The 144,179-nt window shown below is 44.6% G+C and overlaps 2 protein-coding genes and 3 long non-coding RNA genes across 6 annotated transcripts in view; 3 read left to right on the top strand and 2 right to left on the bottom strand.

Annotated features, from left to right (window-relative positions):
• LOC125522893 (uncharacterized) overlaps positions 1-2,695 on the top strand; it is a 4,231-nt gene extending 1,536 nt beyond the window's left edge. The window contains exons 2-4 of the long non-coding RNA XR_007290010.2: positions 621-788; positions 879-1,147; positions 2,083-2,695. This is a non-coding gene — a long non-coding RNA (uncharacterized LOC125522893). The remainder of the gene's footprint in view (positions 1-620; positions 789-878; positions 1,148-2,082) is intronic.
• Positions 2,696-7,415: 4,720 nt separating this feature from the next.
• Positions 7,416-10,450, top strand: LOC125522882 (uncharacterized). The gene is made up of 2 exons (XM_048687930.2): positions 7,416-7,684; positions 9,605-10,450. Exons 1-2 carry the CDS (start codon positions 7,457-7,459, stop codon positions 10,061-10,063), a joined length of 687 nt encoding a protein of 228 aa, XP_048543887.2. The 5' UTR covers positions 7,416-7,456; the 3' UTR covers positions 10,064-10,450.
• A 441-nt stretch (positions 10,451-10,891) lies between these two features.
• On the top strand, positions 10,892-12,873 carry LOC147991974 (uncharacterized). Of its 2 annotated transcripts, XR_015607514.1 has the most exons (5): positions 10,892-10,978; positions 11,124-11,174; positions 11,667-11,798; positions 11,889-12,040; positions 12,122-12,872. It is a non-coding gene; the product is annotated as an uncharacterized LOC147991974 (long non-coding RNA). The 2 variants fall into 2 exon arrangements; XR_015607513.1 differs by having other exon boundaries at positions 11,889-12,873.
• A 28,145-nt stretch (positions 12,874-41,018) lies between these two features.
• Positions 41,019-48,651, bottom strand: LOC147991973 (uncharacterized). The gene is made up of 3 exons (XR_015607510.1): positions 47,449-48,651; positions 47,300-47,362; positions 41,019-46,338 (listed from the first exon to the last, which is right to left on the bottom strand). It is a non-coding gene; the product is annotated as an uncharacterized LOC147991973 (long non-coding RNA).
• A 15,520-nt stretch (positions 48,652-64,171) lies between these two features.
• Positions 64,172-65,163, bottom strand: LOC125536716 (protein transport protein Sec61 subunit gamma). Its single transcript, XM_087538890.1, has 2 exons — positions 65,001-65,163; positions 64,172-64,287 (listed from the first exon to the last, which is right to left on the bottom strand). Exons 1-2 carry the CDS (start codon positions 65,092-65,094, stop codon positions 64,172-64,174), a joined length of 210 nt encoding a protein of 69 aa, XP_087395016.1. The 5' UTR covers positions 65,095-65,163.
• Between the last annotated feature and the right edge of the window lie 79,016 nt (positions 65,164-144,179).

Genomic DNA, 144,179 nt, shown 5'->3' with positions numbered 1-144,179 from the left:
CGGAGTTGGACAGCGGCGCTGGGCGGCCATGGGGAAGGTACACGGCGGCGCCGCGGCCATGGCGGCATGTCATAATCGGGCTAATCCGCACGACTGACGTTCGACTCAGAAGGGATGTGGGTTTGATGTGGGCGCCGCGGGACATCCCACATAATCCGCATCTCTCAGTGCTCTAACTGTGGGTGTCCACGATCGTAAATTATGTGGGCTTGGACGTGGGCACCGCGGACAGCCCGCGTCCACTTGCAGCCTGAGTTCCATTAGCTTCATGCAAATTTTCTTTGCATAATATTGTGACTGGCAATCAGGACGAGGTGGGACCGTGGGAATGATCGATGATTACATTCGCGTATGTCATTTGTGACCGTTTTCTTGTGCATGATTGGGAACAATAGTTATTTAATGAGTTAATTTCGTATCACTTAGATGTAGTGTTGAAATTTCTGGGACCCATTACCCACCCCAATCTGCTCATACAAGACATAACTTCTACATAGAAGTGAATCAGTAAACTGCTACTAATCTGGCTGGAGACACTATTTGACTCCATCTGTTATGTAAAATCAGACCACTTTTCCTTCCATAAATGTTTAGATTATTTCGGTGCACGTCCAATGCAGGAACCTCTTCCTGCTCCGTGGGTGGTTAAAGCGAGAATACGGGCAGTGATCGAACTTCAAACGTCATAATTAAAGATACCTTGCCCAATGCAAGTACCTTTTTCTAGGAGGTTTAAGAACTTGTATAAGCACCTGTAGTCTCTGCAATGCAAAATTCCAACCCTACAGGTTTGTGCCCTATATTCTGCTCTCACTATACTACAATAAGAATATTATTCAAATTGTTCACTACGATGTCCTATATTTCGATGCATGCAGGTTTTCCACTGGGAGAACAAGTTTCTAGATACCACAATAAGAATACTCATTTTCTTGTTCTCTGTTTTTCATTGCAATTTTTTGTTGTGCAATATGAGTTGATATGAATCAAACATCCCAAGTATTATTGTTGACTAATTTTTAAATTACCTCCCTTCCAAGCAGCCCTTGAACAATGAACAAGGAAATTTCGGAGTCCTTGTTTCACTGCCTCCGAGGACGTGGGAGCCACCACCACCGTTGCTTACTTCCACAACTAAAAGTCCTAGGTATCTGTTCTCGCTCCCTATAAGTTGCCGTTTGCATATCATGATTATGTTTTCCAATAAGATTGGCAGAAAAAGATTATCGTTTGCAATGTTTTTTCAAGGAAAAGCTCCCTCGAGGGACATTTCTTGTGAGCAACATATTACATTTGAGTACATGTCACTGCTAAAAACATGATTTAATGGGCAAGAAACATCACAATAATTCATACAAGAAATAGAGAAGGATATGGAAGAAAGTGCTCCTAGCTAAGTTGTGCGCTTTCTTGTATTGATTTCCAAAAATACGTCTGAAGATAGCATCGCTCATGTATCCCTTCTAGCGAATGAAACTGATAGTGGGTCTCAATTGCCATTTGTGTGGATTCATACTTGAGTCTTGGGAGTTAATTGCTTTAATACCAGTAGCATTATCTGATGAGATGAGGCAACCATGTATTTTCTAGCATCATGACTTCAGCCTACTGGTAGCATTATGCGATGAAATGAGGAGGCGACCATGTTTTTTCCAGTATGATGACTTGAGCCGCAGCATCATGCCGAGTAGCCGAAGAAGTAACTACAGTCACTTTTATTGTAGATTCGTGTTGGCCAGCTTGAGACTGAATATAAACTAAGGTGCATAGAGAGGGATCGGTCATAATAAGCATCTGTGTACATCATAATTGTATTCCTCCGTCGAGTACACAAGAGAGAGGGGTATGTTGTTTTAGAAGAGGGCAAAATATAGTTAAAAGAGGGCAAAATAAAGCATGTAGGCTGATGAATGTCAATTTAGACCATCATTTTGCAATTGCTACTTTTGGTTCCAAAGGATTAACAAGATAAACTCGATTGTTTATATGACCTTGCACTTATAAGTTTACGTTGCAAATTTTATCACACTAGCAATGTTTTTGTTTCAGCAAACTTGATCATGTGGAGATTGTTGTGTGCAGATATCAGACTTCAGTGGCTATAAGAAAAACTAAAGCTCTGTTTCCACAGGCGAGTAAATGCAGCCTGACTGAAGAACGCAAGCTGTTTCCTCAAGCTATGTATTAGGTTGCATATATATAACAAAGTGAGGTCCTCATCCTGGTTGGTTTGGCATGGCCACATCCTCATGGCCAATAAGTTGTTGCGCTAGAGATGGCCAGGCAGTGAGATTTGCCCGACGTGTGGCTCTTGCGAAGAGACGGCCAGCTTTGCGAGGCAAGTATGGCCAGGGTGGCCTTTTGGTCATGATACCAGGTGTTGTCTCCCCCAGTTTCTAGAACATCGCTCCCATCTATGACTGGTGGATGGCGATCAGGTTTCAAAGGAGGAGAAAAAGCATTTTCATGGACTCACCTCGTATGGCGTTAGGAAAAATTGAAACATTAAGTCAATGACACCACATTCAAGATATGATTTTGTTATAGTTGTTCCGGATGCATGGTGGGGGGCTGAGGTTTTGGGCCTCCCTTTTCCCCTCTATTAGACAAAATCTACCTGTATGGGTCTGGCTGCAAAACTAACTTCGACTAACATATCCTTGCTTGCGATGGAATACAAATGTATTTTCTTTAAGCTGTAATACTAAAATACTCCCTCTGTAAACTAATATAAGAGCGTTTAGATCACTATTTTAGTATTCTAAACGCTCTTATATTAGTTTACGGAGGGAATACTTGTTTTTGCGATGTAATATGGGTATAGTTGATTTTTTTGTGCGTGCATACTCAAGGATTTCATGAATGGAATATTGTGTTTTTTCTGCGATGAAACAACACATTATACTTGTATAATCAACTTGCTTCACAAGAATATAATTGTATATGATGCATGAGATGAATACGACTCATTTGTGTAGGGGGTAGATAAAGCATAGAGCCACCTCCGAAATTGCCATAATGGAATAAGAAAACCAGTACGCTGTAACATAACTACAGTAGATTTTTGGGTTACCAGTTATTTATTACTCCCTATGTTCACTTATATAAGACATTTAAGCCTGCTCAGAACATGCTCTAAATAGTTCAAAATCAGTTCTCCAAAACGCCTTATAAAAACGAACGGAGGGAGTACAACGGTTAGATGCTTGTTTTTGTTTCCTCGAAAAAAAGCTTGTCCGTGCATTGCAATTTGCAAGTCGAGAGGTTCCGAAATCTTGCCTAAATATTTTCTCTGCAATTATTTACTTAAATCTTGCATCCAGAAATTAATATATGATGTTATTTATTGCTTCATAAGTCATAATTAGATGAATGAGAAAATCGTTTTCTACTTTGTTAGACGTGTGTTGCACGTGCCAGCTTACTAGTATACTTAAATAACTTGGAGTATCACAAGTGCAAATTCCTTGTTTATGGTGTGACAATCTTGGTGAAAACTACTTGTCTACTAACCCAATTTTTTGTGCCAGGGCTAAACATATTGAAATAGATTTTTACTTTGTGAAAGAACATGTTGCAAACAAAGAATTTGGATATTTGTTTTATTCCTTTTAAAGATCAGGCTACAGATTGATTTACAAAAGCATTGCCTCTACAAAAGTCTAGAAGAATTCAAGTGTAATATCAACTTGATGAAGTTGTGATTAAGTGGGGTTGTTGAAATATCTTCTAGACACGCAACACACAGAATAAGGCTGTTAGGAGAGTTGTTAGAAGAATCGACAATATGTAATCTTTCTATTTTAATTTCTCTTATCTCCTCTCCTTGTTGTAATTTCTCCACCATGTTCTATGCATCCACGAGATAAGCCTCATCTCATCAATAAAGTCACAACGCATGCCTCCCAGGATGGTCAAGACGATTCATAATTTCTACAAATCCATTCTAGAGGAGAGGACTTGTCGATGGTGTGGGATTTGGCGCGCGCGGGGGGGGGGGGGGGGGGGGGGGGGGTTGTTGTTGACTAGTCAAGCACAAGGGAGACGTGGACAAAAACGTGATTTTTGCCATGGACTTCCCATTTTGGACAGTTCTAACAATGCTTTGTCCTCTTTTGTGGATTCTGATCCCTCGATGAATGACCAATTTACAATATTGTTGGAAATATTCTAATTTCCAAGAAGTAGTAGAGTTGGCATGCACAATGTTTTATGGACACACTGACACATTGTTTATGTGTACAGTTACGCCACACCGTCACCTCCATGCTACAAGTGGTATATCATAGCTTGTTGTGACTAACAACATAGGTAGTGCTCGTTTTGTTATCATTATTAGGTATGTGCCCATGCGTTGGCACATGAGCCTAATTTTTTTCAATGAAATGAGAAGAGCATTAAAAACAATATGGTATTCTAAGATCACCACACACTATAATCTACCTGATCTTCATGGGCACTCTTTTGGTCTAGGGATTTTTGTGTGCAAATAATAGAATACATGTACGTTGCCATCCAACATCTTGTTGCCATCTTGTCGTCTTGCAATTGCTTGTGTATTTTATATAGGTAACTCGAAGCACCTCTCAACATCTGATGTTCTTTTGTGGTGTACAACATGGAAACTGCTAAGATTTTCTCACTCCATCGGGTCTATGATCATCCGATATTGTTCAAGATATTATCATGATAGAGTTTACCAAGAATTAACAAGGGTAAATGTATTCTCTTTGTATCTTGTTGGCATCTTGTCATCATCTAATTGCAACCACTTATGTATTTTCTACAATTAACTCAAAGCACATCTCAGCATCTAGCATTCTTTGTAGTGTACAGCATGGAAATGGCTAAGATTTTTCTCACTCCAGGGATGAAATCCTAGTTGGTGATCTTTTCACACTTGAAGGTGGGGCGAGCAGAAATCAAGAGGAAAACACTCAAGACAAGATTCAAGTCACACATCCACTAAATCCACATACACAATGAAATACAAGATCCAAATCCAACAAAGGTAGGCACATAGGTAGATAGCTCATCCCGGTCTCAGGGAGGGAGGGGTTTTGATATCCTTAGAGCATCTTCCCCAGAAGGGGTCTTAATATCCAATAGGGATCTTTTCACATGGAGGCCTTGATCTTAATGGGAGAGGTGGTAGTTAGGAGCAAAGATCTCACAATATGCTTTGCTAATCCTAACTAGAGGTAGGGGATGGTCTATTTATAGTCTAGGATGGAATAAGTGAGAGGGAGATGGTTACATGGGCCTTTGGCTCGATTCTGTGCACGCAGGCGCCGAATGTCGAGCCCGACTTGGGGCGCCGGATGTCCGGGCTGGGCCGGATGTCCTGCCAGGTGATGGCCCGATTTGGCAACGGTTATGGACTCCTTGGGTCGGATTTCCGGGGAGGCGCCGGAAGTCCAACCTGTCGTAGTGGGCCGGATGTCCTGCCGTTGTAGCCTTAGTAGGCGCAGGTTCTTGCCGCTGGTACTAGACTTGGAGGTGTTGGATTTCTGGGAAGGGGCCGGATGTCCGGCCGCTATAGCATTTCGACGACTCCACTTAAGGTGTTTCTTTTTTCTGCATCCGTGGTGGCTTCGCCTTCATTTCGAGTGTCGCCGAGGGTGTCTTCTTCTTGATACCTAAGCACACATAGCATTCCACCTTGAGGTAGTAGCCATGTCTCAAGTGGTTCAGATGGAAGTTCATTAAGGAGATATGTCATCTCGGTCTCAATAGCTCTTGATCGTGCTCTTGTCATCGGTCCACTTGGTGTTTGGGGTGATGATGGTAAGTCCATGGGCATGAACGTACGACACTCCGCATTATCCAGTCTATGATCACCCGATACTGTTCAAACCATCTCATACTTTTTTGTAGTGTTTGAGCGTAATGCATATTTGGTCAGCATAGTTATTCAAAGGTATTGTATTCATTGTTTGAACAGTATTAGAAAAACTAGTTAGATCGTTGTTAGGCCTTTCCATATTTTCCATGCATATCCTCAAAATCAATGACATTTTTTTGCCTTCCACTGGCTATCCATGTCAAAATCTTCAACATCTTAGCATGATAGGCTTGCACGATCTTCGTCGCATTGGGATCCAAGTCATCCATCTTCAAGGTAAACATATTGGCATCGTCCGAGTTGGCTGTGAGCTCAACTCTCTTCTCTTTGAGCTTGGTATTTTTCTCAATCACCACCATGAACTTGTCAAACCTCTTGGCCTTCTTTTCCTCCTTCACGTCATGGCACTTCACACATGCTTTCTCTTTCTTTTCCATGATGACTTCAAATCTTTTTGTCATCTTGGCAGTCGCTCCTTCCCGCTTCTCTTTCTCCTCCTTCCTCCTCTAGTTCCTTTTGACCTTGTTGGCTGGCTCAAGCCCTTTTGTTGGGGCAGACGGATCAACATCTTTGGCTTACGAGATGGCGACTAATCGGGGCGGCGCAACTGCTAATTCCCTGCCCCTCTGTTTTTGTGGCGGTGCGTGTGGCCGAGTTGACCTTATAGGCGGCCGTAGTCAATGGGTCCTCCGGCTCTGGCGGCACGACAGTTATCTCCATCAGCTACTCCGTCGGCTCCATCGTGGCGTCAGAAGATGAAAAGGGCGGGAACTTGGTTAGAGGGTGGCGACGCTCGGAGCGGAGATGGTGGGAAATTACGGGCTTTTTCATGCCAAAACATTGCGGAATGGTCAAAATGCGCGGGCTCAGCCTTTGTTTTGGCTGGGTCTGGGGTGTTGGATGCCTACGTGGCAGAGGTCTGAACGTCCGCAAACCTCCCCTAGCTTTCTAACCAGTTTGTGGGATTGCAGACGCCCAAATGAGCCCGCGGACATTTGAGGCATGACATAGGATGGCAAAAATCATCCACACACCCTGGTCCGGACGTTTTAGGGGCGAGTTGGAGTTACCTTGACACCCTCTGTGTGCGGAAATGATATAGATCGCTCATTGTGAGTGTTAAGATAACAATTTCAGATAATTTTCATGTTTTAAAATGTTCTGAACCTAAAAAATTGTGAGAATGTTCATAAATTTAAAAAATGCTTTACATTTTTTTAAAATTTATTTGGAAATTATAAAAATTGTTCTGGATTTAAATTCACTATTTGAAAAGTTGATAGTTTTTAAATCCTGATGCATATTACGAATTTTCAAACCTTTTATTTTCAAATCCAATAATTTTTTTCAAGTGGGTGATTTTTTTTGAATTGGTGAACATTTTTCAAATCGATGAACAAATTTTGCATTCGCAATATTTTTTGAATTTGTCAATTTTTTGAACTCATGATCATTTTTGAGTTCGTGAATATTTTTTGTAATCTGCAAATTTTTTTGAATTCATGAACATTTTTTGCATTTGATTTTTGAATCACGAACATTATCTTGAATTTCGCATTATTTTAATTAGAAAACCGACATAGGTAACAAAAATCGACCTAGGAAAAAACCATGTGTGAAAAAAAACTGCGCTCATGGGCCGGCCTATTATTGCGAGGCTGTGAGAGAGCAATGCGCTGCGGGCGACGCGATCACAGGCCAGGCCTAGCCCGCAGATGTGAATCGCAGGCAAGCTCCAGGGTCCACGCGAGGCGCTACCGAGGGAGGAAACAGGGAAGCGAAGGCGGCGGCGCGGGCGACGAGCGGAGACGACGACTGCCGGCTGCCGCCTTCTCTCCGGTAAGATCTGCATCTCCTCTACCTTCTTCTCTGGTGATGGAGCCCTCAGCCTGGCTGGCCCCTTCCTCCGCCCCGGCACCGGCACCTCCCTCCGCCTCTCCCCTCCTCCGCCCCGGCCCCTGTTGTCCGGAGCCTTCCTTGCAGTCTTTGGCCAGAGCCCAGAGATGCTGCTTTTGCCACTGGGGTGGGGTGACCTATCTCCTCACTGGATTTAACACCAACTGTTTAATACTGTTGCAGTTAGTATCTGGTTCTGAAGAACATCACACGGATTATATAGTAAACAGATGTGGGATAGGGTATCCTAGGTCTGCCGCTGACAGTTCTTCATTAGCTTTTGATTAGAAACCGAGGCATGGATTGCATAGAAGGTGCAGGGTTGAAGCTGCTTGCAACTAAAGCCAGAACGGCACTTGATTCAGTATCGCATATCGAACATATTTGGTCAGCCATATTGTGGAGCTTAGTGTTACACATACAGAAATAATAAGTGGTTGCAGTCTGTCATTATTTGCTGCTGTGTGATTGTTCAGATTATATATAGTTCTTTCAGAGAGAATTTCAGATTATGTGTTACTGAGTTTTTTGTAGGCTAGAGTTGCACTCAAAGGTGCTGCTTCATTTCACATGTTTCACCGGAGAATACCGTTTAGGCTTTTACCTTTATGTTTTGATGCTTGGTTTAATTAAATATTCAAGTCTATATCCCCATGAGAACATTAGCACCAACATTACACACTAGCACCCACCAAGAATGCAATGTTTCTTTCTGTTGCATACTACAGGAACTAGAAGGAGCTTCCACCTTTGTATTAGGCTGACTGAATTTGGCATCTAGCTGAGAACAGAATGTCGGCTGCACCATTCTAATTATTGCTAAACTGTTCTGCCATGTCTAAGGAATATTATCTTCTGATAATTAATTAATCATGTTCTGCTAATACCTATCCTCTCACTCACTGTATTCATCTGTTCTGTAATTTTCAAACAGGGTTTCTAGCAATCTTTGAGGTGCATTTATTAGGCAGTGCATCATGTTGTCTTTTTATAGAGTTACAGACATGTCCTACTCCTTTCAATGACATTGATTCATCTGTTCAAATTCGATGAGAAATTTACAACACATTTGTACTTCTATTATTAACACAAAATTACCCTGGTTAGAATTGTTCTACCAGGAAAAGAAAAAATAAATAGAATTTGATTGTCTGGGTAAGGTGCTTTAATTGCCTGCTGCAAGATAGTTCTATTGGGTATGGTAGATCATTAAAATTGGTTTTACAATTTTGGAAGCATGATTTTCAAGTTCCCGTTTTTTCTTTCCAAGTCCAGCGGCTGTTGTAGAAGTTGACTGAGCTACCTTTAGTCTGTGCACTTGATCTACAAAACTAAGTAGGTGAGTTGGTATTGGTGGATGAAATTGCGTAGGGATGGAGCAGGGGGAGGAGTCGTGTCTCGGGCTAGAGTATGGGGTGTAAAGGTGATGTGGTTCGTCTGACGGACCCAACAAGGTCGGACAAAATGAGTACCGATCCTGCTGCAATCAACATGATTGGATCGCACCAAGCCAAACATATGCCGGAGCAGAGGCCCCGGTGGGGAGAAATGGCGAAGAGCGAGGGTTAACTCAGGCGGCGGTATAAAGGCAAGCCCATGTCATCACGATAGCGCAAAAGGGGCAAGATCGCCGCACTTTTCGTCTTCTCCTCTTTCTCATGCATTTGGTTCTATTGCCTGGACGCTGGTCTAGAGATTTTCCTCGGACGACCACAAGGTGTTCGTTCAATTGCCCGGTACAGGCTGAACGCTGCTTCGTCATGAACACTGAGCATGGACTAGATGCAGCGAGGTCGTACTTTTGTGATGCAAGTGTAGCTAGTTCATGCGCACTTACTTTGGTTATCAACAAATCTGTTGCAGGCCGAAGTAACCATAGGTGGCGGGAGGATGGAGGTGAAGCTCAAGGACCTCGTCCCGGCAGCGACCAACACAGTGAACACGACGTTCATCGTGGTCGACAAGGTGCCCCGCCCGGCCCACGCAAACGCACACGGCAGGGAGGAGACATGCCCGTCACTAGTGGCTGACGAGACGGCGGCGGTGCATTTCCTTCTGTGGGGCACCGAGTGCGATGCCTTCGAGCCTGGGGACATCGTGCGGCTCACGAGTGGCATCTTCTCGTACCATAGGGGCAACAACCTGTTCTTGCGCGCCGGCAAGCGAGGACGAGTGGAGAAGGTGGGCGAGTTCACCATGATGTTCGTCGAGACGCCCAACATGAGCGAGGTGAGGTGGGGGCCCGATCCAGGCGACCCAAGGAAGATGGTGCAGGAGGCTGTCGTGTCGCCCTACTCCCAAGTCTTCAAGCCGCTGCACTGATGCCTATCATTTCAGGCTTCCAGCTCATTGTTGCTCCAAGTCTCATCAAATCTTATGCAATACTAACCGTGGTAGTAAATTATGCAATACTAACCACTTGCTGAGTTTTGTATGCTTTCTCCTTAAAATATCACTGGGCCATCGTTCTAATGCCTTGAGATGTTTCTCATGTAAATGGAGCTCATAGAAGATTTAGCAAGCCAAAAGTATATCCCAAGCTGTGTTGATGTGAACAACAGTGTAACTTTTTCCCTGAAATGTTCAAAATACAACTGAAGTTGCGGGCATGAGTTTAATTATATGTTTTTTCTTGAGGAAACATTTTAATTTTATGTTACCTAGATAATTTTTTGTGTTTTATGAAATTGCTCAACTGTTGGTCTCATAATTTGATCACATAATGGTTGAAACACTGAAATGCACTGAAATTCTGATGGTTTTTGATTTCTGCTTTTCCTTCTTGGCAGAGTTCAGGTTCTTGAAAAGGCTTATTCTTGTCCATGGACGATACTCACACAACCGTACTGCCTTCCTTTCGCAGTATTCGTTCTACAAGTCATTGTTAATTTGCTTTATTGTACTCTCGTTAATTTGCTTTATTCAGATACTCTTACGTCACAAACAAAATCACAGGTCCATAATTCACCTTCAGATCTTATATGTAATATCTTTCTCATATTTCATTCAAGCATACTGGATACTAGTTGCTCTTGCCAGCATTCTCATATTGCATACATGCAGTTTTTCTTTTGTTTCAGGTATTGCCGAACCAGTTTATTCAATTCAGTTAGTTTGGTGGCTTATAATGTCTTCTACGCAAGCATTCATGTTCTAACTACTGCTCTGGACAAGGATTTATCTGAAAAAGACAGTGGCACAGAACCCAGAAATTTCACTTTACTGCCAGTCTGGAAGGTAGATTATATCTCCTTTCATTTGTTGTTGACAGCATCCATATGTTCTATATGTTCTGTTAGTAACTTGGTATATGCAATAAATTATCTGTAATTTTTTGGAATCAAGTTTGTGTTACCTTCACTAATATGTGCATATTTTGCAGGCTTTTAATCCAAGTACTTTTCCTGGTTGGTTTGGTCGATCATTATATGATGTGAGTACATTTTTGGCGCACCATGTGATGCTTCTAGTCTGCAAATGACAGTTGCAAAAAATATGAAATAATTTTCATGCATTTCACTAGAATTATGAGTTCTTAAACTTAGTAAGTGATTACTGTCAACTTGTATTGAAAAAAAAATCTATGAAATACATTATTTACTTGTTATTTACTCATGTTCCTTCACTCGTACGAAATGTGGGTACATTGTATTTTCAGTGAATGGTCCTCTGTTATCTACACATTATTAGCGACTAATGGATGGTGCTCTGAAAGCTAGTAATAGCGGGCATTCTTGCGGTGGATTGAAGTTAATTCACAAACTACAATTTTTCATAATTCCTTGGTTTTTGCTGCTGTTACGCGGATGGGTTTGGTGTGGGTTGTGGTGAGGGGGCAAGGGAAGTCTGAACCCACCAATTTGTAATAGTGCACAAATTTTTGACGTGGCTGATGAGAGCTTCTTCTTTTCTTGGTTGGTTTCAGGCAATCTTTGTTTTCTTAATCACCATTAATGCTTATGCCAATGAAAAAAGTGAGATGGAGGTGTTGTCAATGGTTGCTCTCTCAGGAAGTATTTGGTTGCAGGCGTCTGTCTGTTGTGACATTAGAGATGAAGTGAGAAAGAAAAGAACTTGAATTATAATGCTTATAACAGCTTATGCATTGTAGATTATATTTGTTCTAACGCATCTTTCCATTTTGCAGTCCTTTCACTTTTCTGCAGTTTCTGGCAATATGGGGAACCTTTGCTGCTTTCTAGTACATCAGAAATTTCTGTATCAATGCTACCAACTGCTGGGATGTGCACTATCATGTACAGCCTTTGTAGACAGCCGTCATACTGGATAACGACGCTGGTAAGTATTGCTATCATGTTGTTTTGCTTGGTTTATCATTCCAAATACGTTTCTCACGACGGCATGATATCAATGTTTCAGCTAATCAGTGGAGTTGGCATGGGTCCTGTAATAGCTCTGAAATATTATCATTCTTCAGAAGGCCGAGCAATCACGCGGGCCTATGTACACCCTGGTAAATCTGGAATCTCAACTGAGATCAGAGAACGATAATTCGACCAGCTACATGTCGACCGACGACCGGCGACGGTCAAGAATAAGAGCTCAGTTTATGAGCCCCTGCTGTCTGATTCTCCTATGGCATCCAGGAGATGAGGAGATCACTAGCATTGTCATCATTTGACATCTTTCAGCCAGCTCAGTCAAGGGTTCCTGCTGCTTATCCCAGAAATATTAAAACCAGTTAACCTTTGCGTGTCATTGTAGTAGCACAGGTTATACCCTCAACAAAGAAAAAATGGAAATAGAAGTTGGTATGAGTGGGTGCAAAGCAAACAAATATAAAAGGGTCACGCTTGTGCATGTGAAGTGAAGTCTGAAGATAAGGAGTTTGAGACGTGCACCTGCAAAAACTTATATTTGCATTGTTGCAGGTGATGATAAAACGATGAAAACCGTATTTTATACCGTACCTCTTTGTTCGTGGCAGCTAGACGAAAGCTGAAATACAATCTTGGCCGCTAAGCTATCTCGAACCAAGAGCGACGATCACGCGATCTTGACCCTGAATGAAAAATTAAAATAAAATAACTTGCGAGCACACTGAACGCGTAAACGCGGCAGCTGATTCCGCGGACCACGTCTAGGACCGGGGCAGCAATCCCCCACCGGCCACCGCACCGCCTGTTCCACGTTCCTCATCCACGCGTTCGTCGTGGCTCGCGGTCTCTCGCGGACGCGCTCAGCGACCAACGGCAGCCACACACACGGCATCGCATCACATCACATGGCCTGCCGCGACTCCCGAGCAGCCTAGAAATTTCCCGGCTCCGTCGGTGCGTCCCACGCCCCAAAGCCCAAACCCCCAACCCGAGACGGACGCGCGTCGCGTGGCTTTGCCGCTGCCGACCTACCGTCCGCCCGCCCGCCCGAACCAGACCCGGCCCGGCCCGGATCCAGCCCGACCCCACCAGCTCAACTCCCTTTTGATTTCCAGCGCCCAGCGCGGCGAGGCCGTGTCCGGTTGGCGCCAGGCCTCCCCCACCGCCTCCGCGGCGGCTATAAAAGGCGCCCAGGTGCACCCTCTCCTCCCCGCGCTCCGGCCCCGTCTCTCGTCCGACCTTTCTCGTTGGTGACGGGCCGCGCCTCCTCGCGTTTGAGCGACTGTTTCCTTCCCCCTTCTTGCCCTCGTCTCGATTCCTTTCGAATCGCCTCTGATTTGATTTCACTCGCACTCGCCCTCGCCGTCACCGTCACCGTTGCCTTGCTGTGCTCGCAGGGTATTCGAATCCGGCCCGTCTCCTCTGCCTCCGTGCGAGCCCGGGAAGCGATCGATCGAGGATCCATTCATCTATCTGGTTTGCGAATCTGTCTCAGGAACTCTTTTCTGTGTGTCCACTTCTGTTTGCAGGCGTGGATCCTGTGTTCCTGGATCCGCGCGCGTTGGTTGCAGGATCGTCGTGCCCTGTTTTTGGAATTGGAGCTCTGATTGCGGAGCCGAAGGCCGACGCAAGGTCAGTTTCCCGTGCTCGTTCCTATCGGTTCCTTGGTTACGTCACCTGCGTTCGTCCGTGATAGATTCCAGATTTCAAATCAAATGGATATGGCCCGTGTCGTCTTCTGGTCCATTATTCCGCCAAATCATTCGTTAGTACGAGGTGGATTAATTCGAGGCCCTCATGGATTTGGTGGAGGTTTGATTCCTGCTCATGGTTGTTTTCATTGATTCGTTGGTTCCGGTTCAGCGGTTATTTTTTCTGAAGATGTGGTCAGCTCTTCTCGGGTGATGAAGCTTAGGATTTCTCTTACCAACCTGAACCTGCCATCTGCGTTTGCATTTATAAATACTAAATCCCTCAAAATTTTAGTTTCTTGGTCTGCATATATACTAGTCAACGGCAATTCTGATCTGAATTCGTTGCTTCTCCAGAAATTATAAATTGGATTACACGGCAAAGCGGGAGCCGGGAGCAACATCTGCGTTTGGATGATTAATTACCCCCTCCATTTAATTCCTTCATCTACACGGTTCAATCTTAGTCGGTTCTGATTTAGATTTGTTGATGGTTGTCCAGAAATTGGGATTATACGGCTTACCGGGAGCGACTTGTCATTCTTCCTCACCTGTGTCTGGATGATCATTCTCTCTCTGTTTATTTCCTTTCCTCCACAGTTCAATTAGTCTGCACACAATTCTGATTTGGATTTGTTGCTCGTACTCCAGAAAATTGGAATTATACAGCTTAGCGAGTGGTCCTCTTTTCCCTCGGCATGGCGGTTCCTTTTCTGTGGCTCAACAGTATTTCTTACTCAAGATTATTATTAGAACACACCAGACAAGTTTCCTCTGCCTTAGTTTGTCAATTCTTAGCTCTTGCAGACATCGTCTTGGAAGGGATATAATTGGAACCGGTGCTGTCTACCTGACCTTCCCAGACAAGACTTTTCTTATAACTTTTACCTCCTCATTTGAAGCATGCTTTAGCTGAGCCTAGTTTCCCCCTAATTTATAGAAAAGTATCTTGCTCGTTGCAGGTTTGAGGAATGCAAAGTCCAATCATTACTTAGATAATCTTTAAGATCTTCTCACTAGGCAATATTTTAAATTCAGATTTATCTGGGAAGGTGCAAGAATGGAGCTTCAAACTTGGCAAATCCTACAATAAAAAAGAGACTCCTCCATTTTAACTTTGCCTCTTATTTTTATATCACGTAGCTACTTGTTCATGCCTTTGATTTAGGCTTTTTTGCTTCTCCCCCCTTGTGATTGCAGATTTATTTTAGCCCAGAGCGTGCTGGTAGCGAGTCGAAATCTATTAAAATCATTTGGTTTGCAATCTATCTCTATATGGGTCGATTTGTTCTCTGTACTCTTATCCTGTAGGAAGTTTGGGCCTATGGGCAAATCTCTGTACAATGAGTCAGGTCAGTGTTGTATCAACGGTTTGTTTGGTTTATTTGTTTGCCTCCCTCCACACATTGGTTGCAGGACTGGATCTGGAATGTGGAGATCCCTGTGGTGTTGTATGTCGAAGGGGATTGAGGCAGGTCAGATTTGAATCGTGCGGTCATGTGGTTGTAGCAGCTGATCGTTTGGTGTGTGTTTGTGCTCCTTTGCTTGCAGCAGGAGGGTAGTAGTTCTGCACAGATGAATCATAGGGTGGAGATTTGGTCTCTGTTCATCATTTTGATTGATTGGATTATGAAGCTTTGGATCTCTTACCAACCTGAACTTCGGATCTGCGTTTGGATAATAAATTCCGCCCCGGTTCAATTTATTTGGTTTGCAAAATACAATTTAGTCCTTGGCAGTTCTGATCTGTATTCGTTTGTGGTTTTCCAGAGATGGGGTTAATTGGTGGAGATTTGGTTTCTGTTCATCATTTTGATTGATTGGATTGGAACCTGGAACTTGCGATCTGCGTTTGGTTAATGAATTCTGTCCAGATTCAATTTATTTGGTTTGCACAGTACAATTAGTCCTTGGCAGTTCTGATCTGTATTTGTTTGTGGTTTTCCAGAAATTGGGCTTAATAAGGTTTAGCAGGAGCAACCTATCTTCTTGTTGATCTGTGTTTGGATGATTCTGAACCCCTCTATTTAATTGCTTCTCCACAATTCAATTTTAGTCCCTGACAATTCTGATTTGGATCTGTTGCTGGTTGTCCAGAAATTGGGATTATATGGCTTAGCGGGAGTGACCTATCTTCTTGCTGACCTGCGTTTGGATGATCATTACTCTCTGCTTAATTTCTTCTCCACAACTCAATTAGTTATCCGACAATTCTGATTTAGATTTGTTGCTGGTTCTCCAGAAATTGGACATATATGGCTTAGCGGGTGAACCTATGTTTCCTCAGCATGGCGGTTCTTTCTGTGGCCCAAACATATCTGACCTTTTGTCCTCCCTTGATTATTGAACTTCCTAGAGATTACATTCTTTGCCTTAGTTGGTAATTCTTAGCTCCTGCAGATGCTGGCCTGGAAGTGAAATAATTGGAACCAGTGTGTCTATCTGACCTTCGCGGCCGAGACAGGCTTACTTACACTTTACCTCTTAACCTTAACATTTGATGCATGCTTTAGCTGAGCCTAGTTTTCCTGTTAACTTATAGAAAGGTATCTTCCTCGTCGCAGGTCGTAGTTGATGAACTCAAGTCCAACCTGGTGCTGAGTTGAATCTGTTTGCAGTTCTTCTAAATCTACTATTTTCTCAAGTCATCATAACTTAGACAACCTTTAAAATTATCTTACCAGGAAATATTTTGAATACAGATCTGCAAAGGTTCAACAATGGAGATTCAAACTAATGGAACATCCTACAATGAAAAGACTATATTTAACCCACCTCTTATTTTTTGTTTCACGTAGCTACTTGTTTATGCCTTTAATTTAGGTTTTTCCTTCTACCCTCCCTTTGGTTGCAGATTAAGCCCAAACCATGCTGGTAGTGAGTCGGGATCTGTTAAAATCGTTTGGTTTGCGATCTCTCTCTATCTCTCTCTGGATCGATTTGTTGTTTGTACTCTTGATCCCCGTGCTGGTCTTCTGCGCGTATCAGTTGCAGGATATATTTAGGGAGTCTGGGCCTATGTGCAGGATATATTTGGATATGTTGGTGGTTCTCCAGAAATTGGAATTATATGGCTTAGCGGGAGCGACGCATCTTGCTGCTCTACGTTTGGATAATTATCACTCCCTCTGTTTTACTCTTTTCGTCTCCACTGTTCTGTTTTGGTTTCCCACAATTCTGATTTAAACTATTTCTTGGTGGCTCCAGAAATTGGAATAATATGGATTAGAAGGCGGTCCTATTTTGCCTCGGCATGGCAGTTCCTTCTGTGGCTAAAACTTTTTCAACCTTTTTTACTCTATAATTGAACTCTCTAGACATTAGGTTTTCATTGCCTTAGTACTTATCAGCTCTTGCAGATACTGACTTGGAAATGATATAACTGCAGTTTGGAACCGGCGTTGTTGTCCTCCATCATCCATACCTGACTCTAGACAGGCTTTACTTGTTCCCACTCATCGTTTCATCCATGCTTTAGCTATTTATAAGCAGCATTTCCCCTAACATTTTTTTTATAGAAACGGTCTCTTGCTCGCTGCAGGTTGTAGTTGACAAACTCCTGTCCAGCCTGATGATGAATCCGTCTACTGATCTTCGAAATCCACAGTGTCGTTTCAATTCATTGCAACTTACATAACCTATAAATTATCTTACTAGACAATATTTTAAATACAGATTCATATGCAGCACGAATATATAGGATGATCCAGAGCTTTCAACTAATGGCACATCCTACAACCGAAAAAGACTCTTACCTTCCTTTTTTTTAATTTCATTTAGTTACTTGGCCATCTCTCTGATATAGGTTTTTGCCCCTGCCCTTCCTATGGTTGCAGATTTTTCTTTAGCCCAGGCCATGTGGGCAATGACTAAACTCTTGATCCCTGTGTTCTATTGGTATTCTGCGTGTGTGGGTTGGCAATATATAATTGTTATTAGGAGTTTGGGCCCAAACCTTTGCTCTGTACATGGAGTCAGGTCAGTGTCTCGTAGACGGTCTGTTTGTTTCATTTGTTATCGCCGCCTCTACAATTTGGCTTGCAGGACTGGATCTTGATCTGGTCGGGAAGTAAAGCTCCATGTGGGTTGTGAACGTATGGTGAAGGGGACTCGAGGCAGGTCAGTTTCCCATGTTTCGTCACATTGGTTTACTGGATTCCTCATCTGTGCTTGGTGACGTCAGATTTGAGTGGCTATACATTAAGTTCTTCGATTTATGTTCGTCTGATGGCTGTTTGGGATCTTCGTTCGGAATCTTCTTCAACCACAAAAACTTGCACCTGGACTTCATGCCTGTTTCAACTGATTTACCAGATTTCACTATGGTCTGACTTTCCTTGAAGAAACTTTAAGTATGCTGATTATATTTGGGCCGTTCATTGATTTGCATTGTTGGAGGTTTTATTGCAAGATTGTAGAGTTGGATAGTCAGTTAGCGCGGGGACTTGGTGAAGCAAATGGACTCCCTTGATGGTTTTGACTTCTGATTAGTGATCCTGAAGCATGATGGTTTTTGTGGTAGTTTTCAGTTTGAACTTGCATTCAGTGGCCTCATATCTTTGGTGCAGCTTGGAGCTGGTAGTGTGCACATCTGATTCTTTCAACTGTCCTGAATCATCTTACTTCGTTTCTGCTGTGTCACCTTACTGGTTACGGTATCTTCTTCAACTTGCATGTGGTTTGGATGGAATATGATCTCATCTTTTGCTCGAATCAAGAAAATGCTAGAAGTCTCAAACAAGGGTCCAGAATGGAAATATCAGTTCGTACTCAGTTTGTGTAGCAGATTATCAAAGTTTGATTTGGCTATTAATTACCGGGTTACCATACTGTTTCAGGAAGTTTGGTTTTGATATTTGGCTGCTTGTATCTTTCAACTTGCAAATTTATCACCTAATAGGAAGTAAAGATCGCATGTACATGAGCTCTAAATGCAGTAAAAATGTTAAGCATATTATATGAATATATGAATTGGTTATACTTGGATTTGTCGGTCTACTATTCTACATACTCTTGTCCATGCATTCTTTAGTTTGCACATAATTTATAACTGAAAGATCCCACCCTCGCATTTGTGTTGGTTTAACAGTAGTGGCCTCCTGTAGTTTGGTAATATTGATGACTTGATATTTGGCTATTAAATATGTTAGGAGTATAAAACAATGGAGAGTTGAAGGTTCTGAACAAATATTTTGCCCTGAACACTCGTTGGTATGGAGTTGATTTTCAGAAGTGATGTTATTCTCATTGGTGCTTCTCCTGTGAGATCTGGAAATCTTCAATGCATCTTCTCGGTTTGCTGGGGAACTTCCTACGTTAAATTGACAAATAGCAAAACAGTCTGGCTAATTTGATGATTCTTAAACACTCTGGCAAATTTGATGATGAATCCCGCTGATTACTTTCAACATACGGCAGTTTGTTTCCTACTTCATTCATCCTGGATTTAAAGACACAAAGCGCTCACACATCTCTACGGTCTTCCAATGGCTCATTTGATCTCTTTACAGCAAGCTGCTAATTTGATCTGGATTATGGAATCTTCCATTACATATATTCTTATTAAATATATAATTTCATAGCGTTTACACATCTGACAGTCCTCTAATGGCTAATTTGACCTTCTTTTCGGCCGAACTGCTAATTTGATATGGATTATGGAATCTTCAATTACGTAAATCTATAATTTCATGGCGTTCACACATCTGACAGTCCTCTAATGGCTAATTGACCTTCTTTTCTGGTGAACTGCTAATTTGATCTGGATTCTGAATCTTGAACCACATATTCTCTTTAATTGGCAACTAGCAAAAGTACTAATTTGATGATTCCTGTCGAGACAAACCCATTCTGTTTCATACTACATAATAAATCCTATATAGGTTTCAAAGACACGTAAGTATCTGTTCACACATCTTATGGGTCCTCTGACCCTGTCTGTATAAACTACGAAAGCTTTCTCAATGCAAAGATTTGAATCTCGCTCATCCCACTAGATAAATTAGTTACTGCCATTCAGGTTTTGGAATTTATGGCATTCTTTGTTTGCTCCGCATGTCAGTTTTATGATGTTGTGAAAACGTTGTGTGAATATTTATTGCCAATCGTGTGTCGTGCCAATGCTGCCTTCGGTTGATTGCGTGGCTTGTATGGTTAGCTGTATTCTGTGTTTAAGTAGGAGTAGTTTAACACTGCCTTTGCCGGTCCCAAGCCCGGATGAGAAAATGTGGAGGGGACTGCAGTTAGCTCCTCTGTATCCTTTGCATTAGAACTGTCATGGTCTCCTAATATTTTACATTGAGTAGCAGTGAATAAAGTGAGTAGAAGTTGCACAGGCTGTCTAGTCGAATCACGAATCGTCACACAATGTGGTGGCAAGTTCTGGAATGCATCCTTTGCTATGAAAAATCTGGTCAAGTGTAATTTGTAGTCGGTCAGACTGTCCTCCAGGAACTTACTGATTCCTAGCTGTACAAGGTCAGTGTTTTAATTACGTAGGTCATGGTAGTCAAGCAAATATGGCCAGCTTGTCCAAATTAAAGAAGCCAGAAGCATACCTAAGGCAGCCATATCTCAGTAGAATGCTTAATAAAGCACTTCTGATTATGATATTTTACTAATTAAATTTGCTTTCACATTAATTTGCACATTACAAGGATGCAACGAGACATCCATTTTCATTCTGTAGAAGCCTTAAATAGGAACACCACTATCTGCAATTCATAATCTGGGTTAAATTAGAGTCTGTAGGTAATGGAAGCCTGACCTGCAGTATGCAAGCAAGTGGGGATGGTTCAGAGTTCCATGATAACTCCAGTTTCAGTAAACTAGCAGGTATGGTTTGCATGACTGATCCTGATACTGAACTTGGATGGGCGTGGTAATCATAGCAGTGATTCAGGGGCAGGGACATACGTACATTATTACTAGATGAGTTAATGATGTGTACTAGGTTAGTAGAGGAATTGTAATAATCTGTCAAAGCAAGTTTAGGGTGTGATGGGAAATACTCCCTCCTTAGTAGTGATCTAAACGCTCTTATATTTCCTTATGGAGAGAGTACATTACTGGTTTTCAGACTTGTGGTTGTCGTTCTCACAATCTGATTTGCGCCCATAAGAAAGTCAGAGATGCAGATATGGTGGTTCATTTTCGGAGTAGGAATACAGGTCCTACAAAACTGAAGCTTCAACCGCTGAAAGCCTCAACAGACCAAGGCTATCCTACGGTCAGGTGAACAACCTCTAGAGACAAAGCTGCGCCCTTCATCACCTCGTGTGTAGAGGTTCATTTTAGTACAGTCAAGCTTTGTGCAGTAGATGTCGCTGCAGTTTGGGTTGTTTACAGATTTCCGACCAGAGTTTGCCTCGTCTCATAATTTCATCGCGCTGGTATCTTAAATCGTGTCAGCACAGATGTGTCTTTTCTGTTAATATTGCTGAATCTTTGCGAGTAGAACGTCCGCAGCTGTTTGTCGAGTGGGTGCTGATGTCCTGAAACTGTGGGTTATGCAGCATAAGTGACCTGTTTTTCCTTTCTAATGAAGCATAGGACTTTCTTCAAGAGGTAAATACATCATGGGTCATAGAACTTGCATGTAACGGTTAGTTTGGTATATAAACTTATAAAATACGTGTTTTTGTCAGCGAACTTGTCCGATAATTCAAATACGATGCTTCCTCCCATATCCAGCCGTATCTCACGCTTCCCTGGCGTGCCAGATTTTTTCTTCAGAAAACAGCCTTGCATTTTTTTATTGACGCACACAGAGTCCCTCAAATAAAATGAAAAAAGGAGGGGCTGGTGGTTTAAATGTAATTTACATACATTCATTCTGAATTATATTTTTTTTCTAGATTTTTGGACTAAAAATATTTGAATTCAAACAAAAAATTAGTTCATTTGTCCAAAAAATTACATGCATTCATACTACACTATATTTTCTGTTATCTATATTTTAAGATTTAAAATTATTTGAATTCAAACAAAAATTTCGTTGATTTGTCCCAAAGAATTTACTCATTCTACACTATATTTTCTTTAATCTTGATATTTATATTTAACATTATTTTAATTGAAAAAAACATCTTTGATTTTCCCAAAAAAGTTACGTACATTCATACAACACTATATTTCCTTTTCTTCTGGATTTTTTATATTTAACACTGGTTGAATTCAAACAAAAATTTCATTGATTTGTCCCAAAGAATTACGTACATTCATTCTGCGCTTTACTTTCTTTCTCTGGATTTTTTATATTTAACATTGTTCGAATTCAAACAAAAATTTAGTTGATTTGTCCCAAAGAATTTACGTACATTCATTATGCGCTAAACTTTCTTTCTATGGATTTTTATATTTAACATTATTCAAATTCAAACAAAAATTTAGTTGATTTGTCCCAAAAATGTACGTATATTCTTTCTGCATTATGTTTCCTACTATTATTTACAATGTTTTAGAGTCATATTTCACTTTATGATGCAATTCTAATGCCTTTTCTTTTATTATGCAAGATTTATATTGAGAGGAAGTCGGCAGCCGGAATTCTGGATCTGAAAAGAGCTACACAGAGATAGCTATTCTCCGGAGCTTTAAATGATCTAAAAATTAACAGAGATTTATTTTAGAATTAATAAAAAAATACTGAAAGAAGAATCACCAGGAGGGACCCTACCAGAAAACCACAAGCTCAGGTGGGGCGCGCCACCTAAGCTTGTGGACCCAACAGCAGGCCTTCGTGGCCCCCTTCTATATGAAGCCTTTTTCCCTAGAAAAAAATTAGAAGAATATTTTCGGGACGAAGAGCTGCTGTCTCGAGGCGGAACCTAAACATGAGCACTTTGCTCTTTGGCAGAGCGATTTCGCCGGGGATACTTCCCTCCGGGAAAGGAAAATCGAAACTATCGGCATCATCAATGTTCCTCTCATCGTGGGAGGACTCATCTTCTCCAGCATCATCTCATCTCAAACCCTAGTTCATCTGTTGTATTCAATCTTTGTCTCCAAATTTTAGATTGGTACATTTGGGTTGCTAATAGTGTTGGTTACATCTTGTAGTTGATGCTACTTGGTTTATTTGGTGAAAAATTATATATTTAGATCCTCAATCATATATTATACTTCTCTGATCTTGAATATGAATATGATTTGTGAGTATTTCTGTTTGTTCTTGAGGACATGAGAGAAGTCTTGTTATAAGTAATCATATGAAGTTGGTATTCGTTCAATATTTTGATGATGCATATGTTGTTATTCCTCTAGGGCGTGTTTGGTTACCCGACTCGCATCCGGCTTGCATCCCCCGTGTAATAAACTGGGTGTTTGGTAGACTACACACGTAACTAGGCCTGGCCCGACTAATGCAAATAGGGCTCCCAAGCCAGGCTGAGCGGATACGCAGGAATCCTCTGTTCCTTGCATGCAGGCACGAGCTGGTGCAAACCTCCTACACCCACCTCTCCAATCCCATCGCGCGTTCAACTTCACGCTGGGATAGCGATTCCCCTTCACCACAACTCCCTCATTTGCGTTTCTGGCTCGCTCTCGCCCTTGTGCACACCACCGCGGGCCTCCGCCGCCATTGCTCCCCATCACATCTCCTCTACTCCATGCGCGAGGCACCTGCCAGATCAGATCCGACACCGATTTTCTTCCCTGTGGCGTCCCCCGACTTCCTCGATTCCTCCTCCGCCGGTTCTCAGATTTCCCATCGCTGCCACCTTCTGATCCTTCGCCTCCTCATCCGACTCGCCCATCATTGAGATCCAGGGAGTGGACCTCACCACACCTCTTCTATTTCTCTGTTATCGGTGTTGGGAGGTGATAGCCGGTCTCCTCTCCAATTTCTTTCTAGCGGGACAAAATTAAAAATATAAACATTTAGACTTTCCCTTCTACTAGAGGATTGATGATGATAGATATTTGATGCCAAAGATGTTGTGTTTTGTATCACTTTACACCTTTCCTGATACTCCTAGTTTGCATCTCATATCATTTAGAAGTTATTTTTAGGAACTTCTAATGCAGTCTATCAAACAACGTCTCTTGTATACAACAATTGTTATGCACATATATCCTACAGTCCACCAAACACACTTCTCACCTCATCCTTGTATCATCTCAATCAGGCCAGGGTCAGCCAGGATCCCCCATACGAAGCAGGCAAAAGTTGTCCAGGCAACCAAACACGCCCCTAGTGGTGTCGTGTGAATGTCGAATACATGACACTTCACCATGTTTGGGCCTAGGGGAAGGTATTAGGGAGTAGTAAGTAGATGATGGGTTGCGAGAGCGACATAAGCTTAAACTCTAGTTTACGCAATATTCCATAAGGGGCTGATTTGGGTCCATATGTTTCATGCTATGGTTAGATTTATCTTAATTCTTCTTTCATAGTTGTGGATGCTTGCGAGAGGTGGTAATCATAAGCGGGTTGTTTGTTCAAGTAAGAACAACACCCTAACACCGGTCCACATATCAAATTATCAAAGTAGTGAATGCGAATCAACTAAACATGATGAACGCAACTAGATGATCCACGTGTCCTCAAGAACGTTTTGCTCACTATATGTAGTACATTCGGCTTGTCCTTTGCTACAAAAAAGATTGACCACCTTGCTAAACCTTTGTTACTATTGTTACTTGCTACGAATTATCTTGCTATCAAACTACATGTTACCAATACTTACAACAACAGAAAATACCTTGTTGAAAACCGCTTATCATTTCCTTCTGCTCCTCGTTGGATTTGACACTCTTACTTATTGAAGGGACTAAGATTGATCCCATATACTTGTTGGTCATTAGCCCGCGGAAGGATTACCAAATTACGAAATGGCATGATATGGATATGTCACTTATGTTTCCATGAGTGGTTAAAGAAACTTGCCATGGTTAGTTTGCCCCAAGAATTAAACATATGAAACAAGTATAAAATACCTTCAAATCTGTTTGCCGGCTACCACATCATTAATTCCCTCTCGTCGGCATGAAATCATCAGCAGCCGGGGCATTTGCCACCTCTTGAGCACCGCGTTGGTTTTCCCTTAAAGAAGAAAGGGTGATGCAGTAAAGCAGCGTAAGTATTTCCCTCAGTTTTTGAGAACCAAGGTATCAATCCAGTAGGAGACCACGCACGAGTCCCTCGCACCTACACAAACAAATAAAATCCTCACAACCAACGCAATAAAGGGGTTGTCAATCCCTTCACGGTCACTTACGAAAGTGAGATCTGATAGATATGATAAGATAATATTTTTGGTATTTTTATGATAAAGATTAAAAGTAAAGAAAGCAAAATAAACAGTGCCAGAAATAGCTTGTTGTCGGAAGATTAAAATGATGGAAAATAGACCGGGGCCATAGGTTTCACTAGTGGCTTCTCTCATGAGCATAAGTATTATGGCGGGTAAACAAATTACTGTTGAGCAATTGACAGAATTGCGCATAATTATGAGAATATCTAGGTATGATCATGTATATAGGCATCACGTCCGAGACAAGTAGACCGACTCCTGCCTGCATCTACTACTATTACTCCACACATCGACCGCTATCCAGCATGCATCTAGAGTATTAAGTTCAAAAGAACAGAGTAACGCTTTAAGTAAGATGACATGATGTAGAGGGATAAACTCATGCAATATGATATAAACCCCATCTTGTTATCCTCGATGGAAACAATACAATACATGCCTTGCTGCCCCTACTGTCACTGGGAAAGAACACCGCAAGATTGAACCCAAAGCTAAGCACTTCTCCCATTGCAAGAAAGATCAATCTAGTAGGCCAAACCAAACTGATAATTCGAAGAGATTTGCAAAGATAACCAATCATACATAAAAGAATTCAGAGATGATTCAAATATTGTTCATAGATAAACTTGATCATAAACCCACAATTCATCGGTCTCAACAAACACACCGCAAAAGAAGATTACATCGAATAGATCTCCACAAGAGAGGGGGAGAACATTGTATTGAGACCCAAAAAGAGAGAAGAAGCCATCTAGCTAATAACTATGGACCCGAAGGTCTGAGGTAAACTACTCACACATCATCAGAGAGGCTATGGTGTTGATGTAGAAGCCCTCCATGATCAATGCCCCCTTTGGCAGGACGCCGAAAAAGGCCCCAAGATGGGATCTCACGGATACAGAAGGTTGCGGTGATGGAATTAGGTTTTCGTGGATGCCTCTGTTGGTTTGGGGGTACATATGTATATATAGGAGGAAGAAGTACGTCGATGGAGCAACGTGGGCTCCACGAGGGTGGAGGGCGCGCCCAGGGGTAGGCACGCCCCCTACCTCGTGCCCTCCTGGTTGATGTCTTGACGTAGGGTCCAAGTCCTCTGGATCACGTTCGTTTCGAAAATCACGTTCCCGAAGGTTTCATTCCGTTTAGACTCCGTTTGATATTCTTTTTCTGTAAAACTCTGAAATAGGCAAAAAAATCAATTCTGGGTTGGGCCACCGGTTAATAGGTTAGTCCCAAAAATAATATAAAAGTGTATAACAAAGCCCATTAATCATCCAAAACAGAATATAATATAGCATGAAGCAATAAAAAATTATAGATACGTTGGAGACGTATCAAGCATCCCCAAGCTTAATTCCTGCTCGTCCTCGAGTAGGTAAATGATAAAAACAGAATTTTTGATGCGGAATGCTACTTAGTATAATTTTTAATGTAACCCTCTTAATTGTGGTATGAATATTCAGATCCGAAAGATTCAAGATAAAAGTTTAATATTGACATAAAAGCAATAATACTTCAAGCATACTAACTAAGCAATTATGTCTTCTCAAAATAACATGGCCAAAGAAAGTTCATCCTTACAAAATCATATAGTTTAGTCATGCTCCATTTTCGTCACACAAGAATGCTCTCATCATGCACAACCCCGATGATAAGCCAAGCAATTGTTTCATACTTTAGTAATCTCAAACTTTTTCAACCTTCACGCAATACATGAGCGTGAGCCATGGATATATCACTATGGGTGGAATAGGATATAATGATGGGGGTTATGTGGAGAAGACAAAAAGGAGAAGGTATCACATCAACGCGGCTAATCAACGGACTATGGAGATGCCTGATACGTCTCCGTCGTATCTACTTTTCCAAACACTTTTGCCCTTGTTTTGGACTCTAACTTGCATGATTTGAATGGAACTAACCCGGACTGACGCTGTTTTCAGCAGAATTGCCATGGTGTTATTTATGTGCAGAAACAAAAGTTCTCGGAATGATTTGAAACTCCACGGAACGTATTTTTGGAAAATAATAAAAATACTGGAAGAAGAATCCACGTCAGGGGGCCCACACCCTGTCCACGGGGGTGGGGGCGCGCCTGCCCCCCTGGGCGCGCCCCCTGCCTCGTGGGCCCCCTGACGCTCCACCGACCTCAACTCCAACTCCATATATTCGTGTTTGGGGAGAAAAAACCAGAGAGAAGGATTCATCACGTTTTACGATACGGAGCCGCCGCCAAGCCCTAAAACCTCTCGGGAGGGCTGATCTGGAGTCCGTTCGGGGCTCCGGAGAGGGGAATCCGTCGCCATCGTCATCATCAACCATCCTCCATCACCAATTTCATGATGCTCACCGCCGTGCGTGAGTAATTCTATCGTAGGCTTGCTGGACGGTGATGGGTTGGATGAGATTTATCATGTAATCGAGTTAGTTTTGTTAGGGTTTGATCCCTAGTATCCACTATGTTCTGAGATTGATGTTGCTATGACTTTGCTATGCTTAATGCTTGTCACTAGGGCCCGAGTGCCATGATTTCAGATCTGAACCTATTATGTTTGCATGAATATATGTGTGTTCTTGATCCTATCTTGCAAGTCTATAGTCACCTACTATGTGTTATGATCCAGCAACCCCGAAGTGACAATAATCGGGACCACTCCCGGTGATGACCATAGTTTGAGGGGTTCATGTATTCACTATGTGTTAATGCTTTGGTCTGGTACTCTATTACAAGGAGGCCTTAATATCCCTTAGTTTCCGCTAGGACCCCGCTGCCACGGGAGGGTAGGACAAAAGTGTTGGGGAACGTAGCAGAAATTCAAAAAATTTCTACGTATCACCAAGATCTATCTATGGAGAAACCAACAACGAGGGGAAGGAGAGTGCATCTACATACCCTTGTAGCTATGCGGAAGCATTCAAGAGAACGGGGTTGATGGAGTCGTACTCGTCGTGATCCAAATCACCGATGATCCTAGCGCCGAACGGACGGCACCTCCGTGTTCAACACACGTACGGAGCATCAACGTATCCTCCTTCTTGATCCAGCAAGGGGGGGGAGAGGTTGATGGAGATCCTGCAGCACGACGGCGTGGTGGTGGAAGTAGCGGGATTCCAACAGGGCTTCGCCAAGCACTGCGGGAGGAGGGAGATGTGTCATGGGAGGGAGAGGGAGGCGCCAGGGCTTAGATGGGGCTGCCCTCCCTCCCCCCCACTATATATAGGGCCAAGGGAGAGGGGGGGGGGGGCGCAGCCTTGTCCCTTCCTCCAAGGAAGGGTGCGGCTAGGGAGGAGTCCCTCCTCCCCAAGGCACCTAGGAGGTGCCTTCCCCCTTTAGGACTCTTCCTTTCCTTATCTCTTGGCGCATGGGCCTCTTGGGGCTGGTACCCTTGGCCCATATAGGCCAAGGCGCACACCCCTACAGCCCATGTGGCCCCCCGGGGCAGGTGGCCCCACCCGGTGGACCCCCGGGACCCTTCCGGTGGTCCCGGTACAATACCGGTGACCCCGAAACTTGTCCCGATGGCCGAAATAGCACTTTCTATATATAATTCTTTACCTCCGGACCATTCCGGAACTCCTCGTGATGTCCGGGATCTCATCCGGGACTCAGAACAACATTCGGGTTACCGCATACTAATATCTCTATAACCCTAGCATCACCGAACCTTAAGTGTGTAGACCCTACGGGTTCGGGAGACATGCAGACATGACCGAGATGACTCTCCGGTCAATAACCAACAGCGTGATCTGGATACCCATGTTGGCTCCCACTTGTTCCACGATGATCTCATCGGATGAACCACGATGTCAAGGACTTAATCAATCCCGTATACAATTCCCTTTGTCTATCAGTACGATACTTGCCCGAGATTCGATCGTCGGTATCCCGATACCTTGTTCAATCTCGTTACCGGCAAGTCTCTTTACTCGTTCCGTAACACATCATCCCGTGATCAACTCCTTGGTCACATTGTGCACATTATGATGATGTCCTACCGAGTGGGCCCAGAGATACCTCTCTGTTTACACGGAGTGACAAATCCCAGTCTCGATTCGTGCGAACCCAACAGACACTTTCGGAGATACCTGTAGTGTACCTTTATAGCCACCCAGTTACGTTGTGACGTTTGGCACACCCAAAGTATTCCTACGGTATCCGGGAGTTTCACAATCTCATGGTCTAAGAAAATGATACTTGACATTAGAAAAGCTTTAGCATACGAACTACATGATCTTGTGCTAGGCTTAGGATTGGGTCTTGTCCATCACATCATTCTCCTAATGATGTGATCCCGTTATCAACGACATCCAATGTCCATGGTCAGGAAACCGTAACCATCTATTGATCAACGAGCTAGTCAACTAGAGGCTTACTAGGGACATGGTGTTGTCTATGTATCCACACATGTATCTGAGTTTCCTATCAATACAATTCTAGCATGGATAATAAACGATTATCATGAACAAGGAAATATAATAATAACCAATTTATTATTGCCTCTAGGGCATATTTCCAACAGTCTCCCACTTGCACTAGAGTCAATAATCTAGTTCACATCGCCATGTGATTAACACTCACAGGTCACATCGCCATGTGACTAACACCCAAGAGTTTACTAGAGTCAGTAGTCTAGTTCACATCACTATGTGATTAACACTCAATGAGTTCTAGGTTTGATCATGTTGCTTGTGAGAGAGGTTTTAGTCAACGGGTCTGCAACATTCAGATCCGTATGTACTTCGCAAATTTCTATGTCATCTTGTAGATGCAACTACTACGCTACATTTGGAGCCATTTCAAATAACTGTTCTACTTGGAGCTATTCCAAATTGTTGCTCCATTATACGTATCCGGTATCTCTACTCAGAGCTATCCGGATAGGTGTTAAGCTTGCATCGACGTAACTCTTTACGTCGAACTCTTTATCACCTCCATAACCGAGAAACATATCCTTATTCCTCTAAGGATAATTTTAACCGCTATCTGGTGATCTACTCCTAGATCACCTTTGTACCCTCTAGCCAGACATGTGGCAAGGCACACATCAGGTGCGGTACACAGCATAGCATACTATGGAGCCTATGTCTAAGCATAGGGGACGACCTTCGTCCTTTCTCTCTGTTCTGCCGTGGTCGAGCTTTAAGTCTTAACTTCATACCTTACAACTCAGGCAAGAACTCCTTCTTTGACTGATCCATCTTGAACACCTTCAAGATCATGTCAAGGTATGTGCTCATCTGAAAGTACCATTAAGCATTTTGATCTATCCTTATAGATCTTGATACTCAATGTTCAAGTAGCTTAATCCAGGCTTTCCATTGAAAAACACTTTCCAAATAATCCTATATGCTTTCCAGAAATTCTACGTCATTTCTGATCAACAATATGTCAACAACATATACTCATCAGAAATTCTATAGTGCTCCCACTCACTTCTTTGGAAATACAAGTTTCTCATAAACTTTGTATACACCCAAAATCTTTGATCATCTCATCAAAGCATACATTCCAACTCTGAGATGCTTACTCCAGTCCTTAGAAGGATTGTTGGAGCTTTGCATACTTATTAGCATCTTTCAGGATTGACAAAACCTTCCGTTTGTATCACATACAACTTTTCCTCAAGAAAATCGTCGAGGAAACAATGTTTTGACATCCTATCTGCAAGATTTCATAAATAATGCAGTAATCGCTAATATAATTCCAACAGACTCTTAGCATCGCTACGAGTGAGAAAGTCTCATCGTAGTCAACTCCTTGAACTTGTCGGAAAACATCTTAACGACAAGTCGAGCTTTCCTAATGGTGATACTTACCATCATTGTCCGTCTTCCTTTTAAAATCCATATGTACCTAACAGCCTTACGATCCAAAGTCTATACTTTGTTTTCATATATGGATCCTTTCTCGGATTATATGGCATCGAGCCATTTTGGAATCCAGGCCCACCATCGCTTCTCCATAGCTCGTAGGTTCATTGTTGTCTAGCAACATGACTTCCAAGACAGGATTACGTACCACTCTGAACTAGTACGCATCCTTGTCATCCCATGAGGTTTGGTAGTGACTTGATCCGAAGTTTCATGATCACTATCATAAGCTTCCACTTCAGTTGGTGTAGGTGCCACAGGAACAACTTCCTGTGCCCTGCTACACACTAGTTGAAGTGAAGGTTCAATAACCTCATCAAGTCTCCACCATCCTCCCACTCAATTCTTTCGAGTGAAACCTTTCCTCGAGAAAGGACCCGATTCTAGAAACAATCCCTTATTGCTTTCGAATCTGAGACAGGAGGTATACCCAACTGTTTTGGGTGTCCTATGAAGATGCATTTATCCGCTTTGGGTTCGAGCTTATCAGCCTGAAACTTTTTCACATAAGCGTCGCAGCCCCAAACTTTTAAGAAATGATAGATTAGGTTTCTCTAAACCATAGTTCATACGGTGTCATCTCATCGGAATTACGTGGTGCCCCCTTTAAAGTGAATGTGGTTGTCTCTAATGCATAACCCATAAACTATTGTGGTAATTCGATAAGAGACATCATGGTATGCATCATATCCAATAGGGTGCAGTTATGATGTTCGGACACACCATCACACTATGGTGTTCCAGGCTGTATCAGTTGTGAAACAATTTCCACAATGTCTTAATTCTGTGCCAAACTCGTAATTCAGATATTCATCTCTATGATCATATCATAGATCTTTTATCCTCTTGTCACGACAATCTTTCAACTTCACCCTGAAATTACTTGAACCTTTCAATAATTCAGACTCATGATTCATCAAGTAAATATACTCAACATCTACTCAAATCATCTGTGAAGCAAGAACATAACAATATCCACTACATGCCTCAGCACTCATTGGATTGCACACATCAAAATGTATTACTTCCAACAAGTTGCTTTCTAGTTCCATTTTACTGAAAACGAGGCTTCTAGTCATCTTGCCCATGTGGTATGATTTGCATGTCTCAAGTGATTCAAAAACAAGGGAGTCCAAACGGTCCATTTGCATGGAGTTTCTTCATGCATATACACCAATAGACATGGTTCGCATGTCTCAAACTTTTCAAAAACGAGTGAGCCCAAAGATCCATCAACATGGAGCTTCTTCATGCGTTTTATACCGATATGACTTACGTGGCAGTGCCACAAGTAGGTGGTACTATCATTACTATCTTATATCTTTTGGCATGAACATGTGTATCACTACGATCGAGATTCAATAAACCATTCATTTTAGGTGCAAGACCATTGAAGGTATTATTCAAATAAACAGAGTAACCATTATTCTCCTTAAATGAATAACCGTATTGCGATAGACATAATCCAATCATGTCTATGCTCAACGCAAACACCAATCTCGATGGTAGAGGGAGCGTACGATATTTGATCAACCTTGGAAATACTTCCAACACATATCGTCATCTCACCTTTTAGCTAGTCTCCGTTTATTCTGTAGCTTTTATTTCGAGTTACTAACACTTAGTAACCGAACCGGTATCTAATACCCTGGTGCTACTAGGAGTACTAGTAAAGTACACATTAACATAATGTATATCCAATATACTTCTATCGACAGCCTTCTCATCTACCAAGTATCTAGGGTAATTCTGCTCCAGTAGCTGTTCCCCTTATTACAAAAGCACTTAGTCTCAGGTTTGGGTTCAACCTTGGGTTTCTTCACTAGAGCAGCAAATGATTTGCCGTTTCATGAAGCATCCCCTTTTTCCCTTGCCCTTCTTGAAACTAGTGGTTTCACTAACCATCAACAATTGATGTTCCTTCTTGATTTCTACTTTTGTGGTGTTAAACATCGCGAATATCTCAAGGATCATCATATATGTCCCTGATATATTATAGTTCATCACGAAGCTCTAGCAGCTTGGTGGTAATGACTTCGGAGAACTATCACTATTTCATCTGGAAGATCAACTCCCACTTGATTCAAGCGATTGTTGTACTCAGACAATCTGAGCACAAGCTCAACAATTGAGCTTTTCTCCCTTAGTCTGCAGGCTAAGAAAATCGTCGGAGGTTTTATACCTCTTGACGTGAGCACGAGCCTGAAATCCCAATTTCAGCCCTCGAAACATCTTATATGTTTCGCGACATTTCAAGACGTCTTCGGTGCCTCAACTCTAAACCGTTTAACTGAACTATCACGTAGTTATCAAATGCGTATGTCAGATGTTCGCAACATCCACAGACGACGTTCGAGGTTCAGCACACTGAGCGGTGCATTAAGGACATAAGCCTTTTATGAAGCAATGAGGACAATCCTCAGTTTACGGACCTAGTCCGCATAATTGCTACTATTAACTTTCAACTAAATTTTCTCTAGGAACATATCTAAGCAGTAGAACTGAGGCGCGAGCTACGACATAATTTGCGAAGACCTTTTGACTATGTTCAGGATAATTAAGTTCATCTTATGAACTCCCACTCAGATAGACATCCCTCCAGTCATCTAAGTGATTACATGATCCGAGTCGACTAGGCCGTGTCCGATCATCACGTGAGACGGACTAGTCAACATCGGTGAACATCTTCATGTTGATCGTATCTACCATACGACTCATGCTCGACCTTTCGGTCTCTTGTGTTCCGAGGCCATGTCTGTACATGCTAGGCTCGTCAAGTCAACCTAAGTGTTTCACGTGTGTTCCGAGGCCATGTCTGTACATGCTAGGCTCGTCAACACCCGTTGAATTGAACGTAAGAATCTATCACACCCGATCATCACGTGGTGCTTCGAAACAACGATCTGTCGCAACGGTGCACAGTTAGGAGGAACACTTTCTTGAAATTATTATGAGGGATCATCTTATTTACTACCGTCGTTCTAAGAAAATAAGATGTATAAACTGATAAACATCACATGCAATCAAATAGTGACATGATATGGCCAATATCATATTGCTCCTTTTGATCTCCATCTTCGGGGCTCCATGATCATCATCGTCACCGGCATGACACCATGATCTCTATCATCATGATCTCCATCATCGTGTCTTCATGAAGTTGTCTCGCCAACTATTACTTCTACTACTACAGCTAACGGTTAGCAATAAAGTAAAGTAATTACATGACGTTTATGTTGACACGCAGGTCATAAATAAATAAAGACAACTCCTATGGCTCCTACCGGTTGTCATACTCATCGACATGCAAGTCGTGATTCCTATTACAAGAACATGATCATATCATACATCACATATATCATTCATCACATCCTTTGGCCATATCACATCACATAGCATACCCTGCAAAAACAAGTTAGACGTCCTCTAATTGTTGTTAGCATGTTTTACGTGGCTGCTATGGGTTTCTAGCAAGAACGTTTCTTACCTACGCAAAGACCACAACGTGATATGCCAATTGCTATTTACCCTTCATAAGGACCCTGTTCATCGAATCCGATCTGACTAAAGTGGGAGAGACAGGCACCCGCTAGCCACCTTATGCAACTAGTGCATGTCAGTCGGTGGAACCAGTCTCACGTAAGAGTACGTGTAAGGTCGGTCCGGGCCGCTTCATCCCATGATGCCGCCGAATCAAGATTGGACTAGTAACGTTAAGCATATTGAACAAAATCAACGCCCACAACTACTTTGTGTTCTACTCGTGCATAGAAACTATGCATAGACCTAGCTCATGATGCCACTGTTGGGGAACGTAGCAGAAATTCAAAATTTTCCTACGTATCACCAAGATCTATCTATGGAGAAACCAGCAACGAGGGGAAGGAGAGTGCATCTACATACCCTTGTAGATCGCTATGCGGAAGCGTTCAAGAGAACGGGGTTGATGGAGTCGTACTCGTCGTGATCCAAATCACCGATGATCCTAGCGCCGAACGGACGGCACCTCCGCGTTCAACACACGTACGGAGCAGCGACGTCTCCTCCTTCTTGATCCAGCAAGGGGGGAGGAGAGGTTGATGGAGATCCTGCAGCACGACGGCGTGGTGGTGGAAGTAGCGGGATTCCAACAGGGCTTCGCCAAGCACTGCGGGAGGAGGGAGATGTGTCATGGGAGGGAGAGGGAGGCGCCAGGGCTTAGATGGGGCTGCCCTCCCTTCCCCCCACTATATATAGGGCCAAGGGAGAGGGGGGGGCGCAGCCTTGGCCCTTCCTCCAAGGAAGGGTGCGGCTAGGGAGGAGTCCCTCCTCCCCAAGGCACCTAGGAGGTGCCTTCCCCCTTTAGGACTCTTCCTTTCCTTATCTCTTGGCGCATGGGCCTCTTGGGGCTGGTACCCTTGGCCCATATAGGCCAAGGCGCACACCCCTACAGCCCATGTGGCCCCCCGGGGCAGGTGGCCCCACCCGGTGGACCCCAGGGACCCTTCCGGTGGTCCCGGTACAATACCGGTGACCCCGAAACTTGTCCCGATGGCCGAAATAGCACTTTCTATATATAATTCTTTACCTCCGGACCATTCCGGAACTCCTCGTGATGTCCGGGATCTCATCCGGGACTCCGAACAACATTCAGGTTACCGCATACTAATATCTCTATAACCCTAGCATCACCGAACCTTAAGTGTGTAGACCCTACGGGTTCGGGAGACATGCAGACATGACCGAGATGACTCTCCGGTCAATAACCAACAGCGTGATCTGGATACCCATGTTGGCTCCCACTTGTTCCACGATGATCTCATCGGATGAACCACGATGTCAAGGACTTAATCAATCCCGTATACAATTCCCTTTGTCTATCAGTACGATACTTGCCCGAGATTCGATCGTCGGTATCCCGATACCTTGTTCAATCTCGTTACCGGCAAGTCTCTTTACTCGTTCCGTAACACATCATCCCGTGATCAACTCCTTGGTCACATTGTGCACATTATGATGATGTCCTACCGAGTGGGCCCAGAGATACCTCTCCGTTTACACGGAGTGACAAATCCCAGTCTCGATTCGTGCGAACCCAACAGACACTTTTGGAGATACCTGTAGTGTATCTTTATAGCCACCCAGTTACGCTGTGACGTTTGGCACACCCAAAGTATTCCTACGGTATCCGGGAGTTGCACAATCTCATGGTCTAAGGAAATGATACTTGACATTAGAAAAGCTTTAGCATACGAACTACATGATCTTGTGCTAGGCTTAGGATTGGGTCTTGTCCATCACATCATTCTCCTAATGATGTGATCCCGTTATCAATGACATCCAATGTCCATGGTCAGGAAACCGTAACCATCTATTGATCAACGAGCTAGTCAACTAGAGGCTTACTAGGGACATGGTGTTGTCTATGTATCCACACATGTATCTGAGTTTCCTATCAATACAATTCTAGCATGGATAATAAACAATTATCATGAACAAGGAAATATAATAATAACCAATTTATTATTGCCTCTAGGGCATATTTCCAACAAAAATATGTCATGCAAGTTCTTTTCCATAAGCACATATGGCTATATTCGGAATACATGCCTACATTACATTGATGAATTGGAGCTAGTTCTGTGTCACCCTATGTTATGATTGTTACATGATGAACCGCATCCGACATAATTCTCTATCACCGATCCAATGCCTACGAGCTTTTCACATATTGTTCTTCGCTTATTTACTTTTCCATTGCTACTGTTACAATCACTACAAAACCCAAAAATATTACTTTTGCTTTCGTTACCGTTACTTCCATACTACTTTGCTATTAAATACTTTGCTGCAGATACTAAGTTATCCAGGTGTGGTTGAATTAACAACTCAACTGCTAATACTTGAGAATATTCTTTGGCCCCCCCTTGTGTCGAATCAATAAATTTGGGTTGAATAGTCTACCCTAGAAAACTGATGCGATCCCCTATACTTATGGGTTATCAAGACTATTTTCTGGTGTCGTTGCCGGGGAACATAGCTCTATTCTTTGAGTCACTTGGGATTTATATCTGTTAGTCACTATGAGGAACTTGAAAGACGATAAAACAAAAATCTATCCCTCAACTACGAGGGGAGGTAAGGAACTGCCATCTAGCTCTGCACTTGATTCACCTTCTGTTTTGAGTAAGCTTGCGACACCTAAACCTGCTTCTGCTATTCATTCTGATATGTCGCATGTTATTGATGATGCCACTTCTGCTATGCATGATACTTATGATGAAACTACTTCTATGCTTGATACTACTGTGCCACTTGGTGAATTTCTTGATGAACAACTTGCTAGGGCTAGAGAGAATGAAATTATTGAAACTGATAATATTGAAGATAGTGATGATGAAGACTCTCCCCCTAATAAATATGAATTGTCTGTTGTGCCTAAGGGTTATGTTCTGGAAGAAGAATCCACTAGAGCTATTCTTGCTTGCAATGATAGAAGTGATCTTAAGAAGTTATTAGCTAAATGGAAGCAACAATCTCTTAATGCTAGAATGAAACCTGACCCTGCTTTTGCTACTTCACCTATCTATGTTACTGATAAGGATTATGAATTCTCTGTTGATCCTGATATAATTACTTTGGTTGAATCTGATCCTTTTTATGGCTATGAATCTGAAACTGTGGTGGCACATCTTACTAAATTAAATGATATAGCCACCCTGTTCACTAATGATGAGAGAACTCGCTACTTTTATATCCTTAAAATATTTCCATTCTCATTAAAGGGTGATGCTAAGATATGGTTTAATCCTCTTGATCCTGGTTGTGTGCGTAGTCCCCAGGATATGATTTATTACTTCTCTGCTAAATACTTCCCTGCTCATAAGAAACAAGCTGCTTTAAGGGATATATATAATTTTGTGCAAATTGAAGAAGAGAGTCTCCCACAAGCTTGGGGGAGGCTTCTCCAATTACTTAATGCTTTGCCTGATCATCCTCTTAAGAAAAATGAAATACTTGATATCTTCTATAATGGACTAATCGATGCTTCCAGATATTACCTGGATAGTTGTGCTGGTTCTATTTTCAGGGAAAGAACACCGCATGAAGCTGAAATTCTATTGAATAATATGTTGACAAACGAAAATAATTGGACACTTCCTGAGCCAACTCCTGAGCCTATTCCTAAACCAACTCCGAAGAAGAGGGGTGTTCTGTTTCTCAGTCCTGAAGATATGCAAGAGGCAAAGAAATCTATGAAAGAAAAGGGTTTTAAAGCTAAAGATGTTAAGAATTTACCACCTATTGAAGAAATACATGGTCTTAATTTACCGCCTGTTGAAGAAATATATGATCTTAATCCATCACCTATTGAAGAAACTCATGGTCTTGATAACCCGACACAGGTAGTAAAGGTAAATTCTCTCTATAGATTTGATGAAGGTGATATTCCTCACTATAAGTCTGCTAGACAGTGCTTAGATGAGTTTGACAATTTTATTGTTAAACAAGAAAATTGTAATGCTTATTTTGGTAGACAATTGAAATACAATTCCGATATGCTTGAACACTTGGGTGATTATATGTCTAGAGTTAAAGGTGAACTTAAACTCATTAGTAAACATGCTTCTATGGTTACCACTCAAGTAGAACAAGTACTTAAAGCTCAGAATGATTTGCTCAATGAAATGAATAATAAGAATAATGACTATGTTGTTAGAGTGGCTACTAGAACTGGTAAAATGACTCAGGAACCTTTGTATCCTGAAGGCCATCCTAAGAGAATTGAGCAAGATTCTCAGAGAAATAATATAGATGCACCTAGTCCTTCTAAAAAGAAGAAAAAGAAAAATGATAGGACTTTGCATGCTTCTAGTGAACCTGTTGCTGACATACCTGAGAATCCCAATGATATTTCTATCTCTGATGCAGAAACACAATCTAGTAATGAACATGAAACTAGTGATAATGTTAATGATAATGTTCATGATGATGCTCAACCTAGTAATGATAATGATGTAGAAATTAAACCTGTTGTTGATCTTGATAACCCACAATCAAAGAATCAATGTTATGATAAGAGAGGCTTTGTTGCTAGGAAACATGGTAAAGAAAGGAAACCATGGGTTCAGAAACTCATGCCTTTTCCTCCCAAACCATCCAAGAAAAAGGATGATGAGGATTTTGAGCGCTTTGCTGAAATGATTAGACCTATGTTTTTGCGTATGCGATTAACTGATATGCTCAAAATGAATCCTTATGCTAAGTATATGAAACAAATTGTTACTAATAAAAGAAAGATACCGGAAGCTGAAATTTCCACCATGCTTGCTAATTATACTTTTAAGGGCAGAATACCAAAGAAACTTGGAGATCCAGGAGTGCCCACTATACCATGCTCCATTAAAAGAAACTATGTTAAAACAGCTTTATGTGATCTTGGAGCTGGTGTTAGTGTTACACCTCTCTCTTTATATCGTAGACTTGATTGAATAAGTTGACACCTACTGAAATATCTTTGCAAATGACCGATAAATCAATTGCTATACCTGTCGGTATTTGTGAGGATGTGCCTGTTGTGGTTGCAAACGTTACTATTTTAACGGACTTTGTTATTCTTGATATTCCCGAGGATGATAGTATGTCTATTATACTTGGAAGACCTTTTTTGAATACTGCAGGGGCTGTTATTGATTGCAACAAAGGCAATGTCACTTTTCATGTTAATAGTAATGAGCATATGGTACACTTTCCGAGAAAACAACCTCAAGTCCACAGCATCAATTCTATTGGAAAAATTCCATCGATTATTTTTGGAGGTTTTGAATTTCCTCTTCCTACTGTTAAGAAGAAATATGATATTCTTATTATTGGGGATGTGCATATCCCCGTCGAGGTAACATAGTGTTATTCGAATTTTCTTCGGTTCCATGTTATTCGGAATGAGTTTGTTAACAAGACTTGATCAACCTTGTTAGTGGATTCCTTTTGATGAGCATGAGATGGATGAAATTAGAAGACACAACCTTCTGTACCATCCTTTTATTTTCTATTATTTAGTTAAAATAAAGTAAAAATAATATTTTTCTTTCTGTTTTCTGAATTATCCGTGCAATATAAAAATACCCCGAAAATAAAAGTTCTCCAAATGCCCTGAAATTGAAATATGATTTTTCTGCAATATTTGAGAATATCTGGCACTAAAAACACAGCTGGGGAGCAAGCACATGGCCACGAGGGTCCAGGGCGCGCCCCCTGCCTCATGGGCCCATGGTGGCTCCCCTCCACTTATTCCTGCACACACACACACTTCTTCTTCCTCCCAAAAAAAATCACCATCCAGCTCAAGCACGGGTTCTAGCTCATTTTGCTGCGATTTTCGATCTCCTTGCTCAAAGCACCTTGATAACCCACAAGTATAGGGGATCGCAACAGTTTTCGATAAGTAAGAGTGTCGAACTCAACGAGGAGCTAAAGGTAGAACAAATATTTCCTCAAGTTCTATCGACCACCGATACAACTCTACGTAGGCTTTACGTTCGCTTTACCTAAAACAAGTATGAAACTAGAAGTAGTTTATAGGTGTTTTGGGATAGGTTTGCAAGAAAGTAAAGATCACGTAAATAAAAGCTAGGGGCTGTTGTAAGTAAAGAAGCAATAAAGTAAATATAGCGAGTGTGGAAAAGTGGTGGTAGAAGTTGCGAAATTGTCCCTTAAGCAATTGACTACTTTACTAGACCGATAGCAAGTTTTATGTGGGAGAGGCCACTGCTAGCATGTCATCCCTTACTTGGAATTCTATGCACTTATGATTGGAACTATTAGCAAGCATCCGCAACTACTAATGTTCATTAAGGTAAAACCCAACCATAGCATTAAGATATATTGATCCCCTTCAATCCCGTATGCATCAATTTCTATGCTAGGTTGAAGCTTCTGTCACTCTTGCCCTCCAATACATAGTCCTATCAACATACAACTAACCCTATGGTGTGATCCACGCGTGCGCTTATATGATGGGCACCAAAGAACAACAACATAACCATAAGCAAATTAAATCAATCATAGCAATTCATCAACCACCGATAGGACAACAAAAATCTACTCAAACATCATAGGATGGCAACACATCATTGGATAATAATATGAAGCATAAAGCACCATGTTCAAGTAGATGGTACAACGGGTTGCGGGAGAGTGGACTGCTGTAGATAGAGGGGGGAAGGTGATGGAGATGTTGGTGAAGATGGTGGAGGTGTTGGTGTAGATCGCGGTGATGATGATGATGGCCACGACAGCGTTCCGGCGCCACCGGAAGAGAAGGGGAGAGGGGGCCCCTTCGTCTTCTTCTTCCATGACCTCCTCCCTAGATGGGAGAAGGGTTTTCCCTCTGGTCCTTGGCCTCCATGGCATGGGAGGGGCGAGAGCCCCTCCGAGATTGGATCTGTCTCTCTGTTTCTCTCTGTTTCTACGTTCTGTTCTGGTGCCCTTTCACCGTTTTGGGTATATATGGAGATCCTTAACTCCGATTGGATTGAAACCTTCACAGTGATTTTTTACCAAAAATTAGCTTTCTTGTGGCCGAAGAAGGGCATCAACCGCCTTATGGGTGGCCCACGAGGGTCAGGGGCGCGCCCAGGGGGCAGGGGCGCCCCCCTGCCTCGTGGCCACCTCGGACACCGTTTCGCGTTGATCTTTCTCCTAGACTTTCCAAATATTCCAAAAATAAGCTCCGTCTGTTTTTATCCCGTTTGGATTCCGTTTGATATGGATATTCTGCGAAACATAAAACATGCAACAAACAGAAACTGGCATTGGGCACTGGATCAATATGTTAGTCCCAAAAATAGTATAAAAAGTTGCAAAAAAGTATATGAAAGTTGAATAATATTGGCATGGAACAATAAAAAATTATAGATACGAAGGAGACATATCAGCATCCCCAAGCTTAATTCCTGCTCGTCCTCGAGTAGGTAAATGGTAAAAAAGATAATTTTTGATGTGGAGTGCTACCTAGCATAACCTTGATCATATGTCTAATCATGGCATGAATATTAAGACACGAGTGATTCAAAGTAATAGTCTATCATTTGACATAAAAACAATAATATTTCAAGCATACCAACCAAGCAACTATGTCTTATCAAAATAACATAGCCAAAGAAAGCTCATCCCTACAAAATCATATAGTCTGGCTATGCTCCATCTTCATGTTGGGGAACGTAGTAATTTCAAAAAATTCCCTACACACATGCAAGATTATGGTGATGCATAGCAATGAGAGGGGAGAGTGTTGTCTACGTACCCTCGTAGACAAAAAGCGGAAGAGTTAGCACAACGCGGTTGATGTAGTCGTACGTCTTCACGATCCGACCGATCAAGTACCGAACACACGGCACCTCCGAGTTCAGCACACGTTCAGCCCGATGACGCCCCTCGAACTCCGATCCAGCCGAGTGTTGAGGGAGAGTTTCATCAGCACAACGGCGTGGTGACGATGATGATGTTCTACCGACTCAGCGCTTCGCCTAAGCATCGCTACACTATCATCGAGGTGGACTATGGTGGAGGGGGCACCGCACACGGCTAAAAAATCAAACGATCAATTGTTGTCTCTCTAGGGTGCCCCCTGCCCCCGTATATAAAGGAGCAAGGGGGGAGGTGATGCCGGCCAGGAGGAGGCGCGCCAGGAGGAGTCCTACTCCCATCGGGAGTAGGACTCCCTCCCTTTTCCTTGTTGGACTAGGAGTGGAGGGGGAAAGAGGAGGGAGAGAGGAAGGAAAGGGGGGGCGCCGCCCCCTCTCCTTGTCCTATTCGAATTAGGGGGAGGGGTGCGCGGCCCTGCCCTGGCCGCCTCTCCTCTTATCCACAAAGGCCCACTATGGCCCATTAAGCCCCTGGGGGGTTCCGGTAACTCCTCAGTACTCCGGTAAAATCCCGATTTCACCCGGAACACTTCCGATATCTAAATATAGGCTTCCAATATATCAATCTTCATGTCTCGACCATTTTGAGACTCCTCGTCATGTCCGTGATCACATCCGGGACTTCGAACAATCTTCGGTACATCAAAAATCATAAACTCATAATATAACCATCATCGAAATTTTAAGCGTGCGGACCCTATGGGTTCAAGAACTATGTAGACATGACCGAGACACGTCTCCGGTCAATAACCAATAGCGGAACCTGGATGCTCATATTGGCTCCCACATATTCTACGAAGATCTTTACCGGTCAGACCGCATAACAACATACGTTGTTCCCTTTGTCCGAGATTCGATTGTCGGTATCTCAATACTTAGTTCAATCTTGTTACCGGCAAGTCCCTTTACTCGTTCTGTAATACATCATCCCGCAACTAACTCATTAGTTGCAATGTTTGCAAGGCTTAAATGATGTGCATTACCGAGAGGGCCCAGAGATACCTCTCCGACAATCGGAGTGACAAATCCTAATCTCGAAATACGCCAACCCAACAAGTACCTTCGGAGACACCTGTAAAGCACCTTTATAATCACCCAGTTATGTTGTGACGTTTGGTAACACACAAAGTGTTCCTCCGGTAAACGGGAGTTGCATAATCTCATAGTCATAGGAACATGTATAAGTCATGAAGAAAGCAATAGCAACATACTAAACGATCGAGTGCTAAGCTAACAGAATGGGTCAAGTCAATCACATCATTCTCCTAATGATGTGATACCGTTAATCAAATGACAACCCATGTCTATGGCTAGCAAACATAACCATCTTTGATCAACGAGCTAGTCAAATAGAGGCATACTAGTGACACTCTGTTTGTCTATGTATTCACACAAGTATTATGTTTCCAGTTAATACAATTATAGCATGAATAATAAACATTTATCATGATATAAGGAAATAAATAATAACTTTATTATTGCCTGTAGGGCATATTTCCTTCACTTCACCACACAAAGCATTCACATCATGCACAACCCCAATGACAAGCCAAGCAATTGGTTCATACTTTTTAACGCGCTTCAGCTTTTTCAACCCTCACGCAATACATGAGCGTAAGCCATGGATATAGCACTATAGGTGGAATAGCATATGATGATGGGGTTTATGTGGAGAAGACAAAGAAGGAGAGAGTCTCACATCGACGCGGCTAATCAACGGGCTATGGAGATGTCCATCAATTGATGTCAATGTGAGGAGTAGGGATTGCCATGCAACGGATGCACTAGAGCTATAAGTGTATGAAAGCTCAAACTGGAAACTAAGTGGGTGTGCATCCAACTTGCTTGCTCATGAAGACCTCGGGCATTTGAGGAAGCCCATCATCGAAATATACAAGCCAAGTTCTATAATGAAAATTCCCACTAGTATATGAAAGTGATAACTCAAGAGACTCTATATGAAGAACATGGTGCTACTTTGAAGCACAAGTGTGGTAAAAGGATAGTAACATTGCCACTTCTGTCTTTTTCTCTCATTTTTTTTCTATTTTTTGATGGGCTTCTTTGGCCTCTTTTTTTATTTGGACTTCTTTGGCCTCTTTTATTTTGATAACCTCACATGGGACAATGTTTTAATAATGATGATCATCACACTTTTATTTACTTACAACTCGATACTAGAACAAAGATATGACTCTATATGAATGCCTCCGGCGGTGTACCAGGATGTGCAACGATCTAGCGTAGCAATGACATCAAAAAATAGACAAGCCATGAAAACATCATGCTAGCTATCTTACGATCATGCAAAGCAATATGACAATAAATGCTCAAGTCATGTATATGATGATGATGGAAGTTGCATGGCAATATATCTCGGAATGGCTATGGAAATGCCATGATAGGTAGGTATGGTGGCTGTTTTGAGGAAGATATAACGAGGCTTATGTGTGATAGAACGTATCGTATCACGGGGTTTGGATGCACCGGCGAAGTTTGCACCAACTCTCGAGGTGAGAAAGGGCAATGTACGGTACCGAAGAGGCTAGCAATGATGGAAGGGTGAGAGTGCGTATAATCCATGGACTCACATTAGTTATAAAGAACTCATATACTTATTGAAAAAGTTTATTAGCCCTCGAAGCAAAGTACTACTACGCATGCCCCTAGGGGGATAGATTGGTAGAAAAAGACCATCACTCGTCCCGACCGCCACTCATAAGGAAAGCAATGAAAAACACCTCATGCTCCGACTTCGTTACATAACGGTTCACCATACGTGCATGCTACGGGACTTGCAAATCTCAACACAAGTATTTCTTAATTTCACAATTAATCAACTAGCACGACTCTAATATCACCACCTTTATATCACAAAACTATTGTAAGGAATCAAACATATCATATTCAGCGATCTACAAGTTTATGTAGGATTTTATGACTAACCATGTGAATGGCCAGTTCCTGTCATCTTTCTAAATAGATATAAGTGAAGCAAGAGAGTTTAATTCTTTCTATAAAAGATATGCCCACGCTCTAACAAATATAAGTGAAGCAAAAGAGCATTCTACAAATGACGGTTGTCTATGTAAAGAGAAACAGACAATCCAAGCTTCAAATGATATAAGTGAAGCACATGAAGCATTCTATAAAGCCATACTCAAAAGATATAAGTGAAGTGCAATGAGCATTCTATAAATTAACCAAGGGCTATCTCATACCAGCATGGTGCATAAAAGAAAAATGAAAACTAAATGCAAAAGACGCTCCAAGATTTGCACATATCACATGAACGAAACGAATCTGAAAACATACCGATACTTGTTGAAGAAAGAAGGGATGTCTTCCGGGGCATCCCCAAGCTTAGACGCTTGAGTCTCCTTGAATATTTACTTGGGGTGCTTCGGGCATCCCCAAGCTTGAGCTCTTGCCTCTCTTCCTTCTTCTCACATCGAAACCTTCTCGATCATCGAACACTTCATCCACATAAAACTTCAACAGAAAACTCGGTAAAATCCGTTAGTATAACTAGATGATTCTCCGCGTGTTGCTGCGGAACATTATGTAAGATCAATTGAGTATCAACCTGAATAGACGTAGTTCAAATGAGGTTCCATGAAAGAATAATATCACATAGGTCTCTCACGAAGTACCAGGCAACTGGTAGCATGCTTAAAACCATTAATGTTGTCCTATCCGTAGGAGAAACAAAGTAAACTAAGCCAATCAACTCATACATGCTGATACTATAAAAATGGTAAATTAGGTCGCTTGAACTTAAAAGCTAAACAAAGGATGAAACAAAATTTACCCAGCCGAATGATCAAATAGGGAGGGCAGGGCGTGACTGTTGTATGCATGTATAGGGTGCCAGCAGCCCCGTTTGAGCCACCCGCAGGAAATTTTCTCGTCAGATACTTGTATATTAATGGGAGCAGCAACAATACTATGCAGCAAGGACCACCGAATCGTCCTAGATCCTTGCCATCAGCAAATCATCCGACACTTGCAGCGGGTGGGCTCTGACCAAATCTGAAAATAAGTTTGTCATCCAAGACATATATGGTATCACAGTTGTCGAATGTAAGTATGTAACATGTAACAGAAGAAGCAATCAGAATCATTTTGACATGCTCTCTAAATAAGTATGCAGCCTAACAGAATTTGTATATAATAACTCAGTGCAAAAAATTAATTCAGATATGGGTGCTTGTGCTCTCTAAATAAGTATTGAGACTAACAGAACGTGCATATGATAACTTTGTCAAACATAAAATTAGATATGGGACCTTGTGTACTAATGCGAGTAGCTGTGAGGGAGAGAAAAGGCAGGAGTGGCGTAGGATTTTAGCATAGGCCATATAAAAATGTCATAGGATGCCAACATGCATGCATATATATATTAGCTTTTGAGAAAAACCTATGACATTCAGATATGACTTCTTCATATTCAACGTGGCAGTGATATTTGATTTTAGCATAATCCACATAAAAATATCATAGGTTGCCAACAGGCATGCATATATATTAGCTTTTGAGGAAATCCCCCAATAAGTATGTACAAAAATAAACACAACCTAGGAAATGGAGAATTGATGAAAGTAAACTGAACTTGATGTCGTTGTTTACATAAGCCTGAACTTCATGTAGCTGTTTACACAAGCCCATGCGGATCCTGCATATAAGTAATTTGGAAGCCTATGTGTAGAGAAATAAACACGAATAATGTATCCATGTTGCACAAAGTGGCGATTTTCTTCTTCTAAGCAGAAGCACTTCTATCTATTTAAGCATAAGAACGTTAGGTTTATTTTTAATTCAACAAACAGAGGTTGATTAGGACAAATTGACTGTCATGCATGGACCTGAGGAGCAAACAAAAATAAACATAAATTCAAGCGCCAAGAGGTGCATGTCAAATCAAATTTTAGGTGCTTAGCTAATTCATATTTCTGAACATTTTGCTCTCTGAATATCAGTGAATAATTCTTACCGTAAATTGCATATACCAATAATTTTGTATCGCAGGTTGAGAGTGAATGACATAATTGTGACCCTGCATCACAACATAGTGAGATGTCAGTTAAGACTAAGAGTCATGTTCTCAAGCATTGTTTACGAAAACTGAAAACATAGATGTACTTATTCTGGGTATGAGGGAGTCATGTTCTTCAGCGAGATTAGATTTTTTTTTACTTCTGAACACTTTCCATTCATCAGGATCTATCTTCCCATTGTTGTTCAAGTGTGCCTCCTTGAATGTCTGTTGGAATTTAAGTTAGCATAAACATATGGATAGTTTTAGTGCTTCTTGCGCATCAACATTCATCTAGATGTGGTGTACCTGCTGGTCCACAATCTGTTCAAAATCATCATAAAAAATATGTAGGCCTGATTCATTCATGATTAACATACCCAAACTGTCAAATTGTAAAGGTAGTGTGCGTGCTTTACTTGGCGGATATAATGGGTTTCATGTTACTTCTTCAATGAGCCAAAGAGTACTGACAGAGCTGGAGGATAAGCATCTAAATGGACAAATCGCAATGTATGGTGGTATGCCCAAAACATCTTGAAGTGGTCTGATCAGTTGTCAGGATTATGTGCAGAATAATTCAGTAAATAAAAGATACATACATCTTCATATTCAACGCTGTTGTTGATGCCTCACGGATCCAATAGTCTGAACGCAACTACGAGAAGGTCATATTAAAATATCAAATAGGGAAAAGAATATATAGATACAAGTCATCCCAAATCGTATATGGCAGCCTACTGTTACTTGAATATCTACACATGGTCAAACACACGCAGTCACACACTGAAAAAGGTGGGAACCAAAGAAAGAAGGTGAGGGAGAAAGAGCCTGAACTGAAGTTGTCCCTCCTGATCTCCGACGGTGCTCCTCGGCATGGTCCGCGGCGACGGACAGCACCCTTCCCCCACGGCGTTCCCAAGAGGCGGACGACATCTAGCATTAGCGGGACCCCTTCCTCTTCGCTCAACGGCTGCAGCTCTGCAACCGGCACTGCATGCTTGCCGACGAGGCACGCCGCGTTCAACGGCAGGAGGATCACGCCGGCAACAACATCAAGTCTGTCTCCTCGTCTGCTTGTGCCGCTCGTCTCGTTGATGGGTGGTGATCGATTTGGTGTGGACTGCTGGGTGCGGGAGGCGGCGGCTAGCATCGGTGCCAGATTTGATAGGCGAACCAAAAAGGTGAAGCAGCGGAGGCCTAATTTGTTGGGAAAAGGAGTGGAAGTGGAAGGGGAACAGGCTGCCATAATCTGGCCGATGCGTTCCTGCTGTGTTCTTGGAGATGAGAAGCCAAGGAGGTGAAGTAACGTGGAGCCAACGCAAGGGTTGGAGTGACGTGGAGCCAACGCAAGGGGTGGAGAGACGACTGTTCTATTCGCTAGCCAAGCGGTAACGGAGGCAGATGAGGACGGAAAGATGCATCGGTGCGCAGCCGCTTTTAGGCCCCTCCTAATGCTTCACCTTGTACAGGTGCTAAGCCTTTCACGTAGGTAAAAAAAAATCTGATGTGGCATATTATTTAAGAGGAGAGAGATGAGTGTTGTGACCCAAGAAGAAACAATGCTAAGCGCGTGAACCTAGGCAAAACATTTAAAAAAAAACCCACCAATACGTGAAGAGCTTTAGTTGCTAAATCATTAAATAAAGTAAGCTTAGCAACCAAAAACTAAACACCTATGCATTGGGGAGTATAGTTGCTAAGCTATTTAATGTGCTTAGCACCTCATCTAAGCACCCATGCATTGGGAGTAGCCTTATGGGTCCTACCGGCAGTAACTGAAGCAAACGTGGGTGCTTTCTATTGTGACGGGTCCCGCTTGTAAGCCTCTAATGAAATGTTGATGTGGCAGTATTGCTGATGTGGATAGGCTGCATGTCAAGAAAAATAACATAGTGGGGATGAACTATTTAGGTATTATAAATAAAGCAAATCACCACTCTAAGTACTGTTGCAAACCAATTCATATTTTACTTTTGCATTGTGTCTACTGTAATATAACTTTTTCATGGCTTAATCCACTGATATAAATTGATAGTTTCATCAAAACAAGCAAACTATGCATCAAAAACAGAATCTGTCAAAAATAGAACAGTCTGTAACAATCTGAACATTCACCATACTTATGATAATTGAAAAATTCTGTCAAAATTAGGAAACATAAACAATTTGTACATCAAGACAGTGCAAAAAGAATCAGAACCATTTGACGTTCCAGTAAAAAAATGTAAAATCGTGCACTACAGCAAAAGTTTCTGTCCTGCACCGCACAAACCAATAAGCATTGTAAACATCCTAAAGGCAAACCTTGGCACATTATTTTTATAATACAATGGAATTGTACAAGGGGATAATTATTTTTGTTGAAAAGTTTCTGTAATCAAGATTCACAAAGTTTCCGTGAGCATGAACAAAGTTCAAGGAGCTCTCCCACTTCAACAATGCTGGTCTTTCTCACTTTGACTTTCCTTTTTGAAAAAGTTTTGGGCTCTCCTCTTTATTTTTGTTGTTTTTAAACTAGATGAAAGCACTCAACAGAAATAAATGACTCTCTAAAACTTTCGGGTTGTCTCCCTGGCAGTGCTTTCTTTAAAGTCATTAAGCTAGGCATATAGTGCTCAAGTAATGGATCCACCTGGATCCCAAGGTATATCAAAGCCAATTTTAATTAACAATGATTTGTAATTTAGTAATGAGCACAAGGCAACATATATCATGCAACAACAAAGTCTAACTCTCTTCCTATGCATCGGCATGTCATAAAATAACAATTCATGCACACATAGTAAAGGCCAATGCATAGTATAAACAGTTTCTTGCAATTTTCTCATGTGGGAAACATAGAGAGGTGGAGATATAGTTCCTCTCTCATAATAATTGCAAGTAGGAGCAGCAAGCACATGCATATTATATTCATCAAAATCATCATGTGCAACGGTAAAAGGCAACCCATTAATATAATCCTTAATAAAAGCAAACTTCTCCGATATAGTGTAGTTTGGAGAATTCAAAAGGATAATAGGACTATCATGTGTGGGTGCAATAGCAACAATTTCATGTTTAACATAAGGAACTATAGCAAGTTCATCTCCATAAGCATAATTCATATTGGCATTTTGGCCACAAGCATAGTAAGCATCATCAAAAAGGGATATTTCAAGAAAATCAACGGGATCATAACAATCATCATAGCAATCATCCTTCGGTAAGCACGAAGGGGAATTAAATAATGTATGAGTTGAAGAGTTACTCTCATTAGAAGGTGGGCACGGGTAGCTGATCCGCTCTTCCTCCTTTTGTTCTTCGCTCTCCTCCTCATCTTTTTCATCCAATGAGCTCACAGTCTCAGTAATTTCTTCTTCCATAGACTCCTGCAAAATATTAGTCTCTTCTTGGACAGGGGAGACTTTCTCAATAAGTGCATTAATATCGTAATTGTATTCATAATTCTCATAACAATATTTAAGGATAGCTAAATTTTCAGGTCTATAAACCGAATCATCAAAATCTTCAAACTCTTTAAACATAGATTCAATTTCATAAGCACCCATAAAAGCAACACATTTTTTTATTTGTTCCACATCATAGTAAATCATAGATACCATTAGCATAAGAAGCTAAGGTTTTATTATCATTAAATTTGCATGAAAATGGAAGGTGTGGAGCCTTCATCCTAGAGCAACAAGTATAATCATATCTCAAGCATAGTTGTCTAGCATACCACTGCAACATATAAATTTGATCCCATAATAGTTTCCCTTTTTGTGTCAAGCGATAATCCCTAAAGTATTCACGTTGATCCAACATTACTCCCATTACCAAATTGAATGGGGTTTTCTCAGGATTATCAAAGTAGTACGAAATATCTATCACATAACGAGCATCGAGGGTTTTAGGAGGTTACTCATCTCCATGAGTAGCAAGTACACCTAATTTTTTTGGTATTTCGTGTTCCATATCCATAACTAAAGATAAAGAACAACTAAAAACAACAAATAAAAATTACTTAGTGATAAAGCAAATAAGCACACACGAGAATATTCACCCCACGCTATTGCTACCCAGCAACGGCGCCAGAAAAAGGTCTTGATAACCCACAAGTATAGGGGATCGCAACAGTTTTTGATAAGTAAGAGTGTCGAGCCCAACGAGGAGCTAAAGGTAGAACAAATATTCCCTCAAGTTCTATCGACCACCGATACAACTCTACGCACACTTGACGTTTGCTTTACCTAGAACCAGTATGAAACTAGAAGTAGTTTGTAGGTGTTTTGGGATAGGTTTGCAAGAAAGTAAAGAGCACGTAAATAAAAGCTAGGGGCTGTTGTAAGTAAAGAAGTAATAAAGTAAATATAGCGAGTGTGGAAAAGTGGTGGTAGGAGTTGCGAAATTGTCCCTTAAGCAATTGACTACTTTACTAGACCGATAGCAAGTTTTATATGGGAGAGGCCACTGCTAGCATGTCATCCCTTACTTGGGATTCTATGCACTTATGATTGGAACTATTAGCAAGCATCCGCAACTACTAACGTTCATTAAGGTAAAACCCAACCATAGCATTAAGATATATTGATCCCCCTTCAATCCCGTATGCATCAATTTCTATGCTAGATTGAAGCTTCTGTCACTCTTGCCCTCCAATACATAGTCCTATCAACATACAACTAACCCTATGGTGTGATCCACGCGCGCGCTCATATGATGGGCACCAAAGGACAGCAACATAACCACAAGCAAATTAAATCAATCATAGCAATTCATCAACCATCGATAGGACAACTATAATCTACTCAGACATCATAGGATGGCAACACATCATTGGATAATAATATGAAGCATAAAGCACCATGTTCAAGTAGAGGGTACAACGGGTTGCGGGAGAGTGGACCGCTATAGATAGAGGGGGGAAGGTGATGGAGATGTTGGTGAAGATGGCGGAGGTGTTGGTGTAGATCACGGTGATGATGATGATGGCCACGGCAGTGTTCCGGCGCCAACGGAAGAGAAGGGGAGAGGGGGACCCTTCGTCTTCTTCTTCCTTGACCTCCCCCCTAGATGGAAGAAGGGTTTCCCCTCTGGTCCTTGGCCTCCATGGCATGGGAGGGGCGAGAGCCCCTCCGAGATTGGATTTGTCTCTCTGTTTCTCTCTGTTTCTGCGTTCTGTTCTGGTGCCCTTTCACCGTTTTGGGTATATATGAAGATCGGTAACTCCGATTGGATTGAAACCTTCACCGTGATTTTTTTACCAAAAAATAGCTTTCTTGAAGCCGAAGAAGGGCATCAACCGCCTTACGGGTGGCCCACGAGGGTCAGGGGCGCGCCCGGGGGGGGGGGGGGGGGCAGGGGCGCCCCCCTGCCTCGTGGCCACCTCAGATACCGTTTCGCGTTGATCTTTCTCCCAGATTTTCCAAATATTCCAAAAATAAGCTCCGTCCGTTTTTATCCCGTTTGGATTCCGTTTGATATGGATATTCTGCGAAACATAAAACATGCAACAAACAGGAACTGGCACTAGGCACTGGATCAATATGTTAGTCCCAAAAATAGTATAAAAAGTTGCCAAATAATATATGAAAGTTGAATAATATTGGCATGGAACAATAAAAAATTATAGATACGACGGAGACGTACCACACCTCTCACAAAACTGCTTTAGGGGATCGTTCCTTGGTATGTGACTCCTCCATTGGCCCAATTAGTTTTTGTTCTAGTACTTTATTCATTGCAAATTTATGTTGCCTAGGTGACCATGTTCTTGAGCTTGCATGTCAAATTTATATGGTTCCAAGTAGTTCTAATGCTTGATATAGGCTCTAGGCACTTGTAGGAGTAGTTGCTATCAATTTTGTTGAGCTTGGTTCACTTTTATTTGAAGTTACTAAAATTTCAGAAATTTTCAGAAAATGATGAATAGATCTTTGAGGGGCTCATCGAGCCGAAGCTCGAAGGAAAAGCAAAGTGAAGAAGCTGAGAGGCCCAAATATAATTTGCCTCGCACCGCGGAGGTTCGGCCGTGTGAATGGCCTTCCAATGATTTCTTGAGAGCAGGCGGGATTTATGATGATTTTTATGAATTGGCTGAGAATGCAGGCCTCACCGACTTCCTCCGCGACCAACGCGAATAGTATCTCTTACTCACCAATACTTTCGTGCAAAAATTCTACTATTATCCTAAGGAATCACCTCCTTCAATAGAGTTTCATTTATATGATGTGGTTAAGAAGATGCCACTAAATGAATTTTGCAAGGTTTGCAAAATATCCTTTGAGGGTAGTTTAGAGGAACCACATCGTAAAGATGTGGACGGGTTTATTGATACTATTACTGTAGGGGAAACTAGTAAGGTTTCCGATGCAAGAATCACTAGCATACATTTTCCTGTTTTATGCTACTTTGCCATTTTTGCTAGTCGTTGCTTAATTGGTCATAGAAACTGTGGAAACCTTAGTTTTCCTGATATTATCATTGTGTTCCATGGTTTATTCTGCGATAACACTGTTAGTATGGGCGGTATTATTGCTAAACGGTTAAGTTTGAACCGTACAAAGGGCCCCATTTTTGGAGGTATTTACGCTTCACGCCTTGCTGCACATTATAACATACCTATTAGGCACTATGAAAAAGAAGAAAAATTGCTGACCACTGCTTATTTAGATTATAAGAGTATGGTAGCGCATGACTTTATTGTTAAGAATAGGGAAGAGGCGCTTAAATACAAATTATTCTTTGATAAACATCACCCTGAGACTATTACCTTGCCTGCTCTTTCCTTGTTTGATTTATCTGCAGGACCGCATCTCATTCCGCTGGGGGCCATTCACGCCTACCGGAACCTACATCAGCCACGGAGCCGGAACCACAATTTGAACCTCCACAACAGTCTAATTACCAGCGGGATTCGGAGATGATTGCCAACCGGTGGCAATCGGAGTCTTCTTCATCTCAGTACGACCCCGACTACAACTATGGATATCCGCCAGGCCATCCGTGGCAATAAACCAACTTAGGCCAAAAGCCTAAGCTTGGGGAGTACGTATTTCCCACCGACATTACATTTATGTTCACACACACTCATTGCTAGATGTCGGTGCTCATACTTTTTCATTGTAATATCCATACTAGTTTATTTTCTTTTTTCCTGCTTTCTTCTTGTGTGTTTGATAAACCTTAAGAAAATCCAAAAAAATTAGTAATAGATTTTAGTTAGTTTACCTTCCTTTCTCGTAGTAGTAATAATTAAAAAAAACCCAAAAATATTTCCCGTTCTTATTTTTGCTTGTTGGGAGCTTTCCCGTGTAAATAGTTTTTTTCTTTTCTTTTCTTTGGGGGTCGATAGGAGAAGACCATAATGAAATTGTTGAAGTGGCTCTTATATGCATAATTGTTGATTTAACCAAGAGCCCATATTACCTTGTTTTCTCCTGTTTATTGAATGCTCGCAGATTCCAGCTTAGTCCAATGCACGTGCACTCTTATTATTCACATCGTTCGGTCGTGCAAGTGAAAGGCAATTATGACGATATATGATGGACTGATTGAGATAAGAGAAGCTGGTATGAACTCGACCTCTCTTGTTTTGTAAATATGATTAGTTCATCGTTTCTGATTCAGCCTATTATAAATAAACATGTTTGCAATGACAATTAGATATTATAGTTGCTCGTGCCATGCTTGATTAGCTATGAGTTATAATGGTTTACCTTGTGTGCCAACATGCTATTAAAATAGTTGTGATGTGGTATAGTGGGGTGGTATCCTCTTTTGAATGATTTAAGTGACTCGATTTGGCACATGTTCATACATGTAACTGAAACCAATCAACATAGCCTTCACGATATTTATGTTCATGGTGGATTATATCCTACTCATGCTTGTACTCAATGTTTATTAATTTTAATGCATGTTCATGACTGTTGTCGCTCTTTAGTTGGTCGTTTCCCAGTCTTTTGCTAGCCTTCACTTGTACTAAGCGGGAATACTGCTTGTGCATCCAATTCCTTAAACCCCAAAGTTATTCCATATGAGTCCACTATACCTTCCTATATGCGGTATCTACCTGTCGTTCCAAGTAAATTTGTATGTGCCAAACTCTATACCTTCAAATGAAATTCTGTTTGTATGCTCGAATAGCTCATATATCAACTAGGGCTGTCCGTATCTTAGGCGGGTTATTCTCAAGAGGAGTGGACTCCGCTCCTCACTCACGAGAAAATGGCTGGTCACCAGGATGCCCAGTCCCATACTTTATGCAAACTAAATCAAAATAATTGCAAACAAAACTCCCCCTGGGACTGTTGCTAGTTGGAGGCACTCGTTGTTTCGAGCAAGCCATGGATTGATGCTTGTTGGTGGAGGGGAGTATAAACTTTACCATTCTGTTTGGGAACCGCCTATAATGTGTGTAGCATGGAAGATATCGCCATCTCTTGGTTGTTATGTTGACAATGAAAGTATGCCGCTCAAAATATTACTTATCTCTATTTCAAAATCGAGCTCTGGCACCTCTACAAATCCCTGCTTCCCTCTGCGAAGGGCCTGTCTATTTACTTTCATATTGAGTCATCACCCTCTTATTAAAAAGCACTAGCTGGAGAGCGCTGCTGTCATTTGCATCCATTACTATTAATTTATATTGGGTATGACTATGACTGGATCTCTTTTACCATGAATTACAATATTTAGTCAGTCCTTGATCTTTAAAGGTGCTCTGCATTTATGTTTTGCGGTCTCAGAAAGGGCTAGCGAGATACCATCTTATTATATCATATTATGATTGTTTTGAGAAAGTGTTGTCATCCGAGATTTATTATTATTGCTCGGTAGTTGATTATGCCATTGACATGAGTAAACATGAGACCTAAGTGTTATTGTGAATATGGTTAGTTATAATCTTTGCTAAAAACTTGAATGCTGGCTTTACATATTTACAACAACAGGAGCAAACAGAGTTTGTAAAAGTTTTTCTCTATCACTTTCAGTTTATCAACTGAATTGCTTGAGGACAAGCAAAGGTTTAAGCTTGAGGGAGTTGATACGTCTCCGTCGTATCTACTTTTCCAAACACTTTTGCCCTTGTTTTGGACACTAACTTGCATGATTTGAATGGAACTAACCCGGACTGACGCTGTTTTCAGCAGAATTGCCATGGTGTTAGTTATGTGCAGAAACAAAAGTTCTCGGAATGATCTGAAACTCCACAGAATGTATTTTTTGAAAATATTAAAAATACTGGAAGAAGAATCCACATCAGGGGGCCACACCCTGTCCACGAGGGTGGGGGGCGCCCCCTGCCTCGTGGGCCCCCTGGAGCTCCTCCGACGCCAACTCCAACTCTATATATTTGCTTTCGGGGAGAAAAAAAATAAAGGAGAAGAAATCATCACGTTTTACGATACGGAGCCGCCGTCAAGCCCTAAAACCTCTCGGGAGGGCCGATCTGGAGTCCGTTCGGGGCTCTGGAGAGGGGGATTCGTCGCCGTCGTCATCATCAACCATCCTCCATCACCAATTTCATGATGCTCATCGCCGTGCGTGAGTAATTCCATCGTAGGCTTGCTGGACGGTGATGGGTTGGATGAGATCTATCAAGTAATCGAGTTAGTTTTGTTAGGTTTTGATCCCCAGTATCCACTATGTTCTGAGATTGATGTTGCTATGACTTTGCTATGCTTAATGCTTGTCACTAGGGCCCGAGTGCCATGATTTCAGATCTGAACCTATTATGTTTTCATGAATATATGTGTGTTCTTGATCCCATCTTGCAAGTCTATAGTCACCTACTATGTGTTATGATCCGGCAACCCCGAAGTGACAATAATCGGGACCACTCCCGCTGATGACCATAGTTTGAGGAGTTCATCACTATGTGTTAATGCTTTGGTCCGGTACTCTATTAAAAGGAGGCTTAATATCCCTTAGTTTCCGCTAGGACCCTGCTGCCACGGGAGGGTAGGACAAAAGATGTCATGCAAGTTCTTTTCCATAAGCACGTATGACTATATTCAGAATACATGCCTACATTACATTGATGAATTGGAGCTAGTTCTGTGTCACCCTATGTTATGATTGTTACATGATGAACCGCATCCGGCATAATTCTCTATCACTGATCCAATGCCTACGAGCTTTTCACATATTGTTCTTTGCTTATTTACTTTTCCGTTGCTACTGTTACAATCACTACAAAACCCAAAAATATTACTTTTGCTTTCGTTACCGTTACTTCCATACTACTTTGTTGCAGATACTAAGTTATCTAGGTGTGGTTGAATTGACAACTCAACTGCTAATAATTGAGAATATTCTTTGGCTCCCCTTGTGTCGAATCAATAAATTTGGGTTGAATACTCTACCCTTGAAAACTGTTGCGATCCCCTATACTTGTGGGTTATCAATGCCCATCGATTGATGTTAATGCAAGGAGTAGGGATTGCCATGCAACGGATGCACTAGAGCTATAAATGCATGAAAGCTCAACAACAGAAACTAAGTGGGTGTGCATCTAACTTGCTTGCTCATGAAGACCTGGGGCATTTGAGGAGGCCCATTGTTGGAATATACAAGCCAAGTTCTATAATGAAAAATTCCTCTAGTATATGAAAGTGACAAAACAAGAGACTCTCTATCATGAAAATCATGGTGCTACTTTGAAGCACAAGTGTGGAGAAAAAAGGATAGTAGCATTGTCCCTTTTTATTTTCTTTTTTTGGGCCTTCCTTTTTTGGCCTTTCTCTTTTTTTAGGGGACAATACTCTATGAATGATGATCATCACACTTCTATTTATTTACAACTCAATGATTACAACTTGATACTAGAACAATGTATGACTCTATATGAATGCCTCCGGTGGTATGCCGGGATAGTAATGAATCAAGAGTGACATGTATGAAATTTATGAACGGTGGCTTTGCCACAAATACGATGTCAACTACATGATTATGCAAAGCAATATGACAATGATGAACGTGTCATGATAAATGGAACGGTGGAAAGTTGCATGGCAATATGTCTCAGAATGGCTATGGAAATGCCATAATAGGTAGATATGGTGGCTGTTTTGAGGAAGATATAAGGAGGTTTATGTGTGAAAGAGTGTATCATATCACGGGGTTTGGATGCACCGGCGAAGTTTGCACCAACTCTCAATGTGAGAAAGGGCAATGCACAGTACCGAAGAGGCTAGCAATGATGGAAGGATAAGAGTGCGTATAATCCATGGACTCAACATTAGTCATAAAGAACTCATATACTTATTGCAAAAATCTACAAGTCATCAAAAACCAAGCACTACACGCATGCTCCTAGGGGGATAGATTGGTAGGAAAAGACCATCGCTCGTCCCCGACCGCCACTCATAAGGAAGACAATCAAAGAACACCTCATGTTTCAAATTTGTTACATAATGTTTACCATACGTGCATGCTACGGGACTTGCAAACTTCAACACAAGTATTTCTCAATTTCACAACTACTCAACTAGCACAACTTTAATATCACTACTTCCATATCTCAAAACAATCATCAATCATCAAACTTCTCTTAGTATTCAGCACACTCATAAGAAAGTTTTTTACTAGTCTCAAATACTTAGCATATTAGGATTAATTTCCCAATTCAAGCAAATTACCATGCTGTTTAAGACTCTCAAAATAATATAAGTGAAGCATGAGAGAATAATAGTTTCTATAAAACAAATCCACCACCGTGCTCTAAAAGATATAAGTGAAGCACTAGAGCAAAAACTATATAGCTGAAAAGATATAAGTGAAGCGCATAACGTATTCTAATAAATTCCGAATCATGTGTGTTTCTCTCAAAAGGTGTGTACAACAAAGATGATTGTGGTAAACTACAAATAAAGACTCAAATAAAACAAGACACTCCAAGCAAAACACTTATCATGTGGTGAATAAAAATATAGCTCCAAGTAAAGTTACCGATGGAAGTAGACGAAAGAGGGGATGCCTTCCGGGGCATTCCCCAAGCTTTGGCTTTTTGGTGTCCTTAGATTATCTTGGGGTGCTATGGGCATCCCCAAGCTTAGGCTCTTGCCACTCCTTGTTCCATAATCCATCAAATCTTTTACCCAAAACTTGAAAACTTCACAACACAAAACTTAGCAGAAAATCTCGTGAGCTCCGTTAGCGAAAGAAAACAAAACACCACTTCAAGGTAATGCAATTCCAACTTCTCTATGGTTTATAAACTATTTTACTAGCCATAGATTTATCAAAATAAGCAAACAACACACGAAAAACAGAATCTGTCAAAAACAGAACAGTCTGTAGTAATCTGTAACTAACACAAACTTCTGGAACTCCAAAAATTCAGCCAAAATTGGACGACCTATAAAATTTGTTTATTGATCAGCAGCAATCGGAATCAATATTTTATCACGTTCTGGTGATTTTTAACAATTATTTGCGTGAATAGAAAGGTTCTGGAATTTTCAGCAAGATCAAATAACTATCATCCAAGAAGATCCTATAGGTTTAACTTGGCACAAACACTAGTTAAAACATAAAAACAAATCTAACCAGAGGCTAGATCAAAGATTTATTTCTAAACAGAAGCAAAAAGCAAAAACTAAAAATAAAATTGGGTTGCCTCCCAACAAGCGCTATCGTTTAACGCCCCTATCTAGGCATAATAGCAATGATAGATCTAGGTATTGCCATCTTTGGTTGGCATTTCTTTAATGAGACATCTATCACCCTTAGGAGTTTCTTTCTTTTTATTAATTATCAAACTTCTAGGCACAAAATCGAAAAATTCATTTGTAGCAAATGGTTCCTTAATGATAGCAAAAAGATTGGGATGAATACTTATAGATTTGAGATCCGCAGTTTCCTTGCTAGAGGATTCACCCTTATTTTTAGGAACATACATAAGCTTGGAAATTTTAGTTGGAGGACTTGGAGTATTTTTTACGGAAGAAAAAGCGGTTCCCAAGTTGGTAATGATACCCTCAAGTTTATCGATTCTAGTGCAATCCTGATTTATTCTTTCATTAACTATGGGTTCCTTCTCCTTAATATTTTTCAAAGTGACTCCTACTTTAGATCCATATTGGGTAATTTGGTTGTGGATCTTTTTATCCAAATTTTCAATTAACTCCACGGTAGCAACTTTATTTTCAATAATTTAAAGTCTTTGCATTACATGCTCCAAATCTATCATAGCATTATAAGAATAAAAAATATGGCTACCCAAGAAATTCCCTCCGGTAATGGTATCAAGGATATATCTGTACCAAGGAGTAGCGCCTACGTAAAAATTGCGGAGAAGAACGGTGTAAGGTCATATTTATCCCTAAGTGTTTTGGTGATTGATGACAATGCATTTGCGGACTAATCGTGTGCCATGAGCTTTCCAGACTCTTCTCTGCTAGGCACAAGACGTTTGGATGCCCCTCGAAGACTGACGAAGACGGCGTCTTTTCTACGTTTCCTTTTGGTGGATTTGAGTCGTAGGAAAGCCGTACTATTAAGAGGGGGTCCGCGTTGGAAAGGTTTGGGTGGAATCATCACGTACACGTCTCCTTGTATCCCCTCCTTTCTTCCTTGGAGCTTCCTACGTTTTTCTGCCTCAGATGTCTGGCTACTTATGTGGTTGCGGTAGTACCGCTCCAGGAGCAACGGTAGTACCGTGGGCATCCACGGTAGTACCGCGCAGGCGCGCGGTAGTACAGCTGGTGCTCACGGTAGTACCGCTCCCCTGGAGCCGTACTACCGCTGCCCACCCGCTAGTGCCGCCCGGGTGCGGTAGTAGGAGCGGATGTAAAAAATTACATCCGCACCTCCACGGTACTACCGCTTTCACCGTGCGGTAGTACCGCGCTAGGCGGCCAGGCAGTAGTACCGCCCCTCGGCAGTACACTACAAGAAATATGTCAACTTATGACCACCACTATTGGTCACTGAATGGTCACAAATTTCCATTTATGACTTTTTTGTGACCAAAAACATAAGGTCAAAAGCTGGGCGTCGTAAACTGACTATAGTGACCTTTCTTCTGGAATGGTCGCAAACGTTTATGACGAAAATAAGTCCACTGTGGCGTTTTGGTCACTAGCAACCTCCCCAGGCCACGTAGGCATCCAGCATGGCAATCTGACGTGGCACAAGATTCAGCCTGGTCCAGTTCGATTTTCTACATGGGCCTAGCCCAACAATTCAGCCTATTTGTGTTTTTTCTATCTGTCAATTTTTGGTTGGGTTCATGGGCCAAGTCCAATATTGCAGCCTTTTTATTGTTGGGTTGTGGCCTTTTTGTCTAAACGAATTTAGTTTTTCTTTTTTCCCAAAAGAAGGGTCCACTAGTCAGATGGGTCCCAGTTGTCAGGTTCTATTAAAGTGGGACCCTTTTGGTAGCATCATATTATTCAGATTACAATTTGACAATTTGACAGAAATAAATAACCATGTTTAAATAAGAACAGACAGAAAACACAAGTAATATTTCAAATAACAACAGCGAGAATCAATCACAGTCATACACATATACTGGGCTCCTTCTGTCATGACACAGTTACAACACAGATGCAAATACAATCAGTCACACAGATATAGGGACAATCACAATGAGAATTGACAATCAGCACAAACTGGGCTCCTGCTCCAGTCAGATGAAACTGTATGCATGACTAACTACGCGACCATAGTCGACTAGGCTACCTTCGCTACACTAGGACATCAATAGAACTATCATCATGCCTTCGGCCGTCGCCCTGTTACATGAATCAGAAGAGAAGAATCAAAACACTGGAGCCAATATATTATGAACAGAACATTCAAAAAAAAGGACAAGTTCTTTAGAAAGATAACACAAATTCAGCTAATACAATGATTTTTGTCCCCAGATAGTTAAGATGATATACTCATTCATACAATGTGACGCAAGAAAATAGAGCACTTTACTCATAGCATGCAGAGTATCATTATTAAGTTCATAGGGTTTATAGTGCTTGGACTTATTAGAGTGGTAGCATATCATCATATACATCCGTATGTTGTAGCCCATTTGAAATGTCTAGAAAGACTTATATTTAGGAATGGAGAGAGTAGAATGTAGCATGCGATAAAACCAAAGGATTAGCCAACAATAAAAGAAGGCACTTAATTAGTTCATTACATTTAGTTAAAACTGCTTCTATGAAGCGCAGGACTAAACCATTTAGTTAACCCAGCAAGAAGTGCCAAGGAGCATAGTATAGTACTGCACTAAAAGCACCAAGAATCTTCTGGACCAACAATAGAAACAACCAAGAAGCACTCATTTTTCAATTCATAGGGCTAAAAATATATTTATCAGAATGGCACTGAAATCAACCTCTTTATCTATCATCACAAGGTCAGTATGCTTGATAGGCCCATTATGAGTTGCCCTACGGTAATGCCGCAGATGAGACAGAGGACGCACACATTGCTGTAGACATTAGCAAGACAGGAACCAACAAAATGGTGCTTGCCATCTGCAAGGAGAAAGCAGAATACCAAAAAGGTTAGGAAAACAATATAGAATGATAAAACAAAGAAGAGATGCACCCACTCATTAGAGAAGTAGCATACCCAAAAAATGTGAAGCACAAATGGCCACCAAGAAAGCATATTGTTGTATACATTGACAAGATAGGAACCAACAAAATGCAACAGACTAAAACCAAACTTTATACAGCAGGGAATGATTTACAATAACCAAAAGATTTTGCACAACAAGCAGTAAATAGGTAGTAGATATTAACACCCATGACATAGGACCAGCATAAGAAAACAACATTGGTGTAGAACAGGCATATAATCAGTGTAGTCAGCAAAAGATAGGGGGAAGAGAAATTGAAAAACCCAGAAAGAGCATTCATATATGAGGCACTAAGCTGTATGAACCAAAAGACTATTGACATCAGCTAGCAAAGAAATGGCAGTTGGCACCACACATATCGGACGACCACATGAAACAGATAGAACAGACTGGTCGGCCATAGCTAACATGGTAAATAGAATAATGCACATATTGTAGAAGACACCACCAGCATGGATTCTAAGAAATGGATTGGAAGAGCTCAGGAAACACAATGTTCCTGGTCTGAGAATCAGTAGTACCATCTTCATTTTCAATCAGGATTTTCAAAGCCTTTTTGAGGTCACACGCGACACTGCTACATAAAGCTGGCCATGCGTGAACACAGGTGCATTAAAGTATAGATCAACACTGCATAACACGTGTCCTACAATATTTTGACTCCTACCTATTTTCTTATTTTACAAAAGCTTGCCATGCGTGTATAGATCAACTTTATATTGTGAATACATAAAGCTGGCCATGTGTGAACACAGGTGCATTAAAGAATGAAGAATACATCGACACATAGCACGAACCATGGACAAACATTGGTATGTAACCTGTCTACTCAGTAGGTGCCAATTTAGATGCACTGAATCGACACCAACTTGGGCGAACTGGTGGTATGTGCAAAAACAGCGAAACATTGCAAAAGCTCCTCTTTTCCCAAATTGTGTGGTGAGGAACCAGCCTATGCCCCCAATTCGTCCTGCGGAGGCAACTAGCGGAAATGACTTACGCATGACCCCAGTTCCCCACAGCTGATTACCCTTGACTCATCTGAATTCTCCTAACAAGGTAGAAATTGGCAGGTCTATTTGGAGGAAAAAAGGATCTACTAAAATCTAGCTTACTAAATATTGGTCAGATCGCAGGACTGTGCGCGCACACCGCAGATCCAACAGATCACATCTTGAGACAACAGGACCCAAGTCTAACTAAACCGTGCAAACAAGAGGGAGACGGGATCGGAGGAGACACGTTCGCACCTAGCCGGAGCCGACGATGATGTTGTTGATGGGGATGAAGATGAGCTTGACGAAGAAGCCGACGAACCCCATGACGACGAACCCGATCATCGTCCGCGCCGCCACCTTGGTGAACTCTGCGCGCCCAATCAGCGTCAGATCTGGCGAAAGAGGAAATTTCAGGATAGTACTATCAAATCAAAACATTACTCATAAAGTAAAAACAACTTATTACTTGTGACAAACAATCCATTCAGAATGTCAATTTGTCTGGTCGCACTTGTCAGATAAATTACACTAAAACGAACTTAAAAGTCAAGAGTCAACCCCCAGTTCCCCACAGCTGACTACCCTGAATTCATCCCAATTCTCCTAACAAACTAGGAAATTAGCAGGATCTACTAAAACCTAACTTATATACTAAATATTGCTCAGAGCAGGAATTTCCTAAGAAGATGTGCTAAAACCCAACATATTCAAAAGCCAAATGTCAACGGAACTCAATTTCGCAGGCCTGCAGCCGCAAAATCCCTGGGGGCAGGCGCGCACACCGCAGATCCAACAGATCACAGCACGAGACAACAGGAACCAAGTCTAACTAAACCGTGCAAGCAAGAGGGAGACGGGATCGGAGGAGACGCGTTCGCACCTAGCCGGAGCTGACGATGATGTTGTTGATGGGGATGAAGATGAGCTTGACGAAGAAGCCGACGAACCCCATGACGACGAACCCGATCGCCGTCCGTGCCGCCACCTTAGTGAACTCTGCGCGCCAAATCAGCGTCAGATCTGGACGGAAACAAACCGGATCCGAAACGAGGAGAGCGGGCGAGCTTGTGGCGGTCCTTACCCTTGCGGTCGGGCTTGTGGCAGCGCTTGACGAGGCGGACGCTGTCCTTGGCGAACTCGCGGAGGGGGTCCACCACGGAGTCGACGGCGTCCATGGCTGCTGCCGGCGGGAAGGCGAGATCTCCGAGCCGACGACGACGACGAGGTCGCGCGCGTGAGGGGAAGGGAGGGGGGAAGCCAACAGGCGAATGGTGTGCTGTTTGGATTTGTGCTCTGGATCTGCGAGGAGGGGAGGAGGAGGCCCGGCGGTGAGCTATGGTGGGAGGATGTGGTCTGAATCGGGGAGAAGGGGCGGGGGCAACGGCGGCGGTGGGAATGGATCTCCTCGCCACGGCGGGATGGGGAAGGAGGGGGCAGCGACGGGGGGCTGTCGTCGTTGGTCGTTGCAGGTCAAGAGCAGCGGCGCTTGGGGGGAGGCCGGCGGCGGGGTAGGAGTTGGGACGGCGGAGAGGGAGGTCTGGGTCGGGGAGAGGGAGGAGGCGCCGCATGGGTCGGAGGGAGGGAGAGGGAGGGGAGTGTGCTGCACGATGCTAGGGTTTGGTTGGCCAGCGTGCGTTTAGGAGACGTTGGATCTGTATGGTGTGGACGGCTCAGATCGGCTTAGGGGGGTGATCCGTGGGAAGGGAGGTTCTGCCTTCTGATTGGTCCAAGAAATGTGTCATTTTGAAACAGGCATAAAAAATTCAAAAAAATCAAAAAAAATGCAAAACCTTCGCGTTGTGTCATCATATGTGGCCAAGTTCCTAGGAAAAATAACAAACTTGTAATACGGCAATTATTATAAAAAAAGTGTTCTCAGAAACGAGCTATCACGTGTGGAGATCAATGGCTTTCAAGCCAAATGATCACTCTTATGGCCACATTCATGGCATAGTTTGTTCAAATGATCTCATATTGTGCACAAGGGTGCATATTGGAATGACAAACAATGTTGCTTAAGGAACTTTTCATTTTCTTTGGACGAAAAATTCATTTTCCATTTTTCGAGTGCCCGAAAAGAGATTTTTTTGTGAAGGGCCTACCATATATTAGTTGCAAAATTGTACCAAGTCAATTTTGTAAAATACTAGGACATATTTAATGCACAATTGACCAAATGGTTGGGTGTCAGAAGTTTTGATCCACCTCTCGTGAAAAAGACAAATTTCCGCCGATTCAGCTGGAAGCGGGTCAAATTTGAACTGCAGCTGCCTCATAGTTTGCTATTTATTTTTTCCAAAAATCATTTCTAGGTACATAAGTATCTATTTAATCACAGAAACACCAACAAAATTCCAAGATTCAACCACTAGCTAGGAACGGTCATTCCCGCCGTTTTGACCGCATTTTGAAACGGGCATAAAAAATTCAAAAAAATTAAAAAATTGGGAAACCTTCGCATTGTGTCATCATATGTGGCCAAGCTCCTAGGAAAAATAACAAACTTGTAATATGGCAATTATTTTAAAAAAGTGTTCTCAGAAACGAGCTATCACGTGTGGAGATCAATGGCTTTCAAGCCAAATGATCAATCTTATGGCCACATTCATGGCATAGTTTGTTCAAATGATCTCATATTATGCACAAGGGTGCATATTGGAATGGCAAACAATGTTGCCTAAGTAAGTTTTCATTTTCGTTGGACGAAAAAACCATTTTCCATTTTTCGAGTGCCTAAAAGGAGGTTTTTTTGTGAAGGAACTACCAAATAATTGTTGCAAAAATGGACCAAATCAATTTTATAAAATACTAGGCCATGTTTAATGCACAATTGACCAAATGTTTGGGTGTAAAAAGTTTTGATCCACCTCTCATGAAAAAGACAAATTTCCGCTGATTCAGTTGGAAGCGGGTCAAATTTGAACTGTAGCTGCCTTGTAGTTTGCTATTTATTTTTTCCAAAAATCATTTCTAGGTACATAAGTATCTATTTAATCATAGAAACACCAAAAAAATTCCAAGATTCAACCACTAGCTAGGAACGGTCATTCCCGCCGTTTTGACCGCATTTTGAAACGGGCATAAAAAATTCAAAAAAATCAAAAAATTTGGAAACCTTCGCATTGTGTCATTATATGTGGCCAAGTTCCTAGGAAAAATAACAAACTTGTAATACGGCAATTATTTTAAAAAAGTGTTCTCAGAAACGAGCTATCACGTGTGGAGATCAATGGCTTTCAAGCCAAATGATCAATCTTATGGCCACATACATGGCATAGTTTGTTCAAATGATCTCATATTGTGCACAAGGGTGCATATTGGAATGGCAAACAATGTTGCCTAAGGAAGTTTTCATTTTCGTTGGACGAAAAAACCATTTTCCATTTTTCGAGTGCCCGAAAGGAGGTTTTTTTGTGAAGGAACTACCAAATAATTGTTGCAAAATTGGACCAAATCATTTTTATAAAATACTAGGCCATATTTAATGCACAATTGACAAAATGGTTGGGTGTAAATTTTTTTGATCCACCTCTCATGAAAAAGACAAATTTCCGCCGATTCAGCTGGAAGCGGGTCAAATTTGAACTGCAGCTGCCTCATAGTTTGCTATTTATTTTTTCCAAAAATCATTTCTAGTTACATAAGGACCTATTTAATCATAAATACATGGTTTGGTGGCGATACGTCGAGGTTTGGGCGGTGGCCGAGGGCCCCAACTCTAGAGCGCGTAAACTCGCATGCCCGTCGCGTGGTCACCGCGTGACCATAATGTTGCCATGTGTTCTGGGCGGCCTAGGCATGTCTAGTGGGTTGGGCACTCCCCAGGTTGGTGCTAGGAAGAAAATTACAATATAAGATTCTCACGAGGAGACCGATTGATGCTCAAACATGAATTAGCAGCCAAGTGTTTGATTAGCGGTACGGGAAATGCACATGGCCAATGGGCGTGAGTTTTGGCTGAGGATGATCATCTACTAAGGAGAATGTCTTCACAAATTTTGATCTCAAAAGGAGGATCCTAGGTGGTACTTGCTTTGCAAAGTACCATGCTGGACAAAAATATGAATGTTGAAGCTGGGCTCAAAATAATGAATGGAGTGATCTGAAATTTTGTGGAGGATGGTTATTTGGGCATAGGAAAGCACTGTAGCAAATTGATACCATTTGGACATGCCAAAGTAGTACTTCCTTCACAATGCTCTTCTATGGACAGAAACTTGGGAAAACTAGTGAGAGAGATTGGATGAATGAAATGAGCTCAAAATTGGTGCAGGTAAGTTACTTAGGTATGGTCATGCGCTGGTAAATTTTCAGATCATTTGGGTAAGCCTTCTCTCGAGGTAGAAACTTTGGAAATTTCTCGAGAAAGATTTACTAGGAAAATTGAGCTGAATATTATCATGTGGCAATGATTTGGGTATGGAAGAGTGCCCGAAAAGTTTGAGGGTAATAGGAGGGGTCTATATAACACTTGCTTTGCAACGTGCCAATTTGGCCATAAAATATAAATTGAACCTGGGCTCACATAGATGATTTGACTGAGCTGCAATTTGGAGGAGGGTGATAATTTGGGCATATGGAGGAACTGTATAAATTTCATGTCATTTAGAGATATAAAAAAGGTACTTCCTTCACAATGCTTCTAGGTGGACAAAAACTTTGGAAATTTGCCGAAGAAGATTTGCTAGGCAAATGGAGCTGAATTTTGTCATGCGGTAATAATTTGGATAGGAAAGAGTGCCCAAAAATTCCGAGGGCAATCAAGAATATATAAATAGCACGTCCTTCATAAAGTGTTGTTGTGAACAGAATAGGAAAATGAATATTGTTGAATTAGTTTTGAACTAGGCAAGGAAGGATTTTTACATATTTGATGAAGATATGCCCCAAAGAATTTATGAGATTTTTTTGGGAATTTTGGGAATGATAGAAATATAGGTTGCTTCACAACCTAGGGCAAAAACTGCCACATGGACATGACACATAGGCAAAACTGATGAGATGGTGCCTAGTCATCAGAACCCACCACAATCTACAAGGCTATGACCATCTATATTGGTCATTAACAACTAGAAATAAGGCAGTGGACTAGCACTGTTTGCTTTGTGACCATTTCGTGTAAGGAAATTACGACCTTTTTGACCAAAATGGTCGCAATGGTTTAGGGTTTGGAGCCCCCTGGACAGCTTTTGACCAATTGGTCTAAAATGGTCATAAATTTATGACCAATTCTTCGAGGGTCACTGACAGAAGGTCATAAGTTGACATATTTCTTGTAGTGGTACTACTGTGTCGAGTTTTTTCTACTTCCGTTCTTTTGCGGAAGTATGCACGGAAGTTCCCTTTCCTCCTATCGGACTTTTGCCTCACGGTAGTACCGCGCTGTGGGTGTGTTAGTACCGCACTACCGTGCGGTAGTACCGCTTGGTTGCAAGCAGTACTACCGCGCGGCCTTGCGGTAGTACCGCTGGCCATGCGTGGTAGTACCGCTGGCCGCGGGCTGGTAGGTGGGTAACGGTTGGATCTTTTCTCCACACTATATAAAGGGCCCCGTTGACTTACCTCTTCCACCATTAATGCTCCATTATTGCTCCAAGCTCCATTTTCGCCCGATCTCACTCCCTAGCCAACCAAACTTGTTGATTTGCTTGGGAGTGGTTGAGAAGGCCCCGATCTACACTTCCACCGAGAGATATTTGATTCCCCCTACTAATCCCTTGCGAATCTTGTTACTCTTGGGTGTTTGAGCATCCTAGACGGTTGAGGTCACTGCGAAGCCATAGTCCATTGTGGTGAAGCTTCGTGGTGTCGTTGGGAGCCTCCAATTAAGTTGTGGAGATTGCCCCAACCTCGTTTGTAAAGGTTCGGTCGCCGCCTCCAAGGGCACCAATAGTGGAATCACGGCATCTCGCATTGTGTGAGGGCGTGAGGAGATTACGGTGGCCTTAGTGGCTTCTTGGGGAGCATTGTGCCTCCACACCGCTCCAACGGAGACGTACTTCCTCTCAAAGGGAAGGAACTTCGGCAACACATCCTCGTCTCCGCCGTCTTCACTTTTGGTTATCTCGTGCCTTTACTTGTGTAGCTTGTTTGTTTCATATATCTTGCTTGCTTGTGTTCCTATTAGTGTTGCATCATATAGGTTGCTCATCTAGTTGCATATCTAGACAACCTTTTTGATGCAAAGTTTAAATTGCTAAAGAAACGCTAAAAATTGTTAGTTGCCTATTCACCCCCCATCTAGTCAACCATATCGATCCTTTCAATTGGTATCAGAGCCTCGTCTCTTTATTAAGGACTTTACCGTCCAAAGAGTATGGTTGATACCGTAGACGGAGCGGAGGAACACTCCGGTGTGAATCCTATCTCGTCTACGGGCGATGGGGGAACTTCGGTCTCTCGTGAGGAGTTCAATGTAGCCTTGGAGACATTGAAAACCTCCATGACGACCGAAGATGAAAGCATGTTTACTAAATTTCTTGAGGGGCTTAAACTCTCCACCGCACCGTTGAAAGTGGGGGATCCCGCCAACAAGGTGTCGGATGCTATCCCCGACAAGGGAGAAGCTAGTAGTGAAAAGGCTCCTTCTTCTAGTGGCAAGAATGGCACCGGCATCTTTGCCCATGTGGAACCACCACTTGTTTATGGTGGACCGGTTCCTTCTACTCATTTGAATCATGCCGGTCCTCCTCCTAAGATTGTGAAAAATGAGGATTTTGATTCTTGGGTTTACCGCTTTAAACGTCATTTAAATCATGTGAACACTAACCTTTGGAGAATCATTGAAGAAGGTTTCTACCCACATGATCCAAGCAACTTCACTCCTCGAGAAGCCGCGGACAATCAATTCAATGAGAATGCTCTCTTCATCATTCAAGATGCAATTCCACCCGAAGACCTACCTCATCTTCGTCCCTTCTCCTTGGCCAAAGATGCATGGCATTGTGTCGTGTCTCTCTACCGGGGAAGCTCAAGCATTCAATGCTCCAACTATGAAGTGGTACAAGATGAGGCCGATGAGTTTGCAATGAAGGAAGATGAAGAACCTCGTGAGCTTTATCGGAGAGTCACCAAACTCGCGGTCTCACTACGAGATCACGGGAGCAAGGACACGGATGACAATTAAATCAAGCGCAAATTCCTCAAGGCAATGATGCCCTACCACAAGGCCATGTCCTCCGTCATCCGCCAAAGACCGGACTTCCACACTTTGACCTCAAGCGAGGTGTTGGATGAGTTTGTGGCCATGAACATTTTGGACAAGACCGCCGACAATGCGGTGCTCCGTTCTCAACGGGCAAAGAAGCCTAACCTTGCTTTGAAGGCCAAGCTCCCCATGGAAGAAGAAGAAGAGGAAGAAGAGGAGAGCAACCCCGAAGATACAAAGTATGCATATCATGAACACATGGCACTTGCTTCAAGGCAATTTTGGAGCAAGAAAAACTCGAGGCCCAACTTTAGCAAAAACAACTCGAGTGGCACAAGGGGCAAGCAACGTGTAAGGACTTGCTACAATTGCGGCAACGTGAGTCATTTTGTTGCGGAATGCCCGTATGAGAAGAGGGAAGACAATGGTGGCAAACTCATCCGAAAGGACAAGGACAAGTCGTTCCCCAACAAGAACAACTTCACCAAGAAGACTCCTCCCAAGGCCTTGGTTGTGCAAGAAGAGTACAATGAGGATGATGACGATGATGAAGATGATGAGTCGGTTGCCATGGCCTCCGTTGCCATTGCAACAACGTCACGAGTGTCTCTCTTCGACTCACCCAACGAGAGCATCAACGCCAAGTGCCTCATGGCTAAAGCCACCAACAAGGTAACCTCCAACATCAAAACTACCATCATTAATCATCCTTCCCCATCGGATAGCATTAATGAAGTTGAGGGAGCTAATGTGGAGGCTAACGAGTTTGAGGCCTTTATGGGCAAACTCAAGGGAAAATCCAAGAAGCACTTTGTTGCTCTCTTGGAACAACTTGGTGAGGCCAATGACATGATCGAGGCTCACGAAGACACCATCTCGAAGATGGAAGGGCATAGTCGTGACTATGCCGATGAGATTTCGGATCTTTCCAATGCTCTTGAGGAAGAGCGTGGTCTTCATTTGGCTCTTGAGGAGTCACACAACGTTGATCATGCTAAGTTAGAGAAAGATTATGATCATGCCCTCGTTGTTTCTCGTGTGCTAAATTCCGAGAAGGCCAAACTTGGGGTTGATCTTGCTAAACTCAAAGAGGAGTTTGATATACTTGACAAGGCCCACAAGGCCTTGAAGGGTACTCACGCTAGTCTCAAGGAGTCTCATGATCAACTCCAAGTGAAGCTAACTATGGAGAAAGCAACTTTTCCTCATATGGTTTTGTTTGATAATGCAAATGCTACTAACCCGTGTTGTGAGCATATGCATCTTGTTGAAGAAAATGCTAAGTTGAAGGCGCAACTTGAGAGAGGTCTTGCGACGTGCATACAAGGCAAGAAGAACCTCAACGATCTCTTGATCAACCAAAAGGGAGGTGTGGCGAAGGAAGGGGTTGGGTACGTTCCCGACTCCAAGAACAAGAAGAAGAATGACAAGACCAAATGACCTCCTCCCCTCATGCAAACCTTTGTGAGGGCGGGAGAGAGTGTCCATGAGGAGAAGAAGAAGAACAAAGTCAAGAAGGGCAATGTCTCCTCTCCCAACAAAGCCGGTGATTTTAATCCTTCTTATGTGTTATGCCGAGCTAGTGATGGGCATGTTTATGCCAAATTTGTTGGTTCTCTTCATGAGCACATTGAATGGTCTATTTGGGTTCCTAAGACCCTTGTTACTAACATCAAAGGACCCATTACAAAATGGGTACCTAAAACCAAGCATTGATCTCTTGTAGGTGTTTGCTTCCGGTGGTGGATCATGGTTGCTCGATAGCGGAGCTACAAATCATATGACCGGAAGCAAGGACTTGGTGGTGGACGTGCACAAGGCTCCATCTATGCCCACCAATGTCGAGTGGGGTGACGCCTCTTCTTCTAAGGTATTGGGACTTGGCAAGGTTGTCATCTCTCATGATCTCACGAACGAGAAGGTCATGCTTGTTGAGTCCCTTGCATACAATTTACTTTCCGTTCGTCAACTTGCAATCATGGGCTTTGCCACATTCTTTGATATCGATACCGTGGCCCTCTTGTGGAGCAAGACTCTTAAAGTAGCCTTTGTTGGGCATGTCGAGAACGCTCTATATGTGATTAACTTTTTGGAGCGACCCACTAAGACCGCGACATGCCTAATGGCTAAAGTTGATGTAGGATGGCTTTGGCATCGCCGTTTAGCCCATGTCAATATGAGATCTTTGCAAAGTCTCCTAAAGGGGGACCATGTCCGTGGACTAACGAATGTTAGTTTTGCTAAAGATCGTGCTTGCAGTGCCTGTATCGAAGGAAAGCTACATGAGAAGGCTCACCCTCCCACGGCTATCATTTATTCAAAGAGGCCTTTGGAGCTCCTTCACATGGATCTCTTTGGGCCTCCATCCTTCGATAGTCTTGGGGGTAGGAAGTATTGCTTGGTGATTGTGGATGACTACTCAAGGTACACGTGGGTGTATTTCTTCAAGAGGAAGAGCAAGACCCAACAAACCGTCATTGACTTTGCAAATGAAGCACAACGTCAACACAATGCAAAGATCTTGACAATAAGAAGTGACAACGGCACCGAGTTCAAGAACTACACCTTGGATGAATTTCTTAGTGATGAGGGAATCAAGCATCAATATTCCGCACCATACACCCCTCAACAAAATGGTGTTGCGGAGAGAAAGAACCGGACGTTGATGGATGCGGCAAGGACTATGATGGCGGAGTTCAAGTCTCCGTACAACTTTTGGGCCGAAGCCATCAACACCGCGTGTCATGCATCCAATCGGCTCTACCTCCGCAAGGGCTTGAACAAGACTCCATATGAGATACTCACCGGTAACAAGCCCAACCTCAAGTACTTCCGGGTATTCGGGTGTAAGTGTTTCATTCTCAAGACAGGTGTTCGGTTGTGTAAATTTGAGGCTAGAGCTTATGCGGGCATATTCGTTGGTTATGCTACAAACTCTCATGCTTACCGTGTCCTCAATAAATCCACGGGACTTATTGAGGAGACGTGTAACGTGGAGTTTGATGAGAATAACGGCTCCCAAGTGGAGCAAAGTGGCACTTCTGATGTAGGTGATGAAATTCCTCCTCAAGACATAAGAAGAATGGGTGTTGGTTTCATCCTACCCATTGAGGAACCCCTTGCGGCCGAAGGAGAAGGACAATGCTCCACTCTAGTGGAGCCATCACCAACCCAAGGCCCACACGCTTCCGAAGAACAAAGTGAAGGCCCTCAACCCCATGAACAAGACCAAGGGCAAGATCATACTCAAGACGGTGTTGACACACCGAGTGATGCCCAAGGTCAAGTTCTCTCCCCCGAGCAAGTTCAAGACCAAGAACAAGTTCATGACGACGCTCAAGATGATCAAGTAAACGCTCCTCAACTCACCACCGAGGAGGAATTAGAGCGTCGTGCCGCCAAGGTTGCTTCCAAGCTCTCCACCAAGGATCATCTCATGACGAATGTGCTTGGAAGCTTAAGAAAGGGGGTAAGCACTCGTAGATAATTAGCAAATTATTGTGAGCATCACGCGTTTGTCTCTTGTGTGGAACCTCTCAAGGTCTATGAGGCGCTAGAAGATCCGGATTGGCTCAATGCCATGCATGAAGAACTCAACAACTTCGAGCGCAACAAAGTGTGGAGATTGGTGCCAAGGCCAACGGGGAACCACAATGTCATTGGAACCAAGTGGATATTCAAGAACAAGCAAGATGCCCATGGGATTATCATTCGCAACAAGGCTCGTTTGGTAGCACAAGGCTACTCCCAAGTCGAGGGTATCGACTACGGTGAAACCTTTGCTCCCGTCGCTCGTCTTGAATCCATTCGCATGTTGATTGCATATGCTTCTCATCATAACTTTAAGTTACATCAAATGGATGTGAAGAGTGCTTTTCTTAATGGTCCCATTAATGAATTGGTGTACGTCAAGCAACCCCCCAGGTTCGAGGATCCCTACTTTCCCGATCATGTGTATCAACTCGATAAGGCACTCTATGGCCTTAAACAAGCCCCACGTGCGTGGTATGACCACCTTACCGAGTTGTTACAAGACCGTGGGTTTGAAGTTGGGATAATCGACCCCACTCTTTTTACTAAGAAGGTTAAAGGGGAGTTGTTTGTGTGCCAATTATATGTTGATGATATTATCTTTGGTCTCCTAACAAAGCTTTCAATGAGGAATTTGCCGCTCTCATGACCTCAAAGTTCGAGATGTCTTCCATGGGGGAGTTGAAGTTCTTTCTCGGGTTCAAAGTGAAGCAAAGAAGAGAAGGAACCTTCATCAATCAATCCAAATACACTCAAGACATGCTCAAGAGATTCAAGCTAAGTGACGTCAAGCCGGCTTCCACTCCAATGCCCACCAAGTGCCAACTTGACTTAGATCCCAATGGTAAAGTGGTGGATCAAAAGGTATATTGTTCCATGATTGGATCCTTGCTTTACCTTTGTGCATCTAAACCGAACATCATGTTGAGTGTGGGAATTTGTGCACGGTTTCAAGCCGCACCTAAGGAAAGTCACTATGTGGCGGTCAAACGAATCTTTCGATATTTGGCTCATACCCCAAACTTTGGCTTATGGTACCCAAGAGGATCAAACTTCAAGCTTGTAGGGTACTCGGATTCCGATTGGGCGGGAGACAAAGTGGATAGGAAGTCCACCTCCGGAGGGTGCCAATTCCTTGGTTGCTCTTTGGTAAGTTGGTCTTCCAAAAAGCAAAGTTGTGTGTCTCTCTATTCCACCGAAGCGGAGTATGTTGCGGCCGGTAGTTGTTGTGCACAACTCTTATGGATGAGGCAAACTTTAAAGGGTTATGGTGTCACTTGTGACAAAGTGCCTCTTTGGTGTGACAATGAAAGTGCCATCAAGATCTCTCTCAACCCGGTGCAACACTTCAAGACGAAGCATATTGAGATCCGGTATCACTTCATCCGGGATCACATTAGGCGAGGAGAGATTGAGCTCAACTACGTCAACACTCATGATAACCTTGCAGATATCTTCATGAAGCCCTTGGATGAAGCAAGATTTCGCGAGTTAAGGCATGAGCTAAATATCATTGATTCGAGCAATGTTGCTTGAACCCTTGCACACCCCACTGCACGCAACTTGTTGTCTTGTTTAGATGTAGGCATGAACATAGGGGGAGTGATGTTCTCTCAATGAACTCTCCCTCCCCCCATTATGCATAAATCAATCGAGTCTTTCACATTAGCCATGTTTGATGGTGCTTGTGCTTCAAAGACGAGTTTTGGTCATGGACCCAAGGATAATTCTTCGCGGTGCCATACCAATTGACTCAAACATAGGTGGCTACGGCCACCGCCCTCTCTTTTGGAGAGGTGGTGTCTCGTGTTTGGTTCGTTTGTCGTTTGCCCTTCTGGTTTTGTGTGTTGCGTGGTCTTGTGGTGTGGTGTTGGCTCGGAGTAGTTTGTGCAAAGATCCTGTCTTTTTCGTGCTCGAAACGTGCATTCTCTTGAGCCCACGGCACTACCGCGTCTGGGCGCGGTACTACCGCTTGGGAGGCACGGTACTACCGCACCCAGCACGGTACTACCGCACCTTGCGGTACTACCGTGTCTGGGCACGGTACTACCGCACCGTCAAGGGCGCGTGGGGAGGTTATGACTCGGGCAGGGGAGTTCCAACTCCCCATACCCATTCATTGTCTCTCTCTCTCCACGTCTCTCCCTCTTAAGAACGGCGCCGGAGGCCCTCGCCGGATCTTCGTCTCCGGCCACTCTCCTCGGATTCCGACCGGTGGGATCGTTCCCCACCACTTCCTCTTGCCATGGACCAAGGTTTTTCCCCAAATCCCTCTTTTTCTTGGCTGTTCTCTTGCTTCTAGGCTTTTGGGGAGAAACTTGTTGTTCTTGAGATTTTAGGCCAAATCTTTGCAAGAGTAGGATGTAGGAGAGTCGTGATGCGTAGGAAACATACTTGATATGCTGTCTTGTGGTAGCTTTGTCCAACCGTAGTACCGCCGTGATTTCGCGGGCTATCTCAGATTTGAACCGTCTCAGATCTGACACGGTGCGGTACTACCATGCCCGATGTGCGATACTACTGCGTGCGCGGTACTACCGCCCGTCAGGCGCGGTACTACCGTTCCGCAGGCGCGGTACTACCGCGCCGGCCGTACTACCGTAGGGTTCAAAACTCTCTCTAGGCATGTATCATGTGTGCTTTCTACTTGTTTCACTTGTCTTTGTTGTGATCTTTGCATTAATCTCTCTTGGCTTTTGTGGGTGTTTTTGCGTTCTGTGTCTCAGGTGGTGGCTCTTGCCGTTCCAATCCCAGTCGTGACACTAGCTCCAAGCGTCTGCGCAACCCCCAAGATGAAGCCCCAGAGGGCTCCAATGCCCCCAAGCGCAATTTCAAGACCACTGCCAGCAAGCTCAAGGAACCGGCTAAGGCCATGGACGAGATCTCCACCACTGAGTATGTCGAGCGCCGGAAGATCAATCCCTATGTGAATCCTCGGGCTACCCTCAAAGGCACCGAGATGTTCTGGACCAAGCAACAGGTTCTCATCTATCTGGATGTGATCAAGAACAAGCAGAACACCTTTGTGGATGTCAAGTGGATTGATATGCATCACCTGCGGAAAGACAAGTTTCGTGACTATTTTGGAGAGGCTCTGGACTTGGTGGAGCAGTTTGCTATTGAGCCGGTGATCTCCTTTCACCTTGACTATGACCCTGAGCTTATCTGTCAGTTCTTTGCCTCAGTGTACTTTCATCCCGGGGTGGAGCGGAGGATGACTTGGATGACCAATGGCCGTCAGCTGTCTGCTACATGGAAAGAGTTCATGGATCTGCTGCACATTCCTGATGACGGGCTCCACACCCCAATTGGTGTCCGTCCCCATGCCAACTCTGAGTCTGCCAACAAGAACCTGCTTCAGCCCTTCCTTGTTGAGAAGGTACTCCCCAATGGAAAGTCTACTTGGGTGTTGAACTCTTTTCTGGATATCATGCATCGCATCTTCCACAACACTCTGTTCCCACGCATTGGCGACAAGGACAAGGTTCATGCATATCTAGTGGACATGTTGGTCTTGTGTGCAGAGGCACGTTCTTCTCAGACTCAGCCACTTGATGTCTCTCACATCATGTGGTGTGAGCTTCGGTTTGTAGTGTTCACTTGCAAGGTTCCTATTTATGGACCGTACCTGTTTCTGCTGCTCTCTACCACTTGGGAGAAGACGTATCCAGGTGATGAGTTCCTTGCTCCAGACTGGATCCGCCATGAGTCCATCTGCCTCTGCGTCAAGCCCAACTGGGCCAACACCACTACTCGTGCTGAGGCATCTTCTGCTAGGAGGGCTGCTGGTCAGGGGGAGGCTGCTGAGGACCATGCTGAGGACCGTGCTGCTGAGGACCATGCTGCCAGGTTCACCACTTCTTCCTCTGAGTCATCATGGGCCAAGAAGCTGAAGGACAAGATGAAGACTCTCTTCTGCATGCAGGCGAAGGGACAGTACAGGGCTCACGTGTCTGACAAGGAGAGTCGCCGCCGTGACAAGAAAGTGATGAGGCTCTTTGGCGAGGATGTGTCTGGCGGGTTTGAGGACGTCATCACTCCTGAGGCTGCCTGGATGTCTAAGCAGGGCTACAAGTGGACCAGTTCAGAGGATGACATGGAGGAGAATATCCCCACCACCGAGTCTGACGAGGAGCACCAGGAGCAGTGGGACGACTTCTCTGCTTGAGCTACCACTTGTGTTGTAGGTGTCCTCTCTGCCTTTTTGGCGTCTCGATGCCAAAGGGGGAGAGAGTGTAGGGATTTGCGTGTGTCGTGCTTGGTGTGTTTGTGGTGTGTTTGTTTGGACCTCGTTTGCCTCGTTTGCTTTTGTTTGGTTTGTGTCTTCGAGACCTATCCTCCATATGGTGTAAGACATATGCACTCTATCTATCTATCTATCTATCTATCTATCTTAGTTAACTTATGTTTGGTATATCTTGTCTAGTGATAGATATGCTTTGTCTCTATAATATAGGGGGAGCTGTGATCCTAGTATTCGTGTGCCGTGCAGTCCAAAGCACTCATCTAGGTGGCACACATCTAGGGGGAGCCCGTCTATATTATAGAGAGGAGGGGTTTGCATTTACTTAATATTATTTTCTTTGTGCAAATCCCGTTTTGTCATCAATCCACCAAAAAGGGGGAGATTGTAAGGTCATATTTATCCCTAAGTGTTTTGGTGATTGATGACAACGCATTTGCGGACTAATCGTGTGCCATGAGCTTTCCAGACTCTTCTCTGCTAGGCACAAGACGTTTGGATGCCCCTCGAAGACTGACGAAGACGGCGTCTTTTCTACGTTTCCTTTTGGTGGATTTGAGTCGTAGGAAAGCCGTACTATTAAGAGGGGGTCCGCGTTGGAAAGGTTTGGGTGGAATCATCACGTACACGTCTCCTTGTATCCCCTCCTTTCTTCCTTGGAGCTTCCTACGTTTTTCTGCCTCAGATGTCTGGCTGCTTATGTGGTTGCGGTAGTACCGCTCCAGGAGCAACGGTAGTACCGTGGGCCAGGCAGTAGTACCGCCCCTCGGCAGTACTACTGTGTCGAGTTTTTTCTACTTCCGTTCTTTTGCGGAAGTATGCACGGAAGTTCCCTTTCCTCCTATCGGACTTTTGCCTCACGGTAGTACCGCGCTGTGGGCGCGGTAGTACCGCACTACCGTGCGGTAGTACCGCTTGGTTGCAAGCAGTACTACCGCGCGGCCTTGCGGTAGTACCGCTGGCCATGCGCGGTAGTACCGCTGGCCATGCGCGGTAGTACCGCTGGCCGCGGGCTGGTAGGTGGGTAACGGTTGGATCTTTTCTCCACACTATATAAAGGGCCCCGTTGACTTACCTCTTCCATCATTAATGCTCCATTATTGCTCCAAGCTCCATTTTCGCCCGATCTCACTCCCTAGCCAACCAAACTTGTTGATTTTCTTGGGAGTGGTTGAGAAGGCCCTGATCTACACTTCCACCGAGAGATATTTGATTCCCCTACTAATCCCTTGCGGATCTTGTTACTCTTGGGTGTTTGAGCATCCTAGACGGTTGAGGTCACCGTGAAGCCATAGTCCATTGTGGTGAAGCTTCGTGGTGTCGTTGGGAGCCTCCAATTAAGTTGTGGAGATTGCCCCAACCTCGTTTGTAAAGGTTCGGTCGCCGCCTCCAAGGGCACCAATAGTGGAATCACGGCATCTCGCATTGTGTGAGGGCGTGAGGAGATTACGGTGGTCTTAGTGGCTTTTTGGGGAGCATTGTGCCTCCACACCGCTCCAACAGAGACGTACTTCCTCTCAAAGGGAAGGAACTTCGGCAACACATCCTCGTCTCCACTGTCTCCACTTTTGGTTATCTCGTGCCTTTACTTGTGTAGCTTATTTGTTTCATATATCTTGCTTGCTTGTGTTCCTATTAGTGTTGCATCATATAGGTTGCTCATCTAGTTGCATATCTAGACAACCTTTTTGATGCAAAGTTTAAATTGCTAAAGAAACGCTAAAAATTGTTAGTTGCCTATTCACCCCCCTCTAGTCAATCATATCGATCCTTTCAAACGGAAGTAGATTGCTTCCTGGTAGATCTATTTTGAGCATTGCAAATTCTATACCAAGCGTCTTTTAGATTTTCTACTTCCCTTTGCTTAAAATTAAGAACTTCGTTTTCAGGAGACAACGGAGAAGATAGGGGACTAGCCATAATGACAAGTAAGCAATCCAACACACGAGCAAACAAGAAGCTCGCGAAAAAGAGGCGAACGGAAAAGCGAGAGGGCGAATTAAACGGCAAGGGTGAAGTGGGGGAGAGGAAAATGAGAGGCAAATGGAAAATAATGTAATGCGGGAGATAAGAGTTTGTGATGGGTACTTGGTATGTTGACTTTTGCGTATACTCCCCGGCAATGGCGCCAGAAATCCTTCTTGCTACCTCTTGAGCACTGCGTTGGTTTTCCCTTGAAGAGGAAAGGGTGATGCAGTAAAGCAGCGTAAGTATTTCCCTCAGTTTTTGAGAACCAAGGTATCAATCTAGTAGGAGACCACGCACGAGTCCCTCACACCTACACAAACAAATAAAATCCTCGCAACCAATGCAATAAAGGGGTTGTCAATCCCTTCACGGTCACTTACGAAAGTGAGATTTAATAGATATGATAAGATAATATTTTTGGTATTTTTATGATAAAGATCAAAAGTAAAGAAAGCAAAATAAATGGTGCCAGAAATAGCTTGTTGTCGGAAGATTAATATGATGGAAAATAGACCCCGGGGCCATAGGTTTCACCAGTGGCCTCTCTCATGAGCATAATTATTATGGTGGGTATACAAATTACTGTTGAGCAATTGACATAATTGAGCATAATTATGAGAATATCTAGGTATGATCATGTATATAGGCATCACGTCCGAGACAAGTAGACCGACTCCTGCCTGCATCTACTACTATTACTCCACACATCGACCGCTATCCAGCATGCATCTAGAGTATTAAGTTCAAAAGAACAGAGTAACGCTTTAAGTAAGATGACATGATGTAGAGGGATAAACTCATGCACTATGATATAAACCCCATCTTGTTATCCTCGATGGCAACAATACAATATGTGCCTTGCTGCCCCTACTGTCACTGGGGAAGGACACCGCAAAATTGAACCCAAAGCTAAGCACTTCTCCCATTGCAAGAAAGATCAATCTAGTAGGCCAAACCAAACTGATAATTCAAAGAGACTTGCAAAGATAACCAATCATACATAAAAGAATTCAGAGAAGATTCAAATATTGTTCATAGATAAACTTGATCATAAACCCACAATTCATCGATCTCAACAAACACACCGCAAAAGAAGATTACATCGAATAGATCTCCACGAGAGAGGGGGAGAACATTGTATTGAGATCCAAAAAGAAAGAAGAAGCCATCTAGCTAATAACTATGGACCCGAAGGTGTGAGGTAATCTCTCACACATCATCGGAGAGACTATGGTGTTGATGTAGAAGCCCTCCATGATCAATGCCCCCTCCGACAGGATGCCGGAAAAGGCCCCAAGATGGGATCTCACAGGTACAAAAGGTTGCGGCGGTGGAATTAGGTTTTCGTGGATGCCTCTGTTGGTTTGGGGGTACGTAGGTATATATAGGAGGAAGAAGTACGTCGGTGGAGCAACGTGGGCCCCACGAGGGTGGAGGGCGTGCCAAGGGGGGGTAGGCGCGCCCCCCTACCTCGTGCCCTCCTGGTTGATGTCTTGACGTAGGGTCCAAGTCCTCTGGATCACGTTCGTTCCAAAAATCACGTTCCCGAAGGTTTCATTTCGTTTGGACTCCGTTTGATATTTTTTTCTGTGAAACTCTGAAATAGGCAAAAAAAACAACAATTCTGGGCTGGGCCTGCGGTTAATAGGTTAGTCCCAAAAATAATATAAAAGTGTATAACAAAGCCCATTAATCATCCAAAACAGAATATAATATAGCATGAAGCAATCAAAAATTATAGATATGTTGGAGACGTATCAGCATTCCGAACCATGATGCAAAAAGATCAGCAAATGAAAAATACATAATAAGAATTTAAGGCAACATTTTTTCTGAAAAAAAGAGAGAAAAGAAACCTTGCCAAGCCCTATTTCCACTCATATAAAATAGAAAAACAAAAATATGAAAGTGACATTTACATAATAAACCACCACATATATTAGAATGACAAGAATGCGGACATAGTACTATGGAAATTGATATGATCTAAGTAAGCAAACCACATACATGTTGGCATTGCAAATTTTGCATTTAACCAGTTAACTCCTACACAAAAACATGGCATAAACAGAAGAAAAAAACAACTAAAATAAAAATCACACCTATAAGATGGCATGTCAAATTTGCACTGGAAAAATAAGTACATGTATGACAACATGGCAAAAATATTCACCGAAAGCTGGAATTTTTGAAGATAACAATCTTCTGCATACACAAGAGCATGGAAACGAAGTTATATAAAAGGCACATAACTAAACATGATCCATGGCAAACAAAATAGAGCAAAATTCCTGCACACAAAGAAAGAGCATGACAACAAAGTACACAAATCACACATGCAATTAGATTACATGGCCCAAAAATTGGAAAATGCGGAGAACTAACATGGCAATAGTTACATTTGAATGAAAAATAGGGGACATGAGCATAACAAACACAAGTGTACATCATGCACAACTAAACATGGCAAAAGGCAACCAATCTGCAAGGGGTGGCATTGCAATAATAAGTTTACTCAACAAGCAACAAAGGATAACACGACAAGAGATAAATTGGGATTTGCCCTCAATGAAGGAAAATTTGCCATTGGCGCCGAAATGCCCCGAGATTGTCAGCATGACAAAAGGATAATTGGGAGTTGTGGGCCCCTAATGAAGGCATATTTGCCATGGCTGCCAAGATGTCTCAATGTTGATCTCTGGTGTGGGCGATGATGCTTACCCTGTATCACAGAAAAATCTGACGACCTATGGCGGCAGTCCCCCGCCCCGGCGAATGTGATCATCGAAACCCTACCTCACAAACGCTATGATGTTTGCTGCCTATGTTTGTCAAATTGTCAATTTACTACAGCAAATATAGCTATTGCCGACAGTAGACTATATTTCACTGACAAGCAACGCATCATGCACTCCTACATAAATGGATTTTGTTTGTACTTGAAAGAAGCAGAGTAAATTCGTAAGGAGTGTTTAGTAGTTCAGTACATAGGTGACCAGAACAAAAGTAGTTCACAAATAAGTGATGGACGGGTCTCAATTATATTCAACAGGGCATGATGTTTACGAAAAATTACTGCTCACTGTATTTTGACAACTAGAAAAATGCAGTTCTGTTTGAGAATGTAAATGTAGGAAAAAAAATTAGGTTCTGCGCTGAGTCCGCGGGTCTCACAAAGATGTAGGATAAATAAAATGTCAAAAAGATCATATTAATTCTCATGTAATGGGTCATAATGTGTGTCTTGAACTTTCCTGTTTTTATGGTTTTGCAGCCTAGAATATTTTGACATGCGCATATATAGCTACTTAATCAACAGAGTTCCTTTATGCTGTGTGGTAGACCACATTTGCTGATATGATTTACTTTCTCATTCTAGAATTTTTAAACATGCACATATGTATTGGTAAATTTTATCTCTATATACTTTTGCCTTCTACATACTGGATTGTAATATTTTCATCTCCTTTAAACAAAGCTACTGTCAGATGATGCTTCTAATGGTTGGAGGTTTACCTTTTATTTTTGTTCTGATTGCAGAAAATAGATGACAACACTGTAACTTAATATTACACAGAACATTGAAGAGGACTTTGATAACCGACTTTCAAAAAAAGAAAAAAATTCTGAATCAAGTGTTCTGGAGCCATCACCTATGTCACCAACTATGTCAACATGTACTCCAGTTTCTGAGTGTTTTGAATCGATTGTGCCAAAATCAGATAATCAGATAGATTGTGGTCCATTGCCATCACCTCCATCCCCATCTAGCTCGACATTATCAAGAACATCGGTCGAGCCGTACAATGGCGCCTGCAGCGGTTACACCAGAGGTATTTATCCCCTTGATGAAAGCTAATCACTGGATGTAATCCCCTGTTTTAGTTGTTGTTTCTGTCCTGGTTATACAGGCAGTTTTCAACAGCAGCAGACTAGCATGCCCAGTCTGAACTTTTAGAATGTTTTCCCAGTTCATGTTCAACTTTGATCCTTTTTCCAGTTAAAGTTCCAAGCAACTTTCCTGTGTGAATCTGAGAATCTCACTGAAATTTGTGTTTCATTGTGTATATTCAGCCTATCGAGTCGAGTTTCAGACTGATCGTAAACAGACCTCGGTTTCAGCTGTGATGCTAATTTGATTTGTGTGCTGCACCATCATCCATATCTTCGATTTCAAGCAGTTCCATGGCAAATCAAATACAATTTTTTCTTTGTTTATGACAACACATATTTGACAGGTTAAAGCATGTACTATTGTGCATACTGAAGTGTAACAAGCCTTTCCCAGTAGCAAAACTGAATATGATACCATGTTCTGAATTTATGATTTGGCAAGTAAGATGACATACAACTGAGTATGTTGTTCTGAATTTGATATGAGTGTTCTGCACAAATATTTCTCATGTTCAACTGATTTCGAACTGATGTATCTGAGTGTCTGATACCCTGTGATAAAATATTGAAGTTATGTACATGTTGATAGTGGTTATCAAGCAAAGAGATAGTTCCCTAAAATGTTATTGGTTATCACAAGAAGTTGATTCATTTACTTTTTTTGTGGGGGAAGTTGATTCATTTACTAATGTAGTAAGGGGCACAAACTAATTTTGTACATATACCTTGAAAAATTTCCTTGCATGTTTTTATAGTCATCTCCTGCATATGGACGGGTGTGCATGATCTTTTTTCTAAGTTCATGTATTTTCAGGTACCTGCTCTTGCTACGATCCATGGCTTACGTACTGTACTTCTATAGATCCTTTTTGGCATAATGAGCTATGTGCAGGCTCTCCATTTTGGCTATATTCATTTTCCATAACAATGCATGAATTCGGATATCATTTTGATATTCCCTTATGTTGATCCAAGTTCGCTCAGAAATCTATGGATGCAAAAACAAGCCAGCTGTTGTCTTGCGTACATTTACGGGACCTTTATTGCGTACATTTACGATATCATTTTTATACAATAGAGCAACACTGATGCAAAGTTAGAACAAGGCTATGTACTAGCGTCAGTAGAAATGTCCAGTAATACATACTATAAAAAAACAAGCCAGCTGTTGTCGTGCGTACATTTACGGGACCTTTATTGGGTTCTATGAACAACAAATGGAACAGAATTTACATAAGATTACATACAAGAGTTACTGCCATGGAATGTTTCTAGAACCCATTGAGAGAAATTGAGAGGAGGCTGCTACTATGTGCTTGCATATGCTGCTGTTGCTGCGTGTTGTTTTGCCAGAGAATTAAGAAAGAAGTAGAGAGAAAGTGAGAGGGATCGAGACCCTGCTGCTATTCGTGTTTCTGATTGATTATACTTGGTTGCCGTAGCAATTTATACAGTGTTCGATTGTTAGATTTTGTTTAGTAAAACCACTACTACTTGCTAGAGAGAAGGGAAGGGACGTGTATTGCTTCATGTCGCTAGATGTGAGTGCTTTTGTGTTTTGGGGCTTTCACTGTTTTTTCTAGAACCCATGGAGAGGCCAAGAGAGCCGGCCGGAGGGGAGACGAGATGAGGAGCTCAGCTGGCGTCGGTGCAGTTTAGGCTGGACTTAATATGTAGGCCAAATGTGAATGGACAAAGCCCAAAAAATAGTGTAAAAAAATTAAATAAAATATAATATTCAAAAAAATATAACATCGCCATAAAAATGATACCATTTTAAAAAATATTCTCGATTTAAAAAAAAAACACCTTATGAAAGTAAAAAAAAAACATGTTTTTTTAAAAAACAAAAAACAAAGTTGATTGATAAAAACATTTGTAGTTTTCAAATGAAATGAAAGTGCGGAGCTGAAATAGGTAATGATGAACATTGTTAGGGTACGCCCAAATTTCATCGTACAAAAAAATACTTAGTGTAATCTTATTTATACATTTGTAAAAATTGGATTAAAAATGTTGCATAATGACACGTGGAGCAGGTTATATTTTATTTCTAGCCCGGTGCAACGCACGGGCATTTGTCCTAGTAAAGACTTATATATACATTATAAAAACATCCCACATGTTATTAACTTATAAAAGTAAATGTTTAACAGAAGTTGGGAACGAAAATCCTGGTTGTTTTTGACTCACAACCAAAAAAAATCCTGATAATTGCGTAAAAAAACTTGTAAAGATTTTAAGGACCAATGTAATAATAACGCGCTCATTTTTATTTTGAGAAATAACTCGCTAATTTGTTAATTTTATATATTAAAAATGTGTCGCTCCGGTTTATTTTTTGATATTAATTGCTCCTTCTAACCTAACATTATATATAGAACGAGCCCAGCTAATTCGTGTATTTCAAGAAAGTGCAAATAGGCTGGGATTTCTTAGAAAATATAAATGGGCCGCATTGACGCGAAATTATTTGTTCACACAATCCAACAAATGGATAAAACATGGGTTAAATATGTGCCACATTTTTGCAGACTGACATGTGGGTCAATAGGTCAAAACCTATGCAGGGCGTTGTCAACTTAGTCAACAAATGATTGTGTCATCCACAACCATTGAATTTATATCCAACGGCCGGCATGCACCTTCAATCTCTCGTCTTCTTCCTCCAGCGTCGCCGGGACCGCTTGGTCAGGCCTTTGGCGGCTAGCGGCTCTGCTTAGCACGCATCGCTGTGAAGCGCTACCCCACCGCCGGCCAGGCTTTCCCTCCACCCCTCGACACCTCCTGTTATTCTCCACAGACTACAGCCCCACGCCGCAACAGAACCAGCTATAACCCTTCTCCTCCTCTCAATCTGCGACTCCACTGCCGTGTTTTCCCATCTCCGAGTCGTTCCCGTCCGGGGCCTCGCCGTCGTTCACCGCCTCACTGCGTTCGGTGCGGCGTGGTCAACAAACGAGAGTCATCGGAAGAGGACTATACGTGGAGAGCCTGACGGCTGGGACCCACGAGGTCCATGGTCGCACGCAAGGAAAGTTCCTCCTTATTAAACTGAAAAAATGTTTCCTCCACCTGATAGCTAGGACCCATCGGCTTTATCTTCGCACGGAAGGAAGTGCCTCCTTGTTTTGCGAAAAAAATTATTCATCCCGTTGACAGCTGGGACCCGTCAGATTTGGTGACTGACTTGTGGGCCTACTAAGCGGACGTGTACGCATGGCTTTGTCAACTTAATCAACAAATGATTCTAGCAGCTGGACTGTTGGATGTTAATCAAACAGCCGTGCTCCTTCTTCAACCTCTGTTCTTGCTCCTATCTCCCGTGGGCGGCACCGCGGCTGTGCTGCCGCGCACCCGAAACAGTGAAGTTTCCCACTCCTCTCCATCTGCGACTCCACTGCCCCGTCTTCCCCATCTCCGGGTCGTTCCAGTCTGGGTGTGCTCGGCATGGTGTGGTCAATGTGGTCAACAACCGAGAGTCATCGGAAGATGACTATACGTGAGAGGCTGACAGTGGGGACGCACCACGCCCATGGACGCATGCATGCAACGGAACGCGGCGAGGTCAACGTGGTTAAGGAACGACTTCCATCGGAAGTATACTGTACGTGGAGAGTCTCAGCTGAGTCCATGACCGTAGCAAGTAAGTGCCTGCTTATTACGCGAAAAATAATGATTCCTCCAACTGACAGTAGGGACCCACTAGACGGGCCACTGTATTTTGCGAAAAGACGTTTGCCCCCTAACTGCTGGGACCCACCTGACGGGCCACCGTATTTCGCGAAAAAAACGTTCCCCCCGCTGTCAGCTCGGACCCACCGGAAGTGCCTCCTTATTACGCACAAAAAAATGAATACTCCCCCGGCTAACTGGGACCCACCTTGGTGGGAGGCTGACTTGTGGGCCTACTAAGTTGATGGGGATGAAGGGCTTTGTCAACTTAGTCAATATGAACGATTCTAACTCCAGTGACCGTACAATGTCCATCCAACGACCGTAGTGCTTCTTCAGCCTCTGGTCTTCTTGCTCCAGCCGCCCAAAGCAGCGCTGGTCGTGCCGCATGCTCCTGCCTCCCGTGGCCGGCTGTGCTGCCGCGGAGGCCTCACCGCCCCTACTATTCCCACCGCTGGCCAGGCCCTGCAGTGATGGCAGCCTCACACCGCAGCCGAACCAGTGAACCCTCATACTCCTCTCCGCGCGGGCTTCCACTACCGCGTCTTCCCCGGCTCCGTGTCGTCCCCTTCCTAGGCCTCGCCGCCGTCCACCGCTATGGTGCTCCCGCGCGGCGTGGTCAAGGTGGTCAAGGAACGACTTCCATCGGAAGAGTACTGTACGTGGAGAGACTGACAACTGGGTCCACGGCCACAGCCCAGTTTATTTTGTCATTTGCCAAGTAAGTCGCTTTGTCAGGCCTGTTGGGCTGCAAATCTTTCAAGACGAGGAGAGCTTTCATTCGGCTGGCCGAGAAAATGGCCCATCAGTAATGAGAAATGGGCTGTACATTTTTAAAACACATCAAACCGGCAATTAGTTTCAAATATCTTTTTTTTCACTTCGAGATTTTAAATTACATTAATTTTTATGTATGGAGATTTTGTTGGATTTTATATTGATATACATTTATTTTTATGTGAGTCGAAATTTCGATATTAAAAACAGTTCGGACCGCACCGAAATATGCAAAATTTCATAGAATTTTTTAACCGTGGCCACAATATGGGCTATAATGCTAACAAAAAGAATATGGGCTCCAAAAAAACCTTAATAATTAGCAAATGGGCTGTAAATTATTAGAAATAATGGCAGATGGGTCATATGTTGTTTTCCGCAGATTTGAGGCTTTCCTAAAAAAGGTTGATGCACAAGCAGTGACTGTCGGATGGCCATCCAACGGCCATCGTGCTTCTTCAATCTCTGCTCTTCCTGCTCCAGCCGCTCAAACAAACGCCGGCGGGACTGCCTGCTCCCTCCTCCCCGCGGCAGGCTCTGCTGCCGCGCAGGCCTCACCGCCCCACCGTACTCCCATTGCTGGCCTAGCCGTCCCTCTACTCACCCACACCTGCTGTTATTCTCCAGCGACGGCAGACGAACCAGTAAACCCTCGTACGGTCGTACTCCCCTCCGCGTGGGAAACAACTACCGAGTCTTCCCTGCCTCCGTGTCGTTCCCTTCCTAGGCCTCATCATCGTCCATCACCTTGGTGCTCTCGGCGCGGCCTGGTCAACGTGGTCAACGACCGACATGCATCTGAAGTGGACTGTACGTGGAGAGGCCGACAGCTGGGTCCATGGCCGCACGCAAGGAAATGCCTCCTTATTACACGCAAAATAATGATTCCTCCACCTAACATCAGGGACCCACCGAAAGGGCCTCTGTATTTCGCGAAAAAGATGTTACCGCCGCTGACAGCTCGGACCCACCAGCTATATCTTCGCATGCAAGGAAGTGCCTCCTTATTACGCACAAAAAAAATGAATACTCCCCCTGTTAGGTGGGACCCAGTATAGTTGCAGGCTGACTTGTGGGCCTACTAAGTTGACGGGGACGGAGGGCTTTGTCAACTTAGTCAATATGCACGATTCTAGCTCCAGTGACCGTACGATATCCATCCAATGGCCGTAGTGCTTCTTCAACCTATGGTCTTCTTGCTCCAGCCGCCCAAACCAGCGCCGGTCATGCCTCGTGCTCCTGCCTCCCGTGGCTGGCTGTGATGCGGCGGAGGCCTCACCGCCCCCAACTACTCCCACCGCTGGCCAGGCCATCCCTCTACTCACCCACACCCCCTGTTATTCTGTGGCGACGGCAGCCTCACACCGCAACGAACACGTGAACCCTCGTACTCCTCTACGCGCGGGCATCCACTGCCGCGTCTTCCCCGGCTCCACGTCGTCCCTTCCTAGGCCTCACCGTCGTCCACCGCCCTAGTGCTCTAGACGCGGCGTGGTCAATGTGGTCAAGGAACGGCTTCCATCGGACGTGGACTGTACGTGGAGAGGCTGACAGCTGGGTCAACGGCCGCAGCAAGGAAGTGCCTCCTTATTACGTGCAAAATAATTATTCCTCCACCTGACAGCGGGGACCCACCGGACAGGCCACCGTATTTCGTGAAAAAACATTTCCCCCCTGACTGCTGGGACCCACCAGCTACATCTTCGCACGCAAGGAAGTGCCCGACAGTCGGGACCCACCTGGTCGAAGCGTACGTAGCATTGTCATTCTGGTCGCGAACATGTACGTATATATATATACTGGTGGATGTAGAGGCGCGCACGTGTCATAGTAGAGGCGCGCACGTAGCATGTACACGTACGTACAGCGGCCAGGGTGCAAGAAAGAAAATACGGCCACGTATGTGTACATACGGGTGGGGTCTCGAACACCTACTCGCGCATACGTACGGCCAGGGCTCGTGTACAAGGCTGGGTCGGAACGGAGAAACAACATCGTCGTCGTGTTCATGGGGAGGCAACGGAATGCGTCGTGTTCATGGGGAGGCAACGGAATGCGTCGTGTTCATCGGAAGGCAACAGAATGCGTCGTGTCCATCGGGAGGCAACGGAACGCGTGGGAGCCAACCGGCTGGGTTGGAATGAAATGCGTGGTCGTGTTCATCGGGAGGGCTTGGACGGAACAGGCGATGGAAACGAGGCCTGGCGTACCGCAAAACGGAGGAAACGGACCTCCTACGTTCGGAACGGGGTCCTGTTGATCGGGAGGGGTGTGGCGTACCGCAAAACGAAGGAAACAGACCTCCTACGGTCGAAACGGGGGTCCTGTTGATCAGGAGGGGTGTGGCATACCGCAAAACGGACGAAACGGACCTCCTACGGTCGAAACGGGAGTCCTGTTGATCGGGAGGGGTGTGGCGTACCGCAAAATGGACAAAACGGACCTCCTACGGTCGAAACGGGGGTCCTGTTCATCGGGAGGGGTGTGGCGTACCGCAAAACGGGACTCCACGGGATATTGTTCATCTCCACCATCGACCTCCTCCAGCCTCCATGGGCTACCGTCGACCTCCTCCAGCCTCCATGGGCTCCTGTTCATCCAGCCTCCACCGCGCGCTACTCCACCGTCTACTGTTCAACCACCCCTCCACCATCTACTGTTCATCTAGCCCTCGACACCACAGGGTCCTGTTCAACCACCCCTCCACGGGCACCCCTCAACCGTCTATTGTTCATCCAGCCCTCCACACCACGGGGTCCTGTTCATCCAGAGGCAACACCACCGCTCACTGTTCATCCAGCCCCCCGCCCCCCTGCAACGCTCACTGTTCATCCAATTGATCGGCTTCAGTTAGCAGCAGTAGCGAAGGAATCGCTCGATCGGGTTCAGTTAACAACCATCGATCGATCGGGTTCAGTAACGCGTAGCCTGCAGTGCAATTGCTTGGGTTCAGTTAGAGTCAATGCCTCGCACACACGCGCGTACGTGTACGAGAGAAACGCGCATCGCTCGGCCCCCGACCTCCCACCGTAACCGGGAACTCCCCGAAATTTTCCTCCGCCTCACTTCTACCACGGTTTTTTCCGTCATGGACGGCCCAAAGAATGTCATGCAGCTGCATCTCCGGCCCGCCCAGGAAGAAAAGCCCATTTTCTGTCATGATTTTTTGTCATAGAAGTAGGATCCTACCACATCTATGATGATATTGGGTTTTGTCACAATTATCGTCATAGAAGTGTCATATGTATGATAGAAAAAATTTCGTTCGGCCCAAAATGTCACGGATGTGTCTTTTTTTGTAGTGCAATGCCAAGGAAACAAAATCTGGATGATCGACCGAAAGACATTTAGCACTCCACTTCTAATGTTCTCCTTGATGTTCTAGCTACCACGATCATATTTAAAAGCATTAACATGGCCATCAAGTATAGGTCGGGCTTCGGGAGCACAAACATCCATAAGGAACAACTTCTAGAAAAAGTCGCATGAAATCCTCATAGAGAAGATGGACAAATTGCTCATTCAAGATACTACAATAATAGATCTTCCGGCTAGGTGTGTCGGCCAAAACATCAACCTTGCCAGAACCTACATCATAAATCTTGGAAAAGTTCCAACCATCATATCTGCCTGAGATTCAGATCTGGTTGGTAACGGAATATTTCAGACAGCATGTCTGGAAAAGAAAGTTTTCAACACAAACCGACAGGATGATGTTGCGAGATTCTCGGGAAATGAACTACGATAGCAAGCTCCAAAACATGAGCTGGTTTTGCTACACACATGTGAACACGATGTCCCAGACAAGCATGACCACATAGTAGTCTTACAACAAAACACTACCGAGTTCTGGTTGGGAACCATCATCGAGGATAGCAAAGTACTTACTTAAGTCATGATTAGCTCTTAAGAAGGAACTTCTTCTCCTTGAACAAGTCAATCAGTGGCTTGGTGTGCTAGGGAATATATATGGAGTGGAGGTAATTAATCTACCAAACCATAAAATACTTCACACATATGCATGACTGACTTGGGATGATTCCAAAGGAGGCAAAACAAACTTTCTCAAATTCACGGCGGCAACTTGCATGATATACACGTGAATTAGGGGAAGTCACTTCTTCCATCAAACATAAACTTCATGAGCTAGCATGAAGAAAATGCTTTCAAAAGTTTCCAACACTAACTTAGATGTTCAATATGAATCATGGACAAGATGAAAATGTTGTTAATGGGCTCAACAACAATCCATCCAGGCTTCCATATAGATGGAATTCCACAATTAAGTGAACACGGTGATAGCATTGGTCAGACCAAAGGATGTAATGGTGTATGCTCGAGGGATCAACCACGAGTAAGACAACATTACGAACATCACTGGTTCTGATTTGATTTGATGATAGCCCATACTCAAATCAAAGTTTTGACAAGACAATAGATCCAACAATTGATCACAAGGATCAATCAATGAAGATATCATCTTTCTTCAACACACATACATGAAATATCCCTTTGGAACGAACTAAGTTAGGCAAAGATTTTATCCTCCAACTCTCCAAGTTGTTGTTTGGCTTAACCAACTAGCTCAGGGGTATCCAACACAGATTCTTGGAGAAAGAGTGGTTTATTGGAAAACCAACTTGATCATGAACTCAACATATCGGTCAGGGGACAACCTGGTGATACTTCCAAGAAGATATTTGGAAAATCATGAACCACCGACATGTTATTAAGCTCGAGAACAATCTTGCTTTTTAGGGCAGGAAGATATGATCAAATAAGCAAGGATTGACACAATCCTAACACATTGATCGAAGAGTGCACCGGAAATAAGGACTAGGTAGGATGATGACTGAATAACTAACACGCAAAGAATGAGATTGTTGTCCATTAACTACCAAGAAACGGGGCTGCTAGGAGTATTGATTTCACACATCATGGTTCACTTATTGGCATTCCGGCTACGACAACACGAAGACCGAGGAATGAATAATGATGGCGAGAAGTATCACTACATCAAGAACTCATAAAAGGTTGTGTAATCTCCATGACATTCTTGACATAAAGACGATAATACTCCAGGGTAGAACAGAACAAAAGCTGGATTGACATTTGATCTGCGGAATACAACTGCTTTGACCCAATCCAAGAAATGGATAAGGTACTGGAGTTTGTTTCCCCTAGTAATTCCGGAATAGAATGGCTCGACGGACCACAATAATAATAGACTTTGATGAACGAATGCAATGATATACCCCCGACTATCAATTGATAGACGGAGGTCAGAAGACAACTAAAGAGAGACAACTCAACTGAGCATATAACTTTCTGAGTTGTGGATGCATAGATTAATATGTCGAACCAAGTTCAACAGGTTTCTTTCGGATAATCCATGCAGAGAGGTAGAATTGGCAGAGTCACAATATAGAATGGAGAACTCATCAAGAGCATTCTGGTTGTGATCTTTTGGTTCAAAAGAACTTCTGCCATAAGAAGTTCATGGTATTTGGAAGAGGGAAATACCACGGACCTCGAGGACTATCGCAAAGGTTTCTAATATCCTAAAGGAACTAGCAAACACTATCAACATGAATGAGTAGAGTGAATCTCGGGTTCAAAAACCCAGGAATAGAATGCCTACTAACTAAATGGCATCACGGGATGCTTTCGAGAAAGATGGCCAAAATCATCACACTGTGAACACAAAACATGGCTAGATTACTAGGTGATTCCCTAAGACACCTAGGGTCATAATAACAACACCAACATATATACTGAGGCAACGGAGTGCCTCAACACACCGATTAGTGTGGTTAATCTGGCCTAAAAGGACATCGGGACAGGGAGGAAAGATTTGCAAATGCATCAGACTATTTAGATACCTGGAATGACTCGGACAGCATAACGGCTGTAAATGCTCAAAAAGATTTGAGACATCCTGCAAAATGGTGTCATAACCACTCAACATCACAATATCAAGGTTCCGAGATCAATGATCAACACACGAAAGTAGTAGGTACTGAACTAAGACTTGAATCCATCAATCCTATAAATCTACGGATTAGTAACACGTGATCCTGATAGAAAGAAGAGAAAGCCTGGTTCTTAATCCCCGTAGAAAAGAAGAGGTTGACTTAGATCAGAAGGGCATAAGGTAACGGAGTAAAAAGAGCCTTACATTCCCTTCCACAATCAATTCCCTTATATAACTAAAGCATTTCTAGACTCAACTTTGACCAGTTTGGCTTGGTAACCCTACAGGCAGTCAGGCTCTGATACCAAAGCTGTCGGGACCCCGATCCTAAGCCACATCGATCTAGCATGCAGCACATCATATCACTTTGCGGCCTCACGCACGGTATTCCCACGGGTGCCAGCTTACCTAGACCGGGACCGTTTGCGCCTTTTGGCTCACGTATATGATAGTGTCGCTAGCATCCATATGACAGAGAACCTGGGCCGGCATGACTAGTCGTGAACCCAAAGTGGCACTAACTTACAGGGACAGGCATACATGACCCAGCAACGAACGTGTCGGTCATCAGTGAGTGAATTCGGGCTATAGCAACTGGGCTAGCAGGACTCCGGGAATCCAGGCTGTAGCAGGCTAACAGGATTCCGAAGACACCGCATGACATTTTCCCGAAGGGACAGACACAGGATCGAAGAAGGACACATGCCGGCTAGTCTAAGTGTTCCGGAGCAGTAGCAACTGGGCTAACAGGACTCCGGTAAACCGGGCTGTAGCAGACTACCATGGCTCAGTGGAAGCACTATACTACATTTCCCCATAAGAGAGGCTACCAAGGATAGACAACTAGGTTGTCGGATCCCACACATACCAAGCATTTCAATCATACACACAATATGCTCGATATGTGTAAATACAACATGGCATCACAACAAAACTCTATGACTCAAAGTATTTATTCATAAGACTCCGAAGAGTCAGATATTACAAACATGGGTCTCATGACCCAGCATTCAAGTCATACAAGCAATGAGCACATGCGGAAGCTTAACTTGTCTGAGTACAGACAACTACAAATGAAAAAGGCTGAGAAGCCTCACTATCTACAAGACCCTCCCAAGGGTACAAGATCGTAGCTGAGGTAACAAGCTAAACGTCGAAGTCCATGCAGAACTACTAGTGAGACCGAAGTCTCTCTGCAAAAACATAAATTAAGCAAACGTGAGTACATATGTACCCAGCAAGACTTACATCAGAACTAGCTACATATGCATCAGTGTCAACAAAGGGGTGGTGGAGTTTAACTACAGCAAGCCAGCTTTGACTCAGTGGCTATCCTGAACTACGACTGCTGGTAACTCTTTTGAGGTGGCGCACACGAGTCCACATATTCACCATATCAATACACCACTATGGATCCGTTCCCGTCTCCCTACGAGAAGGCCATCCATAGCACTCACACTTATCTTGCGCATTTTAGAGTATCCACTTTCACTTGTCTATGAACCATATAGGCAACCCAGAGGTCCTTTACCGCGGACACGGCTATTCGAATAGATGATGTTAACCCTGCAGGGGTGTACTTCTTCACACACGCTCTCGCCACTTACCACCATGTACACGTCGTGTATCTCGGCAACCTTCAAGCGGAAGCCTGGCGAGGGACTCAGCCACGACCTGACTAACCACACAAGTCTATAGTCCAGGTTTATCGCCTACTCGGGTTCCATCCGTAAGGAGATCCGGCCGGGGTGTCGCTCACGACCCCAAACGATGTGTACAGGGTTCCCAAGCCCACCAAACGGGCGACGCTTGGTATACCCAGCCACGGTGCCTAGTCTGTCCCAAGCCCACCTGTACTGGGTGCCACTTGGTAGACTACTAACACAACCTACAAACACCAGAAACTAGTTGCAACTCCTGGACAGAGATCGAGGCGATTAATAAGCCGAGAGGGGTCGAGTTACCGGAACCCAATGTGTGGTAGTAAATGTTCATGGGTCACAAACACAGAACTCAGTTCCTGAGGATGGTTTCAATGAGACAACCCACCATGTACTCCTACATGGCCTCTCACCGCTACCTTTACCAAGTCGTGTTCACACACTTAGCTCTCAACAGTAAGACATGTTCACCACATTCCAATTCATCCCCGATGAATCAGACCTGACTCAACTCTAAGTAGTAGCAGGCATGAAAACAAGCATGAATGAGTAGGCACATCAGGGCTCAAACAACTCCTACTCATGCTAGTGGGTTTCATCTATTTACTGTGTCAATGACAGGTCATGCAGAGGAAAGGGGTTCAACTACCGCAACATGTAACAGTTGAATCGTTGTTGTCCTAATGCAGTAAAAGAGAGCAGGAGCAAGAGAGTGGGATTGTATCAGAATGAACAAGGGGGTTTTGCTTGCCTGGCACTTCTGAAGATAGTATAGCTCTTCATCGGTGTCATCAAACTCATTGTCGGAACATACGTCTACTGAGGGGGAAACAACCACCGGCAACAGAGAATGAACACAATCAATGCAATGCAACAATATGATGCATGATCATGACATGGCAATATGATGTGATTTGGCCTGATGTAGCTAACAGCGATTTAAATGTAGTTGGTTTGAATACAAGATTCAAATTCAAACTCCATATGTGATTATTCAAATGTCATTTAATTGATTTGACCTGATCAGCAAGCATAAGTTGGTCAAACATGCATGAAATGGTATATATGGATAGATTGGCTTTTTCTGATAATTTTCAATATATAACTTATTCCATTCTGAGCTACGGTTGAATTTCTATGAATTTTAGAAGTTTACGACATTTTCTGAAAATAAATAAATCATTTAGATTTATTTAAAATCCAGAAAACATTACTGTGTCAGAAAGCATCACGGTGATGTCAGCAGGACAACAGGGCGGTCTAGGTCAAACCTGACTAGTAGGGCCCACTGGTCAGTGACACAGAGTCAGCTATAGAGGCTGACACGTGGACCCGGTCAATGCTGACATGGCGAAGTCAAACTGACCGGTGGGGCCACGACCATTAGCTTAATCTAAGCGGGAAGATAAACCTATGATTAATTAAGGGTGCGGGGCCCATTTGTCAGTGACCTAAGGCTATTAGGTTAGCGCCTAATCTGTAGTTAGGCCGGCGTTTAACCTGGGTTAACTCGCCGGCGAGGTGCCGCAGCGGCGGGATGGCTCGGAAATCGCCCACAAGGCACGGCTTGCGACGCGGTTGGGTTCTATGGCGAGTTGGGGCTCGTGCGCATCCAGCGGTGGCAGTGGGAGGGCGCGAGGTGGCCGGAGTTGAGCATGACGTTGATCTCGGCGGCGGCCAGAGCTCAGACGTCGACGGAACCGACGATGCAACGCATGGGAGGATCAACAGTTAGCACCTACGGGTTCTACAAGCGCTCACAAGGCCAACGGGCATATGCACGAGACCATTTGGTCACCGGTGCCTCGTCGCCGACATGCTCGGGGCGGCGGCGTGATTCGGTTAACATGGAATCGATGGCTGTGGTGCGAACTCAGGCATGGCTTTAGGGGGAAAAGACTCGGGTACTCACAGTGAAGTCGATGAGCAGGTCAGCTAGCTCGGGGGAGGCCGGACGGCGACATGGAGTTGCCGGCGATCTGGGTGCAGAGGCGGCGGGGTCGAGCTCGATTGCGAGGCTCTAGTGCTTCCGGCGATGCGTGGCTCGTCGAGGATGAAGAGGAGGTCGTAGCGGAGCTCCCAGACACGGCGACATGGCTAGGGGTGACCGAAGAGGGCGGTGGTAGCGAGCGGCGGCGATGGCGTGCTCGGGTGCGAGCAGAGGAGCGAGGGAGGGAGAGCCAGAGGAGGGGGAGAGGCACTGGGAGAGCGAGAGAGGGTCGAGGGGGAGTGCGTGGCACTCGGGGTTGTCTCCAGTAGCGAGCTAGCAAGCAGGAGGTGGCCAGGCGCATGCCCGCGCTCGCCACCGAGCTGCTTCGTGCGCTGGCACGGGAAAGAAGACGGGAGTGCCCCTGGTGGGCTGGGCCGCGAAGCTGGACCGCCAGGTAAGGCCAGGTCAGCTCTCTCTCTCTAGTACTTAATTTTGTTCTGTTGTTCTATTTTGCAGGTTTGTTTGGGCTTTATTAAAAATTCCAGAGCATTTTCAAAAATCCTGAAAATATTTATGGGCACGTTTTGGATTATTTCCAACAGCCCTCATTTACCTTCAAGATTATTTGGACATTTAAAATTATTTATAGCATTTAAATGTCCAAGGACAAATACTATATGATTTAATTCAATAACCCAGAATGTCCTAGAAAAGTGTGCACCATTTTTGGCAGAGGTTCTGGGCCAAAACAAAAATGATGAACATTTATGAAGGGCATTTCAGGTTCACTGAAAATATTTTTAGGTTGAACCTATTTGAATTCCATTTGATGCTAGGGTTTGAGCATCCCCAATTCAAATTCATTTGAATTAAAACATGATGACATGATGATCAGGCAAAGACAACAAGGACTGGTCTAGGGCTGTGACAAGCTGGTAATAACCGACGAGCATATAAGGCAAGCTGCAGAGCTCGATATCACTATTTATCAACTCCTAAAGATCGAGCCCATGGATACGCTTAGAGAGAAGGACATAAAACGGAAATATGCCCGCGGCGAACCTTTGGTCAAGCATGAGGAGGTCAAGAAGCTCTCAACGAGAATGTATGAATTGCATGAATGGTACATGAAAATTGCCAAGACTACCAATCAGGAGTCCCTCATGGTGAAAGTCAAGGCAGAGCATTACCTCGATGAGAATGCTCTGTATGTTGAATTTACAGAACTGTTTCAGTTATTCAATCAAGACGCACTCGAAAAATCTATTGTCAGTTGCTATTGCCTGTAAGTGATTTCTTTCTGTAATTTAAGTCTCAAGCTAGCTGTAGTGCTCGTTGATCATTACCTGTAATTATCCTCACTATATTATTTTTTGTGGTATTATGCAGGATGAAGATCTATGAAATGAAAAAATCTGGACGCTATGGCATTGGGTTCATTGACCCAAATAACATTAATCAAGAGACATGGACGCATGAACGGGGTCGAGCAGACACAAAGAAAAGCTTGCTAGCGTTCTTGAAGCGCCTCAATACCGATCGGGATATACTACTTCCTTACAACTTTGGGTGAGTCTCACACTGTCTTGTACTACAAATTCTGTTTTTTGCTTACTAGCTAGATGTTAATAAGTTTATAGGGTTTAGGGTAGTTGATGAGTCTTATGCACATGCCCGCTTAATTTATACATGCAAATGTGTGAGCATGCAGTTTCCACTAGATCTTGTTGGTCATTCAAGTTGAAGAAGGAAAAGTTGAAATACTGGACTCACTACTTAAACCATTTGCTGAGTACGAAATCGTGAAGGGGATAGTCAACAGGTAATTTCAATCATTATTGAACTATATGTCGGCCTCTTTAGTTCATCATTTCCTGATATCAACTAATTAATAACTCCTTTATTCATTTTCTTTGCCGGCGGACGGGGCTTGTCAAAAGTTCATCAAAGAGGTTTCAGGCCAATGGAAACAAAAGTTGTATTGGTATCGACCCAATGTAATTAATTAAGTAGTACTAGCTAGCTACCATCTCTTTAATTCTAGTTTCAATACCATTAATTATCATGCTTGATTAATTATTATCTGATTGAATTCTATTCACGTAAAGGCCATGAAGCGGGCGCCGGGGACTGATTTATGTGCATACTACGTTTGCGAGAACATTCGCATGATGGCGTCCGAAAGGAGCACATCTGCTAGACAGCTATGGGTACGTTTGCCAGAACACTATTCACAATTTTTACATCATTATCGATATCTAATCACACAACTAATACATGCATATTGATCTCCTTCTTAAAAGTTCAATGATGTGCGGGATAAGCTCGTACGGGAGGATCGCGTACGAGCAATTCAAGAGGATATAGCGGGATTTTTGCTTGACCAGGTCATAGATCCCAAAGGAGAATACCATTACCCGCTACCGCAGAAATGCCTCCATGTAGGAGAAATTGTATATACCAAATTGTATGTACACATGTCTATGTGTGAATGGTGGTGCGAGACATTCGATGATATATATATATGATCAGTAAATGAAAAAGAATTAAATGGAAAACACAAAATTAAAGGAAAAAGAAATCATAAACACAAAAAAACCAACCTTTTAGTACCGGTTGGTGTTACCAACCGGTACTAAAGGTCTCCCAGCCCCCGGCACTGGCTCGTGCCACGTGGTGGCCCTACAAACAGATTTTAACCCCTTTCCGCGACGGCTTTTGGAACCATCGCCTAGTGAGTGACTGCGATAGGGGGTCCTTCCCACATGACCCAGAAACCGTCGGGAATAAGCCCTCCTGGCACACACGCTCATCAAAATGAGGTCGTGTGTGACCGGCGAGCGATCAAATACGGTTATACGTACATTAGTGCTAAAAAAATTCAATTATACAGGTGAAATCATTTCTAGTCGTAAGTTCATCCCACATAGTCAGTCGCCGCTAAATGTTTCCGTTCGTATATACATCCCACACAGTCGCTCCAAGGAAAATGTTTCTGTTCGTAGGTACATCACACACAATTTTCCCCGTTAAATCGTTTGTGATAGCGTTTGCATTGCAGACGGTATTAACAATTTTATCGTTTGCGTTATTGAATGCATCACACCCGGTGCGTAGAAGAAACTGTGTGTCAAAGGTTGTCCATCACACACAGTTTTTATGTGGTAAACGTTTGCGCTAGGTGGCCTAACACAAACAATTTTCAACAGGATGTCGTGTGTGATTGTTCATTAATTCAACATGGTTTATTCCTAGAAACTATGTGTGTTGCCTGAGGTCATCGCCCATGGTGTTTTCTCAATAACTGTTTGCAATAGAAAAACCCAATTAGCAGGCTAATTGCCCTATTATTAATAATCCATTTATTAATCTAATTAACATATCATATTAAGCACACAATATATTTCATTTTCATATTAAGGAAGCAGGATTTCATAACTGAAATACATTAGAGTACAACATCATATATCTTCAACACTCAGCTACCCCATTACACAACTGCACCAACACCAAGTTTCACATGCAACATCGATAACCTTTCGAAAGTAGCATAATAGACGGTACATATACATATGTATCTCATCTGGAAAATTGTTGAAGCGGAAGGCAAACATTAAGCCTTCATTGATGTTGAAGGTCTTTGCAACTTTAGGCCAGTTCATGTAGATGATTGACCGTCCATCCTTCATCCTCTTCAGGAACACTTCAATATTGAACCGTGCGTGTTGTATGAATACCTTCCTCGCCTCCTGACCATACAGGTGGTTTGAGAGGTAATCATCAGTGAACTGCTTTGGAAAGGCCTGAAAACAAGGATGTGCATAAATATCTTCTCTATATTGGAAATGGGGCAAAGGAATAAAAAAGGTAAGGTATAATAGTTAGTCATCCTGTAGTGAATTGATGTCTTCTTCATTGTGCAGACAAATATGTTGTTTTTTTTGTTGCTAATTTCTTTATCCTAACAATCTTTCTGAGTTTCTTGACTTGACTCATATTCATGGACAACTCATTTCCCCATATGCAAAAAGGGTCGAAAAGTGGGTTAAAACCTCTGACAACAGGACCTACATGTGCAAGACCAAATTATTAAAAACCTAAATTTTAGAATGGTTCCTGCAATTGCACAATAAGGTGCTATTAGACAAAGCACCATGCATGTGCAAACCTCGATTGTAAACCTCAGTGCTTCACATTATTTCCCTGCAACACATATAAGGTAGTTAGTGATCAGGTTAAGTGAGGATTCGCATGCTATTTGTAAAATATATTGATGAAAAATATGCACATTGTAGATTCATCAGATTAATTCAAGCCACATGGAAAACCCATTTATCCAAACCAAGCATGATTAAGAAATATGAAATATAGCAATTGTATATGTTTATCATGTATTAAGTGCACCCAAATTCGATTTATTCCTCACATGCACAACAATACAAAATTCTACCCATGACAATTGGACATCGCATTGCATAATTGAACCAAGCAGTTAACTAAACACCATAACAAATGAACCAAACGTTAACTGAGCACCACATTGCACAATATAACATACTCCTAATAGAAGATTAGACAGTTAACAAAACCAAGCATGCTTAACAACTTGGAAATATAGCAATTGTATTTGTTTCTCATGTATTTAGTACAGCCAAATTTGATGTATTTCTCACATGATATACAATAACAGAATGCACCTGCAATAATTGAACATCGCATTGCAGAATTAAACCAAACAGTTAACTAAACACCACAACAAATGAACCAAACGTTAACTGAGCACCACATTGCACAATGTATAACATACTAGAAGATCAGGCAATTAACCAAACCAAGCATGCTTGACAAATTGGAAATATAGCAATTGTATTTGTTTCTCATGTGTTTTGTGAAGAAAAAATCGATTTATTTCTCACAGGAAGACAATACAAAATTGCACCCTGAAGAATTGAACATCACATTTGCAGAATTGAACCAAACAGTTAACTAAACACGACAACTAATTAACCAAACAGTTAATAAGTGAGCACCACATTGCATGATATATATAACATATACACTAGAGCAACAGATTGCATGGTAAAAGTAGATAGCACAATTCACTAGAATTTGTTAAGGAAAGGCAGTAGCTAGCAAAATGAACATGGGTCCTTATAGTGAACTAATAAGACAAGCTACTCCTCATTGTCGGAGATATCAATGACGATTGGCTCCTTGGACATGGAAGAGGACGAGGCCTCCGCATCGTGGGTGCCCTCGTCATAGTGGCGAGTTGCCTGAGCCGCTCCGGGCACCAACCTACTAGCTCTCGAGTTGAGGTAAGCATGTGCATGCTGAGAAAACACCTCGTTGTCTTCATCGAAGGTACCGAGGGTCGCCTCGAGAAAACGCCATCAACTGTCGTTTAAAACAGCCAATCGTGTCGCAGCGTCGGCGCGTGAGGCATCGACGGTGGACTTGTCTGCGAGGTGCTCCTCCAAGATCTAGGGGTCAGCACGAATGGCAGCCATCACGACCTCATCCTCGCGTGCGGCCGCGATTTGCTTCTCCGCTGCCAAATGCTCCTTGAGCTCCTGGCTATACTGCATGCACCATGGCAAAGTGAGAGCTATGGTCTTCCGCAGTAAGCCAAGGGAAAATTCTCCATGCAGGATTTGTCCATCTATTCAACGCAAATGGTTCAAATTGAATAAGGTATGCAAAGCGAGAATTCAGAGCTAAGCCAATAGAAAATTTGGCAAGCAGCATTTGTACCTCCCTTCAATGTAAACGGTGTTTTCGGATGACCCGTGTGCAACCACGTACAGACAATTTGGTAAGATTTGCATCTGTCATATTGGGTATATAGCCATTTTTCAAACTCGAAAGATTGACATTTGTTGATCTAGTAACATTGCCATCTGTCAATCCTTGTAATACTGCGATTTGTCAAAACATGCAGCTAAAAATCACAAGCACTATCTAATTTTTGCAACTAAAATTCAGTAATTAAGCATAGATTTCATTCATAGATTAAGCAGTCGTCCTTAATTTATACAAACAGTTCAACTCGACAACTGAACCGACCAAACTTTTCCCCAATTGTTGCCAACCATGTACTGAAATAGCTAGTTCAACTATATATATACTGGCTAATTTTAAGTACGTTGTACAATTCCACCACATCTATAGTCAGATGAACTGAACAAATAGCCCCTCAATACTACTACTACAGAGGGGTTTTGTACTACTTCCGACAGCCTCTCCTTTGCCGAGCGCGCTTAGTAAGAGGAAGAAGAGGAGGAGCCTACCAATGAGCTGGACAACTGCAACACGGTGCCTGCCGCTGCTGCACCTTCAGCGACACTCACCTCGAACGCCCTCTGCCGCTCCAGACGACCCCTCTCGAAGCGGTCGGGCTGCTCGTAGATTTCCTGATTCCTCGCCTCTGCGTCGGCGTGTGCTGCGGCCACGGCTGCGGTAAGGGTCTTTGCGTGCTCGACGAGGCTCTCCTCCTCTTCCCGCAGGAACTCGATGTAGTGCACAAGTTCGTTGACGCACGTGTGGGCCTCCACCTCCGCCTCCCTCCTTCGCGCGGTGGTGGCAGAGCGAGTGATGATCCAGACAGTCAATGGTGGGTTGGCGGCCACGGTGGCCGACGATGGGGTGGCGGCCACGACCACCACCTCCCGCGTTCGGGCCACGGTGGCGGAGCGGGTGATGGCCCCGATGGACGGTAGTAGGGTGGTGGCCACGATGGCCACCTCCTGCCTTCGTGTAAGTGCATCTAGTGCCACCCCTAGGTTGTTTTGGAGTATTGACGACAAACTTGGTTGAGGGACTAATGTGTTTGTGAGAATTGCAGGATAATACAGGTAGTAGTCCCTCATTGATTCGGTTTACCTACCAGAGATGACCCCTAAAAATGTGTGAAGACACTGAAGACAATGGTGGTAGTCCCTCATTGATTCGGTTTACCTACCAGAGATGACCCCTAAAAATGTGTGAAGACATTGAAGACAATGGTGGTAGTCCCTCATTGATTCGGTTTACCTACCAGAGATGACCCCTAAAAATGTGTGAAGACATTGAAGACAATGGTGGTTGTGAAGATATTCAGAACGAAGATTATGACTCGAGAAGACATTCACGTGAAGACTATGGAGTGCGAAGACATAATTGTTTTATAGTTTCCTTTTCTTCTTTGTTGAGTCATAGGAACCACCGTACTGTTAAGTGGGGTCCAAGTGAACAAAGTCAGAGTGACTGATGTGATGCTCAACAAAATCCTATGTCTTCGAGCAAAGACAATGAGAGCAAATCTTATCCAGAGTTGGATGCTGCCGCATGTGTTTGAAATCTGATCGTTGGACATGTGTTAGTTCCTTAGTGACCCAGGGTCATTTTGGACAAATCAGGTCAGGTTGCCTCCTGGCTATAAATAGCCCACCCCCTACACCATAAATTGGTGGCTGCTCAGCGTTAGTTCACGGCTTTTGTTGTTTGAGAGCAACCCACCTCCGAAGCATTTGAGAGAGAAATCCTTGGGAGGACAAAGCCAAAAACACCCAGAGCCGAAGAGTGTTAGTCATCACTGAAGTCTTTCTGTCCGCGTGATCTGAAGACTTGTTACACTTGAGGACTGTGAATCCTCCAGCCGATTAGGCGTCACGTTCTGAGCATCCAAGAGTTGTTGTGGATTGCCGGTGAACGAAGTCTGTGAAGGTTTGGAAGTCTACCTTGAAGACTTGCCAGAGTGATTGGGCGAGGACTAAGTGTCCTTAGCTTAAGGGGAATAAGGTGATGACATGGTCTTCTGAGTTGAATCTCAGCCTCCCTAAACAGACATACAGTTGTCACAGCAACTGGAACTGGTCTAACAAATCCTTGTCCTCAGCAAGCAACTGGTTCTATCCTTTACCTCTCTTTACATACAGTTTGTCTTTGTGAAGTCATTGCCTGCTTGCTTGGTCTGATTATCTATACTGTGTGAAGACTGTGGTTGTTTGGCTTCATACTATCTTCCATCCTTATCCATACTACCTAGCTGCTAATAGTCTTCGTGCTTTCACTTCAGTATTTACTTGTCTATGGCTTGTCTAGTGTAGTCTACCTTCCACTGCATATCAATAGGTTCATTCTATCGTTTGTCTTCAAAGCCCTCGTGTTTTGAATACTTTCATAAAAATCGCCTATTCGCCCCCCTCTAGTCGATAAATAGTACTTTCAATTGGTATCAGAGCAAGGTGCTCCCTTGTTTTGTGTGATTCGGTTTAACCACCTAAAGTTTTAGCTATGTCGATTCCAGGGATAATCAAAGTCTCCGGTGCGTGCCATGTCTTCGATGGCACTGATTACCCCTACTGGAAGAATAAGATGCGTATGCATCTTGAAGCCATTTATGTCGACCTCTGGTATGTCGTCAAGAATGGCGTTCCCAAGGTCGGTGAAGGTGTCACTGCTGCTGATGTCAAGAGTTTCATTCAACTGGACTCGACTGCCAAGAACATCATCTGTGGTCATCTGGCCAAAGGACAGTATGGTCGTGTGAGTGCTCTGGAAACTGCGAAGCTAGTCTGGGACTAGCTAACCAAGGTCAATGAAGGTGTCTCAACCCAGAGAGACTCAAGGATCAGTGTTCTCCGCAACCTCTTCAACCACTTCAAGAGAAATGAAAATGTCCATCTCACATTTGACCGCCTCACTGATATCACAAATGAGCTTCACGCACTCGGCGCCACCGAGATCACCAAGCATGAAATTGTCAAGACACTCTTGAGATCGCTTGACAGCTCATTTGACACCCTGGCCCTGATGATTCAAGAACGCCCTGATTTCAAGACTCTCGATCCGTCTGACATATTTGAGAGGCTCAACACACATGAGTTCCAGCTATCTGAGAAAAGAGATATCTATGGTCCCAACTATGGCAGAACTCACGCTTTGAAATCAAAGGTTGTTTCCTCCTCTGAAGAAGAATCTGACTGCAGTTCTGGGGATCATGAAGACATTGGAAAGGAGCTTGCTATGCTTGTGAAGAAGTTCCAGAAATTCACTAAGAAGACAGGCTTCAGAAGTTCTTCAATATCCAGCTCAAGAAATGATGAAGCTTCTACTCATGACCACAAGAAGAGAACATGCCACAAGTGCAAGAAACCTGGTCACTACATCTCTGATTGTCCGTAGTGGGACAATGAGAACAACAACAAGAAGAAGAACAAGGAATATGATTCTGATGACAAGAAGAAGAAGAAATCCTCAAAGTCTTCTTCCAAGTCTTCGTCGAAGTCCTCATCACAGAAGAAGAGCTCATCAAGCAAGGCTCATGCATTTGTTGGCAAGAAGATGGATTCAGAGGAGGAGTCTGCTTCTGAGGAGGCGGAGGTGGAGTCTGTGGAGGAGTCCGATTCAGGTGTGGCAAGCCTGGCTCTAGCTTTAGCATATGTCGCCAAGTCCATCTTCAACACTGAAGAAAATGGCCCCGTCACCAATGCTGATGCTAATGATGAGGATGACTCTGCTCCTACCTACTGCTTCATGGCACGCGGTGCCAAGGGTATGACACCAAAGGCTTCAGAATGGATTATGGACAGTGGATGCACTAACCACATGACTGGTGATCGAAGTCTTCTAATGGATTCAACCCTACGCCCATCCGACAAGAGTCACATCACATTTCCTGACACTGGTAAAAGCAAGGTATTGGGTCTAGGTAGAGTTGCAATCTCAAAGGATCAGCACATGGATAAAGTGATGCTTGTTGAATCCCTTGGTTTCAACTTAATGTCTATCTCAATGCTTTGTGACTTAAACATGATTGTGATATTTGGAACATATCGTTGCCTTGTGCTAATGGAATCTGACACATCTCTAGTCTTTGAAGGGTATCGAAAAGATGATCTGTACATGGTAGATTTCTTAGCAGGACCACAGTTGGTCGTATGTCTTCTAGCAAAAGCTTCAGAGTGCTGGCTCTAGCATCGGAGGCTAGGGCATGCTGGCATGAGGAACTTGTACACTCTCGCGAAGAAGAAACACGTCTTTGGCATCGAGGGCGTCAACTTTAAGAAGGATCATTTGTGTGGTGCCTGCGAAGCTGGAAAGATGACTAGGGCCCAGCATCCCTCGAAGACAATCATGACGACATCACGTCCCTTCGAGCTGCTTCACATGGACTTATTTGGCCCTACTCACTACTCCACTCTTACTACCACTGCTTGTCTCTATGGCTTCGTAATTGTTGATGATTACTCAAAATATACATGGGTGCATATAATCCTCTACAAGAATGAAGTGCAAGATGTCTTCAGATTATTCACCAATCGTGCCATGACGAACTATGGCATCAAGATCAAGCCCATCAGAAGTGACAATGGCACATAATTCAAGAACACCGGCCTCGATACTTATCTTGATACACTGGGCATCACTCATGAGTTTTTAGCTCCATACACACCCCAGCAGAATGGCATCGTGGAGCACAAGAACAGAACGCTCATTGAGATGGCACGGACAATGCTTGATGAGTACAAGACTCCAAGGAATTTTTGGCCTGAAGCCATTGATACTGCATGCCACGTCATCAACCGTGTTTACCTTCACAAGCTTCTAAAGAAGACATCCTATGACCTCCTAACTGGTAAGAAGCCAAATGCCAGTTACTTTAGAGTATTTGGTGCTAGGTGCTGGATCAAGGATTCACATCACACTTCAAAATCTGCACTGAAAGCACATGAAGGTTTTATGCTTGGCTATGGAAAGGATTCGCACTCCTACAGAAGCTTCAACCTCTTTCACTATAAAGTGGTTGAAACTGTGGTGTGCGGTTCGATGAGACTAACGGCTCGCAAAGAGAGCACCTGCCAACTGTGCTAGATGAAGTCCCACCAAGTGAATCTATCAAGATGATGGGTACTAGATAAATCATACCTTCAGAAGCTCAGTCTGAAGAAGAAATCATCATTGCACCAAGTCAACCTGAAGACAATGCTCAGCCTGAAGCCAATGCGGAAGATGAAGACAGTGATCAAAAAGGGAAAAATCTTCGTCCAGTTCATCCTCGAGTTGCAAATGAAGTACAGATTGAGAAGATAATTTATAGCATCAATGCACCTGGTCCAATCACTCGTTCAAGAGCAACACAGCTAGCAAATTTCTATGGACACTTTGCATTTGTCTCTATATCTGAACCCAAGAAAGTTGCTGAAGCCTTCATGGAACCTGAATGGATTCAAGCTATGCAAGAAGAGCTTCAACAGTTCGAGCTGAACAATGTATGGGAATTGGTCAAGTGTCCTGATCCTCGCAAGCACAATATCATAGGCACCAAATGGATCTATCGCAACAAACAAGATGAGCATGGTAAAGTTGTCAGAAACAAGGCTCGTTTAGTTTCCGAAGGTTACACTCAAGTTGAAGGGATTGACTTTTATGAAACATTTGCTCCCATGGAAAGGCTTGAAGCCATTCGCATATTGCTAGCCTATGCCAACCATCACAACATTCTTCTCTACCAAATGGATGTGAAGAGTGCCTTTATGAATGGCAAGATTGAAGAAGAAGTGTATGTTGCACAGCCACCTGGCTTTGAAGATCCAAAACATCCTGATATGGTATACAAGCTCAACAAGGCATTCTATGGCCTCAATCAAGCTCCTCGTGCTTGGTATGACACTCTCAAAGACTACCTAAAGAGCAAAGGCTTCAAACCTGGTTCTCTAGATCCTACACTCTTCAGGACGACATATGATGGAGGACTGTTTTTGTGCCAAATCTATGTGGATGAGATTATCTTCAGCTGCACTGACAAGAGATATAGTGATGAGTTTGGACATATGATGCAAGAACAATATCAGATGTCCATGATGGGTGAGCTGAAATTCTTCCTTGGTCTTCAAATTCGTCAGCAAAGCAACGGTATCTTCATATCACAAGAGAAATACCTCAAAGATTGTCTGAAGAAGTTTGGAATGCAAGACTGCGAAGGATACACGACGCCATTGCCAACCAAAAGTCATATGGGCCCCGACGACACTGGTAAAGAGTTCGATCAAAAGGTATACCACTCCATGATTGGTTCTTTACTCTATTTATGTGCATCTAGGCCAGATATCATGCTTAGCATTTGGATGTGTGCCCGATTCCAAGCGGCACCAAAGGAATCACATCACTTAGCAGTCAAGTGAATTCTTCGATATTTGGCTTACACCCCAACTCTAGGATTATGGTATCCAAAGGGCTCAGAGTTTGATCTAGTTGGATTCTCAGATGCTGATTATGCTGGTGACAAGGTTGATCGCAAGTCCACATCAGGCACATGTCACTTTCTTGGGTGATCTCTTGTCTGTTGGTCTTCAAAGAAGCAGAACTATGTATCTCTCTCCACTGCTGAATCAGAATACATTGCTGCTGGATCTTGTTGTGCTCAGCTTCTGTAGATGGAGCAAACTCTCAAGGACTATGGTATCCACCTGAGGCAAGTGCCACTTTAGTGCGACAATGAAAGTGCCATAAAGATTGCCAACAACCCAGTTCATCACTCGAAGACAAAGCACATTTAGATCCATCATCACTTTCTTAGAGATCATGTCATGAAGGAAGATATTGATATCATTCACGTCAACATTGAAGAGCAATTGGCAGATATCTTCACAAAGCCCTTGGAAGAGAAAAGGTTTTGCAAGTTGTGGTGTGAGTTAAATATCTTAGAATCCTCGAATGTCGTGTAATTGGACACACATCCTAATGCTTATGCATGTTGATGACTTAGATGTGCAACACACGAAGTAATGCATATCTTCAATCAATGAAGACATACACTCTAAGTGTGAATACATTAACTCAGAATTTGACTTCGGAGTGCCACGATAATTGTGCGCCGTGTCTGGGTCTAATACTTCCTATACGGTGGGTAACGTCACCACCAAATTCTCTTGAAGTGTTTCATTAGGCGTTATAATTGCATAGTCTTCACATTTGTTTTGTCTTCAACATTGATTTGACTTCATGTTTATCTTCGCAATGTTGATTTGGACCTATGCTGGTATATACATATATTCGTGTTCTGTCCTTTACAGCATTCACTTATAGCTATGTCTTCATGTTTGCATTATTTTCAAACTAAGTGAATGTGATCGGACACTAACCCCTTCTGTGCTTCTTCCTCAAAGTCTGTCTATCCAAATCATATGCATTCTATTGAAGTTGTCGATTGTCTTCTCTGAATCCTTGTCAGCAGAAGACACAGAGACAAAAGTTAAATCTGTTTTTAATGCTACATCCCGATTGTCTAAAAATCGGAGAAGCCAGAACGACCACCCGACAATCCAGGCGTGTGTGGGAACATGGAACAACTTCCAATAAGTTGCATGCATGCCACATGTCCTTCAGATGTGAACCACCAGGGCACCTGCGTAATTACGATGTGTTGTCCCTTTCCTTATAAATACACAACTCATCGCGGTCATTATCTCTTCTTCCACCTCGCCACCTCGCACAAACCTTAGCGCCTCCGCTAGCCCAAGTCGACGCCGGAGACGAAGCGCTCAGCTCCCGCGACTTCTTCGACGCCGTCCTCATGCCGGCCGCGGACCTCGTCCTCTCCACCGCCGCCATAGGTGTCTACCGTCGCCGAGTTAGGGCACGGGAGATTGAACTGCTCGGCCTCTCTCTCTCTCTCTCGACCTCGTCTAGCAGTTCGTCAAAGGGTAAATAAAACTTACTTTTTACTGCCTTTTTGATCCGTCAAATCCATCCACTTCAACCAAAAGTGGTTTCTTGTCTTTCAAATCTGGATCCATCCTTGTATGCATCTCATAACATGCTAAGGATGTTCACTTATGCTTCATAACTAGTTAGATTCCTCACTTGTACTTATTCATGGATTCGTACAAATCTGGAACCAACCTTCTTCAAATAAGTGAATGTCTTCGCACTATGAGGTCAATGTCTTCAAACTGATTTATCTTCAAAATCTTCTGAGAATGCATATGACCTCTTCCCATTCCCCTGCACCTATAATGCTGTCATAGGTACATGTCCGTGGGAGAATCCCTTGGTTCTCATAGTCTGCATTCATTTGCAGAGTTCATACAGCGTCATATTCACCCACCTGAAGCCAGTTCCTGTCTGTCCAGCAAGAGGAAGCCATTCACTCTTGTCGGATCTCGGGTTCCGGCAAAACCCTTAAGGTTGGAACACTGGGGTGCGCACGAAGATCTCTCCTCCCCCTAGCTCACACACACCACGATCTCACGGCCTAGCTCAACGAACCCAAACAACAAATCGACACAAGATTTATACTAGTTAGGGCCACCGATGTGGTGTAATACCCTACTCCAGTGTGGTGTGGTGGATTGCCTCTTGGGCTGAGGATGAATAGTTACAAGGGAAGAACAGCCTCCCGAGGAGAGGTGTTCTTGTGCTCGATGAGCTTGTGGGTGTGAGGGTGGGGTGGATTTGACCCCTGGTGACCCATCTTCTACGGTGGTGGCTAGTCCTTTATAAAGGCCCTGGTCCTCTTCCCAAATATTGAGTGGGAAGGGATCCCACAATGGCCAAGTTTGAAGATGGGCAGCTAGTACAAGTTATCTTGACTAAAGGTGGTCTTCGCCTGCCAAAGGCTCTGGTGATGACGCCGTCTTGGGCTCCACTGTGACCTCCATCTTGCTGTTGTCCTGGTCTTGGTCTCGTTGCACCGATATGGAAACCTTTGCCTGATGCCTCGGGAATCCACGCATGCGCTTTCCTCTTTAGCACCAAAGAGGAAACAAGGACATTGCATGCACTGGCGCCCGCCTGGCCATGGTCGTCATGGCTTCCGTCACAGGGACCTCGCGAGGTGCCCCTTGCCTTGATCTCTCCGCTCCTCGCGAGCCAGCTTGGTGAGGCCGCCCCTGAGGAGGTCTTGTGTCGTCCGCCTTGCGAGGCTTGGCACCTCGCGAGGGTCTTGAGTGTTTGCTGGTGAAGATGGGCCGTACAGGGCTGCTGGTGGAGCCACGCCGTGGGCCACAGGCAGGCAAGTCTGGGGAACCCCGTTCCTAGAACACCGACAGTAGCCCCCGGGCCCAAGGCGTGCACGGTCTTGGCTTCGAGGCGAAGCCAAGGGGCAAGTGTGAAGTGCCACGGGCCCAACAGCCTGCGGCCTTGGTTGACGTGTGGCGATTGATTGGACGTGGGTGTCTCCGCTTCCCCACGCTGCCTCGGCAACTGCCCGACTGACAAAAATGCTGGGGCGGGCTATATCTGTCTTCATTGCCTTCCTTCGTCTTGCTCCAGATCCCCTTTCTCGCTCCTTGCTTCCGAAATCTTCAGATCTGCTCCGATTCCCCTCCACGCTAGCGACCAATGGCGCCCGGCAAGGCCAAGGACATGGCTCAGCCCGCGTGGTACGAGCCGGCTCTCCATGCGCCTAATGTTTCGGAGAAGAACCTCGCCGCCACACGTCTGCTGACGGCGGGGGAGAACAACGAGAAGGGGAAGACCGAGTTCCGGGCTGGCTCCGTCGAGCCGGAGGCTTTGAGGAGCACCTTCTACCCCTTCTTCATGAGCAGCATCGTTGCGGGGCTGGTTCCCCCCTTCTCCGACTTCTTCTACACCATCCTTAGCCATTACAGGCTGCAGGCCCTCCATCTTCATCCCAACTCTATTCTTCTCTTGACGATCTTTGCCTTCTACTATGAGGCGTATGTCGGGGTGATGCCATCCGTGGCCCTGCTGCGCCACTTCTTCTTCCTCCGGATCAATGACAGCCACACCTCAGGGTGTGCCAACTTCATGGCGGCCGGCAAGGCCAACACGATCGCGATGGCTAGGAAGAAGGCCGAGGGCTTCAGGAGCAAGTGGGTCATGATGGATGCCAAGTGCATCCACCCACGGCTGACGCTACCAACGGAGATGCCCAGTCCGATGAACGGAGGTCTCGAGCGAAACTTACTGACGACCGGGCGAAGTCGGTGCTGGAGAAGATGACCGCCGACCTGAAGCCGGGCAACGTGAAGGCGGAGAAGCTGACGGGGGCAATGCTCCTGAGGGAATTCCTGATGCTTCGTGTGGCTCCGTTCCAGGCACGCTCACGCCCCTTGTGGATGCTTGGGGGCGAAGAAGATAAGCTTCGCTTGAGTCCGGAGGCCTTGTCCGAAGAAGAGCTGGCTGTGGCTCTCTGCCTCTTGGTCGGGGACAACCAGGAGTATCCATCGTGCTCCTTCGTTCCCTTGTTTCTTCGCAAGGACGGGGCACAGGTCGCGGCGGCCATGCCTAAGGGAGTCTTGGATTAGAGGGTCCTCAGACAGCCGGACTATATCCTTTGGCCGGACTGTTGGGCTATGAAGACACAAGATTGAAGACTCCGTCCCGTGTCCGGATGGGATTCTCCTTGGCGTGGAAGGCAAGCTTGTCAATACAGATATGTAGATCTCCTCCCTTGTAACCGACTCTGTGTAACCCTAGCCCCCTCCGGTGTCTATATAAACCGGAGGGTTTAGTCCATAGGACAAGAACAACAATCATACCATAGGCTAGCTTCTAGGGTTTAGCCTCTACGATCTCGTGGTAGATCAACTCTTGTAATACTCATATAATCAAGATCAATCAAGCAGGAAGTAGGGTATTATCTCCATCGAGAGGGCCCAAACCTGGGTAAACATCGTGTCCCCCGCCTCCTGTTACCATCCGCCTTAGACGCAGAGTTCGGGACCCCCTACCCGAGATCCGCCGGTTTTGACACCGACATTAGTGCTTTCATTGAGAGTTCCACTGTGCCGTCGTGATAAAGGCTCGATGGCCCCTTCAATCATCGGTAACGATGCGATCCAGGGTGAGGTTTTCCTCCCCGGTCAGATCTTCGTATTCGGCGGCTTCGTATTGCGGGCCAACTTGCTTGGCCATCTGGAGCAGATCGAGAGCTACGCCCCTGGCCGTCAGGTCAGGTTTGGAAATTTAAATTACACTGTCGACATCCGCGGAGACTTGATCTTTGACGGATTCGAGCCCATGTCAGGTGCGGTGCACAGTCACGACGAGCACGACTTAGCTCTGTCGCCGGATGGTGTTCGGTGATCACACCTATGCCTACTCTGGCCCTAGATCCGGAGTCGATTGCGCCATCCAATGATGGGTGGATGGACCCCGCCTCGGAGGCCACACACTCGGTGGCCATAGAGCCGAATACTGACTTCACCTCATATGAGACCTGTGTCACCAGATCCTCGGATTCATCCCCGGCCACAGGCCCCAAACCGCTTGCGTCCATGCCTATCGAATTCGCCGATCATGGAGTTTACCTCTGCGGATATCTTTCAGCACTCGCCTTCGGGCGATGTGCTAAATTCATTACGGTCTCTCTCCTTGTCAGGGGACCCTTGGCCGAACTATGACCGGCTAGAATGGGATGCGGACGACGAAGAAATTCGCTGCCTACCCACCACCCACTCAGTAGCCACTGTCGATGATTTAACCGACATGCTCATTTTCGGCTCCGAAGACATCGACGGTATGGACGACGATGCAGGAGACAAATAGGAACCACCGCCCACAGGGCGCTGGACTGCCACTTCATCACACGATATATATATATGGTTGATACACCCAAAGAGAACAATGACGAGGAACGGAAGGATGGAGCGAAGGATAGATCCCTCAAGAAGAAACCAAAGCGACGGCATAGGCGCCGCTCCAAACCCTGCCTCGGCAAAAACAGCGATAACAGCGCAAGAAAAAATAATACCCCAGTCGACTCCAGAGGAAGCGACGACCACATGGACCCAGCAATAGAGCAGGATGAACCAGTGGACGGTGAACATAGTACGGATCCGCTGTCCGATCACGCCGACGCCAAGGATAAAGCTCATCAACCTGTCTCCGGAGAGGAGAACAGTCCGGATGACGATGAACACATCATCCCGGAAAAGCACCTGGAACAAGAGAACCTCCATAGAAGGCTTATTGCCACCGTGAGGAGTCTGAAGAGGCAGAAGCAAAGGCTTAAGGCCACATAGAATACGCTCAACAGTAGATGGAACAAAGTGCTAGACACTGAAGAAAAATACGGTGGCAGTCGCCACACAAAGAGCTATCCAAAGCGCAAGTTGTTTCCTGAATTCAATGATGAGGCCTTAGAGCCTACACAGCCAAAAAATAAAATGGCCGACCGGTCGGATCGACCACCTCGTGGCCGCGATAGGGCGGCTAACGAGACCGCACATAAGTCAGCACACGATCCACGCAAGGACTTGCATAAAAAAGCCGGCATGACCAGATCCATCTACGGATCTAGGAAGGGCGCTCCAGCGCATAATCAAAACCGAACACTACAACCGTCAGAATGCCATGACACATCCAAATACAGGGGTGCCGCACACACCCTATGTTTCACCGATGAGGTGCTGGATCAAGAATTTCCAGAGGGATTCAAACTCGTGAACATAGAGACGTACGACGGAACGACAGACCCTAGGGTCTGGATTGAGGACTTCATCCTCCATATCCATATGGCTCACAGAGACGATCTCCACGCCATCAAATACTTGCCCCTCAAGCTGAAAGGACCAGCTCGGCACTGGCTGAAGAGCCTCCATGAAAATTCAATTGGAAGTTGGGAGGAGCTTGAGGATGCTTTTAGGGCTAACTTTCAAGGGACCTATGTCCGACCTCCGGATGCAGACGATTTAAGTCATATAATTCAACAGCCCGGAGAGTCAGCCCGAAAGCTTTGGAATAGATTTCTCACTAAGAAGAACCAAATCGTCGACTGCCCGGATGCCGAAGCCTTAGCAGCTTACAAACACAGTGTCCGAGACGAATGGCTCGCCAGACACCTCGGCCAAGAAAAACCGAGGACAATGGCAGCCCTAACAAGCCTTATGACCCGCTTTTGCGTGGGCGAAGATAGCTGGTTGGCCCGTAGTAGCACTAGCGACCCAGGCACATCTGAAGTCAGGGATGGCAATGGAAAACCACGATGCAGTAAAAGCAAGCGTCGAAATAATGAAGACAACTCAGACAACACAGCGGTTAACGCCGGATTTAGGGGCTCTCGACCAGGTCAACGGAAAAAGCCTTTCAAAGGCAACAGAGATGGACCGTCCAGCCTAAACAAGATTCTAGACAAATTATGTCAGATTCACGGCACCTCTAATAAACCCGCAAATCACACCCATAGAGAATGCTGGGTCCTCAAGCAGGCCGGTAAGCTAAATGCCGAACACAAGGGGAGGGAGACACCGAGTGAAGACGAGGATTAGCCTCGCCAGCAAAACACTGGGGGACAGAAAAAGTTCCCACCAGAGGTCAAAATAGTGAACATGATTTACGTGACAAAGAGGAGGAGCAAGCACGCACTCTGAGACATATGCGCCGTAGATCCCGTCACCCCCAAGTTCAACCCTTGGTCGACCTGCCCGACCACTTTTAATCGCAGAGATAGCCTGACCAATGTCCGGCACGGAGGATCAGCTGCCTTGGTACTCGACCCAATAATCAATGGATACTATCTCACCCGAGTCCTCATGGACGGCAGAAGTAGTCTTAATCTGATATATCAAGACACAGTCCGCAAAATGGGATAGATCCAACGAGCATTAGCCAAAGCAGTACTACCTTTAAAAGTGTAATACCAGGCCGAGAGGCCCGCTGCACGGGCTCTCTAGTACTAGAGGTTGTATTTGGTTCCTCCGGCAACTTCTGAAGCGAAGAATTAACCTTCGACATAGCTCCATTCCGAAGAGGCCATCACGCACTACTCGGAAGAATGGCCTTCGCTCGTTTTAATGCAGTACCGCATTACTCTTATCTTAAGCTTAAGATGCCCGATCCACGTGGCATCTTCACAGTTAGCGGAAACATAGAGCGTTCCCTACGTGCGGAAAAATGTGTGGCGGCTCTAGCAGCCGAACACTAAAACGGCCCCCTCTCGGGCCAGAATAAATGATCGGTCGTCAAGACCGCGGACATGGTTAGACGAGTCCGGCACACCACTAGGTGTAGCAGCTCAGATAAACCCGAGATTAGGTCGAGGGATATACCCCCATAGTTGGTTCTAGGGGCTTCCCACATGGAAAAAGGGCCACAGTTCGGTTTGACTGTATTAACACAATATATATATATATATATATCACATTTTAACGGTTTATTGAGAATAACCAAAAAAAATTCTCGCACGCAGACTTTGGGCTGGATTTTTTCTCTTTTACAGATGATAATCGTGGTACACCCTTCCAGGATACGGCACAACGGAGACACAGGTGCAGACGTGCAACAGGGCCCCGCTCAAAGGTTTCTTTTTAGATTCAGACCCTGCATAAACCTTTCTTACTGTCTCTTGTTGCTTCACACCCTCCGGATACTTAACACAACCGAGAGGGATTCCGGCGTTATTGGCATTTCACCACGCCAGACTAATGCACGTACCTGGAAATTCAGGGTTCATTATCGAGGGTGTTACTCAGCCCAGTATATGTTGTAAAGTCCTAATACCTTAGGGAGTGTTCGACGTCGTGAGTTTGGCCTTATATGCATCAGCTCCGAATCATGTCTTTGGTCACATGTTGGGTTTGCCCGGCTCCCGTGTTTTGCTACCTTATGTTCCGCTCTATCGGCTAAGGCGGCACCGGGAGAACTACTGCGATTGTGCCCTGGTTAATCCGGACGAGCACCTCAGTAGAGAAAGCCGAAAACTGACTATCATGATAAAGCGTGAGATTGGTCAACCACTCGATGACTCATCGGAATCTTCAGGATTCCTCCACCTTAACGAAGGACCGGTTTTCCCGGTCATGTACGTACGCGCACCGTATTTGATAGACGCAGAAGTACCAGGGGCTATATAGTAGCCCCACTTTCGAACTCCTATGGTTAAGTGAAAGTATTAAACAATATAGTCCAATTGCCTCGTTCACCGCGCTAGCACCTCCTTAATGGACCAAGACGTTGGATCAAGTGTGAACACGCGCTTTTGCGAACACCCCCGCATTATATGCGTGGGGGCTTAAGCCGACGACTGCAAACTTTCAGGTTATATATATATAGATATAGATATAGATATATGTATATATATATATATGTACATAAACGACCGCACAGGAGGCATAATAATACTTTCAGGCAAAAGTATAAACACAGCCTTTATCACTCAAATAGCATTGTTCTTACGATGGGGATACATGTCAGTATAACATGATACTCTTCGAGCACTGAGCCTTTATTAAACGAGCGTGTTCTAGGACTTCTTCAAAACAGTGCTCGGCTAATACCCGACCTACGTCCGAACTCTGGATTGCAATAGCGGTGGCCTCCATCTCAGCCCAGTATGTCTTGACATGGGAAAGAGCCATCCGCGCACCCTCTATGCACGCCGACCTCTTCACAGCGTCCATAAGCGGCATAGCACCAAGGAATTGTTGCACTAAGCCAAAATAACTATTCGGCCTTGGTCCTTCCGGCCAAAGATGATCCACAACTGACCTCATGGCAAGCCCGGACAACCTATGGAGCTCGGCCCACTCGGCCATTTGCTCATTTAATAGCAGCGGACGCACTGGAACATTGAACTGCGACCAGAACAACTTTTCCACTTCGTGATCTTTTTGATCTTTGAAAAACTCGCTCGCATCAGCAGCACTCGCTGCCAAATCCAAGTATGCGTCTATAGAACTCCATAATTGATCCTGAAGGGCATACTTAGGATCTCTGAACTTCGTCCGCAACAAAAAGGGCTTCCCAGCCGCGATATCTCCAGCTTGACGTAGCTCCTCCTTCGCCGCTCTGATTTTAGAGAGGGCTTCCTTGGCTGCTACCATGGCTTTCTCCAGGTCCGCCGTCTTTGTTTGGCTTTCCTTTTCAAGAAGCCCATAACGGTCGGCGGCATCTTTCAACTCAACAGCCATCTTGGCTATTTTCTCTTTGCTCTGATAATGCGCAGCCTATTCAGCTCTTAGCTCTTCGACCGCCTTTAGGGCGGTCGCATCACTCTTCCTGGCTTGTTCCTTGGCTCGGGCAAGTTCCGCCCTAAGGTTCTCCACGGCGGCAGCTCCATCTGCAGTCACAGCATATTACAGATACTAGCATCATGCTCCTCTTAATATATGTGGACCACTGGAGAATACATACCCTGTGCCTCGTCAAGCCTCTTGTTTACAAGCACGATGTCAGCATCTGCCACATCAAGTTGCCGCTTTAGTTCGGCAAACTCACTAGTCCGGCTAGCCACCGAACCATCAGCCGCCTACACATGAAAGCAGCTTGATCATTACCTGGGACTATGATCCTCTGTTTGCCGCCTTCCGACAGCAACCAGAGTCTCAGGGGCTACTATCTGCATAGGGCACACCTACCATGTGCGTTACCATCAAAAATATATATTACTTTGCGTACCTCAAAGCCTCTTAGCAGGCTCATAAAGGCTTCAAGCAACCCACTTTCGGCGGATGAAATTCTCTCAAACACCGTACCCATTAGAGTACGATGCGCCTTTGAGATAGCCGCTTGCTCCAGAAGACTCATCAGTGCGTACGGTCGTGCGCCGGACAGTCCCAGACTCTTTTTGTGGCTCCCCTTAGGAGCCAAACACTCCAGACTTCGGGTGGCCGAAGGGTTACCTTCTGGCCTTGGCGGATCAGGAGAAATCCTCCATGACGACACCTCAAGGTCGTCCGCCTCACGAGGCGGGGAGGCACGGGGAGGCGTTTCGCTCTCCATCATCTCCGGAAGAAGATCCCGCGAAGACGAACTCTGTCGAGAAGTGCTACGATCCGAACTACAAGACATATGTCTCGGTTATTGTTCTTAGAAATGAAGCAGGGTATATTTACTATAAATTACATTTCTTTACTTACAGCTCGGTGGAGGGCTGGTCCTCTTGCGGGCACTGTGCGGTAAGGATGCCCTCCGGGGTAGGGCCCGCTGACAAAGGTTGCTTCCCTTGTTTGATTGTTTCCAAGTCTTCAGAGGCGGCCCTCTTCCTTCCTTGGGGAGAGGGAATTTTAGATTCTTCTCCCCGGTTATCCTCCTTCGCAGAGGCACTAATTCTCCCGGTTTGGATGAATAATGAGTGAAGCTCGCTTTCGGCTTCTTTGTTCCTCCCTTTATCTTCCCCTGATGTCGCTTGATAAGGCGCAAGCTCAAGCATCCTGGCTAGTACAGGATCAGGTGAGCCTTCGGGAAGGGGGGCCGAGCACCTGATCATCTTCGCCTTTTTTATCCAGTCCTGGACAAAGACCGACTTTTCAGAATAATGTTGTGATAAAAAAAGAGACGACGTGTTCGGCCACGGAATTACTTACTTGGGTGTCTGGACGATTGCAATTCAGACCCGCATCCTCGGTGGTGTCCGAACACTTTATTCGTGATCCCAAGAACAATCCATACATCTCTTTGAGCGGCGCTGAAGAATTGCTGAATAGTTCGTGGTCCTTACGGGTTGAACTCTCACATATGGAGAGATCGATGTTGGCATGGCAGGACCTGACAAACTAGCATGACTTGCATTACTTTGACAAGGCTGACATCTCTCTTGAAGAGATCTCGGATGCGGCTCTGCAATGTCGGCACATCATTAGCTAGCCCCCACTCCATCCCTTTGTTGACCCATGTCACCAATTGTGGCGGAGGGCCCGGACGGAAGGCGGGGGCAGCTACCCACTTAGCGCTTCGGGGAGTGGTGATGTAAAACCACTCCCGCTGCCATAACTTGGATGTCTCCGGGAAGGAACCCTTTGGCCATGAAGCATTGGCTCCTTTGTTTATTATGGCACCCCCGCACTCTGCGTGTCGCCCCTCAATCATCTTCGTCTTCACATTAAAGGTCTTGAGCCATAAGCCAAAGTGTGGGGTGATGCGGAGGAAGGCTTCACACACGACGATGAACGACGAGATGTGAAGGATGGAATCCGGAGCCAGATCATGGAAATCGAGCCCGTAGTAGAACATGAGCCCTCTAACAAAGGGATCAAGACTGAAGCCTAGCCCTCGGAGGAAGTGGGAAATAAATACGACACTCTCGTTGGGTTCGGGAGTGGGGATGACCTGCCCTTGAGCAGGCAGCCTGTGCGAGATTTCGGCGGTAAGATAACTGGCTTCTCTCGGCTTCTTGATGTCCTCCTCTGTGACAGAGGAGGCGATCCACCAGCCTTGAAGGTTGGATCCGGACATGATGGAAGGTCCGAAGCGCTTATCCTGGGCCTTAACTGTTGGAATTCAAGGTGGGGGGAAGGGAAGGATTGAGCGCGAGAAGAAAAGGACAGGCCTTGGCCCCCTTTATAAAGAGGGTGAATATCAATCGCCCCCGCGTGACCTTTTGGGACTTGCCTAAAATCAAGGAGTCATACCAGCAGGCACGATTGGGTTACCCACACCCGTATTGATGAGAATCCCGTGAAAAGAGGGACACGATCTCTGCTTTGACAGGACGTTCCAATGAAACCGGCTCACAACACGTGCAGGCTCGGAAAAACGGTTCGTCATGACCAAACCACGGCAGAACGTCACGTTATGAAAAGCTGTCAGCAGATTAGATTTGTGGAAATATTATTCTCTCTATAGTGGTATGTGGAATTTTTTTTGCAGAGCCAGACACTATCCTTGTGTTCAAAATCTTCTATGGAATATTCGGAGGAAGAACCCGCCTTGCAATGCCGAAGACAATCTGCGCGCCGGACTCATCGTCATTGAAGCTTGCTTCAGGGGCTACCGAGGGAGTCCTAGATTAGGGGGTCCTCGGACAGCCGGACTATATCCTTTGGACGGACTGTTGGACTATGAAGACACAAGATTGAAGGCTTCGTCCCGTGTCCGGATGGGACTCTCCTTGGCGTGGAAGGCAAGCTTGGCAATCTGAATATGTAGATCTTCTCCCTTGTAACAGACTCTGTGTAACCCTAGCCCCCTCCAGTGTCTATATAAACCAGAGGGTTTAGTCCGTAGGACAAGAACAACAATCATACCATAGGCTAGCTTATAGGGTTTAGCCTCTACGATCTCGTGGTAGATCAACTCTTGTAATAATCATATCATCAAGATCAGTCAAGCAGGAAGTAGGGTATTACCTCCATCGAGAGGGCCCGAACCTGGGTAAACATCGTGTCCCCCGCCTCCTGTTACCATCTGCCTTAGACGCACAGTTCGGGACCCCCTACCCGAGATCCGCCGGTTTTGACACCAACAATGCCCACCTTTGACGGGCGCGGCCTAGTGCCGCCGGCGCCCTCTGGGGTCCCGGTAGCGACGGTGCTGGTGGTTGTGTCTTCTGGCGATTCTCGCGGGGTGGAGGAAGAGGAAGATGAGGAGCGCGACTCGGAAGCGACCCGCGAGGATATAGGAGAGACCTCTCCCCCACGCAAGGCCGAGATCCTTCGCTCCTTGCCTGGCGATGACGATGATGCTGGTGCCCGCCTAGAGAGGAAAGAACCGCTTGCAGCTGGGGTCGCCACAAGGACCAGGGCTAGCCCCCAGAAGGGGTCACTGACCGCGGTTCCGACGGGGGGCAGGTCGGCGCTGATCTCCCGAGACGATGCTCCTGCTCTGACACCACCTGGAGCTGCTTCTAGCTCATTTGCTGCTCGTTCTTCTGCCACTGGAGCTCGCGCGCCCGTGCCTCCGACTGCAAGGCTCTCAGGCTTCAAGCTTAAGAATCGGAGGGACTACGCCGCGGTGGATCAGTAAGTGTTCTTGTCCTGACTGGTTCTTGCTTCTCTACTGATTCTTGACGCTTCACCGTTGCGCAATTAGGTTGGCGCCCGTGGGGAAGAAGAGGAAGGAGGAAGCGATGATACTGCTCGGGACCAACTCGCCTGCTACGACTACATCTCCTTCCGTGGGGAAGGACAGTGACGGTGATCGTGCTTCTCCGAATCGATCGCCCTCGCGAGGCTTGGAGGAACGTCCTCGGGAGGAAGGCGCCCCTAAAGCCCCGCTGGCTCCGGAGGTGCCAGCATCCGGCTCGGTTGCTGAGGCCCCCAAAGCTCAGGAGCTCCCCGCCTCCCAGGCCATGGTGACGATGTTGCCTCTTCCTTCTTCCGCCGCTCTGCTGATCCCGGATCCCTCCGCCTCTCCCGACATCCCGAAGCGCGCCCTTTCTGCGCTGACCTTGTTGCAGGAGGATCTTCAAGGCACCGATCGTCGCCTGGTGGCCGAGTTCTTGGAGCTGATCTCTCGCTGGCTTCACTCCGACGCAGCCATCCGGGCAGCGTTGAGCCAGGCCGTGGTGGACTTAGAGAAGGACAACCAGGCCATCGCCCAAGCTGCGGCAGCCCGCGAGGTGGCGTTGAAGGATGCTGGAGCCGCCCAGGACCACTGCCGGTTTCTGGACGCCGAGCAGGAGACGATGCAGAAGGAGCGTGCGGATGAAGCCCGAGGCTGCAAGGCGGAGGAGGAGAAGATGAAGACCTGAGAGGATGTCGTCAGGGATCACAACGCCGAGCTGGAGCAGCTGGCGAAAGCATAGGCCACGGAGCGCAGCCGGCTGGAGGAGCTGGAGCAGATGCTATAGGCGGAAAAGGCCGAGCTTGACACCAAGGCGAAGGTCCTGGCTGAGGACCGCGTGGCCTTCAAGCTCCTCGAGGAGAGGTCTTGCACGACGCTGCAGTCACTCTACGAGAAGGGCTTGGAGGAGCCGCTGGCTACCGACAGCGAGGGCCCTGCCCAGCTGCTTCCTTATCTGGTCGCGGCGCTTGAGGAAGTCGTAAGAGGCATCGGCCCCATGGCAGAAGAAGAAGCCCGCATTATTTCCTTAGCCGCGTTGACGCGCGTCTTCAGCCACCTCCATCTTCGTGATCCTGCCTCCAACCTTGACGAGCTGCTGGAGCCTGTGGACGATGAGCGCTGTGCAACTGCTGCCCAAGCCGTGAAGGGCCAGGAGGAGGCCCTGCTGAAGAAGTTCCGTGCCTTAGATCCCACGCCTTCGACTGGCGGAGCTTCTGAACCTTCAACTCCAGTGGGCGGTGCAGGCGAGGGCAACGCCGCTTTGGGAGAAGCATCCCTTGTAGGCGATGGTGGCGTCCGGGGATGACGAGGTGACTTGCTGGCGGCTCCTTTCCTGTTTAGTTCCTGCAATATGCACCATGCCTCGTGGAGGCGTTTAAACTTGCGTTGGTATTGGGAGAACAATATGTCTTGTAATATTTGCTTGAGATTTTGCGATTTCCTTCCTGTTTGCTTTACGTTCTACATCGGCCGAGCCCAACCCCGCGCATACCTCAGCCGCCGCTGACTCGACCGGATCACCAGGACGAGGCCAGGGGTGAGGGGCTACGTGGCCAGTTAGGCTCCTGAGTCGCGATGCTCAGGAGTCCTCCTTGACGTGCAAACAACCTCTAGGAAGGAGATGCAAAACCAAGCTTTAGCGTTCTGCGTTGGCAGGGCCCGACCCCGCGTGTGGCTCAACCGCCGTTGGCTCGACCAGATCACCAGGACGAGACCAAGGGGTGAGGGGCTATGTGACCAGTTAGGCCCTTGGGTCGCTATGCCCAAGGGTCCCCCTTGACGTTTAAACAGCCTCGGGAAGGAAATGAGGGATTAGGTCTAGTGTTCTACGTCAGCAGGGCCCGACCCCGCACGCGCCTCAGCCACCGTTGGCTCGACCGGATCACCAGGACGAGACCAAGGGGTGAGGGGCTATGTGACCAGTTAGGCTCCTGAGTCACGATGCTCAGGAGTCCCCCTTGACGTCCAAACTGCCTTCATACGTTTGCTCCACTCGGGAGGGCGCGTGATGACCAGGTCCGAGGGACCTGGCGGGGCGTACGCTAGGCGTGACCTGAGCGTAGCCCCTGTGCCCAGCCCCCTCGCGCGACTCTCCTGAGGGGAGGTGTTGCGGTGAGGCTAGACACTGAGTTCAAGGGCTCCCTAAGGTTGATACGGCCATGGGGACACCCTCAGATGTTTATCACCAGCGCGGAGCATAGTGCTTCCGCACTTGCACGGGCATAGCCGCTCCTCGGCAGTGTCAACTGCCAGCGTGGTGCATGGTGCCTCCACTAGTACGTGGGAGGGGACTCCCTACTGCGGAGAGCCCCCGGGGCGTGTACAGGCCCGCCCTGACACGTGGCTTGCACGGCAGGGCTAGACGAGGTGTGTCTGGGCACTCGTGAGCCAGCGCGGGACTCACGAGGCCCTACCTCAAGGCGGGTTGCGCCTGGTCTTGATTCTTGATGGCTGTGGTGTTCCTGTGAGATGATTAGGTAACTTGCGCCGAATGAATTTTCCTGAGGCTATCACATGAGAAGGCCAAGCACCAACGACCCTAGGAGGTGACTTGAACGGGGCTAGCTCGCCAGACAGAGCTCAGCCGTTGGATTTATCGACGCTGCAGGGACGGACCTGAGCACAGACACCGTGCCTAGCCTCCTTATGCGAAGGATCCTGAAGAAAGACAATCGGCGTGCGGCCCCCGTGGTGGGTGATAATCAAGCAGGCGATAACCATAGATAGATCATGCATGGAAAGCGAACTATCTTAAGTAGATGCAGGAACTATACATGCCACTGGGTCGGACCCGAGCGGCCTGGGGATGATGTAGCCCAAGGGGCTCCCCCAGCAGAGTAAAGTAAAGACGTAAAAGGATACATGCCGCAGGGACGGGCCCACGCGGCCTGGGAATGATGCAGCCCGGGGGGCGCTCCCAGCTAAATAAACTTGGAAAATGTCACTTGGTTTCGTTGTTGAGGGGATGTTGGGGTAGCTGAAGATGCGCGGTGAAGGGGTCACTCCTCATGAGCCACCGGGGCCCTGAGCCTCGGGAGGCCCTGGGGGTCCAGGCGGTTCCTTGAGGACCGTCTCCATCTCTACCAGGACCGCGCGATGACTGGCCTCCTAAGCCGCCAGGATGCTCCGCAGGCTGCATTGGAAGGCGGCCGCCATGCTCGGCAGGCCGAATGGCATGCGAACATAGCTGTGAGGTGGGCCCTTGCAATGTCCCATGCGCAAAGGCCAGAAGTGCTCCTGAGACGCGGCCCGGTTGAGCCCTAGGATGTCGATGCAGACGCGCAGCCCGCCATCCTCGCCTGGATGGGGGGCCGCGCCAGGTGAGTGGCGATCGCCGCGCATGGCCCTTGCATCCTGCAGCTCCTGAGTGGTCTTGGCGATGAACTCCTGAGCGCCGAGCACTCCTTTCCCGGTGCCCTCATGAGGGAAAAGTGCCGTAAAGCATGCCTCCACGTGGTGCCCGAGCGCCTCCCTCGTGACGTTGGCGAGGTCTGAGGCCCTCCAAAAGAGAGCCCCCGAGCCTTGCCCGAGGAGGGCGTCGGGCGCGCCTTCCTATGCACCGGGGGGAGGCACCCCATCTGAGGTCGCAGGTCTTGAGGCGGTGTTGCTGGTGACACCGCTCTCTTGAGGCCCTATACGGAGCAACAGCTTCTTCTTGGGGATGGCCTCAGGAGGGTACATGATTCCTTCATTGTTGGGGTCTTCGATTGCTGCGGCTCGAAAGGCGCGCTCGAGGGAGCACACCGCATCCTTCTCCTCACAGCCGACTATGATGATACCACCGGTTCCTGGCATCTTGAGGACGTTGTAGCCGTGGTGGGTCACCGCCATGAACTTGGCAAGGGCCGGATACCCAAGGATGGCATTGTACGGCAGACGGATGCGAGTGACGTCCAAATCGATGAGCTCGGTGCGGTAGTTGTTGCGCTGTCCGAAGGTGACAGGGAGGCGGACCTGCCCTATCGGGGTGGTGGAGCCGTTAGTCACTCCTGAGAAGGGCTTGGTAGGCTGTAGCTAATTGTATGGCACTTGGAGGCTGTTGAATGTCTCGACGGACACGACGTTGGGTCCTGCGCCACCGTCGATGAGGGTCTTGGTGACTTGGACGTTGCTGATGACGGGTGAGCAGAGCATCGGGAGTGCGCCAGCAGTTGCCGCGCACTTGAGCTGGTCTGCTGAGCTGAAGGTGATGGCGCACTTGGACCACCTGAGCGGGCGCGTGGCCTCAAGCCGGGGAAGGGCTGCGTTCACCTCGCGAGCAAACTGCTTGAAGATGCGTTGAGATGCTAGGGCCTGAGCTCCGCCCAAGATGCTGGCGATAGCACGTGGTTCTTGGAAGCCCCCAGCCCCCTCATCCTGATGGTGGTCGTCGTTCCTCCTTGGTGGTGGAGGCAGTGGAGGAAGACCGGCGTTGCCCTGAGGGCGGTCCTCGTGAGGCTGATCCCTCCAGGCGCCCTCACGAGGCTGGTCTTGCCAGCGGTCCTCGCGAGGCCGGTCGTGCCACTCCTGGCGAGGGCCGTGGTCGTCCCAGCGTCCTCCGCCTCGTCCTCCTCCTTGGCCGTAGCCCCGGTCATTGCGCTCGGGGCGTCGACCAAAGCGTCCATCTCGAATGGCCCTGAGCTCTTGACAGTCGTTGGTGTTGTGGTTGTGCATGTTGTGGAAGGTGCAGAATGGTCGGCTGCTCTTGGACGACTCGGGATGGTCTTGGCCGCGCTTCGTATCTGTCTCCGCTGCGAGCACGGCCACTCCCTTGTGCTTCACGTCCTTGGCCTTGGCTTTTTTCTCCTCCGGGTCGGCAGCTGGCACTACAAGGAAACCCCCTATAAAGCAACAAAAATTCTACAACGTTTTGAGTACATGTTTTAAAATTAAGAATAGATACACATATATGGGTTGTAGTATTTTTAGCTCATATATGAGATCGCTTGACAACTCATTTGACACCCTGGCCCTGATGATTCAAGAATGTCCTAATTTCAAGACTCTCAATCCGTCTGACATACTTGATAGGCTCAACACACATGAGGTCCAGCTATCCGAGAAAAGAGATATCTATGGTCCCAACTATGGTCGAACTCGCGTTTTGAAGGCAAATGTTGTTTCCTCATCTGAAGAAGAATCTGACTGCAGTTCTAGGGATCCTGAAGACATTGGAAAGGAGCTTTCTATGCTTGTGAAGAAGTTCCAAAAATTCACTAAGAAGAAAGGCTTCAGAAAGTCTTCAAGATCCATCTCCAGAAATGATGAAGCTTCTACTCATGACCACAAGAAGAGAACATGCCACAAGTGCAAGAAAGCTGCTCACTACATCTCTGAGTGTCCACAATGGGACAATGAGAACAAGAATAAGAAGAAGAGCAAGGAATATGATTCTGATGACAAGAAGAAGAAGAAGAAGAAATCCTTAAAGTCTTCTTCCAAGTCTTCGTCGAAGTCTTCATCACACAAGAAGAACTCATCAAGCAAGGCTCGTGCATTTGTTGGCAAGAAGATGGATTCAGAGGAGGAGTCTGCTTTTGAGGATGCGGAGGTGTAGTCTGAGGAGGAGTCCGATTCAGGCGTGGCAAGCCTGGCTCTAGCTTCAACATATGTCGCCAAGTGCATCTTCAACACTGAAGACAATGGCCCCGTCACCAACGCTGATGCAAATGAAAAAGAATTAAATGGAAAACACAAATTAAAGGAAAAATAAAACATAAACACAAAACCCCTAACCTTTTAGTACCGGTTGGTGTTACCAATAGGTACTAAAGGTCTCCCAGCCCCCGGCGCTGGCTCGTGCCACGTGGTGGCCCTACAAATGGTTTTTAACCCCTTTCCGCGACGGCATTTGGAACTGTCGCCTAGTGAGTGACTGCGATAGGGGGTCCTTCCCACATGACCCAGAAACCATCGAGGATAAGCCCACCTAGCAGACATGCTCGGTAAAATGAGGTTGTGTGTGACCGGCGAGCGATCAAATATGGTTATACGTACAATAGTGCTAAACAAATTCAATTATACATGCAAAATCATTTCCAGTCGTAAGTTCATCCCACATAGTCAGTCCCCGCTAAACGTTTCCATTCGTATATACATCCCACACAGTTGCTCCAAGGAAAATGTTTCTGTTCGCAGGTACATCACACACAATTTTCCCCGTTAAATCATTTGTGATCGCGTTTGCATTGCACACAGTATTAACAATTTTATCATTTGCGTTATTGAATGCATCACACATAGTGCGTAAAATAAACTGTGTGGCAAAGGTTGTCCATCACACACAGTTTTTATGTGGTAAACGTTTGCGCCAGGTGGCCTAACGCAAACAGTTTTCAGGAGGATGTCGTGTGTGATTTTCCATTAATCAAAGACGGTTTATTCCTAGAAACTGTGTGCGTTGCCTGAGGTCATCGCCCATGGTGTTTTCTCAATAACTGTTTGCAATAGAAAAACCCAATTAGCAGGCTAATTGCCCTACTATGAATAATCTATTTATTAATCTAATTAACAGTTCATATTAAGCACACAATATATTTCATTTTCATATTAAGGAAGCAGGATTTCATAATTGAAATACATTAGAGTACAACATCATATATCTTCAGCACTCAGCTACCCTATTACACAACTACACCAGCACCAAGTTTCACATGCAACATCTATAACCTTTCGAAATTAGCATCATAGACGGTACATAGACATATGTATCTCATTTGGAAAATTGCTGAAGCGGAAGGCAAATATTGAGCCTTCATTGACACTACTAGGGAAAAGGCTAGCAGTAGCGCGGTTTTTGTGCTCACTAGTAGCGCGGGTAGGCGCGCTACTAATAAGGCACTCCAACTATTGCTTAGCAGTAACGCGTGCCCGCACGCGCTACTGCTAGGACAAATAGCTGCAGCGTTTGTTCACTCCCATGCTACAGCTAATGTAACTACTGGCAGCGTGTTTTCTCTCCATCGCTACTAGTATTCTTTCTTTTTTTAGTGTTTTTATGTGCCGCCGTACAAATATTGGTACAATACCAGTTATGAGGTTTACATCATTATGTCCATAACAGTGTATCAAATGAAGGTGGATTAGGTTCAAGTGGAGGCAATATGTGGTGCATGTCAAAAGTATACTACTAATCCAAACTTGATCTAGTTTGGACTAGTAGTACTTTCGATGTGCACCACATGTTGCCTCCACTTGAATCTAATCCGCCAGCACTAGCTATTTAATCATCATCATAGTCATTACCACCAACAGTATTTATTTAATCACCACTAACACTAGCTAATAATAATCATCATAGTCATTACCACCAACACTAGCTATTTTATCATCATAGTAATAGTGTAGCACATCATCATCCTCAAACTCATTTCTAGCTAGATAATCACTCCTGCTGCTCTCTCTTAGGTAAAATAACATAAAACATGTGTAGCTCTCCTCCTTGATCAAGTTGGAGCATGCAAATGAACCTGTCTCCTAATCATGGGTAGCGCATCTGTTTGCTGCCCCCTAGTACTTCTCTGCGCTCCCCCATCACATATTTGGTCCAGTCTTGCACTATTAAGCATCCGTCGCTAATCTTGAATGCACTAAAGTAATCTGTAGGATATCTTGGCCGTAAGCTAATAATACTCATGGTACCTTTAGTCTCGATCCCATAAGGCACAACATTCATCGGGAGTCCCTGTTGAAGAACATCTTATGGTAACATACTTAGCAATGAAGTTTAGCTTCAAAAATAATGTATGGAAAAGATGCACTAAGGACAAATAGTAAAAATCTTACCATCCTTCCTAAATAGATGTGACCGTAGTTCGGTCGAACGTTTTCAGTACTAACATTTCTAAATGCAGGAAGAAAATTTGTCTTGACAGTATCAAGATCCTCAAGCCATGAAACATAATGAGTGAGCTCCTCGCAGTTGAGTTCAGCCCTGGGATAGTATACGGTCCTGTCTACCAAGCGCTGGACATGTTTGCTTGCACCGAAATAAGCTGACAATACAAATTAGTTGTCAACTATTTTTGAATAAACAATACCAAAGACATAAATATGGTTGAGAAACTTACATAATGGTATAACTGGAGGCGTCTGCACATCGACCCAGATGTCGGTATTACCTTCAAATCATCTTCCAGACGAATATCAAAGGTGATAACCATATCAGGCTCAAATGCATAAGTCTTGCATAGTGCTCGCCATGTTTTGCATCCAAAATAGGTGTAGTCGTCTGAATTGTATAATTTTGCATGGAAAATATAACCATGCTCGGTCTTCAAGTAAACTTTCTTTACCTCCATAGTATGACTGAAACCTATCTTATCCAATACAAAAACTCTTGCATGGCAGGGGATACGCTAGTACAATAGTAAAAATAAATATAAGTTGAAGCAAATGAAGCAGATGTCATGCTTAATTACGAAAAAAGACTTGTCTTGTGACTTACTGTATCCACTTCGAAGTTCTTGTCCAGCTTGATGCTGAAGCGCCTATCATCATCTAGGAAGATTCCGTTGCACAGGCCGCGCTCGTCTTCGCAGTATTTGCAAATACCGAAATCCTTTTCGTCGTCAGACATTTCCTATGTTCATAGTTAAAACATTAATTGAAAATAGATCGAAGACAACTACCAGGATACTCAACACACAAATCCGGGGCACTCGATATTTCCTACATATTCTGGCACAAGTCATGCCAAAATTCACGGAAAAATCTGGCATGACCTTTGCTAAAATAGGACATATCGAGCGCCTGAAATTTGCCGGAAGGGAAATGAATCAACACTCCGGCAAAACATAGGCCACTTGGAGGTGTAACCTGCAAACATGACCGACCACTTGGATATTGAGCAACACAAGATATACATTCGAAATATCTTATAGGACTCAAATTAGCATGCATTCAATAAGCAAAAGTAAATCATCTCATGTGTCCGTACATCGTCAAATATTATCACTCATAGATCCCGAATAGTGTCATACATATAACATCAGTAATACAACTAAAACCTTAGCACATGACGGGTATCAGCGCGGGCGGTGGACACCCACAGAGAAGGAACCATCACGGGATTATAGCTCCAGTGAGATCCCTGGAGAACCTGCCAGGTATTGGAGAACCTGTGCTCCAACGCAAACAAGTAGCGACGGACGTGCGCGTCCTCCTCACTGACACGGTGATGCACCACCTCCGCAGAGTCCTCGAGCCTCTGGACCGTCACTGGCCCACGCGACCGCCACCAAAGAAGGTTCGGGTCAATGACAGGCTGGCTCCTCACCAACCTGCCCCCCCGGTAGGTAGCGCCTCCCAGTACCACCCCGGTGGAGCCCAGTCCGGGACATGGCCCATCTGGTGAAGCAGGTGTCGTCCTCCGCCGACTCGACGACGAGGATGCGGGATAGGCATCGTCCACGTCGATGTGAGAAAAAAATACTTTAACTAAAAAAATAGCAACAAGTTCTTACTAACTAGTTCTATTAATTCAACTAGTTCTTACTAAAAATAAACTTACTATAAATAAAAATACACTAGTACCTAATTAGTACCTAGTTCTTACTAACTAATTAGTACCTAGGAACTACTACCCTAATTACCATCTAATTTGATGAACCTAGGGGTGGAAAGTGGTAGCGGATATTCCAATTATCCAACTATAAAGTGAAATAAGTGGTCAAATTTTACTCGTTTTATGATTCATCTTAGAAATTTGATTCGTTTCCACCCTTACATGAACCCTAACTCATTTGAGCTGCATCCGCATCCGATTCCTTTCCACCCTTACATGAACCCTAACTAATTTGATGCAACTAAAATATAAAGAAATCCTAGGCAGAGGTAGGGGAGAGGGAGGAGCAGGCGTGCTCACCTCGGGTGCCTGCGACGAGCGAGGGGCAGGCGGCGTCGAGGTCGGGGTCGGGGCTCGGGCGCGCGGTGGACGGCGGCGTCGAGGTCGGGGTCGGGGGCGGCGTACGGGGCGGCGTTGAAGGTCGGGGGCGGGGGCAGCGTTGAATCTGGGGTCGGGGGCGGCGTAGAGGGTGTGCGGAGAGCGTGCGGCAGCCAACGGGAGACGGCGGCGGTGAGAGTGGAGAGTTGGATTTGGGGGAAGTGGCCGTGGGGAAGGACGAACCCCGTGGTTAAGTCAGAAGTAGCAGTAGCCCGTTCCAGAAAGGGCACTACTGCTAGGTTAGCTACAGCGCATTCTGGGATTCATGCTACTGCTTTCCTTTCTCTTTTTCCCCTTTTCATTTAGTTTTCTTCACATTTTATTTTTTTCCTTTCACCTTATTCTATTTCTTTCATTTTCAATTACCTTTCAATTTTCTTTCCATTTAATTTTATATCCTTTAGCAGTAGCGAGTTTAGATTAAAACGCGCTGCTACAAAGTAAGTAGCGGTAGCGCGGTTCGTTATAGGTCGCTACTACTATGTGTAGCCTATCGGCTAAGCCGTGGGAATTGTAGTAGTAACGTGTTTAGAATGAGACGTGCTACTGCTAGAACTTTATCTGCAGCGCGGTTTGCACAGGAGCGCTACTGCTACTTAGCACCAGCGTGCTTTTTTGACCCTCACTATTGCTAAAGTTCTGTGTATAAGGTTTTCCCTAGTAGTGTGATGTTGAAGGTCTTTGCAACTTTAGGCCAGTACCTGTGGATGATTGACCGTCCATCCTTCATCCTCTTCAGGAACACTTCAATATTGAACCGTGGCTGTTGTATGAATACCTTCCTCGCCTCCTGACCATACAGGTGGTTTGGGAGGTAATCATCAGTGAACTGCTTTGGAAAGGTCTGAAAACAAGGATGTGTATAAATATCTTCTCTATATTGGAAATGGGGCAAAGGAATAAAAAAGTAAGGTATAATGGTTAGTATCATCCTGTAGAGAACTGATGTCTTCTTCATTGTGCAGACAAAGATCTTGTTGTTTTTTGTTGCTAATTTCTTTATCCTAACAATCTTTCTGAGTTTCTTGACTTGACTGATATTCATGGACAGCTCATTTCCCCATATGCAAAAAGGGTCGAACAGTGGGTCAAAACCTCTGACAGCAGGACCTACATGTGCAAGATCAAATTGTTAAAAACCTAAATATTAGAATGGTTCCTGCAATTGCACAATAATCTGCTATTAGACAAAGGACCATGCATGTGCAAACCTTGATTGTAAACCTTAGTGCTTCACATTATTTCCCTACAACACATATAAGGTAGTTAGTGATCAGGTTAAGTGAGGGTTCACATCCTATTTGTAAAATATGTTGATGAAAAATAAGCACATTGCAGATTCATCAAATTAATTGAAGCCACATGGAAAACCCATTTATCCAAACCAAGCATGATTAAGAAATAGGAAATATAGCAATTGTATATGTTTATCATGTATTAAGTGCAGCCAAATTCGATTTATTCCTCACATGCACAAAAATACAAAATTCTACCCACGACAATTGGACATTGCATTGCATAATCGAACCAAGTAGTTAACTAAACACGAAAATAAATGAACCAAACATTAACTGAGCACCACATTCCACAATATAACATACTGCTAATACAGAATTAGACAGTTAACCAAACCAAGCATGCTTAACAACTTGTAAATAAAGAAATTGTATTTGTTTCTCATGTATTTAGTACAACCAAATTCGATGTATTTCTCACATGGTATACAATAACAGAATGCACCTGCAACAATTGAACATCGCATTGCAGAATTGAACCAAGCAGTTAACTAAAGACCACAACAAATGAACCAAATGTTAACTGAGCACCACATTGCACAATGTATAACATACTAGAAGATCAGACAATTAACCAAACCAAGCATGCTTGATAAATTGGAAATATAGCAATTGTATTTGTTTCTCATGTGTTTTGTGAAGAAAATTTCAATTTATTTTTCACATGGAAGACAATACAAAATTGCACCCTGAATAATTGAACATCACATTTGCAGAATTGAACCAAACAGTTAGCTGAACACGACAACTAATTAACCAAACAGTTAATAAGTGAGCACCACATTGCGCGATATATAGAACATATACACTAGAGCAACATATTGCATGGTAAAAGGAGATAGCACAATTCACTAGAATTTCTTAAGGAAAGGCAGTAGCTAGCAAAATGAACATGGGTCCTTATAGTGAACTAATAAGACAAGATACTCCTCATTGTCGGAGATATCGATGACGATTGGCTCCTTGGACATGGAAGAGGGCGAGGCCTCCGCATCATGGGTGCCCTCATCATAGTGGCGAGTTGCCTAAGCCGCTCCAGGCACCAACCCGCTGGCTCTCAAGTTGAGGGAAGCATGTGCATGCTGAGAAAACACCTCGTAGTCTTTGTCGAAGGCACTGAGGGTGGCCTCAAGAAAACGCCAGGAACTGTCGTTTAAAGCAGCCAACCGTGTCGCGGCGTCGGCGCATGAGGCGTCGTCGGTGGCCTCGTCGGCGAGGTGCTCCTCCAAGATCTGGGGGTCGGCACGAATGGCAGCCTTCACGACCTCATCGGCGCGTGCAGCCATGATTTGCTTCTCCGCTGCCAAATGCTCCTTGAGCCCCTGGCTATACTGTGTGCACCATGGCAAAGTGAGATCTTCCGTAGTAAGCCAAGGGAAAATTCGCCATGCAGGATTTGTGCATCTCTTCAACGCAAATGGTTCAGATTGAATAAGGTATGCAAAGCGAGAATTCGGAGCTAAGCCAAGAGAAAATTTGGCAAGCAGGATTTGTACCTCCCTTCAACGCAAACGGTTTTTTTGGATGACCCGTGTGCAACCACATACAGACAATTTGGTAAGATTTGCATCTATCATATTGGGTATATTGCCATTTGTCAAACTGGAAAGATTGACATTTGTTGATCTAGTAACATTGCCATTTGTGAATCCTTGTAATACCACGCTTGTCAAAATATGCAGCTAAAAATCACTAGCACTATCTAATTTTTGCAACTAAAATTCAGTAATTAAGCATAGATTTCATTCATAGATTAAGCAGTCATTCTTAATTTATACGAACAGTTCAACTCGACAGCTGAACTGACCAAACTTTTCCCCAATTGTTGCCAACCACGTACTGAAATAGCTAGTTCAACTATATATACTAGCTAATTTTAAGTACGTTGTACAGTTCCACCACATCTATAGTCAGATGAACTAAACAAAATAGCCCCTAAATACTACTACTACAGGGGTTTTTTTACTACTTCCGGCAGCATCTCCTCTGCCGAGCGCGCTCAGTAAGAGGAAGAGGAGGAGGAGCCTACCGACGAGCTGGACAACTGCAATACGGTGCCTGCCGCTGCTGCACCTTCAGCGACACTCACCGCGAACGCCCTCTGCCACTCCAGACGACCCCTCTCGAAGCGGACGGGCTGCTCGTAGATCTCCTGATTCCTCGCCTCTGCGTCGGCGTGTGATGCGGTCGCGGCTGCGGTAAGGGTCTTTGTGTGCTCGAAGAGGCACTCCTCCTCTTACCGTAGGAACTCGATGTAGCGCACAAGGTCGCTGATGCATGTGTGGGCCACCACCTCCGCCTCCCTCCTTCGGGCAGCGGTGGCGGAGCGGGTGATGATCTCGTCCATCAACGGTGGGCTGGCGGCCACGGCGGCCGACGATGGGGTGGCGGCCATGACCACCACCACCCATGTTCGGGCCACGGTGGCGGAGCGGGTGATGGCCACGATGGCCGGCAGTGGGGTGGCGGCCACGATAGCACCTCTTGCCTTCGTGTAAGTGCACCTAGTGCCACCCCTAGTTGGTTTTGGAGTATTGACGACAAACTTGGTTGAGGGACTAATGTGTTTGTGAGAATTGCAGGATAACACAGGTAGTAGTCCCTCATTGATTCGGTTTACCTACCAGAGATGACCCCTAAAAATGTGTGAAGACATTGAAGACAATAGTGGTTGTGAAGATATTGACAACGAAGATTATGACTCGAGAAGACATTCACGTGAAGACTATGGAGTGCGAAGACATAGTTGTTTCGTAGTTTCCTTTTCTTCTTTGTTGAGTCATAGGAACCACCGTACTGTTAAGTGGGGTCTAAGTGAACAAAGTCAGAGTGACTGATGTGATGCTCAACCAAATCTTATGTCTTCGAGCAAAGACAATGAGAGCAAATCTTATCCAGAGTTGGATGAGTCAGCTTTACTTATAGCCCAAGTCAAGTTGCCGCATGTGTTTGAAATCTGACCGTTGGACACGTGTCAGTTCCTTAGTGACCCAGGGTCATTTTGGACAAATCAGGTCGGGTTGCCTCCTGGCTATAAATAGCCCACCCCCTACACCATAAATTGGTGGCTGCTCAGAGTTAGTGCACAGCTTTTGTTGTTTGAGAGCAACCCACCTCCGAAGCATTTGAGAGAGAGATCCTTGCGAGGACAAAGCCCAAAACACCCAGAGCCAAAGAGTGTTAGGCATCATTGAAGTCTTTCTGTCTGCGTGATCTAAAGACTTGTTACACTTGAGGACTGTAAATCCAGACAGTTAGGCGTCGCGTTCTGAGCATCCAAGAGTCATTGCGGATTGCCGGTGAGAGAAGTCTGTGAAGGTTTGGAAGTCTACCTTGAAGACTTACCAGAGTGATTGGACGAGGACTAAGTGTCCTTAGCTCAATGGGAATAAGGAGAAGACACTGTCTTCTGAGTTGAATCTCATCCTCCCTAACCAGATGTACAGTTGTCACAGCAACTGGAACTGGTCCAACAAATCCTTGTCCTCACCAAGCAACTGGTTCTATCCTTTACCTCTCTTTACATACAGTTTGTCTTTGTGAAGTCATTGCCTGCTTGCTTGATCTGATTATCTTCACTGTGTGAAGACTGTGGTTGTTTGGCTTCATACTATCTACCATCCTGATCCATACTACCTAGCTGCTAATAGTATTCGTGCTTTCACTTTAGTATTTACTTGTCTATGGCTTGTCTAGTGTAGTCTACCTTCCGCTGCATATCAATAGCTTCATTTCTATCGTTTTTCTTCAAAGACCCCATGTTTTGAAGACTTTCATAAAAATCGCCTATGCACCCCCCCTCTAGTCGATAACTAGCACTTTCACTTCGGGCCGCGGCGGCGGAGCAGGCGATGGGCCTGGCTTTCGACGGTGGTGTGGCGGCAACGGCGGCCGGCAGCAGCTGCCGACGGGCAGCGGCGGCGGAGTGTGTGGTGGGTGTTCCGCGCACACCCAACAGGGACGCCACGTGCACTACACTATGCTGGGGACTTTGCCACCGCCGCGGTGTAGCCTCCCAATTGGAGCTGTCCTCTGATGATAGCGGAGTGGCTGAGCGACGACGACGGACCAGTGCCATTGGAGATTGTGGGAGAAGCACACGAGATAAGCTACAGGGAGGGAGGGAAAATGCGACACATGACTCGCCGGCCATGAGGGTTTATATAGTAGGCTGGTAAGCATTAGGATTTTGGGGCATTTCACAGAGTCGGGTGGGAAGCTTGCGTGTGAACCTGTGCGGTTGCGCGTGAACGGTCTCACCACCGTTTGGCCAAAAAACGCCCCCGCACGCTGCTCAAGCTTGCGCTCGAAGCCGTCTGCGGCAGCGGGGTGACAATACGTGCGAGAGGAGGATGAAAGGACACATACACATATGGTTAATAAAAAAACATTTGTGATTTAATTACCTACTATCCCCCGTCCTGGTTTATAAGTAGGATTTAAATAATAAAATAAGAATGTATGTCACCAAAGATTATATCATTGGATTCGTATTTGAACATAGTTTCTAGTTATATAATTTTTGTAACATGCATTAACATTTTGTTGGTTAAATTTAAGGTTAAATACCAGCAAGCATTTGCCCTGAATATTATTTGAATCTTCTCTGAATTCTTATATGCATGATTTCATATCTTTGTATTTCTCTTCAAATTATCGGATTGGTTTGGCCAACTAGATTGTTATTTCTTGCAATGGGAGAGGTGCTTAGTTTTGGGTTCAATCTTGCGGTGTCCTCACCTAGTGACATAGTAGGGGTAGCGAGGCACGTATTGTATTGTTGCCATAAAGGATAAAAAGATGGGGTTTTCATCATATTGCTTGAGTTTATCCCTCTACATCATGTCATTGTACTTAATGCGTTACTCTGTTCTCTTGAACTTAATACTCTAGATGCAGGAAGGAGTCTGTCGATGTGTGGAGTAATAGTAGTAGATGCAGAATCGTTTCGGTCTACTTGACACCGACGTGAGGCCTATATGGATAATCATTGCCTTGGATATCGTCATAACTTTGTGCTTTTCTATCAGTTGCTCAACAGTAATTTATTCACCCACCATATTATTTGCCTTCAAGAGAGAAGCCTCTAGTGAAACCTATGGCCCCCGGGGGTCTATTTTCCGTCATATATTTTCAGATCTATAAACCAAAAAACCCAAAAATGCCTTTCTGCAATTTATTTTCTTTTATTTTGTTTTACGTTTCAGTAATCTTTTATATCTATCTCTATAAGATCTCACCATTGCAGTTGACCGCGAAGGGATTGACAACCCCTCTATCGCGTTGGGTGCAAGTGTTTGATTGTTTGTGCAGGTGCATAGATTGGAGACTTGCTTGTACCTCCTACTGGATTGATACCTTGGTTCTCTAACCGAGGGAAATACTTATCTCTACTTTGCAGCATCACCCTTTCCTCTTCAAGGAAAAACCAACGCAAGCTCAAGAAGTAGCAGTGGCAGTGACTGAAGAACTCTGTCAATAACACTCTCAACTGGAAGACCAATTCCCAGCTGAGTCAAGTGGTTATGATACCCAGACATTTTGAGTATGTGTTCACTGACAGAACTGATCTCCTCCATCTTGCAGCTATATAACTTGTTGGAGACTTCATACCTCTCAACCCGGGCATTACCTTCAAATATCAATTTTAGCTCTTGGAACATCTCATATGCTCTGTGACATTCACAATGTCTTTGAAGTCTCGGTTCTAGGTCGTAAAGCATGGCACACTGAACTATCGAGTAGTCATCAGATCGAGTCTGCCAGACGTTCATAACATCCGCAGTAGCTCCTGCAGCAGGTCTGTCACCAAGCGTTGCATCAAGGACATAATTCTTCTATGTAGCAATGAGGATAGTCCTCAAGTTGCGGACCCAGTCCGTGTAGTTGCTACCATCATCTTTCAACTTAGCTTTCTCTAGGAACGCATTAAAATTCAGGGGAACGGGAGCACGTGCCATTGATCTACAACATAGATATGCAAAACTATTAAGACTAAGGTCATGATAAATTAAGTTCAATTAATCAAATTACTAAAGAACTCCCACTTAAATTAACAGCCCTCAAGTTATCTATGTGATACATGATCCAACTCAACTAACCCATGTCCAATCATCACGTGAGATGGGGTAGTCATCAATGGTGAACATCTCTATGTTGATCATATCTACTATATGACTCACGTTCGACCTTTTGGTCTCTAGTGTTCCGAGACCATGTATGTACATGCTAGGCTCATCAAGTTTAACCCAAGTATTCTGCATGTGCAAAACTGTCTTACACCCGTTGTATGTGAACGTAGAGTCTATCACACCCGATCATCATGAGGTGCTTCAAAACGATGAATTTTGGCAACAATGCATACTCGGGGAGAACACTTTTATCTTGAAATTTAGTGAAGGGATCATCTTATAATGCTACCGCCATTCTAAGAAAAATAAGATGCATAAATGATAAACATCACATGCAATCAAAATATGTGACATGATATGACCATCATCGTCTTGTCCTTTTGATCTCCATCTCCAAAGCATCGTCATGATCTCTATCGTCACCGGCTCAACACCTTGATCTCCATCGTTGCGCCGGGGTCATCTCGCCAACTATTGCTTCTACAACTATTGCTAATAGCGATAAAGTAAAGCAATTACATGGTGCTTGCATTTCATACAATAATTAAGAGACAACCCTAGGGCTCATGCCGGTTGTTGATATTACAAAACATGATCATCTCATACAACAACTTATATCACATCACGTCTTGACCATATCACATCACAACATGCCCTGCAAAACCAAGTTAGACGTCCTCTACTTTGTTGTTGCAAGTTTTACGTGGCTGCTACGGCTCCTAGCAAGAACCGTTCTTAACTACGCAAAAACCACAATAGTGATTATCAAGTTTGCTATTTTAACCTTCTTCAAGGACCGGCCGTAGTCAAATTCAATTCAACTAAAGTAGGATAAACAGACACCTGCCAGCCACCTTTATGCAAAACAAGTTGCATGTCAGTCGGTGGAACCGGTCTCATGTACGTGGACATGTAAGGTTGGTCCGGGCCGCTTCATCCCACAATGCCGCCGAATCAAAATAAGACGTTGGTGGTAAGCAGTATGACCATCACCGCCCACAACTCCTTTGTGTTCTACTCATGCAAATCATCTACACATAGATCCTGGCTTGGATGCCACTGTTGGGGAACGTTGCATGGAAAATAAAAAATTATACGCACATGCAAGATCTATCCATGGAGATGCACAACAATGAGAGGGGAGAGTGTGTCTACATACCCTCGCAGACTGTTTAGCGGAAACATTTATTAACGCGGTTGATGTAGTCAAACCTCTTCACGATCCGACCGATCAAATACCGAACATATGACACCTCCGCATTTAGCACACGTTCAGCTCGATGAAGACCTCGCCTTCTTGATCCAGCAAGACGGGTGAAGTAGTAAATGAGTTCCGGCAGCATGACGGCGTGGTGATGGTGATGTTGAACTCGTTACCGCAGGGCTTCGCCGAGCACTGCGGAGAAACTGGACGGAGGACTAAACTATGGAGAGGGGCGCCGCACACGGCTAAGAGATTATCGTGGGTTTGTGTGGCGCCCCCTCCCTCATATATATAGTTGGGGGAGGAAAGGTAGCCAGGAAGCGCCCCAAGGGTGGCCGGCCGGCCCCCTTGGTCTCCTGCCCTCTAGTGCCCCCTTCCTTGTATGCCCGCGGAGGGAGGCAGGAGGAGGTGGCGCCCCCCCTCTTTCCTTCCTCCTAGGTGGAGGGATGGAAAGAGGGGCTAGCCCTCCCCCTTTCCATCCCTAGGGCCGGCGGCCAAGGGAAGGGGCGCGTCAACCCCTTGTGGGCTGGTGTGTTCCCCCCTCTTGGCCCATAAGGCCCATTAACCTCCCGGGGCTTCCCGGAACCCCTTCTGGTGATCCCATGACTACCCGATACACTCCGAAACCTTTCCGATGTCCAAATAGCATCATCCTATATATCAACCTTTACCTCCAGACCATTCCGGAGCTCCTCAACATGTCTGTGATCTCATCCGGGACTCCGAACAACATTCGGTCACCAAATCACAAAAGTCATATATTACTATATCATCAACGAACGTTAAGCGTGCGGACCCTACGGTTTGAGAATGATGTAGACATGACCGAGACGACTCTCCGGTCAATAACCAATAGCGGAACCTGGATGCCCATATTGGTTCCTACATATTCTACGTAGATCTTTATCCGACCGAACCTAATGACAACATACGTAATTCCCTTTTGTCTGTCGGTATGTTACTTGCCCGAGATTCGATCATCGACATCTTCATACCTAGTTCAATCTCGTTACTGGCAAGTCTCTTTACTCGTTCCATAATACATCATCTCGTAACTAACTCTTTAGTCACTTTGCTTGCAAGCTTCTTGTGATGTGTATTACCGAGAGGGCCCAGAGATACCTCTCCAACACACAGAGTAACAAATCATAATCTCGATCCACGCCAACTCAACAGACACCTTCGGAGATACCTGTAGAGCATCTTTATGATCACCCTGTTACGTTGTGACGTTTGATAG

This window comes from Triticum urartu, chromosome 1A (genome assembly GCF_056163025.1).
Source record: "Triticum urartu cultivar PI428250 chromosome 1A, HENAU_Tu73, whole genome shotgun sequence".
Taxonomy (NCBI): domain Eukaryota; kingdom Viridiplantae; phylum Streptophyta; class Magnoliopsida; order Poales; family Poaceae; genus Triticum; species Triticum urartu.
The sequence above is the reverse complement of the archived record's forward strand: the minus strand, read 5'-3'. Positions and strand labels throughout refer to the sequence as shown.

Coding starts and splice junctions, on each gene's coding strand:
- LOC125522882 (XM_048687930.2), top strand. CDS start 7,457: ATGTGTGAAAAAAAACTGCGCTCATGGGCCGGCCTATTATTGCGAGGC. Junction 7,685..9,604: donor CGGCTGCCGCCTTCTCTCCG/GTAAGATCTGCA, acceptor AATCTGTTGCAG/GCCGAAGTAACCATAGGTGG.
- LOC125536716 (XM_087538890.1), bottom strand. CDS start 65,094: ATGGACGCCGTCGACTCCGTGGTGGACCCCCTCCGCGAGTTCGCCAAG. Junction 64,288..65,000: donor CCACAAGCCCGACCGCAAGG/GTAAGGACCGCC, acceptor TTGGGCGCGCAG/AGTTCACCAAGGTGGCGGCG.